Source organism: Hemicordylus capensis, chromosome 4 (assembly GCF_027244095.1).
Source record: "Hemicordylus capensis ecotype Gifberg chromosome 4, rHemCap1.1.pri, whole genome shotgun sequence".
In the NCBI taxonomy this organism is placed as follows: domain Eukaryota; kingdom Metazoa; phylum Chordata; class Lepidosauria; order Squamata; family Cordylidae; genus Hemicordylus; species Hemicordylus capensis.
Window position 1 is genome coordinate 273,940,308 of NC_069660.1, and position 130,083 is coordinate 274,070,390.

Below are 130,083 nucleotides of genomic sequence, written 5' to 3' on the forward strand. Positions count from 1 at the left end.
CTGCTCTCAGGGCATTCCACAAGCCCACTTCTGGCTCCGGTGCCATAGCTAGAACCTCTGCACCACACAGGTTTGCAATGTGTGTGGCAATGTAAATCAATCTAGAACTTATTAACTCAATATCCTGAGTTTCATCTGCCAGGAGGATCCATAGCAAAACAATTGCCATAGAATTGGGTGCAGTGGAGTGAGGGAGGGATTGTAGGGATAATCCAGTTATACCCATGCAACACAGAGCAAACACTATACACTCCCTCTGCCTTTTCCCCACTGACTCCAACATATCCAAAGTGTAGGTCAGCTGAGCACATCGCTTGGAGCTGACTGACCATGATCCGCTTGGCATTGGACTGACTCCAAGGGATGCCCTTGCTCCATAGAGTTTAATCTACTTCGGATGCAGGATACTAGTTGCTGGGACTCCCAGTTGGATACACGCACCCGGTGCCTTACATCAGCCAGCACCAGACCTTCCAGATCTCAGGATGTTAACTAGGAATAGGATGCTGACAAGTGTGCATAAATGGCTAGGTGTAACAGTAGTCCTTAAGATGCAGATTTGCAAACTTCTGCGTCTTTAATTCTTTGACTTTCAGTAGGTGTTTGCTTTGTGAGTCATATAAAATCATTACATAAGGCATACAAACCTAGTTTAAAGACAGCATTTCACCACATGAGGGCAGCCTTTGAATTCCTTAAAAACACACCTTTTTCTATGTCCATATTTTAAAAAATGTGTTAATGTTAAAAAGAGATTCATTTAGTAAGAGATCCAGGATATTATGTACAGAGAAGATGAAAAGAATGGCATGGAAATTGATGGCACAAGAATATCCTGGTCTGAAGCCATTAAAGAAAGTACACATAAGGTCTGAGGACAAGAAAGACTAAATGTTATAAGCTTCTTTTTTTATTACTCCAAAGCCATACATGCTCACTGTAACCCCAGTTGAATGGCTTGATGTGCTGTCCTCCAAATAAGGTTAGCTTTTATTTTGAGATGAAAGTTCTATGGCCATTACTGAAATTCCAAAATGCAATGTAACCTCAGTTGAATGGAAAGCAAGCAAGGTTGTTGAATACGTAGACCACAGGGCTGGGTTATGAGGCATGGAGGGTGTGGGAGGGGAGCAGACAGATGCCTCATGACTTGATTACTCAGGGCCTGGTAACTTTCCTCTGTTTTAAAGACCAATGTATTTGATGTGGGGTGAGGCAGCAGCTGAAGCTTTGTCCACTCCACAGCATTTGGTCAGTGATGACTGAATCTCACATGCACATCACCATTTCTTACTGTAGACATCAAGTCATGGTGAACATTCTTGTATTAACTCCTCATTGTAACAATCCTTACCCAACTATAACAAAGCCTAAGGGTATAATCTGAAGGCACATGATGTAGCAAACTGCTGAAGCTAAGCAGATCCGAGTTGGGTCAGTCCTGGCAACCAGCATGTACACTGCCTTGTGTTCCATACTGGGAGAAGCTGGGCTACAAATTAAATACATAAACGAATAGAAATATGACACATATTTATATACCACTTCTTAACAGAAGTTCCCAAAGCGGTCTACATAGATATGAATGAATAAAACGTCTCCCTGTCTCCAAAGGGCTCACAATCTAAAAAAGAAATACAATATTGTCTCCAGCAACAGCCACTGGAGGGACACTCTGCTGGGGATGAATAGGGCCAGTTGTTCTCCCCCTGCTAAATAAAGAGAATCACCACTTTTAAAAGGTGGTTCTTTGCTCAGTTAGCAGGGAACATATATGTAACCGTGTTTGCTCACATGCATTCACTGCAAGCTTCCTTCTCCTTTGCTTTCTATCCCACAGTCGGATTTTAGACTGTAAACTCCTTGGAAGCAGGGTCTTTTTCTTGTAAAACTGTACAACAACATATACATGTATGCTTATCATCATGATTCCATAGAGCAGAAGTTCCAAATCTGTTGCTCTCCAGATGTTGCTAAACTACAACTCCCATTATTCCCAGCAACAGTTTACAAGCAACAACACAGTCATTTAGATTCTGTTGCTTCCAATCAAAAAATGGGGTGCAATGACCAGCAGAAACATAAAATAAATGAGTGGAGATGTTTGAACAACCAAATGTATCTTTCTATGACTTCCATCTCTGCAGTCCTGTGGTCGACCATCTAGCCCCTGGGTTCTAGGAGAAGTGGAGGACCTTAACTATATTATTAGCTTGGAGAGTGTCTATGTATCCTTGGTCCATCAGGCGTGGCCCAGTAGCACAAGCCACCCAAGTGATCACATAAGGCAGCAATTATTTTAGGGTTGTAAAATTGTCAAGCACTCAGGAGTCAGGACAGGGCCTTCTTGTACTTGGCCCCAGGCTATGGAACTTGCTCTCAGATGAGATCCAATGTCTCCCAGTCTTTCGGAGGAGACTGAAGACTGCCCCTTTAATTCAGGTTTTTGGTTATAGGGTAGCTCCCCTGTTTCCCTGATGCTTGCAGCTGTTTTAGTGTATTTTAATGACATTTTTAATCTACCTTATTTATTAAAATATTTATATCCCACCCCTCCAGCACAATACTGCTCACAACAGAAACAGGATAAAAAAAAATTAAATCAGTAAAACAAAGTATAAAATAAATAAATCAATTAAAACAGACCCAATTAAAAATTAAAAACCCACTAGACCATAGTAAAAGACATTAAAAAGCCTCTCTAAACAAACAAGCTCTAAAGCTTTTCCGGGAGCCATTCCAGAGCTTAGGGGCCACAACTGAGAAGGCTCTATCTCCTGCCTTCATCAACCGAAATTCAGTCAATGGTGGGACCATGTGAGTAGGACCTGAGATGATGAGCAGAGGGGCCTGGCAGATTCATTTGGCGAATGCAATCCAACAGGTACCACATCCATACGCCATGTAGGGTTTTAAAGGTCAAAAGCAGCAATTTTATGATTATTTTATCTGCTGTGTTTTATTGTTCACCACCCTGGGGTCTTAGGATGAATGGCGGTATAGAAATATAAATAAATAAATATTTTTATTATTTTTAATTTTTAATTATTTATTATTATTATTATTATATTTATTTATTTATTTTTATTAATTTGATTTATATACTGCCCTTCCAAAAATGGCTCAGGGTGGTTTACACAGAGAAATAACAAATAAATAAGATGGATCCCTGTCCCCAAAGGGCTCACAATCTAAAAAGAAACATAAGATAGACACCAGCAACAGTCACTGGAAGTACTGTGCTGGGGGTGGATAGGGCCAGTTGCTCTCCCCCTGCTAAATAAAGAAAATCATCATGGTAAAAGGTGCCTCTCTGCCCAGTTAGCAGGGGATAGATAAGTAAACAAACAAACAAACAAACAATCTCTCCTAACCAGCAAATAGGTGCTTTTAAAAGTTTGTGGTGCTCTCATATATAGCAAAGGGGAAACAACTATACTTATTCAACCCAGCACAGTGTCCTCCAGTGGTAGCTGCTACTGTCTTCCTTGCAGGGGTGTAGGGAGCTCACCGGTGGCTGCAGGACAAACTCAACTGGTTCCACCTCCGTGTTGATGTGCATGCACCATATGCAAGGGGATGTGGCCACCAGTGACAAGACAGGTGCACTGTCTGGCTGCCTGTTGCACTTGGCTCTTCACTCCCACACCATTGGGGTCAGGGCAGATGTGTTCTTCCTCTGCTTCACTCTGAGCAGAGAAAGAATGCATTTGCACCCAAACCCAATGGTGCATGAGCAAAGCGTTGAGTGCAGAAGTGAGCCTCGAGTGGTCCCAGGAAGTGCTCAGGGCTGTGGCGGCTGGAGGCTGCTCATCCCCTAGGCTCAATGGAAGCCATGCACCTGCTTTCTTGTGCTTCTTTAAAGATTATGAGGCCCTTTCAGGAAAAAAAAACCCCACATTTTAATTCTTTTGGCTATATAAAACCACCTGAGAATATTTATTTATTTATTTATTTATTTATTTAAAAAGCATAATCATGCTTCTCTTTATTAAAGGGTCTGGTTATGGTTACCACCAGATCGTTTGGTGGCTACTCGGGACCAAGCCTTCTCTGTGGCTGCCCAAGGGCTCTGGAATGCACTCCCTGTCAAAATTAGAGTTTCTTCATCTCTGGATGTTTTTTGTGTTTTTTTTAAAGACTCTTAAGACACACCTGTTTTCTTTGGCTTTTAATTAATTGATTAATTTTAAATGGTTTGTTTTATATTGTGAAATTGTTTTAATCATTTTATCCTGTTTTGTATTTGGTTTATTTTAACTTATGTGCACCACCTAGGGATGCACATGTCAGGCGCAGTGTTGAAAATAAAACTGCAAATGCTAAGGTTGCTAGCATTATGAAGATTTGACAAAAATGTTTCACAAAGGAATGTGATATCTTTAGGAGTGGGCTGAGTAGCAGATTTTTTTTCAACTGCGTGTGGAATGAATTTTGTTCTGGGCAGCTGTATTAGCGCAGTGTGTGTGAATATATATTCAGAGTGGGACCTTCCTGATTCAAACTGAGCGGGATCTAAAAGTAACTGAGAGGACCTAAAAAATATTTTGTGTGTGTGCACATGTCCATGCCTTAGATGAAACACAAATCAGGCGGCATATAAAGATAGATAGATAGATAGATAGATAGATAGATAGATAGATAGATAGATAGATAGATAATATGGAAGTTGGTCCTCAGCAAGATCCTTGGATTACACTGTGCAGCCATTTGGGGCAGCAAAATGTCTCCATCTAGTATTGTAAATACCTTTTTGAAAAGAAAAATAAAACATTTACCATCTTTCTTCTGCTACTCATCCCATTCCTAAATATATCACATTCCTTTGTGAAATATTTTTGTCAAATCTGCAAAACAATGGCATTTGCAATTTTATTTTCAGACATCATCCCTCAGTTTTAATGAGGTTTGCCACAATGAACCAGAAACATAAAATATATCTTCCAGTAGAAACTGTTTATGGCGGTACGCACTGGAGCAACAAAGCTTCAAACAATACAGTGACTGTCTGGGCATTCATTATATTGTCAATGTGCTAACAATCAAAACATTGTAAAGGAAAGAAGAGAGAAAAGAAATAGAGCTCTGAAGCCCATTTTGGAGGAAATGCCAACATGATATGGTTCAGTTAGACTCATGAAAGGCTGAACAAATGATGAGCTCGGCCTGAAGACAACTCAGGGACCTCAGTGGAGGGATGAATAAAACTAAACCCTGCTTATTCACTAGCAGAAGGAATCTTCATATCCAGGTATTTTAGAAACCTGAGGGTCCACCTGAACAGTGATGTAGAAGTTTCAGTTTCCTGGGGGGTGGGCATGAGGCACATGGGAGGAGAGGTCTTGTGGTAGCAGGCATGAATTGTCCCCTTTGCTAAGCAGTGTCCACCCTGGTTTGCATTTGAATGTTAGGGAATGTAGTTAGGGAATGGGGTCACTCTGGGCAGAGCACCTACATGCATAGAGCACCATTAGCTTTTCTCCTTGTTATATTACTTCTTATCAGAGAATCATAGAGTGAAGAGCCCAGAGAGGCAGCTGTGCCTCCTAAGAACTTGCTGCGTTGCTACAAAGACAACACAGGACTGATCGTGTTGTTCGACTGACTGATAAACCTGAGCATGAGAGCTTGCTGATGCTACCTGGCAGCCGTGGGGGGGGGGCATGGCCTCCCCCAGGAATTCCAGAGGGGAGCTTGGGTCCCGCCACCCCCACAAAGTTTACTCCCCTGCACCTGGATGCTACCTTAAAGACATGACCGGGACTGCCATACTTGTTCTTCATTCAGTAAATAGCAGCAGCAGTGAAGCAGGATCAGGACCATGAGGGCAAGAGAGAATTGTTGTGTGGGCCAATAATAGCACTCTGCCCTCACTGGATGACCTGCTGCTGACCTGGAATAAAAGCTCCCATTGGCACCAATGGGAGCTTTCATTAATAGCGGCCACAGGGAGCCCACTCATGGGAACATAGGAAGCTGTATGATACTGAGTCAGACCATTGGTCTGTCGAGCTCAGTATTGCCTGCTCTGATTGATAGCAGCTCTCCAAGGTTTCAGACCGGGGAGTTTCCCACTACCTGTTGATGCCAGGGATTGAACCTGAAACCTTCTGCATCCAAAGCAGATGCTCTACCACTGAGCAACAAATCCATCCCCTCCAGACTGAGACTGCGATGGGGACAAAACCCCACCTCATCAAACACCAGTTTTTATTCCGTAAATAGTAGTTTTTATTCAGGAAATCCATGGGAGCCAAATCTGGCTGCTATTCACTGGATAAAAAACAAACAAGGAGGCCCCAATCATATGCTTGAAGTACCATCTAGTTTGACCCTGAGTTTAGTAAAACATCTACCCTTTGCTCTAAGAGGTTCATCCAGGTTGGCAAGTTTCCTCTGCTAACAGTGCAAAGAGGCAGCTTTTATCTGATGATCAAAGACTGTAACAAAGAAAGTAAAGGCACATTTTAAAGTGGTGCTGCTCAGGGTAAGAGTAGCCTCTTTTGTGAGTGTCCACAGACGACTGCTCTGGATGTCAGCCAGTGGAAGCAATTTATATGAAGAGGTTGACAGCACTTATGGATGATGCATAGAAATGTGAAATCATAATGAAAACATTTAGTGAAACATATTCCTCTATATCTGTAGCTCAGTACTATTAAAAAACCACACACCCTACAATTGATTAGAAGAATGTCAAACATCCACTGAAAATATCCTATCTTCCCCAGGATCTTTTCCAGACAGGGCTGTTACCCTGAATCTCCTCCGGAAGAGAAAGTGTGCATTCACACACCAGCCAAATGTACACCAAAGTCCATTCGAGATCCTTGGAAGCACTCCACACACAAATTGGGCTTTGTCTTCCAATTTCTAGGTTGTCTTGATGGACAGTATCTCCAGGTTTTAAAACGCTGGTTTCAAGAGAGTTTTTCTGAAAATGCCAGAACAAATAGGGAGAGGCACTGACGTAGTAGACTCATTGTGTTCCTATCGAAGGAACAGTCGCTCGCTTGCTCTCTCCCCATTGGCTAGAAGGTAAACACAGAGACATGCAATGCAAACCTGCATCAAAAAGCAAACCCAAGAGCTGAGGGAAGGGCTGCTTCCCTCAGATGCCTTGAGTGTAATTCGAAGTGGCTTCGCTCAACATTTACCCCGCAGCATGAAGCCATGTGTGAATAACTCCCAGCTGCACTAAATCCAGCTACAGCCAGGGAGCTTTAGATTGGCCTCTCCTAGTCTAGAGCAGGGATTCTCAACATTGAGTTCCCAGATGTTATTGGACTTCAACTCCCATAATCCCCAACCAAAGGCCACTGGGGCAGGGGATTATGGGAGCTGAAGTCTAAGAATGGCTGGGGACCCAATGTTGAGAATCCCTAGTCTAGAGGATGGCTAGCTGTTCCTAGGCCTGAAGTGGACGGAAGTAACATCTGCACATGCACCCGGCCCCCTCACATATGCACACGCTGTGCACATTGCGCATGACATGTATGCGATGTGTGTGACGTGCATGCACCAGGAGCAACGTGCGCACGTGTGCAGAGGCCAGGCACATGCGTAGATGTTACTTCCGGCCACTTCCAGCCAAGAACAGGGGAAGGGGAGGCAGGGAAGTACGGTGGGGGAAGACCAGCGGGGGGCGGGGGGTAAGTGCATCCTCCCCTTCCCTTAAAGAACCACCACCACCCTGGCGCCAAACCACAGCTCCACAGTTCGATACACACCACTAGTTTCTTGCTTTCCTGTTACTGGGTGCTGAAGCACTGGTTTTGATTTGGTAGGGAACATTAGATGTTGTCATTTATGCCACAAGAATTTCAAGGTTTCAGATCTTAGGTCCAGGCACATAACTGTATGATCCCCATTGCATGTTGAGGTCATCTGGAGAGGTCTGTCTCTACCTTCCAAGATTTTTAAATTGTTTTTAAGTATTCAAATTGGTTTTAAATTGTGTTAGAATGGTTTTTATATTGTTTTAAGTAGTGTGTTTTGTTTCTATGTTTTTTGAACTAGTTGTACGCCACCCAGAGCCATCTTAAGTGGTGCAGTGGGGAAATGCTTGACTAACAAGCAGAAGATTGCAGGTTTTTATCCCCGCTGCTACTATATCAGGTAGCAGCGATATAGGAAGATGCTGGAAGGCATCATCTCACACTGTATGCGGGAGGAGGCAATGGTAAACCCCTCCTGTATTCTACCAAAGAAAACCATGGGGCTCTGTGGGCGCCAGGAGTCTAAATCAACTCAACGGCACACTTTACCTTTTCACAGCCCAGAACATCTGGATGAGGAGGTTTATAAATGTAATAAATAAAATAATAACAACAACAATAACATCAAAAATTATTTTTTTAAAAAAATACCAAAAACAAACAGCAAGTGCCGCCTTTGTAAAGAAGCAGATGAAACAGTGGACCACCTAATCAGCTGTTGTAAAAAGATCGCACAGACTGACTACAAACATAGGCATGACAAAGTAGCAGGGATGATATACTGGAACATCTGCAAAAAATACAAGCTACCTGTAGCCAACAATTGGTGGGACCATAAAATTGAAAAAGTTGAAGAAAATGAAGATGTAAAAATATCATGGGACTTCCGACTACAAACAGACAAACATCTGCCACACAATACACCAGATATAACTGTAGTCGAGAAGAAAGAAAAACAAGTCAAAATAATCGACATAGCAATACCAGGGGAGAGCAAAATAGAAGAAAAAGAAATTGAAAAAATCACAAAATACAAAGATCTACAAATTGAAATTGAAAGGCTGTGGCAGAAAAAGACCAAAATAATCCCAGTGGTAATTGGCGCCCTGGGTGCAGTTCCAAAAGACCTTGAAGAGCACCTCAACACCATAGGGGCCACAGAAATCACCATCAGCCAATTACAAAAAGCAGCTTTACTGGGAACAGCCTATATTTTGCGACGATATCTATAATAACCAACAGTATTGATGATAAAATTCTGGCATCCCAGGTCCTTGGGAAGGACTCGATGTCTGGATAAAACAAACCAGTCAATAACACCCGTCTGACTGTGCAAATTAATAATAATAATAATAATAATAATAATAACAACAACTACTACTACAATTGAGTCAGGGTATGTGTGTAAATGCCTGGAGCTGGAAGTCTTAAGCGGCCATCAGCCACCTCCCCCAAACCCCCTCCCACACTGGGTGCTCCACCAACCATTCTCCAATGCTACTGCGCTGTGCAGCAGTTCTGAGACAGAGCTGCCTCAATCCCAGAGAGAACAGACAGCCCCTTTAAGGCAGGCCTGTTGTCACTGGCCTCTGTGCAGTGCAGGCTCCGTGTGCGCTCAGTGATGTCATCAGGCCACGCCAGCATGAAACAGGTAGGTGCAGCAGTGGCAAAGGTGGCTGGAAGGACAGCAGTGAAGGTGACTGGCTGAGTAGCTGTGGTGATGGAAGCAGAGGCGTATCTAGGGAAAATAGCGCCTAGGGCAAGCACTGAAATTGCGCCCCCTGTCCAAACATCTGACACCCATCTTTCAGATAACTTTACCATAATATCAGCTGAAAAATACAAGTCAAGCTCGTTAATCTTTTAATATTTCAAAAACTATTTAGCAGTGGATGTAGCCAAAAAATGCTGGAAAACTACAAATTTCAGTATGCTGGGGCTCATGAAATACCCAAATACTATGTGGAGGTGTACTTGGAAAACTAATGTCTAATTCTCTACTATGCATTGTAGCATCACTATTACATAAGTTTTAAAAATAAATGCAGAATTTGACTTTTCCCAGATACTCTGAAAATAATTAAAGGATATGCAGAGTAAACTGTGTCACTGCTTGGAATATATTGTAGTATTTCAGAAAGACACATTTAACTCACATATCACAAGAAGCAAAGTAAGAGCAAATGAATACAATCCTAGCTCATAAGCTTCAGCTCATTATTCACAAGCCCTGATTCTCTGTACATAGTGCCAAACTGAATATGTGTACAGTGATATATTATATTAATTTTTTAAAAAATAATACCTGTAGCCCCTCTGGGGGCTTCCTAAAGGCTGTGGGGTGGGTCTGCAAAGGTTCCCCCTCCCCTCAATGGCCTCTAGGGCTTTGCAAGGACCATTTGAGCATGTGCAGTGGCCATTTTTAAAATATATATATTTCCAAAATGGCAGCTGAAAACAAAATGGCTGCCATGCATGCTCAAATGGCTTCTGCGAGGCCTGGCATGGCCTAGGGCCTCACAGAGGCCATTTGAGCATGCACAGTGGCCATTTTGTTTTTGTTGCCCATTTTTAATTATTTTTTTAATTAATTTTTAAAAATGGCACCCCCCTTCAAGTGGCACTCTGGGCACGTGCCCTGCCTGCCCTACCCTAGATATGCCCCTGGATGGAAGGGGCATCTTTAAATCTTGCCCCAGGGCAGTCTTCAACCTTGCTAAGCCCCTGCTTATGGCTACAGTGACTGAGTTGGCTAGAGGTTTGTTTGGATCTCGTCTCAAGTGGCCCGCATGGATTGCAAGCCTCTGCTCAGCCACAGCCATCACTTATACCTGGATTCTCAAGAGTAGTTTTTCCCCCCACAGGGGCAGCATATCTTGCAACAATTCTTGCTTCCTCCTGTCCTTCCTAGACCTAATAAGGCTTCCACTTACTATCACTGGTGAATCTCAGATACATCTTACAACCTTGGCTTGTCAGGTATTGTTGAACTACAACTTCCACCATCCCCAGCTGCAATTTATTGCAATTTATTGTAGTTCAACAATCGCTGGGGAGCTGTGGTTACCTGTCTCACTTACACGGTGCCAACTACCACCTCAGCCAATTTATTGTCAGATTGCATGTTACTTTAAGCATGTGCATTGCAAGAGTGTAATTGTTTTTTGAATGTTATATAGTCAGTTTTCCTCACCACCTACACAGGTTAGGACCGCAAAGGAAAACGCTTCAATCTAGCCTCCTCATCTGGAATGGGCCTTCCCATTGCTGTTATTTGCCAGGGAGGGGGAGGAAGCTTCCATTAGTACACTCTGTGTAAATATTACCATATTTACCCAAATCAAAGATGACCATGAATTTAAGGTGACCCCCTTTAAAAATTGAGGTTAAATACACTTATATCTGTGTTTATTCAAAAGGAACAGGACTCTGATTTTAAGACAATCTCCTGATTTCTAATATCAAAAAACCTGGGGGGGAAACCTAGTCTTGGATTCAGGTAAATATAGTAGAAGATAGATTTATAGACTTTTCTTTTCCAGAGAGATTCTGCTATATGGATGACTGCAAAAACTAAGCAATGTGTATATGGGTGGGGGAGAAATTTGTTAACCTAAATGAAGTTTTTGAACCTTTTGAGAAACTGTGAAATCAAAAGTGTTATAATATGTTGGACTTCCAGGATCAGGAACAGCTAAAAAGGAAGTGTTTGAATGTGTGTGTGTGTGTAGTTTAAGGCTTTGACTTCAGCCATAAAAAGCTGAAACAGTCTGCTTCTCCTTTTGTCTGAGACCCATGCTAGCAGGCAGTTTTCCTTCCTGTTCCACTTTTTAAATTTTCACTTTTATTTTATACTTTTCTATGCATACATCCTGCTTACCCGAAATGTTTATGGAGGCTCAGTAGAACTAGTGTGTTAGTGATGTGACCACTGAAATCCTGCATTTACTGTGCTTGGTTTTCAGTGGAGTTCCTTCCATTCAGTTACTAGCCAAATATGACCTACTTCATTTGTGAAATGGGACCAAGAGCATAAGGATGCACTTGTATTTGAAAAGAGCAGCTTCCTATTGGTTTCTGTATCTGCCCCCCTCTCCTCGATCCCTCCCTCCTTTTTGATTGAATGGTCTTTCTAGGCACAGCTGCAGCATCTAGCAGAGGAAATCCATAAATCCTTTTTGGCAGGAACTTCATTTTGTATTGACACAATAATAATATGGAACTCTAAAAATAGCCTCTAAAATAACAGGTTTGTCTGCTCATAGCTCCTACATCTAACAAAGTTGTTCACAATGGTGGTTCAGAATATGATATCTTGAAGGAATTGAGAGCCCATCATCTGAGATTTGAGGATGAGTATTATTGTAAAATTAACAGTAATAGTGATATTTGTGATAGGTAACCATTACTTTCAAAAATAAAGGAGGGAATGCAAATCAAATCTCACTGATTTCTAGAGGATTTACTCCAGAGTAGGGTCTTATTTAGTGTTCTAGTTTGACTGCTGTGTGTTCACTGGCACGTGTTAGCATACCATCAATTTATATTTAAATATGAATATTAGCAAGAAAACTTGGAGATTAAGAAGTCTCCAAAAAGTAAAAACAATAGTTGCCATAAAACATAATAAAAATGCAAAATTGAATAAGATAGCAGAATTACAGCATTAAAGTAAGCTGAACAGTAGTTAAAAGATGTTTCATGGTCAGAAAAGACATTTGGGCAAACAGAGAGAATGGCACAGACAAGTGTTACAACTGAGAAGGTTCTTGCCCTATTCAACTCAGATGGTGGGACCCCCTAGAGGAAGACCTTCAAAGACTGTATGTATGTATGTAATTTTCATGCCACCTAACCCAGATGGTTCTAGGCAGCAATTAGCTAATAAGTCAACTACCGCATTCGTACTTAACATGAAACCTGAGGTGGCCAAACCCACAAACTGTGAATTGCATCACAGACATTTGTCCAACCCTGGTCTGGCAACCTCCATTTTTAAAGGAGGGGAACCCCTCCCTTTTCCTGGTCTGCCATGGCCACATCTCAGCAAGCTCCATAGCACTTGCATTGCCAGATTGTGGGCAAGATGTCAGGACATCTATGGAGCAGCAGCCATTGGCCACAATCTTCAAGGGGGGGGGGGGTTCTGAGTGCAATCAAGTCTTTTCAGAATGGTCCACCAGCCCTCAGCAGGGAAAGGACATTTAAATCACTTTAAATGCCATGTCATGCAAGCCCTTCTTCTGACAGCAATTGCACTGCTGCCCTCATTGGAGCCCCCAAACAAAACTGTCTCACACAAGCACAATTTCTGGAGGAGGGGTTCTTGGGGGGTACCATTTTCCTGCTTCTCAGGAAAGGGAAAGGGAAAGGGAAATGGAAAGGGAAAGGGAAATGATGACTTCTTAGGAGGGGATATATATCTTGTATTTATTTATTTTAATTTATTTACATATTTCTATACCACCCAAAACCTATGTCTCTGGGCAGTTCACAACAGATAAAAACAACATTGAGGGAAGGCAAATGATCCTGGGGTCCGGACCACTGTGACCAAGGATGCTCTTGCAATGGCTCACCCCGGCAAAGCAGTCCATGGAGACCAAACCATACTTCTGCCCCTGTAGCAGCTTGCCACCAGCAGACTAGCACTCTCATGAGAGGGCCAGTCTACTGGGGAGGACCTTAGGCTTGCAAAATACTTCCATCATACTTCACACTCATGAGCTGAGCTAACTCAAAAAAGGGGCCTCTGTTATCTCTGGTTAATGATAGAACTTTTGCACAGCAACACCTCCCCCACTCTCCAGGGAAGGCTTTCATGCACATAAGGAGATTTTGATGTTCCATGTGCCCAGGCATAGCCGGGTGGGCAGACCGGGAAAACACCAGGACAACACCGGGACTGTGGACAGAGCTTTACTCTCATTGAAATTTCCCAGGTTCAGAATGGTGTTGTGCTGTATGCAGATCTGTCACTGCAGGCAATGATGGGAAAGGAGAGCCTCGATTTCCAGCAACCCCAGGAGAGTTGGGTCATCGTTCCTGGCAAAACCAAAGATGGACATGTTCAAATGGGCAGACAGGATGGCAGAGGGCATGCTTTGACAGCTTCTTTGCAGCAATAACCAAGACAGGTAGAGTTGTTGCCAGGGTACCTGTCCCCATGGCTTGCTTCTATAGAACAACCTGGCTGGGTGGCATCTGCCATCCAGCCCCAATAGCCTGACACTCTCACGAGAGAGCAGTCCATGGGAGAAGGGGATGTCATCACACATAATTAGTGATTCGGCTCAAGACCTCTGTTCCCACAGATGGTGCCTCTCATGAGTATCCCCATGGCCTTACTCTCTCATGAGTGAGCAGTCCATGCAGAAATGGAGAGGAGAGCTGGTCTTGTGGTAGCAAGCATGACTTGTCCCCTTAGCTAAGCAGGGTCTGCCCTGGTTGCATACGAAAGGGAGACTAGAAGTGTGAGCACTGGAAGATATTCCCCTCAGGGGATGGAGCTGCTCTGGGAAGAGCATCTAGGCTACAAGTTCCCTCCCTGGCATCTCCAAGATAGGGCTGAGAGAGATTCCTGCCTGCAACCTTGGAGAAGCCGCTGCCTGTCTGTGAAGACAATACTGAGCTAGATAGATCAATGGTCTGACTTGGTAAACAGCAGCTTCCTATGTTCCTAAATATCATCCATCATCATCACAGAGAGGGGATCTCTCATCAGTGTTGGCAATGCTGATCCTGATGCCTGGCGCTTCTCATGAGTAAGCACACATTCCTCCAAGGGGAAGGGGCTGGGCCCCCTTCCCCAACATTGTTTTTTTTTTTAAAAAGGAAACAAAAAAAATCATTTTTTAAAAAAAAGCCATTCAAGAATTCCTGTTTGGGGTTGTTTTCTAAGTCCAACCCTGGGTATTGCCACACTGTTATATGTTGCTGTCCCAGTGCTCTAATGGGGTTGCCCTGCTTATGTTGCCAGCTTGAGAGCATACACTTCTGAGGGAAATGTAATCAGTATCAATCAATCAGTTAACTTGCTACCTTCAGTTCTTGGTCTGGGTGAAGCAATATTACAACTGTTCACCTATTTGCCTTGTTACTGGAGAATCATATTATGATCAAAATTACTTTTAGAACCATCTTCTCCCCCATATGCCTGAACATTGATATTGGAGACCCAGCTCTGTGTTTCTTTCTCCACTGCTGAAAGTGAGGGAGATAGACCCAAGACCTTTTCTGTGACAGGGCTCTGGAATGTCCACTGGGCTGTGTCTTTTTAGATGTGCAGGAAAGCCAATTTTATTTCAGTGGCCTTTCAATATCTTTTATTGAAGGATTTTTGTTGGTCTGCTCTGGTCTTACATAAGAACAGCCCTGCTGGATCAGGCACAAGGCCCATCTAGTCCAGCATCCTGTCTCACACAGTGGCCCACCAGATGCCTTTGGGGAGCCCACAGGCAAGAGGTATGTGCAAGAGGTATAGACGTGTCCTCCATGAATCTGTCTAAACCCCTTTTAAAGCCAGCCAACCTGGTGGCCATCAGCACATCACATGACAAGGAATTCCATAGATTAATTATGCACTGTGTGAAAAAGTACTTCCGCTTGTGGGTCCTAAATTTCCAAACCTTCAGTTTCATGGGGTGACCCCTGGTCCTAGTGTTGTGAGAGAGAGAGAGAGAGAGAGAAAAGACCAAGAGCTGGTCTTGTGGTAGCAAGCATGACTTGTCCCCTTAGCTAAGCAGGGTCCACCCTGGTTGCATATGAATGGGAGACTAGAAGTGGGAGAACTGTAAGATATTCCCCTTAGGGGATGGAGCCACTCTGGGAAGAGCGGAAGGTTTCAAGTTCCCTCCCTGTCTTCTCCAAGATAGGGCCGAGAGAGATTCCTGCCTGCAACCTTGAAAAAGCTGCTGCCCGTTTGTGAAGATAATACTGAGCTAGATAGACCAACAGTCTGACTCAGTAAATGGCAGCTTCCTATGTCCCTATGTCCCTACCCTCTCCACTCCATGCATAATTCTATACACTTCAATCATGTCTCCCCTTAGTCGCCTCTTTTCCAAGGTAAAGAGCCCCAGATTAGGCTTGTGCCCTAAACGTTTCAGAGGCCATTGTAAAGGCCTCCAAAACTTTTCAGCGCTGGGGCAGGATTCGGTGCTTCGGCACCAGCAGGGATACTACTTTAAGGGTGGGGGAGGGTGTACTCACCCCCCCCCGCCGCATTTCCCCTGCCGGCACTCTCCAAATTTCAAGCCCCTCGGGGCGGCAGCGTTCCTCCCTGCCGCCCCGTTCCCCCCGTCGGCCGGAAGTGCCCGGAAGTCGCGAGCGCGCGTGCACCCGTCATGCGCGCATGTGCCCGCCCGCCTGCCATGCACGCGCATGCACAACGGGCTCCTGTGCGCTCGTGACTTCTGGCCACTTCCGGCTGATGGGGGGAACGGGGCAGCAGGGAGGAATGCTGCCGCCCCGAGGGGCTTGAAATTTGGAGAGCGCCGGCGGGGGAAACGTGGCGGGGGGGTGAGTACACCCTCCCCCGCCCTTAAAGTAGTACCCCCGCCGGTGCCGAAGCCTATTCAGGCACATCCCTACCCCAGATGCTGTAGTCTAGCCTCATTAGGAAGGTGGTCTAGGCCAGTGATCATTTTGGTTGCCCTCTTCTGTACCTTTTCCAGTTCTACAATATCTTTCTTAAGATACGGTGAACTAAAGCTGTACGCAGTACTTCAGATGTGGCTGCACCAAATATTTGTATAAGGGCATTATAATATTAGCATTTTTATTTTCAATCCCCCTCCTAATGATTCCTAGCATGGAATTAGCTTTTTTCACAGCTGCCGCGCACTAAGACAACACTTTCAATGAGCTGTCCACCACGACCCCAAGATCTGTCTCCTGGTCAGTCACCAACAGCTCAGATCCCATCAGCATATATGTGAAGTTGGGGAGTTTTTCGCCCCAGTGTGCATCCCTTTACACTTGCCTACAATGAAACGCATTTGCCATTTTGTCACCCAGTCCCCCAGTTTGGAGAGATCTTTTTGGAGTTCCTCACAATCCGTTGTGGATTTCACTAACCTAGATAGGTTATATATTTTTATATATTTTTGCTAGGAGATTGGCAATTTCACATTTGAGTTCCTTCAGAACTCTTGGGTGGATGCCCTCTGGCCCTGGCGATTTGTTAATTTTTAGCTTTTCAAGACAGTTTAGAACATCTTCCCTTGTCACCTCAAATCCACCCAATTCCTCAGTCGCTAAACCTGAAAAACTCAATTCTGGAGAGGGTATATGGTCAGTCTCCTTCACCATGAAGACAGATGTAAAGAACTGATTCAGCTTCTCTGCAATCTCCTTATCCTCCTTAATAATCCCTTTCACACCCTCATAATCTAAGCGTCCAACCGCTTTCCTGGCAGGTTTTCTACTTCTGATATATTTAAAGAAGTCTTTGTTATTCCCCTTGACACTTCTACCTATATGCTCCTCAGACTCACTCTTTGCATCCCTTATTGTGTCCTTGCATTTCTTTTGCCAGAATTTATGTTCCTTCCTGTTCTCTTCGTTTGGGCAGGACATCCATTTTCTGAAGGAAGTCTTCTTCCCTTTTATAGCTTCCCTGACTCTACTTGTTAGCCATGCTGGCATCCTCCTGAACTTGGTGGTACCTTTCCTCCTTCTTGATATACATTCCAACTATGCTTCTAGTACTGTGGTTTTAAATAAGGTCCATGCTTTCAGGAGTGATTTGACTCTCCTGACTTTCCCTTTCAACTTCCTTCTTACCAGTCCTCTCATTTTTTAGAAGTTTCCTCTTCTGAAGTCCAATGCATCTAGGTTGGACTTCCCTGACAATTCTCCACTCACATATAAGCTGAATTGGATCACACTGTGGTCACTGCTACCCAATGGTTCTGCAACTCTGAAATCTCGCACCAGGTCCTGGGCACCACACAGGATTAAATCCAAAGATACCGTCTCTCTGGCTAGTTCCGCGACTAACTGTTTTAAGGCACCGTCATTTAACACATCTAGAAATTTGGACTCTCTGTCATTACCTGAATGTGAATTTACCCAGTCTGTGTGTGGGTAGTTGCAGTCACCCATTATTACTGCCCTGTCTCTCTTCGACGCCTCTCTTATTTGTTTCTCCAACTCCAGGTTACTCTCGGCGCTTTGATCCAGAGTGCAATAGCACATCCCTAGTAACACATTTCCTTTCAGTCCTCATAATGTTACCCATAATGATTCTGTGGAGGACTCTGGTCCACCTAGGTTTTCTAGCTTATTGGAATCTATCCCTTCTTTGATATACAGAACCACTCCTCCCTCAACCCTCCCCTCCCTGTCCCTTCTATAGAGTTTATATCCAGGAATAATAATGTCCCACTGATTCTCAACATTCTACCAGGTTTCTGTTACACCCACTATATCTATGTTTTCATTAGTAACCAAGTACTCCTGCTCACCCATCTTGTCTTGGAGGCTTCTGCCATTGGTATACAGACACCTATACGCCGGGTCCCTCACCTGGTGTTAGTGTGTGCTATCCCCCTTACCATCATTTGACCTATTTGGCAAGCTGTCCTGTGATTCTTTCTGCTCAACTCCTGGCTCTACTCACTCCCCTTCTGGTTTATCCAAAACATGTTCACCCTCACACCTTAGGGGATTTTGCCAGCCGAAGCAGATACCACCCTGTTCCTGCTGTCAATCCCCAAGGCATCATTTTAAAAGCTGCTCTGCTACCTTCTTGGTTTTTAGTGCCAGCAGTCTGGTTCCATTTTGGTTCAAGTGGAACCCATCCCTTTTGTACAGGCTTCGCTTTCCCCAAAATCTATCCCGGTGCCTAATGAGTGAGATGCCTCTACCACATCCCTGAGGGTCTCATCCACACACCTCTCTGCCTCCTTGAGCTTCTCCAGGTCAACCACCTTGGCTTCAAGGGAACAAACTTGTTCCTTGAGAGCCAAGAGCTCTTTGCACAGCATACACCCATGGCTTCTGTCCCTCAGGCAGATAATCATATATGCAACATTCTGTGAAATACACTGCTGGCATTCTACTTTCAGAACTAGTTTTATTAGGTATTTAAAGTATATGGGGTTTGGAGCTAGGTACTGGGTACAGTTGTCAGCTAATTAATGGTTTTTAGTTTTGTCCTCCAAGAAAATTACAGAGATTGGGTAGTACTCACCTTATTCTTGCCTTGTGTATCTCCCTACAGCTTTTCCCACCAATCTCCCTCTAAACTCCTGCAAAACTCCTTCAATATCTGTTTGCAAATTCCTGTTAGCAAATTTCCTCTGGTCTGAGCCTTGTAATCAACACCAGCTGTCAAACTGACTCAGCTCAGGAATGTGGGGCCTCCCACAAGCTGGGGCCCTCAGCTGGAATGAATGAATCCCCCACTCAGGCTTCTCCTCTGGCAAAGACACAAAACACTGCCAGCCAGCCAGCAATCCAACCCTAGGAGATTCCCAGCCCTAGCTTCTCTTTCCCCTCTTGTTTTTGAATTGTGTTGAATTGTCTTGTTTTATTAATTGTGTTTGCTCTGTATTAATTTGTGTTAGCTGCTCTGAATACCATTTTTTTGCAGCACAGCGAAATAAAAATACAAAGTGGGGGGGGGGAGAGAAGAATAAACTTTAGAAGAAGAAAGTAAAGTCCTTGGTGAGCACTGGTAAACCTTGGCTAAACTGTCTCGCTCCCTCTCTGTACCTAATAGTGGTCTCTGTAGTCTTTCCCTGAAAATGTGCAACAGGGGTAAATTCTCATCTTTCAACCTCTGCAAGGCTTTCGTAGCACAAAAGACACTGTGAAAGGGGTAACGGAGCCATTTTTGGAAGGGCGGTATAGAAATCGAATAAATGAATAAATAAATACATAAATAACAATTGGTGGTGGGTCAGGTGTCACAGGTGGAATCCCCATCGATGCTGGATCTGTCCTGAAGTGCATCCAGCAGCCCCAACTCTACCCCCACCGCCTTATAAGCGGACGCTCCAGGGACTACTGAGAGAAGTTGGAGGGGGAACATTCTAGTGGAGTGGAAGAGCCCATTTCGCCTCAAAACCGGGGGATGGAGCAGGAGGTGGTGGGGAATCTCCTCCGGCATGAAAGTCGAACCCAGTCCCTACACGAGGCTTTAGCAATGCAGTTCCGCAACAGAAAAGTCGAGCTTCCCGACCCCCTGCAATCGTGGGAAGAGCACCGCGCAGCTCATGGGGGCAGGAAAAACTTGCTCCCCCCCCCACTTTCTCCCCGCGCGTAGGAGCCGAATGCGGTGATCCGGCAGGCGAGCGAGCGAAGGGAGGAGGAGCGGGATGACTTCATGCAGCCGGAGCGCTGCGAATTTGGGATCAGCAGCTGCAGCTGGATGCTGGCGGCCGGTGGGGTGAATGACAGCGGGAGAGACATCCGGACGTCTGCCCAGCGCAGCCCCCGCGCCGTCCTAAAACTGCCGCCGCCCGGGCTTGCTGGGGCGGAGGGTTGCTGAAAAGCAGAGGAGGCATCCGCCAGGAGGAAGATGCGTTGAATCGGCCGTCGGGAAGGTGAGTGGATTTGCAAGGTGCTCCCTCCCTCCCCCCCGCTGTCTGCATTAAGCACTGGCGGCCGGCCGGCCGGCCGGCCTCAGGGAAAAAGGAGAGGACGCAACACGTGCAGAGGCGGCGGTGTGTAGGTTAATTGTTGGCTTGCTAGGCGAGGAGGCGAGAGCTGCAATGGTGTGCCGGCGGGGGGCTGACCAAGGAGCAGCGGTAGCTGCTGCTTGCAGCTTAAATCAACAGTGCTCGTCTGTGCTGGAATCCAAGTGGGGATCCCGCGTCCTCCCCGCCCCTCCTTTGCTGTGGGGTCTCCTTCCAGTAGATGGCCACAGGCCTATTGTTGCTACAACCAGCCCAAGGGGCGCTTAAGTGCAGAGGGTCACAGGGAGGACCTAGCTGCCTGGCCCCTTGTTCTTCAAGAGGAGAAGTAGCTGCTTCTCTCCTTCCCCGCACACACAGGGACGTGTCGCTTCTCTCCCCGCGTCCCCCGGGGCAGCGGTTGTTTTCTCGGCTTCCTAAAAATAGCTTGGAGTAGGGGGTGGGCGGGTGGTGTTTGCCTGTCTTGGCTTTCTGGTCGCATGTCTTATCACTAGCAATTGCAGTGGGCCTGCGGCCCTTCTTAATCAGAGGGCCTCTGTTCTGTAGTGTTCCTAGTGTGGTGGAAATAAGGGGCAAAAGACAAATTCCAATGGGAAGAACTAAGGGGTGATCCTTAAAACATGGGATTTCATGTGGCAGCTTTCTTAAGGGATGCTAAAGCATTAGGGCTGTACTACTCGGAGTTCAGGCTCAGGGTTGGGGCTTTTGAGTGGGAGAGGAACTTGCTACTCCTGGATCCAGTGTATAATATTGTTGCCCTCAGGGCCTTGCCATTGCTGTTGCTGCCATATTGGGAGCTGGTCTTTGGGGTGCCCCATATTTGTCATCTGCATAGCTGATAAGTTCATGTAAATAATGCACAGTAGGTTCACTGTGGTTTTAAAATGGCATGGCAGAAGTGAGGGCTATGCTAGAGAAGTAGCTGGTGGCATCATGTGAGGATAAACATTCTAGAACCTGTTGTGATGTGGCCACCTTTGGCATTTGGACCAAAGACTAGAATTGGCCTGATCTGGTCCTATTTAGATCTTAGTTGAAGGCATGCATTTTACCCTGTTGTGTTGCTCTTTGCCCAGTTGCCATCTTTTCAGAACGGTTAGAATGTGTAAATGGTGGGTTCACTGTTTGCTCTAAGAGGCAGGGGTGTAACTATAATAGGGCAAGGGGAGACAGTTGTCTGGGGGCCCACTGCCTGGGTGGGACACCAGAGGCAAGTCACATGACTGACTCCCCCAGCCATGCACCCGCCCAGGCTTACTTCAGTTGTATTCATCCTCCAATATTAACGTGGGTGTTAAGGCCTGGAGCTACCAGAACAGCATGTCTTTCTCTAGTACCATTAAATGACTTGCATTGTCCACAATTTACAAAACCTTTAAAAAAATAATTTAGGATGATGATCTGTTGTGGCACATAGGATATATATATACTGCTTTTTGTTACCACTATTCAGCCTCATTGAAGATTTCTTTACTTCATGAGCTGCGCTTCAGTGGGGGTGGGGGCATTTTAAAATCTTGTCTCTGGGCCCACTCCAACCTTGCTATGCCCCTGCTAAGAGAGATTCCCAGATATTGTTGACTACAACTCCCAGAATCCCCAGCTGCAGTGGCTTTTGCTTGGGGGTTATGGGAGTTGTAGCCAACAACATCTTGGAATCCCTGGGAACGCTGGGTGGGTTTCCCACCACCTACTCTGAGTCGATGTTTAGGGACTCTCCATTCTAATGCATTTTCTTCAATGTCAGAGGAAGTGCTAGGCAGCAGCCCTCCTCTTTGCTGTGGGATGCCTTCAACGTTGGAAGCATTTGGCTTCAAATCCACAACGGGTGGTTGTCTAGAAATCTATCATTTCCCTCCAGTAATGGAAAATCCTTCCTGCCTGAAACATGGATCTTGTGCCAGGATATGCAATGTGTTATGCCAATAGTCTGCTCAACATGAAGTGAGTTTCCTTTCTGTTTGTGAAAAGGAAGTCACAGCGGTAAATAGTGGGCATTTGTTTTATTTAGCAGATATATTTTTTTAAAAAGGGGAAATGCTTACTGGTGCCATTTCTGATTCTGCCCCCACATCTTATTAATTCAGATAACAGGCTAAAATGTGTCTTCATCATTGTCTGAGCCTCTCAGGCTTGCACAAGTGAGAGGTATCGGTCAAGCAAATTATCGCATTTTGATAATGATTAGGGATGGTGTGCATTCCAGCCTCCAGAAATTTGCCCTCAAAGGGCTCCATTCCTCCCATGGTTGGCCAGTTACTTGTGCTTTGGGGGACAATTACAAAAGTAGAGTCGAAAAGGGCCTTGTAGAGCATCTAGTTCATGCCCCTGCTTGATACAGGAAATCTGGAGCGAGAGCATCCTCAAAGATGGATGCCCAGCTTCTGCTTGGAAGACCCTGAGTGAGAGAGCCCTCACCACCCCTCTAGTTGTGAATCCATCAGTGTTTGTGATCACCTAGCTCATGCTTAACCAGTTTGCAAACCAAAATATCATGGGGAAATTTGTTAAATACTTTTCTGAAATCAAGATGAATGATGTGCCCAGAATTCCCACAATCTTCTAACCTAGTAGCCTAAATCACAATTAGATATGATTAGTCTGGCATTTATTCTTCATAAATCCATGATGGCTATTAATCACTGCATTGTTATCAAGATGCTTGGATTGACCATTTTATAATCTATTGTAGTATCTTCCCAGGTATTAAAGTTGGGCAGACTGAACTATTCTCCCAGATTCTCCTTTTTCTGCTGTTGGAAGATTGAGGCAACTTTAGCCTGTCTCTAGGATTTCTAGAACATCTTGCCTGTTCTCCAGGATTTCTCAGGAATAATAGGCAGAGATTCAGAGTAAAAAGCAAGTTATTTTAATAATCTAGGATGCAATTCATTCAGGACTGAAGACCTGAACTCATTTAAGGCTAATGCCTTATCATTCTTGAACTGCAGTCCTGACCCCTTATTATTCACACTATTTTTGTGAATACTGTTCCCCTGTTCTCCTTCTGGAAGAAGAGCCACCTAATGGCACAGCGGGGAAGCAACCTGCCTAGAGAGCAGGAGGCTGTTGGTTCAAATCCCCCCTGGTGTGTTTCCCAGAATATGGGAAACTCCTATATCGGGCAGCAGCAATGTAGGAAGGTGCTGAAAGGCATCATCTCAGACTGTGTGGGAGAAGGCAATGGTATTCTGTATTCTCCTGTATTCTGCCAAGAAAACCACATGGCTCTGTGGTTGCCAGTGACTCGACACGACAGCACAATCTTTCCTTTTCTGGAAGAAGACAGAGACAAAATAGAAGTTGAACTGCTATGCCTTCCCTGTTTTACATGTTTACATTTTGCCATCCTTACTGAGCAGCAGGCCTACCACTTCCTTTCCCTTCCTCTTGCTTCGAGCATACCTGAATAAGCCTTTTTTGTTGCTCTTAGCATCCTTCTGAGATTTGGCTTTCCTGACAGCAGTCTATATGGCAGCATCAGTGAACTATTTCAAAACCCACATCTATTCTTGCCTCTATATTGAACTATATACTCTTGCTTTGTATGATGAATGTCTTCATTTGCAGAGCAACAAAGAAAGTTCTTTAAACTAGGTCTGAATGGTGATCATGCATATTTGACAAAACATGAATCTTAATTTAAGTCCCTAATTCTTCTGGGATATATTCTATGCCTCAATTTTTGGAGTGGCCATAATAGCCATAGAGGTCATTCACACAAGCGAAAACTGTATTCTATGTTTGGGAGCTGTGTGTGTGCTTCCAATCTTCGGTTGTGTGGGTGCAAACAACTAGGTAGGAAGAGGGAGAAGTGATTGTGTAGAAGCAAGGTAGAAGGAAAACCTGGGTAGCTTTTCCATTTAACATAACATGTGAATAAAAGTACAGATCTGTACCAGTGTACACTATAAACTTGTATGTATGAGCACTGAACATAATGTGTGAATGGAGTGTTGGTTGATTGTAGGCATGAAAAGTTAAAACTGGTATGGTTACGGCTATCTCACACTAGCTAATAAGCAGCTTGGGGTGGGTGGTGAGGAACTATTTTTAGCAGAAAAACCTACCAGAGGGGAAAGAACTCCCACTCCACCTTCATGCAGAGCTTCTGCTCTGAGTTGCAACCCCTTACAATTGCATTTTGTACAGGGAGGAAAAAACATGAGGGCCAGGCTACACAAAGCTGAACATCTGTGCAGCTTGGCCCCGAGGAAAGGGTCTCTAAAGCAGGCCTGCTCAACTTAGCCCCCCCCCATCTGATTTTGGACTACAGCTCCCATAATCCCTATGCACAGTGGCCAATAGCCAGGGATTATGAGAGTTGTATGTTAGCATCTGAAGGAGGGCTGAAGTTGAGCAGCCCTGCTCTAAAGGGTTACACTGTGACCCTTGTGGAATCCATTGTGAGGATTGATATCCATTGTGAGGATTGATATTTAGTTCAGTTCTCATAAAAATGCTCCCACTACTTGGCGTGCCTCAGAGGGTAGGGTTGTCTCTCTGAAGCAGATGTTAGCGTGGGAGTCAATTATGGACGATACGAAGAAGCTTCTCCACACAGTGAGGAGGAGAAAAATATAGAGGTGTTTGTGGGAGGACAAAGAGGCAAAGTCATTTTGCATGGAAAGAAAAAGGTATTAATTAGTGCAGTAAGATACACTGAAGTGTAAATCTTCAGTGGCTTCAGTGTGTCTGCTTATTTTAATGTTAAGCAGAAAAGACAGTCTGGCTCAGCAGTGCATCCTGGATAGAGGCTCTGCCCTTCATCTTCTGCTTTCCTCCACTGTGCTGGTATCTACCTATGCTGCTTCCTTCTCTCTCATACCTAGACTTCTTTCTCCCTCTCTCACAGCATTGAAACTAATTGCCAGGAAATTAAGGGCAGATAAAAGGATGTACTTTTTCACACAGCGCATAATTAATCTGTGGAATTATCTGGATGTGGTGAGTTGATGACCACCACTAACTTGGATGGCTTAGACAAAGTCATAGAGGACAGGTCTTCGTGGCTACTAGTGTTGATGGCTATAGGCTGGCTCCAGGCTGAATACCAGTTGCAGTGGAGGAATGACAAGGGTGAGGGCATGCCTTCATCTCCTGCTTGCTCTTCCTTGAGGCATCTGGTGGGCCACTGTGAGAAACCGGGTGTTGGACAGCAGTTATATGGGGATGGGGGATAACAGATCTTATCAGTCCTGTTCTGCAGGTGGTGTTCATGCAGCCTCACACAATCAAACCCTTCCTGCCACCACTACCCCTCCCCCCCCAAAGTGCTGCAAAATCAAAGGTCAATAAATGAATAGAGGATTGGAGGGGATGGAGTAGATCTGAGTGATGAGGAGTCTGGATATAAATGCATGGGATGTGGCGGGTGGGGCGCGGGGAGAGAAATAGAAAATGAAAACAAAAGTGAACAGATATTAATGCAGACCTAAGGAAACTTTTTCAGAGTATATGCTCCTTTGTATAAAGGAAATGCCTGTCATGTCCACAGGCTGTAAGAGAGACCCCATTTTTGGAATATTTTAATGAAGTTCCTGCACCTGTCGGTAAGACAGACATGTATGTGAAATGCAAACAAAGAGATACAAGGCCAAGAAGTTTTTCATACAGGGCTTTTAAAGCCCTTTAACTCGCATCTCCTCCGGAATGGAAGGGATGCATTCACATACTGGCCAGATTTACCCCAAAGTCTCTGAGTTATTGGGGAGCAGTTCACATACAATTCGAGTTTTTCACAGCATGTTAGAGTATAGCCTGATTTATATCCTGGGTCAAAAAATTCACTACTTGTGTCGGTTTTGGGGGACAACTTCGAGTTTGCAGTAAAGCCTCCCAGTAAACTCGCAAGCCTGTTGTGTGTCAAAGTCCCTGGTAGTCCGAATGAAATGGCATTATGAGCAGCATGTATCTGTCTTCTAGAAAATGCAACCTACACCTATCTCTGTGTACATATTAAGGTTATTAGACAGCAAGAATGTACTTTTACTAGAAAACGATGATTAAATAGAATCTCCCCGACTTAAAGCATTTAAAATTGAGTCCTTTTGTGAAGTGATTTAAACATTGAATTGAATTGATTTGATTTAAATAAAATCAACCCTGGATAGGCCTACAGCTCTGTTCTTCTTTGTGTTGCCTATGGGCCACTGGTGGCCCGCACAGACCACAGTGGCATCCCCTCACTTGCCTCTTTGCCCCCCTTTCTGCCCCCTTGGGTGTCTCATGCTCGCGCTCGCAGGCTCTCTCTCTGCTGACATGCTGCCACCACACCGGCCTGTGCTAACCACTTGCTCCTGCCCCCTCATGCTTCCTCCCCCCCCCACCACTGTGCTGCAGCCATACTGACCCCCCCCTGCTGCCCACCTTCCTTGAGGGGAGTAAGAGCGAGAGAGCAGGGCAGTGTGGTAGCAGTGGTGACAGCTCGTGGAGGAGGGGTGGCGGAGCAAGCACCCTATCCCCAGCCGCCATTGCACTAGCCGCCCTCTGTCGTCGTCCTCCCCCCTGCATGCTTTCTCTTTCCCCCTCCCGCCCCTGTGCCCAGTGCCACTGCCCCATTCCTCCCCCCTCTTCATACAGTGAGCCATCTCAGTGGCTCAGACCCTGCTGCAAAAACAGTGAAGGCCACTGGCCTACAGCTCTGGCAAGCTGGCCGTTCAGCTGCAGCTTCTGCACTCTGCCTGTATGGCATGTGAGTTGCTTAAAAGAATGGCTTTATAACCCTGGTGCAGGGGTTTGGGTTGTCCTCTCTTTATGTACCCTTCACTCCTACAACTATGTCTGGAACAATAGCTCCAACACCTAAGAGCCAAAGGCTAGTTTGAGGTGCCTTTCTCATCAAGGCTGAAAACTACTCTTAAAATTCTTAGTTGCCAGCAACACATGCTTATGGTAACCATGGCACCCATGATTTCTTTTCATGACCTTGATTCAGTGAACACAAGTACCCGCTCTGAATTATCCATTCAGAGTGCTACAATATGAACCATTCTCTAATTCAGAATGGTGGATCACACATTTTTCGTTTCCCCACCCCAGAATTTTTTTCCTGTAATAGCCTTGAAAATACAGTCAGCTTTTGAATGTCTGTGGCAGACTCCTATTTTCTTCTTCTCAGGGCCTGACTAATCCCAGGCTCCAGAAAGCCATGGCATCTAGACTAGAATATTCAGAGGGAAGGTTATTTAATAAACTCTTTACTTGTCCCTTGAAACACTGTATGTATGTATGTCACTAGTAAAGGGGATTTTTAAAAAGCCCATTTATCCTCCCACTCCACTGTGTCCATCTCTAGGTCTATGACTTTGTCAAGTGCTCATTGTCTGGCTTCTAAATTGTTGGGCTGGCTCCTACTTCCAAAGAAAACTTGTCAAGGTCTTGGTCTTCTCCTGCTTATTTTAAGTCGGTCCTTGTGATCTCTAGCCATAGCTATGCCTAAAGCTTTCCCAGATGGCTGTATAAAATAGTTTGAACAGCACCTCTATCTCTTCTTCTCATGCTGGTCCACATGTTGTGCATATTTTTGTTTTCTGCTGAGCCAAACACATTGCTGCAATAGCCATCCTTTTTCTTTTTGTTGTGTAGGGTGGCATAAGTAGGTGCTTCTGTTGACACAGCATTTTTGCTGTCAATGGAGCTATTTGTGTACTAGTTTGCAGCAGTGCTTGACTCATACCTACTCCAACAGGGAAGGGTATGGGGTCAGGCTGCACTGGAGATCAGTTTATAATGGAGATTAGTTACCTTTCAGTGTATTCCGGACCAATGATTTGGACCAGCTAAAGGAATAGTAAAAGGTAGGGGTAAGGATTCCCATTTTCAAGCAAAGGGGATTCCCTAACTATAAAGGGGTTTGAGGGGTGGGTGAGAAGGCACCTTATCGGCAGTGGCACCAGCAGCTGCTCGGCAGCAGCCCCTCTCAAACCTGCTGGCACTCTTCCTGCACCGCGGGCTAGCAGGCGTCCCAGTCCCGGCCTCTGTGCTTGTGTGGAGACCATTTTTATGACATGTCTGAATGCATGGAGGTCATTTATGTCACCACACAAATTTGCTTATGTCACTGGATTCCCCTTTCCCCGGTGAAGTATTGGATTCTCCTTTACAAGCAAGGCACTTTAACAGGACCAACCAGTTCGGCCCAGTCCAACAGCACAAACCGAACTGCTAGCTAGTTCCAACAAACTGGTTCATGAACCGGTGGTTCAGTTCAAATTTGAACCGAATTGCCCCGGATGGTTCCTTGCACATCCCTAGTAAAAGAGTGAATGTATGTAGCATGATTATTCTAATGTGCATTCATGCTTGTAAGTATACACTTGTGCTGGTAATAGTTATTTCAAAACCAAAATAATAAATAAAACCAAAATAATCCTTGCATTTACAGGTTGATAAGCTGGACTTCAGTCCTCTAAACAGAGGAGCTCGGATGCACATTTAAGAACATAAGAACAGCCCTGCTGGATCAGGCCCAAGGCCCATCTAGCCCAGCATCCTGTTTCACACAGTGGCCCGCCAGATGCCGCTGGAAGCCACAGGCAGGATTTGTGGGCATGCCCTATCTCCTGCTGTTACTCCCCTGCAGCTGGTACTCAGAGGCATCCTGTCTTTGAGGCTGGAGGTGGCCCACAGCCCTCTGACTAGTAGCCACTGATAAGCCTCCCTTCTTAAAGCCATCCAGGCTGTTGGCTGTCACCACATCTTGTGGCAGAGAATTCCACAAGTGGAATATGTGTTGTGTGAAAAAGTACTTCCGTTTGTTGGTCCTAGATTTCCCGGCAATCAATTTCATGGGCGGCAGCTATGAAATTTAGCTCAAAGCCATTATATTGTCACCAATGGCTTCTTAACATTTTATGCTTCAGTGTACATCTAAAAAAGTGAGCTATAGATGTGATAAATGGATGACTGAAAACTAGTGTGTCATACATGAATTCTCATCTGGGAGCAGGGTTTGGTCTTCCTTTTGCATGCATAGTTGGTGACACCTAGGTTTAATGTTGTGTAGAATGTGAAATGGCCCTTAGTGGTAAGGAAACAACATTCTATGAATAACTAACCTAGAAGCCAAAGGTGCTCATTATTTGTCTTGGGTTAAATTTTTTTTTAAATTAAAAAGTAGCTTCATGGGTTCAGCCCTCATGAGCCCAAGTCCAAATCCAGCTTTCAGGAAGGCTGTAGTTAATGAATAATCACTCAACTACTACACACCTTAACATGTGAGAATGTTGTATTTAAGGAACTAATTCATCTTTGTTCTAGAACTCAAATAGAATACATGATTAAAATAGAGTGTGCAGGAAGAAAAACTGGCTTGCATATTAAAGTGCTAAAATGCACGTGAAACTCGAAAAATTAATTTGTGCTGGAAGTCTTCAGGCTGTGTCTAAGGCAACCAAAAATAGGTTCTAATGTCTTCCATTTAAAAATAGTTAAGATTGTCCTGATTTTTAATAATGGGTCCTAGTTAACATTAACTTAGTGGTTATATTTCAGAGAAACATGTAGCTTTACAGTTCCTGTTAGTAGAATTGATTGCTTTTTCAACATGCATCCTCCATTGGGAAAGGACTATGTTTCTACTGTCTCTGAAATACATCCACATGGAGGATTGGAAGGGATACATTCAAACCATTCACAAAATATTGTCCTTTTCTGAGAAACTTTATTAAAATGAGAGCCAGCATGGTGTAGTGGTTAGAGTGCTGTACTAGGACCGCAAAGACCTGAGTTCAAATCCTCATTCAGCCATGATACTTGCTGGGTGATTCTGGACCAATCACTTCTCTCTCAGCCTAACCTACTTCACAGGGTTGTTGTGAAAGAGAAACTTAAATATGTAGGTCTCCTTGGAGGAAGAGCAGGATATAAATGTAATAATAATATTATGCCCCAGTGAGGAAAATCAGACATCACCAAGACCTGGCAATGGCTTAAGAATGGCAAATTGAAGAAAGAAACAGAGGGTTTAATACTGGCTGCACAAGAACAGGCACTAAGAACAAACGCAATAAGAGCAAAAGTAGAAAAGTCAACAACAAACAGCAAGTGCCGCCTTTGTAAAGAAGCAGATGAAACAGTGGACTACCTAATCAGCTGTTGTCAAAAGATTGCACAAACTGACTACAAACAAAGGCATGACAAGGTAGCAGGGATGATACACTGGAACATCTGCAAAAAATACAAGCTACCTGTAGCCAACAATTGGTGGGACCATAAAATTGAAAAAGTTGAAGAACAGACAAACATCTGCCACACAATACACCAGATATAACTGTAGTTGAGAAGAAAGAAAAACAAGTTAAAATAATCGACTTGGCAATACCAGGGGATAGCAGAATAGAAGAAAAAGAAATAGAAAAAATCACAAAATACCAAGATCTACAAATTGAAATTGAAAGGCTGTGGCAGAAAAAGACCAAAATAATCCCAGTAGTAATTGGCGCCCTGGGTGCAGTTCCAAAAGACCCTGAAGAGCACCTCAACACCATAGGGGCCACAGAAATCACCATCAGCCAATTACAAAAAACAACTTTACTGGGAACAGCCTATATTCTGCGACGATATCTATAACAGCAACAACATTGACAATAAAATTCAGCCATCCCAGGTCCTTGGGAAGGACTCGATGTCTGGATAAAACAAACCAGTCAATAACACCTGTCTGACTGTGTAAACAAGAAATAATATGTAAAATAAATATAAATATAAAATAAAATACAAATGTAAATATTACTTTTCAGGAAAGAAGTATTTATTTTAAGCATTTTAAAAAATCCCATGATGCATAGCCAAAAATCTGTGTTACACTTGATGTGTAATCAGCCTTTGGAAGAATAAAATTGATTTTTAGATTAGATTTGTTTCACTTCCATGGTGGCAAAAAGTGACTGAAAAGAGTTGTAGCCAGTTCCAGCTATCGAGGACCTGTCTGTCTCTATTATCTGTGTAACTGTAAATAAGCATGTCCATGCATGCGTTACCTTCTTACATGTACAGAGAAAATTTTGGGTTGAATCTAGACTTATACTTGAACAGTCATGAGCAGAAGGGGTCTTTACATTACTTTACTTAAATTTATGGTCATGGACCAAGACATGCAGCATAAAATCTTATAAACAATAAAACATACAATTTTAAAGTGCATAGATCTTCTACAACTTATAATGATATAACAGAATTTAGCTGTAACATAAGATACTACATCATCCGGATCTGACAAAAGAAAATGTACAAGAGCCTCAACAGATGACCCCCACAATATGTGTATCAACGGAGAGATCAATCATTGTCTAACCTCGTGATAGAGCTTGCAGTGGAGCAAAATATGTGATGGGCAGGGGTCTTTTCTCCCCTCCCTCCCAGTGTTCCCTCTAAAGCGTGCGCATGTGTGCGTGCTCACATGTTTTTTTACATCTGCTCAGTTAATTTTAGATCCCGCTCAGGTTGAATCAGGAAGGCCTCACTCTGAATGCATGTGTGTACACACTGCCTTGATGCTGCCACCCAGAACAAGACCCATTCCTCACACAGATGAAAAAAATGAGAGAACACTGCTCCCTCCCTCACTGCAGCTCTACTGAAAAATCACTCCAAAGAGTGGAAAAACCACTGGGGCATGGAATGTGGCCTGAGGAACTGGGGCGGGGGGATTGTGGGTGGTGGGGAGAATCCCAGAAAACAGATTCAAGAACCTTTTCATTACAAGATTATTTCTTCATTTTGTACGTGTGTGTGTGTGGTTTTTTTTACCTGCTTATGTGACCAGTTCATGTATCTAATAAAATGGAGCAGTCACAGAGCCTCCTTGCGTCTTCGTATGTTGTTGGACTACAACTTCCTTCATTCCCAGCATCAGTGGTCAAGGGTAGAACCTCTGTTCCTGCTGATCTGCAGACTCTTAGTATGTATTAAAATATTAAATCTTTTTGTAATCTAGTCTACTGATGGATAAATCTCGTCACCCAGAGATAAGACTCCTCATACCACATGTATGATCAATAGAGAGAGCCTTACTTGCTGTCCAGGATGTGATGGTAATTGGACTTCAAAGGCTTTGAGATAGCTAGACTGGAAATTGAAGAATGGGAAGTTCTCTTGCTGTGAATGTGTTTGCAAACTGATGGTGTGACCTGTTTGACGTCTGTTTAGATGAAGTATTGATGGCATAAGCAATTTCAGAAAGCAGCAATGCAGCAGAAGCACTTGCTGATTGACTGGAACTCATGCAGAACTCTAAATAAATAGCTGCCCTTCAATACCTCTCTTTGCTACTGTCTGCTTTGAGGGCACCATAGTCAGCAGACACAGCAATTGGACATCAACCCAGGTGAGGAAGATGGCTCCCACAGAGACTGAAATCATCTGGTGCCTGAGCATAAACTGGTGGCCTATTTATGGGAAGGCCCTATTTTCCTTTTTAATATTCTCAGGCGGTAACACCAGTAAGAGGGCTAAAGAGAGGACTTTCTTGTCCCTGTTTCCAACAGCCTCTGCCTTAATGCTCTGATGCATGGGAGTCATTGATACTGTATATCAGTGAACCCTGCTAATTTGGCAAAGAGGCACCTTTTAACATGGTGATTCTCTTTATTTAGCAAGGGGAGAGTAACTGACCCTATCCACCCCCATCACAGTACCTCCAGTGACTGTTGCTGGTGTCTATCTTATGTTTCTTTTTAGATTGTGAGCCCTTTGACAACAGGGATCTATCTTATTTATTTATCATTTCTCTGTGTAAACCACCCTGAGCCATTTTTGGAAGGGCGATATAGAAATTGAATTAATAATGATAATGATAATGATAATAATAATAAATATCAGATCAGCAGTGGCAGTAGAAACATCTGGTAGGCACTGGCCTGTTCTTCAGTTCAGGCCACTACCTGGGGTGTCCCGTGCACTGAGTAAAGGATTGGGGTTGTGTTTGAGGGAAAGCACAACCACAATCCACATAGCAGTGCATGATCCACCTTGACATCACCTGATATATTTTTGAAGACAATAAGGTCATTCACACAACCTTTAAGTGGGGGGAGGTAGGCAGGATAGCACCTACCTTCTTCCCAGATGATCTAGTGTATTCCTGTGGCTGCAAAGCTCACACATGACCATCTGGAGGCTGGGTAAATGCAGCCAAGCTTCCAGAAATCCCACAATGCACCATGCAAGGAGCGTGGTGCATTGGGGGATTTCCCTAGAGCCGGGTGCTCTAGCCGCCCAACTCTGTTTCTGCTCAGACTTCAGGCAGCTTGAGCAGACTCGCTATCAGGGACCGAGGGAAAAGAAGGGCATGTTCACCATGGGTAAACGCCCATGGAGAAAACTGGGGCCACCTGGTGGGACAGTGCCAGGATCAGCCCCAATCCCAGCACTTCACACAAGTAGCCCTACCCTAGTAGGGCTGTTCATGTAACAGCCTTAGTGCATTTTAAAGAAGAAACTAATTTCTTCAGGAAATCACACAGACCAGCAGGATAACAATATTCAGAATGAATTCTGTCAAGGCAGGCTATGTGTAATGGAAGTTGTATGACATTGCATGCTGATGGTTAGCATACTGCTAATTTCATCAAATCTTTAGTTGAAGCTTTTAATATTGCCATCTGTTCTGATGCTTTTTGGGAGATGGGCTTAGCTTTCTGACAATGAAAGATATTTATGTCCTTTAATGGTTTTTTAAAAAATTTTATGAGAGAAGTAACCATTAAAGTTTCAACAGCTAATGTTGATTGATTCAGATGTCTGGCTCCAGGGGACATCAGCAAACTGCCCTCTATGGGCTCGCCTGCCTTTGCAGGCCCTGAAAGAGTCACTCCACTAGCATCATACAAAAGCTATGAGCACAGAGTGGATCCACGGTGGGCCTTTCTGAGGGTCCTGGATCCTCAGCAGTTCTCCAACAGTGGATACTGATGCTTGCCCTGGGGAAGGCATGAAGGGATTGGGGCCGTAGCTTCATGGTAGTACATCTGCTTTGCATGCCGAAGTTTCCAGTTTCACTCCCTGGCATCTCCAGGTAGGGCTGGGAAAGACCCCTGCCTTCAACTTTAGAGAGCCACTGCCAGTCAGTGTAGACAATGCTGAGCAAGATGAACCAATGGTCTGACTTGGCATAAGGCAGCTTCCTATGTTCCTATGAAGGTTGAGGTTATCATGTTTATGTATGTCCTGTATACAATTCCCATCTAACAGAATGCAATCCAGTCCTATTCAAAACAGTGGAATTTTTACTGTTGGTTTTAATGAGGTGCACTATACCCATCGTTTCCAGCTGTACTGTGATTTCAAAGGACAATAGACTGATTAAACTCGGAATATCTGGGTTCCACATACTGGATATGTGATCCAATACCTTGGTAATTGCTGTTATTCAACAAAGCCTTTCAGCACTCTGAACATTCTTGAGGATGCAGTGTATTAATATCCATTTGTCATCTGGCTACTTGTATTCATATTTATAGTTCCACTCTCTAACACTGGTCATTGACTTTTGTTACTTATAAAGGCCTCTTATCAAAATGTGAGGAAAAGAGGTGACTTCAGTAAGGAGCAAACCCTAGTCAATGTTAACCATGACTACTAACCTTGTTATAGGCATAACTACCATGGCTGAAACAAGTTGGATAGGGCAAGGGAGTTAAGCAACATGTGATTCGGCATCCTGCTCATCTGTCCCTTAACCATAGTTAAGGGGCAGATAGCATTAAAACTTAACATCTCCACAAAAATGGAGGTAGAAGAAATGAATCTATTTGGAATCCTCCTGTCCATGTGGTTGCTTCATCCTAACTTTGGCTCAGACAAGACGAATCGCCTTTTTATCTCATGACTGCTAGGAACCTATGGTGACAGAGTTGGTTGAGGGGTATGTGCATGTGCACCTTCCTATATGGATGCCTGTTGATGCCCTTCATCATTCTAAAATATTTTCAAGGCAAGACTTGTCTTGGGAGAAGTCATGCTGATGCTTTCTCAGTAGGTAATATGCAGGGATCTGTACTGAGACCAGTGCTTTTTAATTTACTCAAATTATCTAGAAGTAGGGGTAAGGAGTGAGGTGGCCAGATTTGCAAATGGCACTGAAACCAATTGTGAACCAATTGTGAAGAGCTCCAAAAAGATCTCTCCAAACTGGGTGAGTGAGCAACAAAATGATAAATTTGACTCAATGCAAGTAAGTGTAAAGTGATGCACATTGGTGCAGAAAAACCCAACTTCACATATACTCTGATGGGGTCTGAGCTGTCAGTGACTGACTAGGAGAGGGATTTTGGGGCACAGTGGACAGCTTATAGAAAGTATTGACTCAGTGAGGAGTAGCTTTGAAAAAAGTCAGATTCCATGCTAGGGATCGTTAGGAAGGGGATTGAAAATAAAACTGCCAATATAATGCCCTTATACAAATCTGTTTAAATGGCCCCATTTGGAATAGTGTGTACAGTTTTTGTCACCATATCTCAAAAAGGACATTGTAGAACTGGGAAAGGTGCAGAAGAGGGCAACCAAGATGATCAAGAGCCTGGAACACCTTCCTTGTGAGGCAAGGCTACAACACCTGGGGCTTTTTAGTTTAGAAAAAAGTGATTAAGGGGAGACATGATAGAGATCTATAAAATTATGCATGGTGTGGAGAGAATGGATAGAGGAATTTTTCTCCTTCTCGCAGCACTAGAATCAGTGGTCATCCTATGAAATGGATTGCTAACAAAAGGAAGTACTTTTCCACCCAGCATGTAATAGATTAATTAATCTATTGAATTCTCTGTCAAGCTATGTCGTGATAGTGACCAGCTTAAATGGCTTTAAAAGGGGCTTAGACAAATGTATGGAGGACAGGTCTATCAATGGCTACTAGTCTTGATGGCCATAGGCTACCTCCAGACTCAAAGGCAGGATGCCTCTGAATACCATTTGCAGGGGAGCAACTGCAAAAGAGAGGGCATGCCCTCACCTTTTGCCTGTGGGCTTCTCAGAGCAATATGGTGGGCCACTGTGTGAAACAGGATGCTGGACTAGATAGGCCTTGGGTCTGATCCAGCAGGGTTGTTCTTATATTCTTAAGCCATTTTCCTCTGTATCTTGCCAGATGTAAAATACGTGACAAAATGATTAGATGTTCAGACTATTTGTACATATGGGTTTGGGTTTTCGTTGTTCTCTCTGCCTTTATTTTAGTTGCAGTTGCTTGCTGAATGAGTTTGGCTAGAGCTTGGCAGCAGTTGAAAATGGAGCAGGACTCATTAATTCATAAAGGAATTGGAGCATGTGAAAATTTTGGTCTCTCAAAAAACTGGGAATGCGCATGGAGAAAACTGAATAAACAGCAAGTTTAGTCTGAGAATTTTAAGTAAGCATCCTTTGTAACTTGTTCAGACAAGTTCTAGCATTGGATGTGCTTCGATGGACAAACAAAACAGTAAAAATTTTAAACAAAAAATGGGATCTGGTATTCTGCCATATGCTTTGCTGTGACCTGTTGAGATATTTTGTTCATGGGTAACTTTTTTGTCAGTGTGGGATGTTGAACCGAAAGCAACACAAAAACATTGTTTTGTATTGTGTTAAACATATTTTACAATGTAACATCTACATAGCATGATTAAGAGTGTTAATTAAGGTGGCTTTATAGCAAGCCCCACCATTTTCATCTGATTTTCAGCATCTGGGAACCTAACCCCCAGATTCCCATTGCCCTAATCCCCCATTATCTGCAGATTTGCTATCTACGGGGGCCCCTGTGGAACAGAACCTCCAGGAATAATGGGGTTATCCTGTACATAAATGAAATGGTCCCCTGTCCCAAAGAAATCACAATCTAAAAAGGAACATAATGTAGATATCAGCAACAGCCTCTAGAGGGGGGCTATGCTGGGATTGGATTGGGCAAGTTGCTCTCCCCTGCTAAATACAGAAGAACCGTGTTCATGGTTCCACATATCCATGGCATGTCTAATAGATACCTGTTTCCAGTATATGCTAATACTAATGAGTTAAAGCCCACGTATCCGCGGAGGTAACTTCCGGACACAATTTTGTCTGGAGGAGCCCAGGAGCAGACAGCAAGAGCCATTATGGGCGAGGAATGGAACCCCCACAAGTTACAAGGTTCTCCTGTATAACATAATTGCCACTTTCAACCAGATCAAAAGAGATCTGGTTACATGTTCTGCAACTCTTGTCAGATGAAAAATTTCTCTTACATCTTGTATGTGAAAGAGCAAGTAGCAAGCAAAAAACCCATAGACTCCGGTGTTGCAAATCCTACAAATGATGTTGGGGTTCTCAAAGTTAATAACTGACAAGGACTGATCTTCCACAGAGAAGAATGCCAGCATTGTGGATGTGCCAGGGCTGATACACACATGACAGGCACCCCTGGTGGTGTTACACAACAGGGCAGTTGCGCAATGAGTTGAAACAGCATCCACACAGTTAGGCAGCACCACTTCTATTGGAAGCAATGAAAGTAGTGCTGTATGGATGCTGTCTTAAGTCATTGCATGACTGCTCTGTGGGGCCACACTGGCAGGGTTGCCTGCCACGTGCACAGCAGCCTTGGCAGATCCCTAATGCCAGTATTCCACTGCATGGAATATAGGCCACTGTTTCTGGTTCCTAGAAAATATTGATGAGATACTTGCTAGTACTATTCTTCAGTATGTCACAAACACTTTTCAGAGTTTCAGACACTCGGTACATTTGATGGATCTGGATCTGCCTTTATTTTAGCACAGTTGCTTGCTGAATGAGTTTGGCTAGAGCTTGGCAGCAGTTGAAAATGGATCAGGACTCATTAATTCATAAAGGAATTGGAGCATGTGAAAATTTTGGTCTCTCAAAAAAGGATATGCTACAGGTTTGGGTACAAATTTGGTGTGCACTTGAAATAGCTGCATAGTGGGGGGAAATAAGCAATGTGTTGGTAAAACCAGTAGACCTGGACTCTGGAGAACTTGCTTTCACACACACACACACACACCCCGCCCTCCCCCCTGCAGCTCTAAATGTCACTACTCCAGTACTGGGCTGTCTTTGTTTTTCTGCTTCAGAAATTCTGCAGATGTACCTTAGATTCTGCTTCATCTCCTTGCTGCAATCAGGGAGAAAGTGTGTAGCACAGGGATGGACAGCTGTTTCCAGGGGCTTAACATGACCACCAGTATCTCCCCTGGCCCAAAGGATCCCCAATACTTCCCTTGCCTTCTCTGGGACTATTTTCCCCCTCTCCCCTTACTCATATCGGTGTGCATGAAATGTCACCCTACTTGATAGCGTCCCATTCAATTCAGTGAGACTTGCTTGTGAATGAGCAAACATAGCAAAGACAACAGTGAACTGGCCAGTTTGGACACCATAGCTAGGGTCCATGCCTATTAGGAGGCTCACCTGGCCAGCCACTGAAGCCCAGTACGCAACCTACTTGCAGTTAGGCAAATCAGCTGGGAGACTCATACCACTGCTGCTTTCACTTGGCTTTCCCCATCTGCAAATGGGAGCATCCCCCAGAAGCTCCAGGGTCAGAGGACTGCTGCTTTCTCTCGTCTTCTTCATTGCCCAATGAGATTTCTTGCAATGTCTCTGGGAGGAAAGCCCATTGGCTGATGGGAGGGCAGAAGCACTTGCCACAAAGGGACTCTGCAGCAGCAAAAGCTCTCCTTCTTCCCACTTCTCCATTCTCAATAGAGAGGATGAGGTGGCACTAGGGATTGAGGTCAAGCCAGCTTGGGTCGAAGTCTCGACCTTGAACCGAATCTTTTGGGCTTAGTCCGAGGGTGGTAGGAGACATTACATTTTTTTTTTTAAAGGCAATTTACCACTGCCAAAGCTTTGGCAGCCTGGGATTTGTGTGTGCTTGGTGGCCGGGGTGGTGGTGGTAGTGGTGTGTGCTCTAGCAGCTCCCCCTGCACTCTCCCTGGGTTGTTTCGGCCCTGTGTGTGCATGCGTGGTGGCCATTTTTGGGGCTGCTGCACACACAAACAGGGCCGAAACTGTCCTGAACCAGCCTGGCAAGAGGCCAGTGGAGAGAGGGCACCAGCGGAGACATCCCTCCCACCTGGTGCAGCACCCTCTGAGGCGGTCAAAGCCTTGGCAGCAGTAAGTCACTATCTAATTTTTTTTTAACTGCTCCCTGCCCCACTCAAGCTGGTCCTGAAGCTGTTCAAACTCAAAACTGAACCGGCCCTGGCTCCAGTGTGCACAAAACCAAACTGGGCCCAGTTTGGCAAGAGTCTGGTTCAGTTTGAGCTGAACCAGGTTTTCCAGCTTTTTGCACATCCCTAGGTGGCAGTTCCCTAGGTGGTTTTTTGCACACCCCTAGGTGGTTTGCCAGTAAATAGGTTCATGCTGGGCCGTGTTCCCTCTAACAGGGATTCCCAGATTATGTTGACTACAACTCCCATAATCCTCAGCCAAAGGCCACTGCAGCTGGGGATGTTGGGAGTCTTAGTCAACATCATCTGTGAATCCCTGTTATAGGAAAAAGTGATGCTGGGGCATTATCAGGGAGACCCAACATGCCATTGCAAAGCTCTGCTCCAGAGTACAGGACTCATGCATAACATCAGTGCATAACATCAGGCACCTGATAATTGTGTTGGCTCCCATGTGCAGATCAGTCAGTAAGGAAAGTGCTGTATCAATCATCTGTTCCTCTTCACACTGGGGGCAGGGTGTGTAAGAGTCTTTAAAAAGCCCTTTGTGGATCAACACAAGTGAACATGAGTAGTGGGGATCTAAGGTTGCTGACCTTCTAGCCCTCAAAATATATATCCCCTGCTGAAAAACTAATTGTAAAACAAGGATATAGCAGGCCATTTGCAGGTACTAAGCAGTCCTCCACCTAGCTGTGTGTCCTGGTAATAGTGAGCTGAGAAAGGTAGGATTTAATATTTTGGCGATTAGAGAATAGGCAGGGAATTGGTGGGCTCTGAAATTGCAGCAGTGGCAAGAGAAAAGGTGGGAAAGAACTTGGGCTATGCAAGAGTATAAGATTGGATTTAGAGTGGATGATGAATCTAATCTTACATCAGATATGTACAATTTATGACCCATCAAACTAAATCAGCTTTCCAGTCATATATGATGACTCAACAAAGGCTTGTTTTCTTTATCTGTGCAACACTGCAAATAGAGGTTCGTGTTCAAGTGCTTGGTAGGTCACAATGCTTGGCTGACGGGCGGCATTTGACTCGATGGGTCCCAAGCTCTAGAAACCTACATTAGATCATTTTTTTAAAAGACTGGGCCACCTGAATGCTTTGGGCATTGCTGTATCAGAAATATATTCCATGGAAGTCAAGCACTATCACTCTTATCTGTGTTTCATGTTTTAGGCATCTATTATTTTTATGTACAGCTTTTATCCTAAATGATCCCCAAACACTCTGTACAATATATTCTATTACAGTGTTTCTGCTTTGGAGATTAGAGGCTTCAAGGAGCTATTTCCTACCTATTGTATATTTTTGAAAGCATCCAAAGAAAGAGTCTTTGATCTGTGGAATATTCTCTAGCTAGGGGAATGAAGGGGGCGGGGACTCTCAAAACTGCTGAATCGTGTTAATCCACGATGACCTCCAAGCAGAAAATTCTCTGACTCCATTGCGGAACATTCGTTGCAAGGTTGGCATTTAAAGAAAATCAGGTATCTGCAGCATGCAGCTGCCTCAGTCATAAATAAAGTATGTGGTGAGGAGTGGTCCACTTTCACAGTTTACTAACTGATTTCATTATTGATAATTGAACTTGGTTATTGATTTGAACTCTTCCTGTACTGAAGAAAGCCTCAAGCCTTTGGTCATGGCACTCCCTTGCAACCAGAGAAAATCGATGTGTTAATGGGTGGTAGATTTATAGCTTGGGAGAACGTATTCTGGCAAGGTTGTCTTCTATTAGACAGTAAAAAAATTTGTTTACCACATTATGTGTCAGGAGTTTTATAGTGGCAAGGCCCGTCTGTTTTCCTGAGCCTTTTCAGTCATTCTCTATAGCTACCAGCACTCCACCAGTGGGAATTGAATGTTGTCTTTTCTCTTTCATGTCTTGTGGAAACAGGGAAATGGAAGGACATTTTAAAAAAACTACTGTACATTGCACAGTAGTAAGACTATCGGTAGCAATACTGTCAAATTTGGTGTCATTTGCAGTGTCCCTGTGGTGATGAGGGATTCACAGGAATGACTAGCATCAACTAGTAATTCACCAAACCGTTTGCGAGAGATCTGTCAGGATTTTGGACTCCAAATTGATTAACAAAAAAGGGCTTAAAAACCCTATCTGTAGTATGTCAGATGTAGATTTGGATTATTATTATTTATTTTGTGTGATCAGTGTGCATAGTGCTTTACAGAGTTAAAAAGACACAGTCCTTGCTCCAAGATATTTACCATTTGTAATTTAACACAAGGGCCAATGGGGAAGGGTTGGGAATTGGGCAGAGGTAAAGCAGAGATGGCAGCCACCTAATGGCTTGACTAGCAAGCCAGAGGTTGTCGGTTTGAATTCCTGCTGGTCCGTTTCCCGGACCATGAGAAACACCTATATCAGGCAGCAGCAACATAGGAAAATGCTGAAAAGCATAATCTCATACTGCACAGATGGAGGCAATGGTAAACCCCTCCTGTATTCTACCAAAGACAATAACAGGGCTCTGTGGGTGCCAACAGTCGACACCGACTCGATGGCACACTTTACTTTAAAGCAGAGATAATTTGTACTTGCAGATTATTCCAACATAAGGGTGATAGATGTGGTGCTAATTGGCTCCTATCCCTACTTTTTCCCCCTCTGGGTCTGTGCCTCCCACAAGCCACTTTGGATCTATCTCTGGTGGACCATGGAGTTGTGGTGATGGTTGGGGTGTGTGGTGGGGACAAAGTGGATCTCCTGAGCCTGAAACCTGCCCATGCTTGAGTGAGTGAATCAAACTTGCCTAGCATTGGAATCCTTCTCTTGGCCCAAGAGGCTGAATCCAGAGGAAAGTCAACTACTGTGTCTGGAACATACTTGGTTGCCAAGATTTCCCAGAAAGTATGTGGACTGTCCATCTACAGCTCCACTCTATTTTTTTATTTTTTTTTGTTGGGTTGAACATCTTGGTTTCCATCTTTGCCAGTACTAATCAACATCAGTTGGGACAACAGGCTTATTTTGGGCAGCCAGTGCTCAAAGTGCTACAGTGTCACCATGAAGATACTAGCACTGTCCTCCAGCCAATTCCATTGTCTTGTGGTAACACTACAGTTAGCCATTCCATGGCTCTTCCTCCTTAGTTTTCAGTTGGCTCTTCCTCCTTAGTTTTCAGTTGGCTCTTCCTCCTTAGTTTTCAGCTACTGCTCACTGGAAGCAGTTTGACTGTAAAGGGTGAACACATGCGATAACAATGCAGCTCTGTCCTTAAATGGAGGTAGTGGTTAAGGACATGCTGCCTCGCAAGAATTGTCCTGTAGAATACCAGTTGTGTTGCTATTCCTGTTACAGATAGGGCAATAGCTATTTGATCACTTCTTTGTCTGGCAGAATGCTGGCTCAGGAGTAGTTCGGGAGCCCAGAGGATGTTTTTGACCAGTGTTAATAGCCCTGAAGTATCCTGAATAGACAAAGTCATAAAACCTGTAAAATAGCACATGCCTACTTCCATCTGACGAGCAAGGTTGATGTGTGAGTTCATGCTGCATGCATGAGCAAACGAAACCAGCAGCTTGGAAAAAATAGGCAGTTTTTTGGTAAAACAGATTGAATTTTGCAGAAGGTGGGCAGAGAGCTGAAGAACCTTAGTCTGCAGGGTTTTCTCACTGGGGATGGGATGTAACCTGTTGCTGCTTGTAGGAGTGCTCTCCTATTTCAACACCATCCAAAGTTTAAACTGTATATTTGTAGATGAACCAAATTCAACAAAAACCCAAGAAGCTTCCTATGATCCTTCTTCGAAAGAAAGCCAGAATTCAAGAAGTTCTGCTCACATGGAATTTCTTGCCTCTTGGGCAGTTGAGGAGTGGGTGCGTACCCTAATTCATCTATGTGAGCCTTTGAGGTCATGAAAACATTCTGCCAAAGTTATTGCCAGCAAGCCAGAGGTGACCAGTTTGAATCCCTGCTGGCATGTTTCCCAGACTATGGGAAACACCTATATCGGGCAGCAGCGATATAGGAACATGCTGAAAGGCATCATCTCATACTGCTCGGGAGGAGACAATGGTAAACCCCTCCTGTATTCTACCAAAGAAAACCACAGGGCTCTGTGGGCACCAGGAGTTGACACCAACTCAACGGTACACTTATTTACTGATTGTGCATCAGTAACGTTTATACATTTTAATTTATTTTTTTACATTTATATCCTGCTCTTCCTCTAAGGAGCCCAGAGCAGTATTTATAGTTATGTTTATACTCACAACAACCCGTTGAGGTAGGTTAGGCTAAGAGATAAGTGACATCGCACAGTCATGAAATGAGTTTCATGCCTGAATTAATTTGAACTTGAGTCTCGCTAGCCCTACTGCAACACTCTAACCACTACACTATCCTGGCTCTGGTTTGTTTGTTTATCATTTACATAATGCCTGATATATATACATATCTCTAGGCAGTGTACATAATCCAAATTGCAATATAAAAATTAAATACCCAATTAAAACACTTTCACAGAAAGTGAATATGGAGTCTTTATGCAGTAGAGCCATTAAGAATGGACTCTTGAGCCAAAGACCAACCCCCAGGCTCTTCCATCATGTGTGGGGCACCACAGCAGCACTGCCAGGCATCTCCTCTCCCTTCCCCCACAGAGTTCAGGTGGGTCAGAGAAGCTGGTGTGCTGGCCCTTTAAGAAAGCACTAGGGCAGTGCATGCTCTGCTAACATTGGTTCTTTCAGGCTGAGCCCATCAGGCAGCTAACCTATGCTGAGAAAGGGGGAAGAGGAGCCACGAGAGACAGCTTGATCATGGAAGGAGCCAGGCATGCTGCATTGTAGCAGCTCCTGAAAGTGCCAGCCCAGCACACCAGGTGCCAGCTCCTCCGATCCCACGGGGTGGAGTGTGAGCAAAGGAAATCATCACATACTTCTGAAGACTCTCAAGCCTCAAATGTGCAGATTCTTTCTTTCCACTCCCCCCTTTTCTTCTGTCTTTTTTTCTTTTTGCACCTTCTTTCTTTCTGTTCCCCCTCTCCCTTTTATTTTTTCTCTCACGCCTTTCTGTCACCTGTCCATCCCTCTCCTCTTTCCTTCCTTCATCCATGTATGAATGCTTAGCAGGGAGGTTGTCTTAAAATGATTTAGGTGCTCCTCAGATAACATGGTTTCTTCTGCTTCTCCTTCTCAAACACTGTATACCAGGCTTTCATGAAGTCCAGACTCTGCAATAATCTAGCTGCAACACTGTCTTTATGTATGGGATGGAACTGGTGGGTATACTTATGCAGTGGGTAGCTTTGCATTAACTTTATTTTCAAAACACTCATCCCTAGTTCTCTCTCTAGATTTTGCATAAATTATCATCATACTTTAAATTCATCTGTGTGTGTAAATAGGGCACTATTGATAAATCTCAAAGTGGGATAAATGATCAGTTGCCTTATATATTCCTATCCACAAGGCCATGTTAACCTGTTGCTCTCCTTTGAGAGTATGTTGTGTCCAGAGGAGGAAAAGTAAAGACTGCATATAAACTGGATCTCAAAATGCTTGCAGTAAACTAACCTGTTTATGCATTGCCAAAAATGTATAACTATTCCAGACGAGCAGAAAGGAAAATCTGCTTCCCAGTGGTCTCCAATTTAATGATGGAAATTGGTAGGGTGTGGGGTAAAGGATAAAAATAGTGGTGCCCATGCAAGTAGTTTTCTAGTTCATATTTAGTAGCTGTGTAGGAGTACAGGCGGACCTTGTCCTTAGTCCCAATTGCTGTCTCCTAGATATTTGATGCATGTGTGATTGTATCAGCACATTAGTCTAACCTCTCATGTGAGGGTCTGGTGTCTGCCTTTTATCAGGTGGAGGGAGGCAGTAAAATGCATACGGAAAATATGGCTATATGAGGCTTAACTACTGGAGCCCCTTGCTGAAGGGGGAGAAAAATGGGAAGCTGGATACACTCATGGGGCTGTAGATCTGGGCACTGTGATTAGTTTATGCTGCCCTCCTTTCCTGAATAGTAGGAAGTTCCATAGGTGCCTTTTCTTGGTTCCGTTGATTTGATTGCTCTCTCTCCTGTCTTTCTACAAGAGTGTTCAGTTCCTTATAGGGAGAGAGCACTAACATTTTTAACAAGTATTTACAAATGTAGAATATGAGGGAGCATGCAAGCATCTCAATAGTGCTAATTAGTTTATTCAGAAATGAATGTGGCTTCCTCTAAGTCACCCATGGCTCTTTCATCACAGTCAGCTTTTTTCCCTTTGCTGGCTGCTATCTTCACGTTTCTTTCTGTCTGTATTTTCCTGGTTTTGGAGTCATTGTTTCCTTGTTCTCCACAAGCAAACTTCTTAAAGGAGGATGATTGTGCCTGTCAAAATGTGAGAGAATCTAGTTCGTGTCTAGCATAGGGTTCTCTTCTATCACTTCTGATATCTTTGTCTTCCATTATGGTACCAGACTGAACAAAGGACTTTCATAGGGGTGTGATTTATTTAAAATTGAAAAATGAAATGCTGATAAGACGCACTAATTTATTAGCTCCCAAGGGATAATGCTATGTAAACCTTCGTTTTAAAGTAGCTTTCTCTGAAGCTTTAGAGACCCTGTAATGGTCTCTAAAGGGCTGGATAATGGATAATAATGGGTCATCCTAATGTGCCAGGAATCATTGCTTGCCTGCCTTTAATTCTACAGGAGGCTTTACAGACAGGGCTTCTACCCAAATTTCCTTTGGGAGAGAGAGTGTGCGTTCACACACCAGCCAAACTTACCTCGAAGTCCCTTTGAGATCCTTGGACCCACTCGACACACAAGTCGGGCTTTGTCTTGTGAATTCTAGCTTATCTCGAGGTATTTCCGGGTTTTTAAAATGCTGGTTTTAAGCTACTTTTTCGGAAAGCCAGAGCAAATAGGGAGAGGCACTGACATAGAATCATGAGCACAATAAGAGGGATACTCTCTTTACAAATGCAGATGTAGCTCTTTAGTAATCTCCCTCCACCATTGGCTAGAAGGAAAACACTATGTGAACTTGCATCAAAAGCAAACCCGAGAGCAGAGGGGAGGGGCTGCTTCCCTCAATGCCACGAGTGTAATTCAAAGTGGCTTTGCTCATCATTTACCACTTAGCATGAAGCCATGTGTGAATAACTCCCAGGAGAAGCTGTCGTTTTCTTTCCTGTATGGAACTTAGGAAAGCACACTTTATGTTGATGTACACAACTTCTGCTCACATATTGTGCTTAACACATGTACAATCTGTGTACAGTGTATGCACATACAGACATTCACATGTGCGCATGTACAGTACACTTCCTATCTGTACAGGCAAACCTAATTATATGCAGAACTGCTATTCACGGTTTCATTTATCTGTGGGTGTCAAGTAGATACCCGACCGTATCCAGATATGAATGGGTTAAAACCCACATATCTGTGTCTCCTAAAGGGCTGGAAATGACAGTGGATGTCATCTGTGGCCACCTTTTTGTCAGTGGGAGCCATTTTTGGTTCATTTTGGGGGGAAATACATGACTTTCTGGGGACTGGGACGGGGCATTGCTGAATGCCAGGAGCCCCACAGAGCATGTTAGGGCATCTTATTTAGACTGTTTTTGCAATTTGGGGTGTTTTTTTTAGTCTGGGAACTTAACCCCTGCATTCCCATAGACTCAATGACTCATCCATGGTTTTGTTGCCTGCAGGAACAGAATCCACACAGATAATGCGTAGTGTAGTGGTTAGAGTGCTCGACTAGCACCAGGGAGACCCGAGTTTAAATCCCCATTCAGCCATGATATTTGCTGGGTGACTCTGGGCCAGCCACTTCTCTCTCAGCCTAACCTACTTCACAGGGTTGTTGCAAAGAGAAACTTAAGTTTGTGGTACAACGCTCTGGGCTCCTTGGAGGAAGAGTGGGATATAAAATATTGATGATAATAATAATAATGGTACATCTGTACTCTGCATTTAAGGGATCCTCTACCCAGGTTCACTTTGAAAACAACTGCAGGTACAGTCATTCACTCAAACACATGTGTACAGATAACTGTACACACACAACAATGTCTTAATAATGAGAGTGTAGTGACCACATTGCAACATATTTCCACTTCCTGTGGGAGAATTCCATGTTCACTGACTTTAAAAAAAAAAAAAGCATATTTGAGAATTGTTCCTCCTCCCAAAATATAAAGAAGCCCACATTATGGAGGATACACATTATATCTAACTGCAGTTGCATGCATGGCTTTCATTCTGATCATCAAAATGAATGGTACCCAGCTGCAAATGCCACTATGAATAAGACTAATATGTATATACAACTAATATTTATATACCATTTTGCAACGAAAGTTCCCAAAGTGGTTTACATAGATCAGAGGCGTAACTAGGGAAAACGGCGCCCGGGGCAAGCACTGAAATGGCGCCCCCCCCGTGCCCCCCCCAACATACGACATTATACTTAGGTTTTTCCTCACAAGCACCCACTGCTGCCGCCAAGCCAGGCCACTGACTGGCCGCCAGGCGCCAGCAAAGCAATGGGGGGGGGGGGCCGCAGGCGGCGTGGAAGGGACCGCTCGTGGGGAAGGGGGCACCAACGCACTCCCTTGACTGCTGCAGCGCTGCTGCACTGAGCAGGAAACATTTGTATTAACAAAAAAATCAAAAAAATTTTTAAAAAATTGGTCATGGCGGCGCCCCCCACATGACCAGAAAAGATGGCGCCCGGGGCACCTGCCCCCCTATAGTTACGCCTCTGACATAGATTAAAACTGCATTCAGCAGTCCTGTCTTCTTAAAGGTTTATCTCTGTGCAGGCTTGTCTTGTCCTTCCCTGAAAGGGTTCCACTCCAAGCAAAGCTGCTCTTCAAATAGATCCATATTGAGGAAGTTGCATTCCAGCATGTATGCCAAGCTGGGCTCCATTCAGCTGTCAGCATCCCTTTTTGGGAATAGAGAAGCATTTATAATGATGGTGTTCTTTTTTGGTACAAGTCTAGGAATACTGGAAAGTTTAATTGAGAAGCTACCATGAACTATGGTAGATAAGATGGTAGAGAAGATTCAGTGAAAAAAACTGGAGAAAGGCCAAGGAAAGTGAGTGAAAAGAGATGGGTACAAGAACCAGTTAGGACAGAGAAGGAGCCCCAAAGAGTTTAGGAAAGTTTAGGAAAAGATTAAAGAAGCTGGTGAAACCTTCAGTGGAGGATGCAAGGTGTTGAGAGGAGAGGACCCTGAGAATGCTGGGAGAAAGGAGGAGAGAGAGAGATCAGTAAAAAGGAGCTAGCAGTAAGTCAGATGGCCTCCAGGAGAGGGCCCCTCCAGGAAAGAGAGTGGAAAAGTGGTGAAAGAACCAAAGGAGAGACTGAGGGCCTCCAGAAGGGGACACTGGGAGAGTTTGTGGAAGGGGAGAGAGAAAGCAGTGAGAAAGGACCTGAGGTGAAGGACAACCCAAAGGAGTTTAGGAAGGGTGGGGGGGGAGAGACCAATGAAGGTTTGCCCCAGGAACTAGAGGCAAAAGAGAAAGGAGGGAAGGGCAAGAGGGAGAAGAAACTGCTTCCCTGCCTGTAGAGGGAGGCTGCCCACTCCACAGTAGAAGGCTGAGTAGATGGGCTGAGCTAATTCTAGTGCTAGAGAAGGAGGCAGCTCCCTGTACTGTTGGAAGAGGGGTGATGAGGGTATGAAGTTTGCTAGGGTCCAGTGACAAAGAACAGAGGAAACAAAAAGGATGCATAAGCAAGTTTAGTAGGGACATCCAATGGATGTTCCCAACTGGTAAATTCACCTAGAGGCTGTTCTCCTGGAGTTTTGCCCTTGGCTCCCCATGGGAGAGCCTTTTAGAGCCAATCAACCTTCTAGCCTAGCCCAAAATGCATACTCTCACACACCCTTGGGGGGAAGGCTCTCTTATGCAATCTGTTTGATTTGAAGAACAGTTAGCCAGCTTCTCTGTGCTTAAGCTGGGGTGTGATGATTTGAAGAAGCAGAGGGTCAACAGCCTTGGGACAGACCTCGGAGACGGTACACCATGGGGCTTTTGATTAACTATTCTTATGGGGGGTGGAGAGGACAGTCTGGATCTTTCCTTGTAGAGACCTATTAATCAAAAACCAAACAGACTTAAAGGGGAACAATGAGACAATGGATTCCAGGACAAGACAAAAGGATGGGCTTGAGATCTGTTTTAGGGAGGTTGCTCTCTTAGCCCTTGGGCTTAAGCAGATCCAGGGGAGAATTGATAAGAGAAAGGGGCTGATTGCAGTATGTCAATCATTATCCCTGGGAATAACAGGGATTCCCACATGTTGTTGACTACAACTCCCATAACCCCCAAACAAAAACCATTGCAGCTGAGGATTCTGGGAGTTGTAGTCAACAACATCTGGGAATCCCTGTTAGAGGGAACACTGGCTGGTTGTAAAAAAAGAACCTGGATAGGTTCTAAATAAAAAAGACTTTTTAAAGGTGAGCTCCTGCTCTTGAGTTTAAACTTCTACCGGTCTTGTGCTGTGGTATGTTACTGCTGTGTGGACCATACTTTGTTTTTATTTTGGTACAGTGTGATAACACTGATGAAGGACAGTCGAAAACATTGTTAAATATAGTCTCAGTTGACCCTGCCATGCCTCTAGCAATGCACAATATGGGGGCACTCAAAGGGACAGGTGATCAGATGCAAATTCCCTATAAATCATACCAGCAATATGCCAAATAGTTGTGAGTCAACCTTAAAGTGATATAGCCTTCATTGGAGATGTGGGCAGATAAGAGGCATTCCTCCAAGTAGTTTCTTGCAATTTTTCACAACTTAGTTGTGAGTTGCAGCTTAGCTGTGAAAGTGAGAAGTGGTGTTTGTATGGTTAGTAAAGCTGCACCCAAAACATGAGAAGCGAAGGAAAGCAATGCAACTGTCACTGCTAGCCACTGCAGATGCAGCCTCATTTCTGCAGGGCTCTGCAAGATAACTTCTCTTTGCTACCACTTCTCCAAGGAAGGCCAGGAAGAAAGGGCAAGGCTGTAGAGTGGGAGCAACTACAGCACTTCACACCACTGTAAGAGAGAGATGGTGATGTGAAGTAGCTAGGAAGGTGAGCCAGGAGGTCTTTGTTGTAAATCTCATTTCAGGCATGAATTCTTTTCCTGTCTTGGGCAAATGCTATAGCCCGAACCAGACATTATGCTCTACAAGTGTACAGATGTCACATCACCGCCCCCAACTTCTGTCTCTGGGTGGAAGGTCTGCAACAACTGCCTGCTCCACTTTTCTACAGTTCATAGTACAAGTGGAGCTGAACCAGAAGTTCTCAATGAAAACTACTCAGCTCAAGTTTGGGGGCGGGGAGCAGTGGAACCAGCATACCTTTTTAAGCTAGACCTCCCTCTTACTGCCAGTTTGTGCTGGCAAGATGCCAGCTCCCCCCGCCAACCAAATGTTCCTGGGGGATAGCACTATGTGATCATGTCATGACATTCACAGGGACATTCTGGGAGGAGAAAATTGTGACTGTTTCTGGGAGGACTAAAGGTAAAGTGTGCCATCAAGTCGATTTCGACTTCTGGCGCCCACACATAGGGATGCTCAAATGGCATGGTGTGTGATATCCACTCCAATTCAAGATGGCGGTCACATGAACCTCTGAGATGCAAGTGGACTAAGTTGTGACCTGTAATTTGAGCCCTGTGGTTGTCTTTGGTAGAATACAGGAGGGGTTTACCATTGCCTCCTCCCATGCAGTATGAGATGGTGCCTTTCAGCATCTTCCTATATCGCTGATGCCCAATATAGTACCAGCAGGGATTCAAACCAGCAACCTTCTGCTTGCTGGTCAAGCATTTCTGTTGCAGTTATTCCAGCAAATGGTACGCCCTCTTTTTTTCTTTTTTTCTCCCCCCAACCCCCTGGCTCAGACTTGGGAGTATAAGCTTGAGTGATATTCTGCCTTAGGGTTTAATGGTATCTTTGGTCTTGGATAGCTATGAGCAACATGCAAGAGCTTTTTAGAGTATAAACAAGATTATCTTATCCAGCTGGAACAACTCTCCCCCTCCACCTACAGTAGTCCAGATATAACAGAGTTTTTAGTTTTGATGATTATGATGAGCAACAAGAGGCTATCTGGGAAGAATAGAGTTCTGTAAATGGCTTTCTGCTGTCAAATAGACAAACAATAGATCTCGACTGTAAAGCTAGTTAGAGAAAAGAATAGAAGCATGATTTTTGCAGTCATAGAGTGGGTGGATCTGTTTAGATGGCTTAAAACTTTCACACCATCTTCTTTGTCACAATGCCTTCTATTCCTTGGCAGCAATTGCTTGTAGTTCTGACCCAGATTAGGAAAGTGTGTAAGTGCACTTCTGTCCATGACCCATCCCATCCCGCCACCGCCAATTCTATAAAGACATCCAACCCTAGACATTAAGGCATGTAACATTTGCTTGTGCAAGGCTATATTTTTGCAAATACTGTTCCTGATCAGTCTGCCAAACTTTCCTCTTGCACCAGAGATCGGATAGGGCCATAGCTTACTCTATGTGTTTCTATGAATGACTACACTTGTGTTCATTTAAAAAGTGAACCTGGTTACAAGCCCTTCAAATGCATGGTACAGATAAGAAGTGTACTTCTGTACCTGTATTCATAACATGTGAATGACTGTACCTGTGTACACCGTATACTCACTGTAAAAGTGTTGAATGTGATGTGTAAATGGGCCCAAAGTAAAGCTGTATTCTGACTGTGTACCTATGCAGGTACGCAACCTGAAATCCACCTGTTGCATTGGGAAATGGTAGTACACAACTTTTAAGGATTCTCCTAAGTGGATGACACCCAGTTTGGTGGCTGACTACCGAAGTGTGTACATAAATAACACCTCTGAGCATGCATCAGGACCATCCCACCCCCCCAACCGTAGAGTCAGTTCCCTTGTGTGCACTTTCTGCACAGTGGAGCCAGCAGGCATTTCTAGAGTGCTCTCCTGCACTCCTTCTGTGGCAGAATAGAAACATTGCATACACTTTGCTTTGGTAGTCAAGATCTCAGTCAGTATCTCCATGGGCAGTCTGTGTATTGTAATCGTTATTGAACTTCAGAGGTGCATCTGGCAAGAGCAGGACTGTGCCAGAAAGATAGCTGCTCTTCTCCCATAAGTTGAAGCTACTCTAACAATCTAAGAAGTTGCAAGGAGGGAAGAATTCAGGAGTCAGAATCAGGGCAGCTGTCAAAGCTGTTTGGTAGAGCTGCAACAGCTGTCCTGGTTCATCACCCATTTTTCCATCCCGTACAATTTTCATCTTAACTGCCAATGCCCCAGGGGTTAGCTACATTCAGGAGTCTCTCTGAAGTCGGAGTAGCCAATGAGGCAGATACCACAGTTTCTAAATGAGAACATGTAGGACAGTGTGTCAAACATCACTAGAAGAATTTGGAGAGTTCAGATGTTGTCTTGCAACAGAAATAGTTCATTTGCATTAGGGTGTACTTATTGTAATCCATTTAGTTTCTGAGAGGAGCAGGATGCCAGTGCTCCAATAATAAAAATCAGCGTCTGGCTGTGGATATACAGAACTGATCAAGAAAAAAGATCTCCACCATACTATGCTCCAGTAAAGAGCATGCAACAACAACTTGGTCCAGTATAATCAAAGATATTCTTAATCTAAGATAAGACAAAACACAACAATTGGAAATCACATAAATGAAACTAAATATGTTGTATTAGAGGAATGGTGAAATCCATTGTGTGGACTGTAATGTTGTCAGTTACAAACAAATCCACATACCCACAAAGGTGACCCGGTGACCTCAGTTTCAAGGCTAGCCTTTATAATGTGGAGAATAGTTTTTGAAAAGTGACAATACTGGTCCAAATGCTCCAAAATCCAATCTTCTAAGAAATATAAAAATCAATTACCTGGGTTGTAATAATGTTTTGAATGAGAATACTACTAAAAAAAAATCCCAATAAAAGTGTACCTTATAACAAATAACATGATTATAAAATCTCAAACAAAAAGCTTGTTTGTACAAAGTTCACAATGTGTAAAACCATTTCTGTTACAAAAGGATAAGTTGTTCTAGTAAGAACTAATCTGCCTACTTTCCTTTCTCTGTCTCTACAACTGGACTAAATTTGGTTCAAATCAAGGTCCACAAGTTAGATCTCTTGCACCTCAAATGTTCACGCATCTGCCATCTTGGATCAGGGTGGATGACATCATTACAAACGACACCATTGAGGTATCCCTGTGTGTCACTCACTACAACTGTAACCTAATTCGGTTCAAATTGGTTAGACAGGCCACAAATTAGTCTGCTTGCACCTCAGATGTTCATGCAACCGCCATCTCGAATTGGAGTGGATGATATCATTGCACACAATGCCATTTGAGCATCCCTAAGTGTCCCTACAACTGTAGCAAATTAGGTTCAAATCAGGCAGTTCACAAGTTAGCCCACTTGCACCTCAAAAGTTTATGCATCTGCCATCTTGGATCTGGGTAGATGACATCATCACAAACTGCGCCATTGAGGTGTCCCTACAACTGTACCTGATTTGATTCATATTAGTCCAGGCATTGAGAAGTTGCGGCGGAGGGGGGGCACACAGATGGACACACACACAGAAAGCCGGGTGATATCATAAGCCTACTGGAAAATAGGCTAAAAAACAACCAATCCAGTACAGCAGTCAAATCAGGCAAATAAATACCTAAACTCCATCCCACCAGACACCCAATAAGTACTTAATGTAAATAACTAAAAAAATTGATAGGAAGTCACTTTATCTCAAATGAACATATTATAAAAAGTCAAGCAAAAAGCTTGTATGATACAATATGTACAGCTACCGCTATTACATCTAGAAAATTCACTAAGAGAACCAAGTTCTTGCAACATGCTAAAAAGGTACAAAGCTACACAAACACCACCTTCCTTGAGCACAGCTTATATACCAGCTGGAAATCAGTAGTAAATAAGAAATTAAAGATATGCTGCCAATGATAGGTCCTGTTCCTAAAAGTACTTATAACAATATTTATAATGGTGCCAAAAATATATGCCAAAAACCTGGATAATTTTCATAAAGTTCATGCAGGACTAAAGTATGCAAATTAAAGATGCAAAACCTATATGCCAACCTATATACCAACTGGAAAACACTGACGTTTCTGTATCTAAAAAGCCTTGGCCTTTGATACCCAATAATAAGTGCTGTACCCAAGGCAATATTTATGATTGTAAACATATGGCAAAGCAGGGTATTTTTTCACAAAAACGATGAAAAATCCAACTTTTCATTAAGGCCATGTGGGACAAAAGTATTCAAACAGAAAATCCAAAAAGCTTCACATTGAGGTAACCTAAAAAAAGCTGGATCTATTCCTTTCTTGCATAATACAAAAAACTTTTCAGTAGCAAAGAACCTGAGATCATCCACACTGTAATTACACAGAAAAAAACCTGCTGCCAATGGGGCCTCAAAATTTCCAGTCTTAATTTTGCTTTTATGCTCAATTATTCAAGTTTTTAATCTGCCGATTTGACCCATATAAATAAGTGAATAAGGGCAAAAAACAATGTGTATAACATGAGACGTAAGGCAATTCATGAAGGATCTTAACATAACCAAATAACCATTATTAGGATTGACAGATTGCTTAATCTGCCAAGACTGAAAACGGCAAGAGCAATGGCCACGTCTAAAATGTCCTACGGAACTAGTGGTATTTGGAAACATCATAGTATGATTAATATCGGAACGAACTAAAGATCCTTTAAATTAGATATTGTCTGATAGCCCATACTTGGTGAGAGCTGGATAGACACCAGTCTTGTTGCATGGTACACTGAGCAACTGGGTACCATTTCTATGGCAAATAGTTACCACATGATGATGAAAATAAACTCTGCAGGAAATTGAGTCTGTTGGTTCTCTGAAGCCAACTGGGACCTTTTGCAAGTATCCCAGAGAGATAGGTGCTTTGACTCTCTTCTACATGCCAGTATTTAGAGTTATCAATTGTAAACTGCAGGCATATTTTACACCACAGATTTATATGTGGGATTAGCAATATGTACGTAGCAATAGCAGGGCTATTTCATATTTATATGTAGCAATAGCAGGGCTCTTGTTACATTGCTTTAACTGTCCTTTCTGCCCTGAGAACTGTAGTATGGAGGGCATGCCTCTAGTAGAGAATCTCAGCACCCTCACAAAACTACAGTTTCCAGGATTCTTGGGAGAATTCATGAAGACTAGTATAAAACCAATACATTTACAGTGCTCCACACAATTACATTTTCTAGAATATGAAAGACAGACTTCAGGTTTTCTCCCTCTCCCCACCTTTTTAAAACTGGTGCACATACATTTCACAGTGGTGACAATACAATGTTATAAGAACGTAATGATCCATTTTATAATGAAGTGGTAGAAGTATTCCTCCTGGAAACAGAGCTATAAAGGCACACTCAGGACTTCCCGATGAAATAATAATAGGCTTAACTAGGCTACACTGTTGCATAGCAACAAAAGCAGGCAGCCTTAGGCTTTAACACAGCTAGTGAACAAAACAAAAAATACAATAGAAACTTCAAATATGTAAAATCTTCAGGTAAAAGAAAAATCTGAGTGAGAGTGTGCAATGTGTACATGTATAGGTAACTGAAAGAGAGGCTGCGTATCCTAATTATAGACTGCAAATGAATCTTTTTTAAAAAAGAAAAGCATACCTCTAATTCTAATGTAATTCAATCTGCAGGTGGCATAAACCTCTGTTTAGAAGCACACAGGAGAGAAGCACCACGGCAACAAATGGGAAGGAAGGAAACAGAAATGGTGCAGTAGTGGTTTAGGGAAGAGTAGATCCAGATGCGTTTCGAGTAGAAGTCTTCTTCCGGGGAAGTGATTTACGACACAGCATACTTGACTTCTGAGCAGCTTAGCTTAGTACTCTGCTTTGTAAACTACTTCCTTTCTTCCTATTTGTTGGCATGGTTCTTTTCTTTCCTTTGTGCTTCTGTCTTGGAATGGCACCTTCAGTTTTTTCAAATAAATATATAGAACACTTGGCAAGCCATAAACCTCTTTTAAAGCAGATATTTCTTTTTCCATCCTTTTATGTACACACACAAGTGCTTCAGTATGCTTTGTTGGAGGTTGTAGCATGCTAGACTTGCTCCATTCACTGTTGTGTTGCAACTGTAAGTAGGGCTTGCTGCTGAAAAGAGCCAGGGTGGCATCAAAATGGTATTGTATGTGTCTTCCACTTTCCTCTACCAAGTTACACCCCCTCTGCATTTCTTTCTTACTCTGCCATAAGCCTTGCAGTAGCTTACAATGAGACCTTGTACTTTAGAAGGGCAGCACAGATGCAGACAAAGCATGAGTGGTGCAGTGAGAGGAGCAGTCTAACCATACTTCCAGACCAACTACACCAATGCCCTGGGGAAGGGGCAATTGTTGGTGACCTCTTCCCCAGGAAGCCCTCAGTCATCCAAAAATATGTCACTGAGGGCTGTTGCTTGAGCCAACAGAGGTTGTCAGAGGAAGCACTTTTCAAAATTGCCCCTTCCCTGTTGTAGTTTGTCAGTATGATTTGTCTGCTACCCTCGCTTCATTTGTGCTTCCTTACCAGTTTGTTTTTTGGGGGGTGGGGGGGATCACTTGACAAGGCCTCACAAATACAACCAGATTCACTGGGCTACACAACTCAGATACCCCTATTTTCAAGACATCTTTACTTTAAAATGAATTGTTAAAAATATTAATGAAAGGCATTATTAGTTATTTCCCCCATCAAGGGACCCACCATTTAAACCAAGGATAGTAGCCAGAAAATAGGCTTTGTCCCTGCTAGCTCAGTGGGGTGCCTGGAGTGCATGCCAGCCCCAAACAAATGCCAAGTGCATTTGGACCAGAAGGGCATTTGCAGCACTAGCTTCTATTCTAAACCAAGCAGGAGGACACTTGCAAGAGGCTAATTTTCTAGAAATGACCTTCTTGCAACCTACCAGAGTGGGAGGAGAGAAGGTGGTGAACAGACACTTGCTTGGTGTGCAAAAAGGGGCCTGTGGTATGAATTGGAAAGAAGCACGTTTAAGGGTGTGTGCTCCCAAGGAAAGACATTCTTTCTTGATAACCTCTGGCCCAGGGGCAGGGTCACTGGGGCAGATGGGGAGCATCGGGTCTCAAGCAGACAACTGCACTGAGCCACTGCTGCTTATCAACAGGATGGGCAAGAGCTCTTCATTGCAGGATAGTCTTACTTCTGGGCCAGGCTGAATACAGGCCTTACGTTATGCAGTCATGCACTAGTGTGTTGTAGATTACCATCTTCTCTTCTCTGAAGGTAAGAGCATCCTTGTGTTTCCAGTTGGTGACATCTGGATTAGGGGTGTGCACAAAACTGGAAAACTGAGTTCAGTTTGACTAGAATTGGACTTGGTCCAGTTCTGTGCACACTGGAGCCAGGCCCGGTCTGGTTCGAGTTTGAACAGGGTTGGGCCCAACTCAGGGAGTGTGGGGGAATGTGGGTTTTTTGTGGGGGTTTTTGTAAGAAAAACGGGACAGCATCTAATGGGAGCCTATGGAATAGCATCCTTCCCCAACCCAAAATGCATAAGATGTATCAGGCTCTAGTTCTTCAGCCAAAGCTCCTATAAAATCATTGCCACTGATTTTTATCCAGGACAATGCCTGTGGACAAGAGAAGAGAGAGGCTTTCATATCCAAATTAGGGATGTGCAAGCCCGCTCAAGGTCAAAATGGCTTGCACTCAAACTGGCCCAGCTTGCGGGCTCACCCTCGAATTGGATTAGGCCCGGTTCAGCTCAAGGTTGAGCTGAATCCATTGGTCTGGTCCATTGCATTTGGTTGTGTGTGTTTTTAAAAATGGTGGACTTACCACCATTGTGGGTGTTCAGGAGGTTCTGCCATGGGAGGGATCTCCTGAAGTCTCTCCTCCGGCCTCTCCCTGGTCTGAAATGGCCCATTCCGGGCCTCTGTTTGCTGGCGGCGGTCATTTTGGAGGCCACTGTGCACGTGTACTGGCCATTTGCGTGCTTAATACAGGACTCAAAATACATACAGTCTTCAGATCTGAATTGCTGGTAGAATTCCTGGTACAATATGTGTCTAATGAAAAAGATTTCTACCATTTTGGATTTCAGTTTTATCCAGGCACAGTATCGAATAATACTTTGAAATATCAGACCTGGTAGTTCTAATCATATTGTTTCTAGCTAAATACTGCCATCATTGATGGTTGTATTAAGTACTTGGACAAGTACTTTTCAACACATGAAAAGTACTTGTCCATGTTTTGCAATTCCTTCTTTTTCTTTATTGATATTTTTTAAGCTATTGAGAAATAAAAATGTTTTACATACAAGTGAATACTCAAATTTTCTAGTAGTCTGTAGCCCTAACATTCCAGGATTGACCAAACGAAATGAAAGGTACAATAGGTATTCCAGGAGTTCTGAAATATCTTCAAATGGTAATGCTTATATAATGGTCTTCTGTCATTGTTAGGACCATGACAGCTATCATACGATCTTGGGGGCATTATTCATCTGGTTAGATAGCTTGTTTTGGCTGAACAATTTTGCACTTCAGAAATAAGAGGCTCTACCTGCTAGAGATTTCAGGTAAAATGCAGTAGGTTCTGAAACATTATTGGACAACAATAAAATTACTGTGCATTCCAAATAATATTACTGTACATATCCGGTACAAATCCTCTGTTAACTTCTTTAATCGTGTAAAAACACCTTCTCATTCCCTGTGCCTTCTTGTTCCAGTTTATTTGATCTTTTGAGAGCAAAAATGACTTGTGATTGAAAATGAAGTACCACATTTTAGCAACCTTTTGAAAGCTCCAAGAAGATGGTAAATGATCTGGAAATGCTACATTTAATAATAATTTGATGTTCCAGAAAAGGGAAGAGAGAATCTCTTTACAAAGAGACCTTATAACTAGGGATGTGCCTGAAAGTTATTCAGTGCTGGCAGGGGTGTACTTTAAAGGCAGGGGAGGGTATACTCACCCCTCCCGCCGCATTTTCCCTGCTGGCGCTCCATTATTTTCAAGCCCCTCGGGGCAGCAGTGTTTCTCCCTGCCGCCCCGTTGCCTTCATCGGCTGGAAGTAGCAATTGTGTGTGTGCCCGTTGAGCGTGTGCGTGTGCACAGCAGACGGGCACATGTGCGATCGCTACTTCCGGCCGATGAGGGCAGCAGGGAGGAATGCTGCCGCCCTGAGGGGCTTGAAAATAATGGAGCGCCAGCAGGGAAAATGCGGCGGGAGGGGTGAGTATACCCTCCCCTGCCTTTAAAGTACACCCCTGCCAGCGCCAAAACGCCGAACCCCCACCCCCAGAGCCAAAACATTTGGGAGGCCTTTATAATGGCTTCCAAAATGTTTCAGGCTCAAGCCTGCTTGTAACTGCTCTGTTGATTAAAGTAGGCAAGCATTGCCCTTCTGTTTTACTTGAAACGTTTCATAGATCTTGCCTGAATATAGGATCTGAGTTAGAATTTTTATTTTAGAGAATGGTTTGTATTGCAAATGCCAGAGGGAGCTAAGGGCCAATGCTTTGTTCCATTAAAGGCCACTAAAGATCTTTGCCTAAGAAAATAATTAAAACTGATAAAATAGATATTGTGGTGCTTTGCTCCTGGTCCCACTTGTGTGGGGGGCAGAAAGTGTTTCCCTTTTTTACCTTGGGGTAAATAAAAGACGAGTGAGGAAGTTACTGCACTTCGTCCCAGTCACCCATGTGGGATCTTGGCTCCTGATGCAGTAGAGTAGTTACAAGGTTCTGGTTTCTTTTTAGACATTCAAAAGCATCCTTTCATCACTTGTCTCCTACTTTCTAAGAGTTGCCCTCATTGCTGCAGATTAAATGGTGAGAAGAATTTTTTGTCTCACGAGAGGTAAGTCGTCTCCCATAAGATGACTTACCCCTGAGAGCTCTGTGTAGGTAGACCCATCATCTTGGTTATGGGCATGCTCACAGCTCCACTCATCTGAGACTGCCCAAGCAGCAGTGTTTCTGCCCCACCTCCTGCAGGCAGATGGTTTCATTGTTAATTGCCTGGCAATGTCATGGGCTTGGCAGGGCCACCAAGAGTCTGATCCCTGACAGGTATATCCCCTTTTAGTCTTTTCAGGATAGACCCAATCACATGGTAGATGCAAATTTATAATCACTTGAGGGAATGATTAGAAAATGATTTGAAAAGCTTTTGCTAAGATACCAGTAATGTGTATAGCAGCTCTTCAATCCTTTAATCTTATGCCTCTAAATTACCCTTGACCTTTTGAAGTTGCTTTCTTTTGGTCTACCTAATTCTCTGTTATCTACTCTGGTTGTAGCTTTCCAATGCCTTAGACAGATAAAGGTGTTTCCCAGCACTACATTTCCCTAAACCTTTCTTTAAAAAGAAAAGCCTGTTCTCTCTATTCTCTTTCTATCCCTTATAACAAACAAAATGTTTGTAACCATTCAGATGAGTCTGAAGGGGTTCTAGTGTTTAAGGAATGGAATTTCCATGCCTGTCTTTCCCTCACATCCATAGTTATCTATACATCAAATCTCATCAATCCCACCCTCTGACAAACTATGCTGTTCATTTGGGAGAGAAGAGAATGCACATGCAGAACATTAAATATGCTTGCTGTTGGTTATATTATATAGCTTACATAAAGCGATATAGATAGTATTTATATAGCACCATTCTTTGCATTGTGCTATGTAAAGCAAAAAAAAAAGTGCTATATCAATAGCTTTAAATATAAACAAGAACTTTACAAAGAATAAGGGCACGTCTTTTTCCTGAAAGATTTAGTCTAAATACTTCCATAAGGGAAACGGGATGGGAGGGAAATGGAGCAAGGAGGGGGAAATATGTAAATGTTTCAATTAAACTTTATCTGTGCAACACATTAGTTACAGTGGGGAATGAGGACTAAGGCATTGTTCCAAAGACTTCGCGAAAAAAGCTTGGGGTTTAAGAAGGAATTTGAAAAAAGAGAGATCGTGGAGGTATGGGAGGCAAATCTAAACATAAATGACAGCAAGGGAGAAAGGGTGGGGATGCCCATGGGAACAGGAGACCTTCAGACGGTTGAGGATGGTGCAGCTGGAGGAGCAAAGTCACAGACAGAGGAGGTGCCATGTGATATGAGATCTGAGAAGTATGGTAGAGCAAGTCCATGAAGGGCTTTGAAGTTATAAGAACAGCTTGTGCTGGCTCCAGGAATGGACAGGAAGTCAGTTAAAGGATAAAAAGAAGAGTGACACTGTTGGAGTGACGAGGTGAAGATTTTAACAGTGCTGGTCCTAGATGAGGAGACCAAGATGAGACAGTAGAATGCCAGTAAGGAGTTGGTTGCACTGATAAAGAGGAGAAATGACCAGGACATGAACTAGAGCTTCTGGTGAGGGACAGAGAGGAAGGGCCATATTCTTCTTGTGTGGGGTGTGTGTGTGTGTGTGTGTGTGTGCGCGCGCACGCACGCACGCACGCACACACTATGAAGAGAGAAACAACATGATTTGTCAATATGCGGAATAAAGGAGAAGAGCCAAAGATAAAGCCAAGGCTACTGACCTGTTCAATAGGGTAGATGATGATATTGCCAATGGGCAAGGAGAGTGCGGGAGGAGAAGACTAGAGGAAAGATACTGTACTCTGTTTTAGAGAGTTTAAGATTATAGTGAATAATCCATGCTGCTATGTCAGGCAGCTGGAGATCTAGGATTGGATGAAGGGACAAAGTTCTGTAGTAGAGTGGCATTGCTGGGTATCACCTGTGTGCAAATGTTACTGAAAGTTATGGGATTTAATGAGATCTCTCAGGGGAAGAGTCAGGAACAGAGCTGAGAGGGACCCTAACAGATAGCAGGAAAGGGTAAGAAGAACTTTCCCCTGTGGAAACCCTGAAATTGAACATACTGGCAGGAAGAGAACTTGGGGGACAGAGTCATGGAGAATGAAGGCACTGAGAGAATCAAGTGAAAGAGCGTGATCAACCATATCAAAAGCAGAAGTCTAGAAAGATGTCAATAGAACAGATAGGTTTTAATTTGGTGGTGAGAACTTGTTGGAGATCTTTGTGAAGACTGTTTCAGTAGAATGTGAGGGAACAGTAGTCGAGCTGGAGAAAAGGAAGTTTAGGCAGTGGGAATAGGAATATGTTCTAGGGACTTGAAGGCAAAGGACAGAACTGAGACTGAGTGGCAGCTGGAGAGGGAGGGTGGATTAAGGAATGGCTTTTGAGAAAAGAGGAGGTAGTGGCATCTTTCAATACCATAGAGAAGGACCCTGAGGGGAGAGGGAGAGAGAGCAGGGGACTATTGCTGTTGGAGCTAGGCAAACTCCAAGGCTTGAGGCCAGAAAAGAACTGAAAGTGGACTTCCCAGAGTCTAAGGGTTCAGAAATGAGAGAGGAGAGGACAGTGCTTCAGAGAGAACTTTTGTGTCAATGGACTGCAGAGCAGGAAGTAGGATCTAGGGAGGGTAGATTGTGTAAAATGCTGAAGGTGGTGAGACAGCAGGATTCCACAGCAGAGAGATCAGAGGTGGAACAGTTCTTGGTGAATACAAGATCAAGCGAGTGCCCAAGGCAGCATGTGGGGAAGTCTATCCAAAGCCAGAGATCAAAGGATGAGGCTAGACAGAAGGGACAGGAAGCAGCTGCTTCCAAGGAATCATCCACTTGAATGCTGAAATCATCAAGGAATAAGGCAGAGATGTTGTTAGAGAGGAAAAAAGTGAGATGGACAACCAGGTCTAAAATGAAGTTCAAAGGGGAGCCAGGAAGGCAGAGTCTTGGACAGAATAAACTTCAAAGGGGAAGAAGCCATGTGGGCAGGGGCTGGAACTGGCAGGATTTAGAAAGAACTGCCAGCATTGCCACTGTGGCCTCTTCAGGTTGAGTATGAGTGAGAGAGACTGCTGAAGATGACTGCTATGCTGGATTGCCTCAGAGGGGAGCCAGGTTTCAGTTAGGGTGAGTAATTTGAAGGATTGAGAGAGAGAAAGTTCATGGCTGTAACTGCTTTCTGGCAGAAGGAGTGGCAGATCCAGAGGGAATAGAAGGGGAACAGCAAGAGGACAGACAACGAATGGGCATGAGATTTTGGAAGAGAGGCTGGTTGGTCACCATGATGCTGAAAGTACCAAAATGCTCAGGAGGATGACAAGAAACTGGAAAGGTGAAAATCTTGGCAGAGGAGCAGACTTCAAGAGGAGTGGCTTGGGCACAAATCAGAGAAATTCCTCTTGCACTGTCCTTTGATTGTGGCCCAAAGTAGCTACCTTAGGTTGGAGACTATGTGGTGAAGATGAAAGCTGAAGTAGACCCCATCCATTCCAGTCAGGCCTTGTTGGGAACATTGCAATATTTTGACGAGATGTCCTTGAATTTCGTTTGTGCAAAATTTGGATATTTTGGTGTGGCCTTTGGTTTATCTTATTTGCATGACGACTTAATGTGCTAGTCAGTTCTTTTTTTGTCACTTGAAACCTTGCTTTTCATTTGATAGATAACTTTGGTGTCTCTGGGACAGGTGATGTGTGAAAGCAAGTTTCGGGCAGCAAAATTTCAGCTGTGTACCATAAATGAAATCATGATATTCAGTAGTATACTTCTCATTAACTTTTAACTGCAAGACCTGGGTTGTATTAAAAAATGCAATTGTCTTTCCATGCCCTCATTTTGAGGTCCACTTTATAGATCTTCTGGGATGCTCACAGGAAATAACTTGCAAACTATGTCCCTTAATAGACCTCTTTCAAGCTTTCGCTCATTTTATTTCTTCCGTTTGAAAACTCTCAGAGCTTTATTGCTTGTTTGAAAGATGGTCCTGGTATTAAAAAGAAATGCCTGCTATATAGGAACACCAATATCTGAAAATACAGCTGTTTTGTCTTGCAGCCCTGTTTTTTAATATCTCAGCAGGGACCATTAAGGCCAGACTGGACCAATTTTTGTTTGTTGCAGGTAGAAGATTGTTATCTGTAGAGCAGATCCTATCAGTGCTGTTTCAATTATAACAACAAGGATCTAAGTTGGATGATAGCAATTGCTATTTTAAGAGATTGAGTAAGAAGAAGATGGTTCTGTTTCCTGGAAACAAAAGATCATAACATGAATATTAAACTTGCTTGTCAACTTTGGGGTCCTATGTAGTATGGTTGGCTTGAATTTCAAGACAATTGTAGTAAGTTAACGTGTATGTTTTTAATATGTGTTTAGCTGTGTTAGTCAAATGTTATGAAGCACTTGTAAAGAAATAGGTAGCACTCAAAGACTAAGTGAAAAGATTGTAAGATGGTTTAATTCTGCATAACTTTTTATTTATTTATTTAACATATTTGAATACTGCACAAAACGCAAATCTCTGAGCGGTTTTAAATTTCATGGGTTACAACCCACTTCATCATATGCTGGGTTGGTACTGGAGAAAGACAGTAAAACAGACAGTTGAGAATTAAGCATGGAGACATTATAAGATGCTTAAAGGGATATGGGGTTAAAATATATCAAGTTTGATCCTTATGTGACAGGAAACCATAGTCTCTTCGTCGAATACAGTTGAATTTTCTAATGAATTCTTGTTCTAATCGGTTCCCAGATTAGAGACACTCTCAAGTCCATGATACTGTTAGTCTGCATGTTAGTGTTTGCTGACCAGTTTATTGAGATCTTGTGTGTTCTAAAATATATATAAAATCTTCTTTATATATATTTCTGTTAGGCATACCCATCGCTCATCCCATGTGTGGCAGCTCTCGCAAGAGTTCACGAGCAGCTGCCGGATAGCGACAGGGACGGGCGGGAGGGAAGAATATGGCGGCAGCGACCAGCCGAGAAACAAAACAGTGGTAGCAGGTTGCAGGGGGAAGAGGACGGGCAGCGAAGCACTGAGGGGAGGGAATGGTGGCAGAGGCAGATGTGGGGGGGGGGGGAACAGCGGTGGGGGCAGGGCGGTGGGGGCAAACTAGAGGCGCAGACGTTCTGCACCTGGCCCAGCTAGTATTGAATACTGTGAGTAATCAAACACAGATGAGCTTACAGAATCGCTCCTATATAATGACTGATACCTGGCAGTGATTTCGAGGCCTATGACACAGATCCAAAAGCAGCAGCAGTGAAGATCCTGAATGCTTGACATCTGGCTGAAGGTCAGTGTGGGGCAGGTGATCATTTTGCACATGCCCTTGAGAAGGGAAACGATCATCCCTTGAAGCTAGCAGGCCAAATAAGTAAGCACACTAACTATCCAAAGCTACTTATTTATTTTATTATTATTTATTTATCAAATAATAATAATAATAATCAAATAATACTTGCTTCTCCCATGAACTCTCTCCTGGAATGCTGAAGGTCTTTGAGAAATATAACCATAAGAGGCTTCAGACCAGAGCACCAGGTCCCCACCCACTGCTAATATTGGGCAGGGCTTGGGCAGACCTTATTGCTTCTGCTGGAAGAACACACAGGGATTGTGTGTTACCTAAGCAACTTGCCTGCTGCTCAGAGCTCTTCCTGGTCCTTCAGTTCCTCCTTCTGACTTTGTGCAAAACTAGATAGGACAGTAATAGAATAATGTTTTATAATCCATGAATCTTCACCAACTGCTTAGTAAGCAGAAGGTGGGCCTTTAATTTGAATATCAAGCATGTCTGATTTTTTTTTAAAGCAAACGACTCTGCATAGCCCCTCTCCCAATATAGATATAGACACACACACACACACACCCTTCCTTCAGCTTATCTCTCTCTCTCCCTCTTCCCCTGCCCAGGTGCTTTTCTTAGCAACTGGGCTTGGATACTGGAAGTAAACTTAGCTCTGTCAAAGCACCTGGGGAGACAACTTGTAAAGAGGTAGTCTGTAGCTGGGACAGAGGTTCAGTTCATCTCACCAGTGTGCCAGTTTTGGTGTTTTTGTGTAACTGGAACAGATAAATAGATGAACCGTGTGACTGATGACATATAAACTCATGAATCTGCTTCCATCCTGTCTCATTTGGTCCTTTTACTATCTGGCATCCTACCTGCTCCTGCTCTCTCACTACCAGTTTCTTTTAATTCCACTCACTACAACTAGCTGTTGGTGAACTGGGTAATCGTGAAGGGTCCTCCTGACATTCTCCGCTTTCTTTCTGCTGCTTCTATGGTTGCTGCTGTGTCTTCACAGAGGCTGCCACTCTCTCTTATGTAGGATCCTCCTTGGATTCCTCTCTGCTCGTTCTTTCCTCTCATAGCTCACAGCTGATTGGTTATAATTTATTTCTGAATTTAGCTGCTGCTTGGACCCAAGCTTGCAGTCCCATTGGTTCTAGTCAGTCCGCTCCTGACCCACTGACTTCTTTAATTTGGCTCCCAGGCCAATTCACTGACTCTTTCAGTCACAAATCAGTTATAGCACCTTCCAGACAACACTCACTTGACTTTACTGATTGTCAGCTCCCAACAATGTTCACTGCTGGCCTACTTCCACTGACGGGCTTCTGTTCCTCACTCACTCTACAGCTAAATAAATTAGTTGTAGTAAACAATTGTAGCCCTACACATGCTGCTATTAATCAGGTCCTGCAAAACCCTAGGAATTTGCTTTATACTAAATAAGCCCTGCTCCCTTTAGCCCAGTACTATCTACATAGGAACATAGGATGCTGCCATATACTGAGTCAGACCATTGGTCTATCTAGTTCAGTATTGTCTTCACAGACTGGCAGCGGCTTCTCCAAGGGTGCAGGCAGGAGTCTCTCTCAGCCTTGTCTTGGAGAAGCCAGAGAGGGAACTTGGAACCTAGATGCTCTTCCCAGAGCAGCTCCATCCCCTGAGGGGAATATCTTACAGTGCTCACACATCAAGTCTCCCTTTCATATGCAACCAGGGCAGACCCTGCTTAGCTAAGGGGATAGGTCATGCTTGCTACCACAAGACCAGCTCTCCTCTCATCTATAATGACAGCTGTTCAAGTTTCAGGCAGGAATATTTCCCAGCTCTAGCTGGAGATGGCAGGGTCTAAACCTGGGACCTTCTGCGTGCAAAAAATGTGCTTTGCAACAGAGCTAAGGCTCTTCTGGATGTTGTTCAGAACGTGGTGGCCCTACCATGCCAGACAAGACGCTAAGCTCTGACAAGGGGACACCTCAACTTTTTCTTCATGTTGGAGCCATCACATATAGAGAAGTGACAACAGCCATCGCCGCTTCTGCTCTATTGCTAGGGGTGGGGGGAGTTGTGTTATGGCTACTTTTAGGCTTTCAGAGAAGGCAAGAGGTAATGGGACTGCATTTCCTCTAAACAAAACTTGTGTTGTAGCAGTTGTGGGTTGGCCTGAGCTGTAATGATAAAATCTTTCTTTCTCTCCCCACCCCCCGCCCCACCCACTGCCTCTCCCAAAGCTGTATTTTTAAAGCATTGCCCTCTATGCTCATAATTGCATATGATGCTGCAGCTGGCCCAGATGCACCAAAAACACATCCAGCTCCTACCTTGCTTTTTATTTCTTGGCTTGAATTGGGAGACATACTTTTGAACAAATTAAAGGCTTGTGATTAGCATATGGTATAGAGAAACCATGATCTTCAGACCCTGCATTTTATCCCAAGGGAACCTGCTAGCTTGTATATTTATTACTTAACGTAATTCTACATTTCACATAGTTGTGTGTGTGTGTGTGTGTGTGTGTGTGTGTGTGTGTGTGTGTGTACACGTACGTACACACACTCACTCTCATACATACACATTTCTCTCTTAATGTTGGCTCATCAGAATGTGCCAGAATAACTAATCGTAAAATTTCTTTTTAAAAATAAATTTTACACGCTTATGATTGCCTTTTGCCCAAAGCAAATGTTGCCACTAGACACATCATAGGACCCATGGTCATCTGGGGATTCTTTTCCACCTCAGTCCAGCAAACCATTTTTGCTCACCCTGTTCCAGATCATTTCCCCTACTCCCACCTGTAACATGTTTATAGCATGCAATGGACTCTGCCAGTTTTTTTTATGGATGGAGATAATATCAACACATTCATAAGAAGCATAATCTTAAGGCTACTAGTATGTGTGTTACCCAATCTCTGTCAAAGAGCTCCACTAGCCTGGCTGAGACCTAGTTCAAAAACTATCCATTACTCAGAAAGCTATATGAAAATGCCTATATTATTTAGAGACATTGCAAATCACTTGCAGGGATGTGACTCCTTATGGCAGCTGTGTTGGGTGTGCTTGAAGAACAGATATGGGCCCTGTGACCATTATGGTTTGAATTCTTTGGGTTTGAACACCTCTCAAGATACCTAGAGAGGCTCTTTCTTCAAGAGATTGCTTCAAGTTGACATTCTGAAGATGCCATTTTGTCCACAAACTGATATTTACATTCCCAGGCTCGTAGAGATGCAACCAAGCCTTGGGAGTTCTGTATCCTGCTATTGCAATTTACAGTGGTTTAAGCCCAGGTTCAGTAGCTTGGACTGAACTGTAAAATAAAGCAATTACCTCTGGGGAATCTCTTTATTCAAGGTCTCCCTGGAGCATAAGTCACTTGGTTACCAGCTGTGAACCAGAAACTGGGAAATAGACCATCAAAGCGTGGCCTATTTCCACACTTTGCAATAGACCACACACTATTTGAGGAGTGTAATCCTAAACTCACTCACTTGGAAGTAAGTAACCACAATAACAGCTGTGTGGTCAGGCAACTTTCCAGTTGGGGACACTTCTTCTCAGTGCACACTTAGTGAGATGTCAGCCTATAATTTCAACTCATTTTCTCTTTTTAGTTTCCAAACTGGTTTTTCTTTTAACTGAATTTTTAAATTTGTGAACATTAAATGATAGGACACATTGAATTCATTTTCAAAAGGAAATTAGCCAATAAATCAATTTAATAAGACAAAACAGTTAGTCTTATTGTTATATTTATTTTATTTTTATTTTTACATTTATATCCCACTTTTTCCTCCAAGGAGCTCATGGTTATGTTTATCCTCACAACAGCCCTGTGTGGTGGGTTAGGCTGAGAGATACATGACTGGCCCAGAGTCACCCAGTGAGTTTCATGGTTGAATGGGGATTTGAACTCTGGTCTTCCCGGTCCTAGTCCAGCACTCTAACCACTATGCTATGCTGGCTCTCATCAATATGACAAAATATTGCTGTATTCCCTGTCGTATAAGGGGCTTCTCCAATTATGTTCAGAAATTACTTAGTTTCCTCAATGTCAGGGATCCACAGATTTTAGGCTTAACTTACTATTTAGCCATTTATGTCACCACCAATCCCCTCTCTTCCGTCAGATCCTTTTCTGCCTTGGGTCATAGGAGAGAAGCAGGTCCTCTGTCACTGGGATATGGAGGTGGTAAAAAACCTTGGGAGCCCTCTCCTACTGCTTTGAATGGACTCCTGCTGTTTCTGACCTTCTTAAAAATGCAGTGGAAATGAGCACTCTGGTGAGATGATCTGTATGGTGCTGGTTGTCCTCTCTGAGGACTGGGTACATTCATTCATTCATTCATTTAGAAATATTTCTATACCACCCAAAATTTGTCTCTGGTTGGTTTACAATTAAAATCATTTAAAACATTTAAACATTTTAAACCCAATATTAAAACTATAAATTTAATTAAATTTATAAGGATGCAATTCTGGCTTTGATGTTGCAGAAGGGATTTACCAAGTGTGATCCAAGAGGTCAAGGATGTTGCATCTGTTTTGTTTTCACTACCAAGGGGTGTGAGTGTGTGTATATCTACCAATCATATCTCCTCTTATTACACTTCAGTTAACATAATTTTTTTACATGCAAGAAGAAGCTTTTAGAAAACACTGGGAAACTTATACATTTTTAATTGTTTGTAAGAGAAAAATGTTTCAGAATGTGGGAGTTGTTGGATGTAGCTTGAATGTGAGAAATGCAATCTTATATTTCAAGGGAGATTCATTTTCATATATATTAAATGGAGCCATTTAATATATATGAATCTAGGATCCAGGAGCCATTTATTTCCTTGAAGAATATGGAGGAAAGGAATTCCTTTTTTGATGGTCTCTTCAAGCACTGACTATCTTGTATTAGGTGGAGCTGCAGCCATACAGAGCTTCTTGTACTCTTCCTTGGGCTGTCGGAGTGTGGGAGGAAAGCCACCCCCCCACCCCACACGCACAAAAGCAGAAACAGTGTGGTATATTAGAAACCCACACCAACCATAGTCCGTGGATGGTACACCTACTAAGCTCATGGCTGCGTCAAGATTTGAACCAGGGACTTAGGAGCACCACTCTTACCCACTATAATAGCCTTCTTTAGAAATTATGCTGACCACCCCCAGCAATGCATGAGGGGGCATGTGGGAGTGTGCTAGCTAGCCATGTTGCCTATGCCAGACTTTGACCTAGAAGCCAGACAAATATTTGGGAGCCAGGCAGTGGACACAACAAACTTGCTAGACTTTGTGATGGACACTGTGGAGGGGAAACATAGATGGGCTTCTCTTTATTTGCCCCAGGCATCCCTGTTTCTCTTTAAGTCTGTGACTTGTAAAGAAGATTTCTTCTTTGACAGATTTTATTCAATAACTCTTCCTCTGAATATCCTAGTCTAGGTGCCATGGTTACATTTCTGGGCACTATGACTCCCTGGCACCTGGGATTTGTCAATCCTTGCCCTATGCCAGGCCTGCTCAACTTAGCCCCGCCCCCGGGCTGTTTTTGGACTACAGCTCCCATAATCCTCTAGAACAGTGACCAGTAACCAGGGATTATGAGAGTTGTAGGCCAACAGCTGCAGGAGGGCGGAAGTTGAGCAGCCCTGCCCTGTGCCAACATGCTTACTGACCACTGCACTCAGCCTCCATGTATTTAGCACTTTATTCTGTGGAGAGAAGCATAGAATGAGAGAGGGTTCCTGAATGTGATCTGGAAAGATTCTCCAAGATTCCGCATTACATGGAGAAACTCCCTGAGTTCAGTGTTGCATGCTACAGATGAATATCTAATGCATGTCATGGGGGTAATGCACGGGGTCATGGCCAGTGACTGCATTAGTCTGGCTAGCTGGCTCACTTTTCATTCTCTTCCCACCCACCTCTACCCCCCGCCTCTCACAAACATTGCTGGCCACAGATAGCATAACATCTGAAGTGGGCTTTTATCTAGGTAGAATCAGTGTAAACTGATCCCTTGCTTGTAGCAATGGAAGTTTACTCTGCCTGCCACTCCCCCCCCCCCGGATTTTGGAGCAGGAATCCAAAAAGGAATTGATCGTGCATAAAATGTTTTTAAAAAATCACCCTGTGTGTATAGCTGTGTGGGAAGGATACTTTACAGCTAGCATGAACTGAAGTGAATGAAAACTTAAGTGAAAAATGTGCAATAGTGTGTGCATTGTCAGTTGCTTGGCAAACCCCATTGCAATCAGCTGGACAAGCTGCAGTTTTCTATGGGGCACGAGAACAGGCCTTGTAATAAGCTGTTGCATTAACAGATTGCTGTTAATCAGCAGTCTGGCGGGGAATAATTAGTGTGTAACTTCTGGATTGGTGCTAAATTAGCAGTGAGCCCAGTTATGTGTTTCTGCAGAGTGGCTTGCTGCAGCTGGTTATTTGCCCAATTACCCAGTGGCTTTTCACTTAGTCTCCCAAATTGGCTCTGGATCAAGGGATCAGACAAATATGACTTCATCAATGGGTAGATATGAAATGGTAAATCTTTGACAAAGCGCCTATCTGTTTGGAAGCAAAGCAGGGCCACCCTCGCCAAAATAATAGCCTAATGAGAACAAAAGATGCTCACTGGTCCCCAGGAGCCACAGAAGTGAAGTTATACATTGGGAGCAGTGTTGCTTCTAAGATGTGCATGTGCACTCACATGTTTTTTGATGTCCGCTCAGTTAATTTTAGATCCCACTCAGGTTGAATCAGGAAGGTCTCATTCTGAATGCATGTGCGCACACACTGCCTTGATACTGCCACCTGGAACAAGACCCATTCCTCACATAGATGAAAAAAAAAATCAGTGAGAGCCCTGGTTGGGAGAAAACCAGGGGCAGCAAGCTATAGTGTCCTGGAAATGGGCATTGGGGGAGAGGAAGATGCAATGTCTTCTCACAGGTCCCACATATTGTTGCTGATACTATAAGGATAAGCCAGAGGTCACACCAAGCAGACAGGAAAAGCTACTGGACAAACGCATCAGACCAAGGGAACCTTGATACTGAGGCAACGTCGGCTTCAGACTGGAAGCTTCTAATAATCTTCCTGTCTGCAGGGGAGCCAATAACAGGCCTCACAGGGCAAAACTAGCACAGGGCTTGGAAACTCAAAACTGTTTTATCTGAACCAGTTCGCAAAGATCATGCATTAAATTATTTTGGCATTATCTTGGATACCTGTGCTGCATCAAATCAGGAGGAGAGTGAAGACTGCCCTTTTTATTCAGGCTTTTGGCCAATGAGCTGTCCCTGCTCCTTTACAATTTTTAGCTATGCTTTGTTCTGTTTTCATGGCTTTCATTGAATTTTAATGTTGTTAAACACTTTGGGGTCTTCGGACAAAAGGTAGTAGTATATAAATATAGTAGCCAATTACTTTTTATTTTTCATTTATTTGTAATACTGTCTTTCCCCCTTTAATACCAGCTTCAATTGGATGTACTATTCAGTTTATTCTACTTCATATCTCTACTCCTGTCTTCCATCTCACCCAGAGATGGAAATATATGTGCAACCCTTCAGAAATTCCCCTTCCCCTCACTCTGTCCTCTGTTGCCACCTCTTTCTCTCTCACCTTGCACCTGTTCCCCTCCCAGCCAAATCCTCTGTGATAGATATACAGCCTGTCACAAGTGTATTGTAGGTATTTGGAACAAAGTTTGGGCAGCTTAGGGGGCCCACCTGACACCATCCTATTTCCCCTGCTGAGACACCACTCAAATCTTCAAAGGTGAGGAAAAAGAGGGCACAATTGCTACTTCTAGGGACTTTGCATGTGCTGATAGGTGGGCAATTGAGCTACATATTATTTCCTGGTACTCGTTGACCTCTTTGGCTTTTTTGACCTATCAGATTGGCGGCCCCCTAAGATCTGATTCATGTTGCTACCCTGTCTGTGGAGTTCATGTGGCAGACCATTGATGTGAGAAGCTCCCTATCTGTTCCAAGCGAATTCCAACCAAACCAATTCAACACCTTCTTTTGGAGTATGTGTAGGGGGGGGGGCCTGCTCTGTTGATGCGCTTGAAATTCACCCCAACTCTGTAGAACCATGCCCAGATATTGCAAGTGACTACCCACATCATTTTGCTCAGTGTCTGAATCTGGCCAAGCCCAGTAGCAGAGGCAGTTCCCTCATGGGTCTGTGAAAGGACTGACACTTGAAATGAGTCGGATTATGCCCTCACTCAGCTTTCTAGCAGGTGCTAAAAACAGCATCCAGGTTGTAGAGAGAGGCCAGGGCTCTCTGCTCCCCTACAATCTCTTTCCACCTTTGCACCTTTGTAATTACATTTGTTTCCTGCAAGAAGGATTAATAATGAGCTGGACTTACATATGACGTCTCTTGGATATGAAACTCTGATAAAAGCTTTTGTTAGTTTAAAGGGAATCTTGAGGGAAATGTTTCTGCACTGAGTGGGGGAAAGAGCCTCTGTGAATTTTAACTCCATTTAGATCCTGTTTGCAGCCTTAACTTTTTTGTGTCAGTGTTTGGGCTGACGGCCCTGTTGCATGCCATTCTCAAAAGTTTCATCAGTCCAAATGACTGTGTGGATAAGTTGCTCCTGAGACATCCAATATGGCTATATTTAGCCCATATAAAATGTTGTACCTAATCCCCTTCTGCCTGCTTCTCAAATAACTGTTCACTCGGCTCCAGGAAAGCTCAAATAGCTATTTGTCTCTTGGCTGCTCTGAGAGTGAGGGAAAGGAAAACTGGAGGAGCAAAACACAAGCAAGGAGACTGAAAATGGATAACAGCCTGTCAGACACTGGTCAATCTCAAGAGTGTCCTTCCATTTGAAAGCAGCGGAGACCCTGAGGCACTTGATGGACTAGCCAAGATGAGCTGCACACATGATAGCCGAGATGATAGTGGAGAATCTGGACCTACATTTCAAATTCTCATCATGCAGCCATTAACTCAGGCAGATGTAAAGTCTGTGGAGTTGCCCTTAAAAGCCGCTTAGGATGCTAACCTGGAGTTCTTCTGCTGTTGTTTGACAACTCCCATTATCCTCAGCTGTAATTTATTGTACCTTAAGGGGATGAGATTTGTCCCCCAACAGCAACAAGAGAGTCTCAGGTTAGAAACCCCTGGTTTAGAAGCTTCAGCTTGTGCAAAATGCCACTGTTGCCCATCATGTGTCAGGGACAGTGGGTTAGGCTGGTGTTAGAGCAGTTGCTGTGGCTGTCTGTTTAGTTCTGAGCACTACGACGATGAATATTTATATATGTATTAACAAATGTTCTTAAAGTGGTAACCTTAATATTTGTCTGTATTTGTTATGCAGACCAATATAAGTGAATAAGAGGTTCCCTCCCTGTCCCCAAAGAGCTCACAGTCTAAAAATAAACTTTAAGGTTACGAGCAACAGCCATTGGAGGGGTGCTGTGCTGGAGTTGGATAGAGCCAATTTCTCTCCCCCCCCCCCGCTAAATCAGAGAATCACCACTTTAAAAGGTGCCTCTTTGCACAGCAGGGGTGACTCTCAGGATCTGTGGTGCTGAGTGCCAGCACATCTGGGAGAAATACTGCCTCTCATAACACAGACACTTGCACATAGGCACTCATAGCCTTCCTCAAGTCTTAGTTCAGTTTCATCCATCATTAAATGAAATTTGAGACACAAATTTGTGGCACCGTCTTGTGGAATTTATCCTAATAGAGGACTGTCTGAGCCTGATCTTGCAGTCTTTTAGGAGATGGGTAAAAGTCCATGTTTAAAGGGCTTGGAGAAGCTGTGTAATTTCTTTTGATGTATCTTGAAACTGTTGTTTATCTTGATTTTATGCTTATATTGTTTTTGTTTTATGTTTTGAGGCATAAAAAATAAATCAACAAACAAGATGGAAACTATACTGAAGTGCTTATAGATAGGTAGGGGCTATACAAGAAATTATCACGCTAGTGAAAATTCTGCATGTTGTTGATTACAGAAACAAAGGTTTTGATTCCTATGCGTGCATCTCAGTTGAGCCAGAATTGTGAGGGTTAGCTCCAACCTAATGTTTTTCCAAACCATAAATTGTATCGCATATTTAAAGAAAATTGAGTGGTCCATCATGTTTGCATTTTTGTTAGCTCTTCAAAATTAATTAGCTCATTTAAAATATGAAATCAACCCATAGTTGGGCAAATCAGAAGGGTGTTTGAGGGTTACTGCATTCTTTTCTTCCACAGATATCCTAAATATAGGTGGTTTTTCTTTTTCTCTTTAGGTATTGCTATGTGGATACTTGTTAGCAATGACTGATGTGGAATCTACATATGCAGATTTTATTGCTTCTGGAAGAACTGGGAGAAGAAATGCCCTTCACGATATCCTTGTGTCCTCTGCGAGTGGGAATTCTAGTGAACTAGCCTTGAAATTATCAGAACTTGATATAAACAAACCTGGCAAGTACTCAACTTATTTGAAAGCTACAGAAGAAATCAATGATGTTAAAAATGTGGGGCATTGTTAATGGAAGCAAGCAATACATTTGGCTTTAGCATCTACTTGGATGTATCTTTTTATGTGACTAGTTTATAGGTGTATTTATCTATTGATTATTTGGTAAGAGGTCCTAGGTCAGTATTGATGCTTTGCAGGCAGAAGATCCCCAGGTTCAACCTGTGGCATCTTCAGTTAAAAGTGCACGAACCGGTCCGGAGACCATTGTAGAGGCCTCCGAACCAGTTCAAGCGTGGCACAGTTCAGTGGTTCAGCACCGAGGATGTGGTTCTTTAAGGGTAGGGGTGCACTTAACCCTCCTGCTTTTCACCCACCGGTGTTCCTTTTTAAAGCAGGTTTTGGGGTGGCAGCGTACCTCCCTGCCGCCCCGCCCCTGTTTTTGGCCGGAAGTACCGTGCATGTGCACACATGTCACGTGCAGGCGGGCACACATCAGGCATGTGTGACGTGCGCACACAGTACTTCTGGCCACTTCCGGCTGAAAACGGGGGCAGGGGCGGCAGGGAGGTATGCTGCTGCCCCCAAAACTGCTTTTTAAAAGGAGCACCAGTGGGGGGAAAGCGGTAGGAAGGGTAAATGCACCCCCCACCCCGGCACCGAACCGCAGAGGCGTGGTTCCGTGCACACCACTAGTTAAAAGTACATGTACAACAGTTTTCCAAGTCTTGATAGGCCAGCAATGGCTTCATACAAGTTCCTAATTCTATTTCATAGATGGAAGAGCAGAAGGTTTCAAGTTCCATCCCTGGCTTCTCCAAGATAGGGCTGAGAGAAATTCCTGCCTGCACTTTGGAGAAGCCACTGGCAGTCTGTGAAGACAATACTGAGCTAGATAGACCAACGGTCTGACTCAGTTCATGGCAGCTTCCTATGTTCCTATGACTAATGGGCTTACTCTGTATAACACAGCTTCATATGAGTGTTCATATTGATATATGCTCACATGTGAATAGACACACAGATGCAAACGCCAAAAGATGCAGATCATGATTATCATAGTTCCTAAGTTCTGTTTGTTTTCTGTATATGTGAAATGTGTCACTGGCATTTTTGAATTTGTTTCAGCTTTTAATACGCGCGTTGAAACCTCAGCCTATTAGAATTGCAAGCAGTTGTTCTTAGTAAGCAACTGCAGTATAGGTGAAAGCCACTAACTGACATTATGTGCAGCATTATGAAGCTGCACTTCTGTGCCCTGGGGCTGCTGTGGACTCATAAGTCAGTCCTAGCACTCTTAAGCATGGGTGGTAGCACAAGCAGCTGTTTTATATACAGGACCTTGTTAATCAACCTGGCACCCACGTTTTCACGTACCTGCAGTCGGGTAATTGCCACCCAACCTCAGTATATGTGGAAAAATTAAGCATTTAGGGGGTTAAGGCTCACATATCCACGGATTGGGGATGGGCAGAAATTTCCGCCTGCCATTTTGAGGGCAGGAGCGATTTTGTGGCTTTTGGGGTGTGTGTTTTTTAAGGAGGAAAAAAAGCAATTTTTCATGGGGGGAGGACACACAAGGTTTTTCCATTTGGGGACATTGCTGGACAGCTGGGGACACAAAGAGCATGGTAGGGTATCCCCCCTATATATAGATATACACACACAGAATTTCCCCCATTTTCAGTCCATTTTTCACCCCATTTTCACCAGCCCTTTTGCATCATTTTTGCCCTGCTGCCTCAGGAACCTAACCCTCCAATTCCCATTGCCCTAATGCCCAGTTATTTGCAGTTCCACTATCCATGCCCCGCCCCGCGGAACAAAACCCCCACAGTTAACGGGGTTCTCTGGTAGTTGCAAGCAGCAGCTACAGCAATGTTTTCCCTCATGGTGAAGTGGGCGGAACTCTGGTAGCTGCACTGCTTGCAAAGCCACCTGTTCTTACTAGCACTGGACCTGCCTTAGGCGTCTGCAGCAGTCCTGGGTAACACAGTGTTACAGCTCGGTCATGTTGCTCATCATGCCAGCCAGTGAATTGGCTTCTGTATAATAAGGACAAATTGTCCCCTGCTTCTTTTTAAATTGCAGTTGGCGAGCAAAGCTTGTGACTCGCTTGCCAGGTACTTGACTTCTTTCTGTGGTTGCAGTTCGAGGCAGGAAAAAATAAACCTGTCAAGCCTCTGTTACATGGGTGCTGCATTTTGTCCAACTTGGTGGGTCACAAGCTATGCCAGCCTGAATTAGGATAAGCATTTTTAAAAATAGCAGCAGCAGCAAAAAGTCTTCAAGGAATACAGTTGACAACAGCTCTTCCTAAGTAGTGAGAGTAGGAAATGGACTACTTGAAATACATTTTAAAGCATAATAATAATAATAATAACAACAACTCCTCCTCCTCCTCACATACCCCTTATCTCTGCCGAGCAGTGGACATGACTCTTTGATAGGGAACAGATTTCATGACAATGTTGAAAACAATTATATCTATCTGCTTAGGAGTTCAGTAGAAATGTCAGACATAAGGACTACCTGCTATGAAGCCAGTTTATGCAAGGGATACTACAGCAGATTGGCCCTAGAGCAGTGATGGAAACAGTGTCCACTGAAATCTATCTGCTCATTGACTCCAGTGGATGGATTCTTCAGAAGTGATGTGTGCAGGGCACAAAGCACAGTAGCCTTCTTTGCCTGCACTCTTCACATGTCTCCTCTGCAAGGTTTGCATGCCATCAGCCAACAGACAGATGAAAGAAGGGGGAGAAAGAAAGATGGCCTTCAGCCATTGTGGCTGCAAATAATGGGAGTTGTAGTCCAACGGTGTCTGGGGACCCAAGATTGGGAACTCCTGTAGTACCTGAGTGAGAATATGTGCAATTGACTGGGTTCACACAATCACAAAGATTCTGGTTTTTAAAAACTCATCAGAATTAGTCAGCCTGTAGAGCCGATTGTGACAACCCAGCATTTCAGGGCAATCCTGGTCAAACTGCTTCACTTAACCAGCATTTATCCAAGATAAATAACCAAGGTTGACGCTGTTCACACAAGCAGCTGTACCCAGGTTAGGCCAGCCCTACCTGGGTAGGGCTGCTCATGTGAAGCACCGGGATTGGGGCCAATCCCACTGCTTCCTCCCCAAGTAGCCCAGGTTTTTGACCTGAGCTTTTACCTGGGTTAAAGGGCATAAGCGTGCCCTTTACCCCAGGTCCAGGGTCGTGTGTGTGTGCGCACACTCAGGCTGCACGTAGCCCGAGCATACACAGAACCGTGCGCCAGAGTTCCTGGCTTGAGAGGTAATCCTTCAATGCACCATGCTGCTTGCACAGTGGATTTAGGGATTCCTGGAGACCAGGCATCCTTCCCCCAGCCTCCCTGCTGCCGCATTGCTTGCTGCAAAGCACTCATCTGCGAGCATGGTGTGGTGAGCAGGACTGCAGCCATGATTGTGTGGGGGAAGGCAGGAGCGATCAGAGGTCATTCCGAGGGCAGAGGTCGTGTGTAAAGACTTCATTGATCAGGATTGTACTGACGTTGTGGGTTCTCATAACTGGTTCCACAGGGCTCACTAATCCTGATCAACTTTTTTAACCAGGAGCCTTGAGACTGTGTGAACCCAGCCATAGTATGATATTGGGAGAGTGTTTTCAAATGAGACAGTGGCTTTACAGTACAAGTGAGGCACAGTAACCACTGCTAGGGCAGCTCCAGTCCAGCCAGGCTATTCTTCCTTAAGAGATGTTTTGTTCGGGAGGTGGTTGCTGTCTGGAAGCTGTTCTAGGGAAACTGTTCCCAAACAGACCCGCTATTGTGAACCAACTGAAAGGATGGAATGCGAGAGCGAAGGAGACTTCACTTGCGCATGCTCTCTCTTTCTTCCCCTTATGGCAAATGAGCTTTGATCTTGCCTTGTCACCTCACAGATGCCATCTTTGTCATTTTTCTAGAGTAGTCCTGAAGGAAGCTTTGTTCCTATTTTCTCGTTATTTTATAATAACGTAAGCAGTTAGAAATGGGACGCTGGTTGACAAAAAGCTTTTCATCACTTGATGATTTGACAACATCAGAGCTTTAACTGGGATTTAGTATACAGAAGCTTATGCTAAAATGAATTTGCGTCTTTAAGGTGCCACAAGATAGGTTGTTGGTTTTTTGCTGTTTTGACTGGGCCATCAGAAACCAAACAGCAAAGAACTAAATCCTCTCTAACGCCATGCCTATCAGTGACATCAAGTGATGTACATGCCTGTGTGAACTAGAAGGGAATTAGTATGTTCATATAGCCCCATAAAATTGTTAGAAAAATGTGTTTAGTTTCTACAAATTACATATTTACTTTGCTCAACTAACTGGCTGACATGCTCTGCATGCGATAACATAGGTGGATCTGAGCCACCTTTGCTGCTAGTGGGCTGACAGTCTTGCATGAAAACACCAATACCTAAAGTAGCATGTCTGTGTGGGTGTGCTACTTAATTTGGAAGTAATGTAAGTAGCACTCCCAAAGTGCTGTTGTGCTACTTTTAAGTATTTGTGCTCTTGTGCAAGACTGCTGGCAGTGCCTTATAAGGCCACAGCAGTATGGAGGGCTCAGGACTGCCTGCACTATGCTACAGAACATGTTAGCTACTATTCTTATATTTTAGTGGGAACCATTTTTAATTGATTGCTGGCTTGTTTTGTCTGCTGATCCTGCTGGGAAAATTATTGTGTATTATTCATTATTGAATGAATTATTGTGTATTATTCATTATTGTGTATTGTATTATTCATTATCAAAGGCAATTCATATAGCAGCAGCACAGGAATAACTTCGGCATGACATGCATCCAGGGCAGTTGTGAGGGTAACAAGAGCCCGATTCAGATATTATGCTGTACGAGTGTACAGAAGTTTGTAGACTCATACATGTGGTGTGTGAATTTGAAATTCCTATACTTGTGTTGATTTTAAAAGTAAACCTGAATACGGGCCCTTCAAATGCATGGTACAGATAGGAAGTGTGCCTCTGTACCTGCATTCAGCATAATATGTGAATGACTGTGCCTGTTTGTTTTATTTATCATATTTTATACTACCTGATATGTACATCTCTAGACGGTGTACAAAATTTAAAATATTAAAAATCACCACAGATTAAAATACATGAAAAAATTAAAACAGTAGCCTAAAACAATTATTAAAACAAAGTGTTAAAATTATACACTGTATAGTATACAAGTATACACTGTATTGCCGTATAAGTGTTGAACATAATGTGTGAATGGGCCTAAGATCAAAACCATAAAAGCAATTATGGTTGGGGCAGGTTGCAAGATGGTTTACTATCCAATCGTTGCCAGCATATCTGGATATATCTACATCATTTGAGCAAAGATGGCCAGTCTGAGGCTTTCTGGTTGCATTGGACTACAGCTCCCATCATCCCCAGCTGCAATTTATTAAGTCTATGATTGGGGGGAGTTGTACTGCAACAAGAGCTGGAGAGCCTTAGGTTGGCAATAAATTGTGGCCGGGGGTGATGGCAGCTGGTGGGCCAAGTTTGCCCAGCCCTGCTCTACGCCATGGATCGCATTGTCCTCACAGCAGCCCTGTGCCTTGGTTTAGTCTGAGAGAGAATGGCTTGCCTGAAGCTCAACCAAACTCATCCTCTGGCATTTAAATGCAGAAATATTTGCAGACCTTGACTGAATTGCTCCGGACACCCTTTCACTCCAGCTTGTCTTCTTTGTTTCTTGCAGAAGGGGAAGGAGATGCACAGAGGAATCCCACTGAGCAAACTGGGGAGGCCCAGGGGGAAGCAGCAAAGCAAGAAAGCTGACATCTCACTTTGACTGACAGCAGCAACTGGGAGATGCTTTCCAATGGCAAGAGCCTGTTGGGGAAAACTCGTATCTTGCAAATGCACTAACAAACAACAGCAAAATGGACGGGTCTCGTTACTGGAACCTGCAAAGTGCAGTGCTAAAAATGGGAGAGCAGGTTGTAGCAGCAGACAGAACTTCCTCTACCTCCGTTAGTAATGGCTGATACTTAGTTGCTGATTTCGAGACTTTCAGCGGATGGATCTCATCAGAAGAATGACCACTCAGTGAAATGCCCATAGGAAGTAGAGCAAACTAGATCTTGTAGCAAATGGCCTTCAACTTATCAGAGGCTTGAATGGCATTGTATGACAATGGCTTCAGTGATCTTCAGAGGTTGTCTGGTTAGAGTGTTCACCTATTAAAACACCTGTAAGGGAAGCATTGGGTTTAAAAAAAAACAACAACCTCTGCTTCTGTGTTCAGCTCTGTTACTTACAATGTTTTATATTGTACAATTTAGATGCTCCACACTGCCCCATCTCAAAATGCTTACGAAGGCAACTTCTGTGACTGTGAATTTTTTTACCACTTGTTTTGAAAGGGCTAGGAGTTTATTTTTGTTCTTGCATAGAGTGGTGGTGTGTACACGATAGATTATAAAGTCGACTTCTACATGGATTAAACTCCTTAAACTAATTATTCATCAGAATTCTTTCAGTTACAAGATGTACATCAAACATAACTAACATACAGTCTGGTGTGTCTTGTATTTTCCGAGTACAGTTAGGTCACTTTTGCCTGTAGTCAGTTCGGAAACCAAGATTCTTTTTGAATCTTTTCATCTTTTCTTTAATATCCTTTAAGGATTTTTTTTTTCATTTTTTTTAAAAATTCATTTTATTAATGCTGTAGTTTTAAGAGTACATCTTGAAGGGAGAAATGTATTGGGAGAGAGAGATGAATAGAGTAGAAAACTAAGGAACTGGTAAATACCTGAAGGTGAAGCATATATTTACGACGATGTTTAGAATTGGGATATTCTTACTGAACAATAGCTGAGATTGTAGAGAGAAATGGATATTCCTGTGGCAATCAAGTGGACACCAATCACAGAGCTGTGCCCCCCGCACAAGCCCTAATGTTTTCTTTATTAAGGAAAGCGATGTCCTTTTTTTTTCTTTCAAATGTTATGCACTTTTTAAATGTTTGTAAACTTTACTAAAGGATTAGTGTAATTTTGCTTTCTAGTAAATTTGAATGTTGGTTAATGAAACATCCTTTATCATTGTGGCCACAGCTGTTGTTTCTACAAATATATGTATTGTGGTTGTCACATAGACTTCTTTTGTGAGATGTGTAAACTCTAATCAGTATTGAGTTCAGTTATTAGTGTTAATAATAAATAACAAACCAGCAGTATGTTTGACTCATTAGCATAGTTTCCTCCATCTCTGTAACTTTGGTTGGATGGAATTTGTTTCTTGACTAGCTATCTGATTTCTGTTTTAATTGTATAGTATACATGATCAGAGTTTTACTTTGGACTTGCATACTCTAATGTAAAAATCCATGTTCTTATTCCCATTCCCCAGCTTCATTTATTTATCATTTTCTGATGGATAGTCTGTCATATCTACATAGCATTCTTAAACATATGAATAGTCTGAGCTGCTTAGACAGGGATCAAGAAAACTGCCAACTTTGACCATCTGATTTATCATGTTTCCATATCAAACTAGTTGAAATGGAAACTTCCAAGGTGAATCAGGAGGCATACCTGATAACATGCACATGTGTAAGAGAAGGTAGCTCATTGTCCAGTGTTCAAAAGGACAGCCCTGCTGGATCAGGCCAACATCCTGCCTCGTGCAGTGACCAGCCTGGTGCACTTTGGAAGCTCGCAAGCAAAGAAAAGAGAACCGTCCACTCCCTAGTGTTCAGGGGCATGCCTCCTCTGTTCCTGATGGTGGTATATCAGTACCAAGGCTAGTAGGCATTGCTAGCTCCATAAATTTAATCCACTTTTAAAACCCTCCAAATCAGTGGTCATCACCACATCTGAAGGCAGCAAATTCCATAGTTTAACTACACATTGGGTAAAGAGGTACTTCATAAGAACAGCCCTGCTGGATCAGGCCCAAGGCCCATCTTATCCAGCATCCTGTTTAACACAGTGGCCCACCAGTCTTTCCTCTTGTGTTTCCTGAATTTCCCAGCATTTAGCTTCCACAGATGACCCTGGGTTCTAATAATATGAGATGGAGAGAAAAACTTCTTTCTGGTGGACCATCTCATGCTTGCTGATTTTGGAGGTTCTTGGAGTAGGCTGGTCCTGCTCCAAGCCAGCAAGACACGTATTTTCTTCAACAGTGCATTCACTTGACACAATGAGTTATTCCCTAGCTGTTAGATTCTGAGTATGCAGAAACATTACACAGAAGGGAAGATACAATAATTTTTCTGTGGGTCACTTTTCTCTCTCTCTCTCTCTCTCTCTCTCTCTCTCTGTGTGTGTGTGTATCTCACATACATCCACCTTAAGTGGCGCAGCAGGGAAATGCTTGACTAACAAGCAGAAGGTTGCTGGTGCGAATCCCCGCTGGTATGTTTCCCAGACTATGGGAAACACCTATATCGGGCAGGAGTGAGAGAGAGAGAAAGAGAAAGATTTATCATCCCTTCTGTGTTCATTGCACAAGGCTGATGCCAGCCTCTGTAAGTTCTTAGAATTGGATGTCAGAGTGAGAGAAAGTTGGGAAACAGAATGGGAAGCATCAGAAAGGAAAACAAGACGATGGATAAAAGGCAGGCTTGGGCTTCAAAATTATTTCCAGGTGGGTTCATTTAGTGTTAAATCAATTTAAATCTCTCCCATGTTCTTGTTTTCTCCTCCCTCCTAAAAAGTGACCCAGTGAATGAGTTGTGCTGTCCTTCAAGGAAAAGTGGGAATTTTTAGAGCATTGGTGTTTTAGTCTCTTGAAGAAGAGCATCATATTTCTCCACCTATCATTGAGTGCCACAAAACTCAAGTAGGCTTTCTCCAAATCTGAATGGTGAGGGTCACACATGTCTGCCCCTCTCCACCCCCTCATGCTTTCCTTAACTGCATTTTAAAAAATTGTTTCCTTTTTAGGTGAGGGAGGAGATTCTGCTTCTTTGCTTCTCTTTCCAACCCATCTAGCTTTAGGTCTGGGCAAAACATATCCCATGGAGATTATGGCTTTAATCTTCAACTGTTATGGGCCCACAACTGAGTTGTGTTCCCATAGTAAGGGCTAAAGTAGAGCTGACTTTAAACATGATTTGGTCAGCCATCTTCAAGATTTTCTGGTGTGCTTGTTGTATGCATAGCAACCACAATGGGCCCCAATTCAATTTGGGATTGCAGTATGTAGGGAGAGGGAATTTCCTCCATCTTGACATACTCTCATCTGAATAACTCCCCTGACTTTATTTACCCCACCCCAAACCTGAACATGCAAAGCTGTGTTCAATCTCAATTAGTCTGTCCTAAAGTGAATCATACAAGTGGTGTCATTGCAATTTGTTTGCCCTCTTGTTATGAACAGAGAAAACGAGAGAACTAACAAATTGTCAATTATAAAGGATGAGCTTCTATTTCTCTTTAACAATTGGTGGGGAAAGAATTTAAACAGATGTCCCTTTTTCTGTCCTTTTGAAAATGACAGATGACATCCCTGGGGATAAAGAAAGTTAAACAGTGATGTGGTAACAGATCACCTGAATGCTCTGAACATAACTTGTAGGAAAAGATCACAGCTCTAGAAGTACTGGAAAATGCATGATCTATGGTTTACTTTTTTAAAGTGACTGATTATCAAACCTTAAAGCAAATCTAAAATGGTGAGCTGAATGCGTGCAGGACTGATACCAGTCCCACCCACCTGCTCCCTTTTGTTTTCAGATGCAAAGTCTAGATTAAAAGGCAAATGAAAACAAAGACAGATGGAGAGAAAGCAAAATGTTTTAATACATTTTTCATTTCTGTTTTGTGGATGCTAATTGATTACAAGTGTCTTGCTGCATACCATTCCGGGCTATTACAGAGAGCAGGAGTCAGACCAAAAATAGAACTCCAAGGTAGGGGCCTCTATGAGCAATGACAGTGCAAAAACCTAGAGTTCATTGAGAGCTAGAATTAATTAGATTCCCAAGCCTTGGAGCTGGAATGAACTAGATTTCAGCTGAAATGATGGATAGGCACAAGTCCCTTAAACATGTCAGCAGTGGGTATAACTGTTAAAAAGGCAAATATGGTTTTAGGCTGCATAAACAGAACCATGACTGACTAAAAGCAGTCCTGTTGAAGCCAAGTCCTCCTTTAGAGTAACTCCTGAATGGCACTACTGCATAACTTAGTCTGGCTGTTGGCCCATAGTTTCTGAGTAAAGGAAAGTAATAGTTCCACTTCATTGCGCAGTAGCTGGAGCTCAGCCGGAATATTGTGTCCAGTCTGGGTGCCACAATTTTAAAAGGATGTTGAGAAACTGGAATGGCTTCAGAAGCAGCCAGCAAAGATAGTCAAAGGTCTGGAAAACTAGCCCTATGGGGAAAAGTGGAAGGAACTGGGTATATTTAGCCTGGAGAAGAGAGGACTGAGAGGGGACATGATAGCATTTTTCAAATACCTGAAGGACTTGAAGAGGACAAAGACCTATTCTCTGCTGCCTCAGAAGTCAGGACCGGATCTTACAGGCTTATGTTGCAGGAGGGTGGATTTCAGTTGAACATGGAAAGACATCTTAATAGTAAGAGCACTGACAATGGAACCAATTACCTAGTGTTGGGTTCTCCATTGCGGGAAGTCTTCAAGCGGAGGCTGGCAGCCATCTGTTTGGGATGCTGTTGCCCATGATTTCCTGCATGGAGTAGGAGGTTGGACTAGGTGGCCTACACAACCCCTCCAATTCTATAATTCTGTCCCACTGACTTCAGTTGATTCCGTCTGAGTAAATTCTCATGGGTTCAATTGTTTACTTCTTATCTGATTTGATTATGGTAAGCCAATGTTTAATTGGCTTAATATTATCCAGCCTGTTTCATAAATAAAACTGTTAAGGCAGGGTTGGCATCTTTTGTCTTTTTACTTGGCAGTAGTCAGGTCCAGGTTAGGTAGGAATGGTCTTGAGATCATTTAGGAGTCCCCCTTGGCAAAACCAGTATGCCCTAAGCCAGGGGTGAGCAAACCCAGTCCTCCAGTTTGCCCACTCGGCCCTTGTTGAACTACAACTCCCATCATTTCCAGCCACAATTTATCATGGCTGGGAATGAGCAGAGTTGTTCAACAGCTGGGGGGGTTATGTCTGCCCATCCCTACCCTAGGCAAAGTTTGGAAATTATGCCCCCAAAGTACACAATTTTACCTCTCTTAACCCATTCTTGTGCCGGTTCCTGACTCAGCTGAGATTCTCTACAGAATGTGTCACTGATGTTTGGTTGGGCGGAGAATCCTGGACAAAAAGAGGACTGGTGGAAGAGCTGGAGGTTAAAGGGTTCGGATGACATGCCCACCAGGAGCACATTCGCTGGGGAAACTTTGGTTCCCATCTTAATTTGGGGCAGTTGTGTAAACCAGCCCTACATTCAACAGGGTTCTGCTATCCCTTCCTGCCATGAACCACACATTTATAGCTTTCTTGAGGAGTAGTCTGCTTAAGCATACATTTTAGGCTGTACTTAGAAGTAGTAAATGTATGTTGAAAGGAGAGTGGTAATCTATATCCATCCACCTTTTGTAATGGTTCAGGCAACCTTTCCCTTCCTTACACCACAAATCTCTTACACCACAAATCGCCCAATATCTGTGCAGAATTGTCTACTGAAAGGCTCTGGGCCTTCCTTTTAACACCTGCCATTAGAAGCATCACAAAATATATGCCATGGAAGAAGGGATTTTCTGATATTAAAAATGTGTTTGTCAAATATAATTTTAACAATAGTTAAAATGGTCATTCCTTGTGCTCCTATGCATGCTGCAAGCTAGGTGGCTGCCTCACTCGCCTACACCACATCCTGGACCTGCCCCGGGATGGTAGCCTTTTTTTGTGTTTGTCTTTTCTACATTTGGGGTTGGTTTTGAAAGACACAGCATAGCAAGAGTCAATTTCCCTTGAGAGCCTTTACTTACATTCAGGCCCATTTCATCATAAAACACCCTGTAAACAACAGAAGATGCTGACTGCCCAAATCCCCAGAAGTCTCTCTAGCATGACTACTGGATCCTGAGGGCTTTTTAACTTTAATGAAGGAAAAACTCAGTAAGGCATTTGACTCCATGACTTCCTCAAAGGATAGTTTAGTAACACAAGAAATGAAAATGCTGGTCTCTTTGCTACAGACTAATGCACGAGAGTCTGGTGGAATTGCTCATACATAGCTCCCTTCATGGATTTCAGTGGGCAGCTGGCAAAGACGAATGTGGGGCAATGCACAACATTCATTCTTTTCCAGAGCAATGGTAAGTTCATTACCAGGCGCATAGCACGTTGGAGTGGGCCCAGCAGAAAGGTTGTAGCTATACCCCTGCTCATTACAACTTTTGTCCGTGGATATTAGAGCATTATGTTGTATGAGTGTACAGACATCTGTACGTTCATACATATATTTGTGTGAATGACTGCAACTGTGTTCATTTAAAAAGTGAATGTGGGAACAGGCCCCTAAAATGCATGGTACAATAGGAAGTGTATTGCTGTATTCAACATAACGAGCCCTTTCTCATGATGGTGAGAAGGAAGGTGGGGAAGGCTGCTCAAACTTACCTTCCCCAGAGACCATCCCTCGATGCTCCCTGGGCGGGCAGATTGCCCACCCAGACAATCGCTGGCAGCCCCCAGCAGCACAGAGGGTCAGAGGACAGGATGTGTCTTCCCGGCCCTCAGAACTCCCATAATGTTCCGCACAAGTGTGCAGTGCATTATAAGTATCCCAACAACACTAGCCAAAAGCAGCTGATATTCCACAAGAGCAGGGAAACTGGGTTAAAGGAGCGACTGCTCACTTAACCTCATTTAAGAGGGTGGCTGCGCAGGCGGGTTTGCCGCCGTGGCTTCACATACACAGGCAATAGCTGCCTTAGCCTGCTCTTGGCTCTGTGTGTGTCTGCCTCAATGTGTGAATAATTGTGCCTGTGTATAGATCTGTACCTGCTCTGTACACTGTACATCCTATGCGTGTAGAACATAATAGTGTTCTAGAATGCCTGCTCAATCTGTATGTTTGCAAATATACAGCTAGGTAGTGACTGATCTGAACAAACATTATTTCAGGACCTCCGGTTCAAATAATGCTAAAGAGCTTCATTCATTTGGGGGTCCTCCCAGCCACAGCTTGCCTTTCTTCTCCTAGACCTAAGGGATGGCTGTTGCTATATATGCCTTAAAAATGCATAGTGAGCCCTTGCACTGAGGATGTCAGGCTCTTAGAAATCTGCAGCAAAAATTTTTGAGTAGTTCAGTAATGTTGAGCTACTCTTTGCTTTGGTTTCCTTGTCCTCTTGACTCTCTGGCACAGTTATCTAGGGTTCAGAATTTGGTTGCCTGCCTTCTCCTCTCCTCCTGGCAAACGGTATACAGTCCCTGCTGTCCATTGGATTCCTTTACTAACTGGGCCCTTTCTCACTTAGCATAATGATGCATTAAAGGAACATAGGAAGCTGCCATGTACTGAATCAGACCATTGGTCTATCTAACTCAGTATTGTCTTCACAGACTGGCAGCGGCTTCTCCAAGGTTGCAGGCAGGAATCTCTCTCAGCCCTATCTTGGAGAAACCAGGAAGGGAACTTGGAACTTTCTGCTCTTCCCAGAGCAGCTCCATCCCCTGAGGGGAATATTATAGTGCTCACACTTCTAGTCTCCAATTCATATGCAACCAGTGTGGACCTTGCTTAGCTAAGGGGACAAGTCATGCTTGCTACCAAGAGCCCTGGTATGATCCTTTAAAATGCTCTGTGTGTTTGTGTGTTGTGTTAAGAAAAAAGAAAGAGAGCAACTGTGGAGGATTTTGAGCAGAAGAACATCCTATTCATAAATAATGTTGTATGTGTGTGCAGGTATCAATACATATGTATGTGTTTTTGTGTGAATACATATATGGATTCATTTCAAAATTGAATATATATATGGATTCACTTCAGAAGTGAACCTGGGTACAGGCCCCCCTTAAATGCAGAATACAGATAGGAAGTATATTACTGTATATGCATTGAACATAGTGAAGCTATTCCCACGATCACTGGAAAGTGGGCTAGCCCGCTTTCCAGTGGTCGTGGGAACTACTGGGCTCGCAGGCAAGCCTGGTGCTCCCAAGGCAGCTAGCCCGCCTAAACTACCCTCCCCTTAAGTGAGGTTAACGGAGCAAGCGCTCCATTAACCTCATTTTGTTGCTCGTGTGTCGCCGCGGTATACGGTGACAGATGAGTAGACCCCTGGCCGGGAGGCGGCAACCAGCCTCCTGGGCTCAGGGGTCTCTCCAAGATGAGAGACCCAGGGGGATCTCTCCAGGCCCCTGATCCCCGCAGCCCCTGCCGGCTCCATGACAGAGCTGGCAGTCATGTGGCCGGCCGATCGGGCCGCCCAGCTACGAGCAGCTGCTGGTCTGCGGGGAGAGCATGTGAAGCACCTCAATGTGTAAATAACTGTGCATACATGCATACAGGTTGGTGCATGCACACATTGTCCACTATTGTACACTACTGAACATGTGGATAGGGTTCATTCAGGAGTGGTGTTATTCCTTTGCTCCAAATTACTCACTATGCAGGCTCCCCTCCCTGCCATGAGCTCAAAATGGGTGCTTAAACATGCTTTGAGCTCATTTTAGCTGTTTCATCAGGCTGGGGCCTGCTGATCATGGAAACGGAAATAAATACGCTTAGGGCATTCCTCTTTAGAAAAACACCTAAATGTAAAGAGTCCAGCAGGAGGAGTCCAGCAGATGATTGACACTGCTGGGGGTAGGTGAGATTTCTGGCTCCCTTTCAAACTCTGTACTAGTATTTACTCACTTTACTTTTGAGTCCCTGAACAAGCTTCTTCTCTTTTTCTTTTTCAGAAATACAGACAAATACAAAGTTACATATACGAAATATATGTTTGTACATGTATTATACATGTGTTCCCTAACTGAAGCTACAATTTGCCAATATTCTGTCATCTGGACTTTCTTTCCATGGTAGTAAAAGTAATTGTGAGCATTCTGTGACATCATAAGATGTCACAGAATGCTTAGTCAATGGTGAAGTGAGCTCACAGAAAGCAGACACATAAGAGCAAATGTTCCACCCATAGGTAAGTTTTCTATCTACTAGAAGGTTTCCATCCTACTGTGGGGTATCTTCTTCTGTAACTCTTCCCATTCTTTTATTAGAACAGAATGCTCTCTGCATGGTTACTTTATTCTGCCTTTAAAATAGTCAACACATTACCAAGGGCAATGTAATCCAAATTTAATACTGTACTCTCTAATTGGAAAGCATACAGCTGATGGAACATTATTTTGTACTAGTCCAGAGCAATGCTTTTTTAAGCTGATCTAAGAAAAGTAGTTTCATTTCCCCTCTGTTTCTGTGGGATCAGCACAGCTATAGATGCTCGGTTGTACCAGTTGCATCACCCTCATCCAGTGCCCTGTTCAGACACCTGCAAAAGTGATGGTTGGGTTGTGTGAGGAATTGTCTACAGCCCATAAAAGCCTAAAAGCACAGCTCTAATTAGCTTTCTTTCTTGCTCTCCTCAGATACAAAGCAGCCGTTAAAATACTGAGTCTCGTTTTCTAGAAAACCCCTAATTGCCTCTGGCCTTCTGCAGTGGCACTGTTTTATAAGGATTTGTTAGGTCCCACATCTCAGTTACCACCTTCTGACAGGAAGCGAGGCCCCAACTACTTCCTAAGCAGTGAGTCAGCGGGCAGGTTCTGCTTATGTTTGCTAAGTATGTCACGGGTATTATTCCCCTGTTCAAAATTCATTTTTATTTTGGTTTTAGCAAGTCACATCTTTATGCCATCCTTTATATAGCTCAGCCTCACAGTTTAGCCCTCACACCACCACCTGTGTCAGTGACAAGTAACATTGCAATCACGGTCCCTGTGCCAACAGCCAGAATAGATTCAAGTGTCAATACTATCTGATCTAGTTGTCTTGTCAGAGTTTATTCCAGAGGTGGCCAACCTGAGGTTTCAGCTGGTTTTGGACAACTCTTACTACTTACTACTACTATTAGTACTTACAACTTACTAATAACTTACTACTACTAACTCTCATCATCCCCAGCTGTAATTTATTGCAGCTGTGAATGATGGGAGTTGTAGTCCAGTGACTGCTGGAGCATCTCAAGGTTTTTTCTAAGTGCTTTGGAAAGAGCCTGCAAATAAGTATATGAGGCAAGAATTTATTGAGCATCCAGACTCTCCTGCAGATTCTCAGTGTCTTTTCCCATGGGATCTGACAAGGAGGTCACACAGACAGAAGAGCAGACTCCTGGTGTGATTTCTGCAGAACCACCTGCGGGCCAACTTTACTTTCTGTGATTAACCCACCACTTCCCAAACTACTTTTCTGGTGAATACAAGTTAATCATAGAAAACAAGAAATGACCACCAGGTGGTGCTATGGAAGTCATGCCAGGAGCCTGCTGCCCATGTGACCATTCCCGTCTGATCCTGTAGAACAAGACAATGAGAACTGGCAGGAATGTCCGGATTTTCAGTAAGCTCTTGCTCAGGGCTGGATTAAGCTAGTGTGGGGCCTGTAGCATATGTTATGAAGGGACCCCAAATTAAAAAAAAATGCACATAAATATTAAAACATAAGTTATTTACTTGCATAGTAAAGTAATTCATTTTTTTCATTTGCCTAGTGCCCCCCCACCAACCACGCCATGCCTCCACTCAGCTGAGCCAGCCAGTCAACAAACTTTGCAAAACACACACACAGACCCCCCACCCCCACACACACACTTTTGTGACTCCTGACCATGGGTTCTCCTTTGGAGTTATTTTCACAAAGAGAAAGGGGGTGGGGAACAAAACTCTGAATGTTTAAATTAAAAGGTTCTCAGGAATTCTGTACTTTGAGAAATCTGAACCTATTAGCAATTTTGGCACACAACAGTGGATGTTTTATTCCAATGTGTGCAGAACATATTGGATCCCAGCAGCCATCACATTAAAAGGGCCATTTGACAATATTAAGAATATATGTTTAAGCTCTTGTGCAAGCCTGACAGGAAAGCAGATGTATATTTAAAATAGCTGATGCATTGCAAATGAATGTGGATTATGATGAGGTGCATTAGCAACTTCCATGAAAACAGAAGTATCCAAAAGACAATCTTTTGGCAGGAAGCACAGCCTCTTTCAATCTAAATCACACTAACATGCTTAATATTAAAAGGAGGAAATGCACAAATCAAGCAACCCTAAGCATGTTTACTCAGAAGTAAGTCCCACTGAACTCAATGAGCCTTACTCTCTAGTAAGTGTGTTTAGGTTTGCAGCTTCTGTTTATCTTTGGACAATTTCAGCAGGCATACCAATGTAAAACTAATGAAGTTGGCAATGCAGCAGTAGTTATTTCAGTTCTAGAGGAGAGGAAAGGAGCTCACCTTAAATTTGGCAGTTCCTTGAAAACCAATGATCACAAATTCCCTCCCAACAGCACTAGATACTAAAGGAGGATATAAGTGACTTTACCCAACAAGACCATGATATAAGCTCCCCTCAATTGATCCACTAAACTTTAAGACTCCTCTTGCCGTGCATCTGAGTTACTTCTGGCTTTCCTTTTCCTCTTAAAGGTACACATTCTCATTGTTTATCTTTACCCTTTCCCAGTCAGTCAGAAAACGCTGGCAACATTCAACTAGCATCTTCTTTAGCTTCCTTTCTTAGTTAGTTGTTTTTTTTAATCTAAACTGCTTTTATTTCTTTTACTCTCTCTGTGTATGTTTTTAAAAACTTTTACAGTTTAAACAAATAACTTAATCACCAGGGAGTTGGTCTTTATCTATGAGACCCCTTTGCAAGATATCTGTTCCTATTGTTGTTCTTACTGCTCCCTCCCATGCTGCTTAACATAATAGATAACCCAATCAACACCATGGTGCCAGGAAGACCTTGCTTAAACGCCCTCAAGCGAGGCGAGAGAATGGGCAGCAGCAGGCAATGAGGAGAGTCAGCAGAGAGCACCAAATAGAGAGCAAAAGAAGGGGCAGATGTTCAAGCCAGGCGTGCGGGGCCCTAGAAAACGGGGGGCCCATAGCAAATGCTACATTTGCTACTATGTTAATCCAGACCTGCTCTTGCTTATACTTCTATTTATCTGTAAACTCATTTCAAAGTGATTTTGAAAATAGCAAAGTCCTCCAGTTGGCCACCACTGGGTTTATTCTATCCATTTCTAAAAATCATAGATTTCTATATATTGGATAAATCCAAGGCAATATACACCTGGCAGTTAAATTCAATGGCAACATCCCAGGGCGAGGGGATGCAGGGGAAAGAGACAATAATTCCTAAGAAATCCTGCACTTTCTCAAGACAGCAAGGAAGATGTTTTTAAAGAGTCTCCAGGATCATTTTAAAAGTGATGCTGCAAGAGACGCTGATCTCTTATGGCCTGAAGGTGCGGGGCGGGGGGGGGGGGAATGAAAATTGTGTCACTCTGTCTTCTGCCCAGCTGTGGGAGTGGTGAGGAGGGGAGAGAGTTCGAGCTTTAGTCCCAACTCAAAGCAACTGCTTCAATATGGGCTGAAGCAAAGCATAAGAACATAACATAAGAACAGCCCTGCAGGATCAGGCCCAAGGCCCATCTAGTCCAGCATCCTGTTTCACACAGTGGCCCACCAGATGCTGCTGGAAGCCACAGGCAGGAGTTGAGGGCGTGCCCTCTCTCCTGCCATTACTCCCCTGCAACTGGTTCTCAGAGCCATCCTGCCTTTTGAGACTGGAGGTAGTCCACAGCCCTCCGACTAGTAGCCATTGATGGACCTCTTCTCCATGAAGTTATCCAAACCCCTCTTAAAGCCATCCAGGTTGTTGGCTGTCACTACGTCCTGTGGCAGAGAGTTCTACAAGTGGATCACGCGTAGTGTGAAAAAGTACTTCCGTTTGTCGCCCACTATCCAAATAGGTAGCTCCAGAATTGAAGCAGGTCTGCTTCAGACAGCCCTAATAGACACATACCTGGGTCTCAGACCCATGTGTCTAAGGGTCTAGATGGATAGAATCTCATTAGATGGATAGAATCAGGCTCCATGGGTCTTAGAAAGCAACATGCAGGAAAAGCAGAGGCATAGTACTTACTAGAATTGTAGCCCTACCTAAGCCAAGTGGAAATTAACAAGCAGCACACAAATGCCCCCTAGTGTCAATCTTTGTATATAAAAAGAATGCTTCATTTTTAATTCCACTTGGTATGTAAATGTAAAGTTAAACATAAATGTACAAATGATAATATTTGAAGTCCTTTAAACAAAGCTGTGAAAATGTACTTTTCTCTCTACTGTGCACATCCAACTGTTTTATTAGATTTTCTAGGAAATGTATGAGAACCATTCATGTTCTGGCTATTGCTCGGCAGAACATAGATTCTGGGGTCATTCACACAATCAAAAACTGTGTTCTATCCGGGTTTGGGAGCTGTGTGTGCTCCCAGTTTTCAGTTATGTGGAAGCAAGGTCAGAGGAAAAGCTGGGTAGAAGTGATTGTGTGGAGGCAAGGCAGGAGGAAAAGCTACCCAAGGCCCATCTCGTCCAGCATCCTGTTTCGCACAGTGGTCTGCCAGTTGCCTCTGGGAAGCCCACAGGCAAGAGCTGAGGGCATGACCTCTCTCCTGTTGTTGCTCACCTGCAACTGGTATTTAGAGGCATCTTGCCTCTGAGGCTGGAGGTGGCCTATAGCCCTCAGACTAGTAGCCATTAATATACTTGTCCTCATGAATTTATCTAAGCCCTTCTTAAAGCCATCCAGGTTGGTGGCTGTCACCACATCTTGTAGCAGATAATTCCATGGGTTAATAATGATGTCTGTCAAGTGCCATGGAGATTTTTTGCATGCTAATTTCCACTGGGTAACAACCCAGTAGCTATTTTACTGGGTTTTACATATTTTGTTTATGCTCAATGGTGCTTAGTGCTCAGTGGCGACATAAGTCCAAAACTGCTGCCAAAGTCAGAGGCTCTTGACTTGCCTCTTCTTCATTCCTGGACTTGTGATTATATAAACTATATGCCAGTTGGAGAATACCTCTCTGGCCCACATGATCAAAAGAGAGACAGGCCCAGTGTGTGCCCATCATGACATCATTTGCAACATGCCAGCACCCACTGGGTGCCTCCCTTTATCACATGGGGGAGTTGTTCATCCAAATGACAGCTCCACATGTGCTCCAACTCTTCATGTACTCATTTAAACTAGCATTCAGAGCATGAGTTGAGCAGCCTTGCAGGCAAACTGCCCCCCAATGCAATAAAGAGATATGCTGGGAAGGCATCAGAACATCGCGAAATATGTCACAATGGGCATGTATTTGCCGTGTTCCCCTTCTGTTCCTGTGGGCTGGGAGTTATTGTCAGAAATCGCCCTATGGCAGGACTGATATATCTGCGGCCTGGTTTGCAGAATTAAAAAGCTAACAAACTAGAGTGTGTTGTGAGTTCCAAGATGGTAACTAAGGAGATGTGGCTGAAACAGCAAGGAATTCATTCTTCAGATAGACTAGGAATTAGTGAAACCTCTTGGTTCTGCTTCAAAAAGGGTTTGGCTGGGGTCAGAATGATGACATTCCACTCCATGAACATTCCAGAGGGAAGACATTAACCCCAGCCTGCCGAAGAGGCCTCTAGGCATGCAAAATGGAGACCAATATGGCAATCCACAAAACAGCACTTCTTGGACCCACTTTGGAAATGTTTCATCCCCAGCAGTTCTGATCCAGGTAGTGTTTGGGATAGACATCTGTGCTCTCATTCTTGTAGATAGGAATTGTCATCTCAGGAGGCTTAAGAAACCCTATGAATAGTGGCTCTATAAACATGCCCATAGATCTGGATGCAAATTGTTGCAAAGACTGCATTGCAAAAGCATACATCATATGGTAGAAAAGACAACAAACCGTTGGGAAATGCTAATAATAATAAATAATAATAAACTTTAGTTGTTAGCCACCCCATAACAAATTGTTCTCTGAGCAGCTCACAACAGAGGATTAAAACATACAATAAAAACACATAACACATTAAAGTCATAACAGACAAAAAAGGTGAAAAGTAAATACAAAATACAATACAAAGCAGTTTTAAAACTCATTTTAAAATTAGTTTAAAAATGAGATCAAATCTGAAAACCAGATTTAGTTTTGTGGATGGGGTGGCAGGGAGGTACGCTGCTGCTTCGCCTGACAAGTTTGCAATGAAGCGCTGGCGGGGGGAAAGCCGGAGGAGAGGTAAGTACACCCTCCCCCACTCTTAAAGTCAATCCCCTCAACTGCGAACTTTCCCCCATCTGGTTCCATAAACATCCCTATTAACCAGTAACTTAGCTCTGCCAACAGAGATTTATGTTTGAAGGTGAACTGACATCCTAGTCTAGTTCTCACTGAAGTGATAAACTAGACTAAACTACTCCAGACTTCAGGTGAAGGCTAGGCAAGAACACTTCTCCCTGAAATTCAATTTTCTGTGTGGAGTAAACGTTTTATACAGAAGCACATTCCAACATGAGTTTCCAGCTTCACTCTGAAGTGACATTGCCCGGAAACAGGTTTACTGCCTCAGTAACTTCTAGGCCTTTCTCCCCTTTAACATTTGTTCTGCTTTTGAAAAATTAGTTTCCAAAATGTATAAGCTCTTGCTTATGGAGGAGACAAGAGATGAAGTGGTAAATGACTATGGTAAAATGGGCTCAAGATGTGGGCTATAATTTAGAAATGGCAGCCTGGGGAAAATTATGGAAAACTGATTTAAAGTTCACTGCATGTTATCTTTTAAAAGAAAATTATTATAAAATGATGTATAGGTGGTATTTGACGCCTAAAAAATTGGCATTAATGTATAAAAATATTTCAAACAATGCTGGAAATGTGGACACTCTGAAGGAACCTTTTTTCATATGTGGTGGTCTTGTAGGAAGGCTAAGGCCTTTTGGGACATGATATATAATGAGTTAGAGAAAAAATTTTAAATGACATTTCCTAAGAAGCCAGAATCCTTCCTGCTGGGAATAACGCAAGGAGTGTTTTCTGCAACCAATCTAACATTTTTAATGTACACTACTACGGCGGCCAGAATAATATATGCACAGAAATGGAAGAGTAATGAACTGCCTTCAAAAGAAGATTGGCTGATAAAAATTTTGGAATATGCAGAGATGGCAAAACTCACAGTACTGATAAGAGATCAAAATTTGGAATGTTTTAAAGAAGATTGGAAACCATTTTTATTATACTTAAAGAACTATTTCCCTAATATTGATTTTACAACAGGGTTTGAAATTTAGTAATAGTAGCAGGTTGGGTAGATCAAAATCAAGTTTGTAAAGTTTAAGATATATGTTTTGAATTACTGTTATAGCAAGGGTTAATTCTATAGTTGGTGATTCACGAGGAGGTCTGAGCGAGAAGTCAATATTTGGTTAATGTGATGTAAATGTTAAGATATTGTTAAAATCAATAAAAATTTAAACATGGGGAAAAAACATTTGTTCTGCTTTCTTGTCAGGGACTCTGGGGAGCCATACCAAGCACTCACAGCCTATTTCCTTTGCATGCTGTGTCACCATAAAATATTTAGCAAGTCTTCTGTGGTGCATCCTTCTCCATCTCTAAAAATACTTTGTTGCATACTTCGGGCAGCAAAGATAGCAACCTTCACAAACTTCTTTTTTTTCATTTGCTGACTGACCACTATCTTTCCTGTGGTCAGTGGTCAGAAATATTGCAACAGCTTCCAAATAATATAGCTCAAAGTGCATCTGTATAAACCACCATATATATCTTCTATATATATAATTCTCTTAGATGTACCCATCGCTAATCCCTTGTGTGGCAGCTCTAGCAAGACTTTGCGAGCAAGGGGAGGGGGAGAGGAAAGTGACAGCAGTGGGGAACATAAGGCCAACGGACAAGGCAGTGAACGATCGGGCGAGGAGAGAAAGCAGTGGAAGTGGTGCCGGGAGTGAGAGAAAGCAAAAGCGGTGGTGGGGGGAAGAGAAAGTGAAAGTGGCAGCGGGGGGGAGTGGACGCGGCAGCAAGGGGGAGAAAGTGAACGCAGCAGGGGGAGAGAAGGCGGGGGGGAGAGAAAGTGGCGGCAGCAGGGAGGAGAAAGAAGCAGCTGACCGAAAAAGTGGCTGGCCAGGCAGCTGGCCAGAGAGAAAAAACATTGGAGGGGAAGAGGGAAGAGGACGGGGGAGGGCTGAGAATGAGGGGCTGAGAACTAGGGAGAACTAGAAGCGCAAATGCTCTGCACCCAGGCCAGCTAGTATATATTCAAAGCCTTTGCATTTTTATTGCTGTATGTAATAGATTTGTATTCTTTCTCAGAGTCTCAGTGTGGATTACACAAATAGTAAAAACAATAACTTCTTTTTTTAAAAAAACCCATACAGAATCATTTAAAACTTACACCAGCTGGATAAGGATAGGATACCAAATAAGCCCTACGGTAAATGGATTTGAAAGATATGTTGGGGTGAAGAATTCCTGCTGACATACAATTACTTCAGCACTAGTGAGATACTTCTGGAATATGGAATTTCGGATTGTGGTGATAGTACTGGCTCGAGTTCCTCTGATTCTCTTGCTGTGGGAGGTCCTGGCAGCATGAGGTCACTAGGGGTCTGGGTCGTGGCATCTTCCCAGCCTTTCTCAATCCCTGAAGTGTCTGCCTTGCCCTCCTGACACTTTCAAGTGCCAGCTGAAGCTGTGATGTTTGCACAGGCTCTTAATATACCCGACTGGATTTTCTGCTTCTCTTTTCAAAACCTTGTACTACGGTTCTAAATTGCCCCTTAGATGGGTGCGGGTGGATGGATTGGTTAAATTGTTTTAGTCATGTTGCATGCTGTCTCGGAAATTACAGCTGAGAAGTGAAATATTTTAAATAAACCAAAGCAAGTCTCTAAGTACAGAATGCTAGCAATACAAAAGATCAGAACTTTGGCTTTTAAAACTCAAAATACACGAAGTGCAGTTGGTGGTGGTGGTGGGGAGATGCCTTCCCTGAAACAGCCAAGTCAGGTGATCTTGAGCTATTTTTATTTTGGGTTAATAAAAAATGTATCAATTTAGATGGGCCTATCTTAACACAGAGAGCGTGTGACAAATTGAGTTTAGCACTGTGGTAGATGTGCCGTGAAGCTAGTTTATCTTAGATGCCATGACAGCAAGCAAAACAGCTTGGTTTTGAAGCTTCTTGAGCTGTCCATGGACAGTGGGGCTACTTTCCCTTTACTGTGCAATTCTGACAACCTGCGCAATGAAGCTGCACCTTTCAAGAATATAAATGTGCTATATAAAGGAGATGACGCAACACATGACCTTGATGCTGCACAAAGTGAAATCCAAGCATAATCCTTTCTGCTTGGGTAATCTCCTTTGTGACCAAAATGTTTGCTTCCCTTCCTCACCAATCAGTGCTAAAAGAGGCTCTTTGCCTACAAACCTACTTTTACTAGTCACTGATTTTTCCCCCCATCACAGCATTTCAGACTCTCTCTAATCCACAGGTACACACAGATTTGCACCATGAAGGCCTCAAGCTTCAGTTAATCAACGCTGCTAAATCTGATTTAAGGTCAGCTGGAATCAGAGGAAGTTTTGAGCCCAGAGAAGTGAATGGAAATACACACATGCATAGCAATATAAGATGCTGTCTTATACTTAGTCAGTCCACTGGTCCATCTAGTTCAATATTGTCTACACTGACTGGCAGCGGCTCTCCAAGGTTTCAGAAGGAGCCTTTCCCAGCCTTACATGGGGATGCTAGAGCTGGGACCTTCTGCATGCAGAGCAGATGATCTGCCACTGAGTTACGGACCCATCCCCATGGCATCTTGTGGATATCATGGTTCCATTGAACCAAAGTTCTACAGATTCTGCCAGGCAATGAGACCAGCTGACAGATGCTGCCACACCTTACTTTTTACAGTGACTTCTGCCTTTCATGTTTACCTTGTTATCTGTGTTTGCTGCTTATGACCCTATCTATTAGTGATGTGCGGTTCGGTCCGGATCCGGCGGTTCGATCCCGGACCGAATCGGGCCCTTCTGGGACCGATCCGGACCGAATCCGAGTCGGTTCGGCTCCGAACCGGCTCGGGTTTCCCGAACCGGTTCGGGAGTTCAATTGAGTCTCTGGAGTGTCCCTTTAAAGTTTGAAGTGTGTCCTCCATTTTGTGGCTCATTCCTGAAACTTTTGCTCCTAGCATCCATTTTGTGATGCTATTTTCAGGCATTGTATTGGCTGCGCTATTGATCCTTTGATTGGCCAGAATGAGTCCTTTGGTCTGGTAGGCTGCTTGGCTGTTGCACTGTTGAGAGCTGGCACCCTGTTGGCCGTGGGGGAGTGCAAAGGTGGGGGCTCCCAAAGGAGGGAATTTCAAACCTATATAAACCCAAGCCTCTTCTCTGGAAACTTCTCTTGGCTGCAGTTGTGGGATCATCTCTGAGACCTTGCTTGCTCTTTTGCTGCTGGTGTCTGCTGTGAGTCCCTGCTGACTGTGTGTCACATTAGTGTGTGTCTGTCTCTCTGCTCTCTGTGTGTGTTGTTGTGTGCCACCTTGTCCATCTGCCCTCTGTCTGTCTCTGTCCAAACCTCTTTAATACTTTCCCCTCAACTTTTTCCAACTTTTCCTGTTGTGTGTTTTCTGTTCTCTTCACCCTTTCTCTCTCAACCCTTCTTCCAAAGTTTTGGCTTTCCCTCCTCCCCCCCCCCCCACCCCCCTCTTCTGCATTGCTTTCCTGTTTTTGTGCCTTGCCTGACTTTTGTTCCACTTTTTGAGTTGCATTCAATTATTGCTTCTGTGTAAATTTATATATTTGCTGATTTTGGTTTTTAATTAATAGCTATTGTTATTGCTGGCTGCCTGTCTGAGTTGTGTTTCTGAGGATTTAGTTTATATTATTGCTGCAATTTGATTCCTTGTGTTCTGATTTTGATTGTTAATTTGTTCCCCTCTGGCCCTGCTCCTAGCTTCCCCCCTCCCTCCCTCCCTCCCACCCAGATAAGATTGTTTCCCTCCTGTGCTGCTGCCTGTTGAGCCTTGCATTCTTTGGATTTCTTTGTGGAATTAGGTTCTGGTTTTGGTTTTGCTCCCTGTGTGTGTCACCCACTCCCCCAGTCCCTCCCCCTGGTAGTTGTAAACCCCCCCCCCGCCCTGAGACTTTCTGGCTGCCCTTTGGTTTCCTTTTTTTTACTTTGTGTATAGATTGTTTGGATTCAAATTTGATTGTTCCCCTGTGGTCCTGCTCCTAGCTTCCCCCCTCCCTCCCCTCCAGAAACCCACTCCCCCCACTGCCACCTCCTCCTCCACTCCTGCCCTGCCTGCCCCCTCCCACCCAGACTGAGTGTTGTTCCCCATCCTCCCTGGTGCTGCTGCTGCTGCCTGTTGAGTCCTGTCTTAGTTACTTTGGTTTTTTGTGTGAAATCAATTAGCTTCTTTTGGTTCTGGTTTTGCTGTGTGTGTGTCCCATTCCTCCCTGCTGGTTGTTGTTGGTTCCTCTCCCCCCCCCCCAGACTTTCTGCCCATTGTTCCCAGGTGTTGTTTTTTTTTTTAACCCCAGGCCCCCTGCCACAGACTAGCCCCCAACCACACACACCCTCTCTGCTCCCCCCACCCCACCTCTTTTCCTCCTTGCCCCCGACTCTCTCCACTCACCCCAGGCCCCCTGCCACACACTAGCCCCAACCACACACACCCTCTCTGCTCCCCCACCCCACCTCTTTTCCTCCTTGCCCCCGACTCTCTCCACTTACCCCAGGCCCCCTGCCACACACTAGCCCCCAACCACACACACCCTCTCTGCTCCCCCCACCCCACCTCTTTTCCTCCTTGCCCCTGACTCTCTCCACTTACCCCAGGCCCCCTACCACACACTAGCCCCCAACCACACACACCCTCTCTGCTCCCCCCACCCCACCTCTTTTTCTCCTTGCCCCCGACTCTCTCCACTTACCCCAGGCCCCCTGCCACACACTAGCCCCAACCACACACACCCTCTCTGCTCCCCCCACCCCACCTCTTTTCCTCCTTGCCCCCGACTCTCTCCACTTACCCCAGGCCCCCTGCCACACACTAGCCCCAACCACACACACCCTCTCTGCTCCCCCCACCCCACCTCTTTTCCTCCTTGCCCCCGACTCTCTCCACTTACCCCAGGCCCCCTGCCACACACTAGCCCCAACCACACACACCCTCTCTGCTCCCCCCACCTCTTTGGACCGCTGCTACTGCTGTGTCCTCCCCCCACACCTGAATCCCCCCTCCCTGCTGCGCTGCGCTTCTCCTCTCTCCTCTTTCTCTCTATCATCTCTCTTTCTCCTCTCTCTCTCTTTCTTTTCTCTCTCTCTCCTCTCTTTCTCTTTGTCCCTGCCCCCCCTCTCTTTTCTCTCTCTCTTAGTCTTTTCTCTCTCTGCTCCCCTTCACTTTCCACCTCCTCTCCCACAGCTGCAGCCACACACAGTAGCCTACCCACCTGGCGGCTGCCATCGGTTTTTTTTTCTTTTTATAGTTTTTGGTTGATTTTGTCTCTGCTTGGGGGTGAGTTGAGCGACACAAACAGTGTTGTCTCCTCACTTCTGCCCCTCCATCGTTGTTGAACTACCCCGGTTGCCTGTGTGCCTCGTGCGGCCGCCCTGCTGTGTCTCAGCCCAGGGTGGCTGGCTGGCGGCGGCGAATCCGTGACCAGCAGTGAGCGGCAGGAGAAGGACCGGAAGAAGAGGGGTTAGTGCGTGTGCGATTGTGCACCTTTTGTTGCCCCTTTCTCTCCCTAGCTGGCGGTTTTAAATAGGGACACCCCTATTCTGAAATGCATTTGGGTGTGGGGAGGAGGGAGGGAACCTTGGAGAGGAGATGTACTGTTGTAAAACTTGTGTCTTCATGCCCATGCCCAGTAAAGAAATTGCTGCTGTGTGTTGCGTTGCATTGCATGCGTCTTGCAGGTGGTTTTTGAACAGGTGCCTTCCAGAGTGCTTCCTTGCCTCTGGGGCAGTCTGAGTGGGGTCCAGGGTTCTGATGCGATGCTGCCACTGCTGGGCCCATGCCATGCCAGAGTGCTTCCTTGCCTCTGGGGCAGTCTGAGTGGGGTCCAGGGTTCTGATGCGATGCTGCCACTGCTGGGCCCATGCCATGCCAGAGTGCTTCCTTGCCTCTGGGGCAGTCTGAGTGGGGTCCTGGCTGGTCTCTGATGCTGCCACTACATGCTGGGCCCATGCCATGCCAGAGTGCTTCCTTGCCTCTGGGGCAGTCTGAGTGGGGTCCTGGCTGGGCTCTGATGCTGCCACTACATGCTGGGCCCATGCCATGCCAGAGTGCTTCCTTGCCTCTGGGGCAGTCTGAGTGGGGTCCTGGCTGGGCTCTGATGCTGCCACTACATGCTGGGCCAATACACACGCATGATGATGATCATGATGTTCAATCCATGAGGCTGCCATCAAGTGTTTGCTGCTGCTTGCTTGCCATGGCATTGGGCAGGCAGAGTCACAGAGTGGGTGGGTTCAACCTCTGTGTTGGTGTGACTGGGTTCTGGTTTTGGTTGTGTGCAATTTAGAGTCACTAAATAGGCTGCATTGAGTTTGAACCACCCCCCAGAACCCACACTTTGTGTTCCAGTTCACTAAATAAGGGTTTCCTCCTTTGATCTGCAGGTTCCCAAGCGTTGACTGCATCCCTCCCCCACCCCCGGTAGGTGCTGTGCCCTCCCCCCATCCACTCCCCCCCCAAAAAAAGCTAAAAACTTGCCACCCACACCACAACTACTCCACCCAACTGCCCGTGCCACCCTCCCACACCGGGGTTCCACCCTTTAACCCCCTATTTTTCTAAAAAAAAACCCTCCCAGACCCATCTCCCCAATTGGCTTGGTGGTTGACTCCCAAATTCAAAAAGGACACCCTCCCCCTCACTTCGATTGGCTTCCCCCCCCATATCAAAAAGTCTTCCTTTCCCCCCCATTGGCTTCCTTTTTTCAAAACAAACTTCCCCCCCGCCGCCTCCAAATCAGCTGCCTTTTTTTTGGCCCCTAAGCCCCTCCAAATTATTTTTTTGACCCTGTCTGGCCTTCCTCCTAAAGTCTCCCTCCTTCTGACCTAGCAGCATGTCTGAGCGCCGTGTGGCGGGCAGGGCTCGCTCAAGGCTGGCAGGCAGAGGTGGGAGAGGCCAGGTGCGGGGTGCGCCTGCGGCACGGGGAGGGAGAGGACGCGGGGAGCCTGAGGACACCCCAGTTCTCCCCATTGGAGAATTCTTTGCTCCGGCCCCATCTTTGGTGCGCAGGATTCAGTTCCCCACGCCTGCTGCCGCCAATCGCGGCAGAGGCAGAGGCACTGTTAGGGCTGTGGCGGGTCCCTCCTCGCCGGCGGCACCAGGTGCTGCTGAGCTACCGCCAGTTGTTGAGGTGGAGGAGACTGTGGAGTTGGAAGAGCAGGTAGAGGGCGGTGAGGACCGTGCGGCTGGCAGCGATGCAGCCAGGTTCTCCCTCCCTCTGGGGCCCCTTCCCCCTATCCTTTCGCCGCTCAGTGGGGCCCCCCCTCGTGAAGCCCGACACTCTGGTGGGGAGCGGTCTGGCGAGGTGGTGGAGGAGAGGCCTGCCTCTCCGATGCCAGTTCAGCCGGGCCCTTCCTCCGCTGTGGAGGGCGGAAGGGGCGGGTTGGGTGGCAGCAGTGGGCAGGCAGCGGCAGCCGCCCCCCCCCCTAGGACTGCAGCCACCCTGCGAGAAACGGCCTAGGACGGCGCCCAGGGCGCAGGAGGCCAAGGGCAGTGGTGCATGGGTGCATTTTGAGGTTCCTCAAGATGACCCATTCCACGCCCGCTGTGTCCACTGCAGGATGCTTGTCAGCCGTGGAAGGGACCCTGCGCACCTGGGTACGACGCCTATGTGGAGACACCTAGAGCGTCACCACCCAGGTCTCAGGGGACAGGCTGGCAGCGCTAGTGCGCCTTGTGCATCTGCCACTAGGGCGGGCAGCGGCAGTGTGCCAGCCAGCAGGCAGGCTACACTGCCCGTCCAGCGGTGGACGCAGTCCTCGGGCAGCCAGCGTATTGTTCGCGTGGACCATCATCACCTCACCCGCCTCATAGGGGAGATGATTTCCACCGATGACCAGCCGTTTCAGGTGGTCGAGAACAACGGCTTCCGCCGTATTCTCCAATACCTGGCTCCCGAATACGTCATCCCCTCAAGGACGACGTTCAGCCGGAACGTGGTCCCCTCCCTGTACCGCCGGTGCAGGGAGCTCGTGTCGGCCGAGCTGCGTGCAGCTCCGGCCGGGACAAGCGTGCATTTCACGACTGACCTCTGGACCAGTGTCAGTGGGATGCACGCTTCTTTCCTGGCCCTCACTGCCCACTGGTGGGGACCGGAGAGTGAGGGGACCTCCGCGGGCGATGCTTCCGGGTCCGGCGCGGCTCCCGATGCACTACGGCACAGGTGGGCCGTCCTGCACGTGGAGACGATGGACACGAGGCACACCGCGGAGGAGGTGGCGGCCGTACTCGACCGCCAGATAGAGGAGTGGATTGGCGGGTGTCCACACCTCTCCCGCGGCTTCATTGTCACCGACAATGGAGCCAACGTTACCGCCGCTGTCGAGACAGTCATGGACTGTGTGAACATACGGTGTATGGCACACACGCTCCATCTGACCGTCAGGGACGCCCTTGGCCTTAAGGAGCTGAGGGCGTCCCAGGAGAAGGGGGCCCGCCCCATCGCAGGTGCTGTTGCTGCCACGGCCACGCTTGTGGATAAGTCCCGCAAGCTGGCCGCCCACTTCCACCGCAGCGAGAAGTCCAGGAGACTGCTTCGCCAGAAGCAGGATGACCTTGGCCTTCCTCGCCATCTCATCCCTACGGATGTGGAGACGCGGTGGAACTCCACCTTCCTCCTGTTCCAGCGCCTGTTGGAGCAGGAGAGAGCCCTTGTCGCCCTGGCGAGGGACGAGTCCTTGGATGTCTGCGACTTCTCGAACGCAGAGTGGAAGCAGATGTCCGAGGCGGTGTCGGCACTCGAGCCCTTCCAGCTTGCCACGAAGGGCTTGTGTGGCGACACCACTCCCTTGAGCCAGGCGCTGCCCACAGCTGTTGGTCTCGAGAAGCTGATGGGTGGACTCCATATCTCTCTGACCACGCCAGAGGGTCGTGCTCTGGCTGGGAGGCTGAGGTCTGGGGTTGACAAGCGGCTCGTTGATGTGCTGGGAGACAGGGAGGAGTATGTCCTCGCTTGTCTCTGTCACCCAGCCCTCAAGGGCAATGCCGTGAGTGCCGACGACTTGCCCAGGTGGAAGGGCATCCTGGTCGAGAAGGTTAGGGAGGAGGAGGCCGCTAGGGCCCGCAGAGACCAGGGTGTTGGTAGTGGTGCGGGGGCAGCCCTCGCGGCCCAACCCGCACCCAGCAGCAGCATGGGCGGCCAGCCGGCGTCAGCTTCCCCTTCCCCTCCCTCTTCCCAGTCCAGCAGCGCGGCATCCCAGGCGGCGCCATCGCAGCAGCCATTTGCTACCGACTCGAGATCCGCCCAGTGGTTTCAGCGGTTCTGCTATGGCGCCATGCCTGGTATGCGGGAGGCTCGACCTGCCAGGCCCCCCTCCAGTGCTGAGCAATGCGTTGCGCAGTACTTGGAGGAGCCTGTGGAGGGAGACGGCGTGGACTGCGCACAGTTCTGGGCGAGCCGCCGCCAAGTCTGGCCGGACCTGGCGGTGGTGGCTGTGCGCCTCCTCTCCTGCCCCCCAACCAGTGTCCAGAGCGAGCGGGTGTTTTCACGTGCCGGGGACGTGGTGACACCCTCTCGCTCCCGCTTGGACCCTGGTCTGGTGGAGCAGCTGGTCTTCCTTAAGGTGAACCTCCCCTTGTTGGGCTACCCCAAGCTTGAGTTTGAGACGGGCGAGTGATTACCGTGGGTTGCCCCATGGTTGGTCACCTGCCTGGCTCGACCTCTGCTTATCCCTACCCTCCCCCCTTCCACCTCTAGCTGAGCTGACGTGACAGATGCTGAGCCGTGCCAGCCAGTCGCAGCGTGTAGTGTGCCCACACAGAGATGCAGTTGTAGTAGTAGTTGTAGTGCTGCGACTGGCCAGATGTTTACAATGCCCACGCCCACCTAAAAAGAAACCCAATGCTGACCAGCACAGGCCCTTTATCTATCCACCTGTCAGCATTTGGGGACCTGGCGTGGGCACGGCACACCCCCCCCAAAGTAGCACAGCCCACGGAGTACTAGACTTAGCGGCAGCGGCGGGTATACGTTCAAAAATGCAGTGTAGATATGTAAATACTGTATGTAAATAAACATGTAAATAATTTTTTCTTTAAAAACCCCATGTCAAAATCAAGCCTCAAAATTATGCAAAAGAAAGAAAAAAAGGTGACAAAGGGAGAACAAAATGATGAATGCCAAATGAATTGATTTTATTGAAAATGTCACCAGAAATCATGTGTGGGGGGCTTGGTTTACATGGAGAAAATGATTGGGTGATTTTTTGAAATGAAACGAATGAATTATTATCATCGTATGTTCATCTTGATTGTGGTCACTGTTGATGTTGGCTGATGGCAAAAAACCCAAAACCATCAGAATAGCAATGAACTGGCTGCCAACACAACATATTGATTGATAACTGTGCAGGGGGGGAATTGGGTCTGTGTGTGTGTGTGTGTGTGGTGCAGGCTCAGTCTGTCTCTTCCTGTTGTGTGTCTGTCTGTCTGTCTGTCTGTGTGAATGGATGCCTAGCACTGTCTCTGTGTGTGGATGCTTTCTGTGTGTAGTGTGGTGTGTGTCTGTCTACATGTTTTTTTCCTCCCCCCTCCAACTCCCTCCATCCTTCCCCTCTCATCCTCTCCCCTTCCTCTTCACCACCTTCCATCCTCCCTCCCTTCCAGCCCACCACCGCCTCAACTGCCCCCAACCCCGGTCTGGCAGATGATGAGAGTCTGGTCTCTCCCACCGAAGCACACACGTGAGCACGTGTGTGCACAAATATGTGGCTGACCAACTCTGAGCCGGACCCTCCCCCCTTCAATCCCCTCTACATCCCTCTCCCCCTCCCCTTTCCTCCCCCCTGCCTCCCAGCCTCCCTCCCTGCCTCCCTCCCCCCTCCTAGCTAGCAGCGCACACATACACACACAAAACACCTGTGGTGGCAAACACCACCAGCACACATGCACTCACACTGGTGCCACCACCTCTGCCTTGGGCCTCTGTGTCCTTGAGCAGATATGTGGTGGTGGACCAGAGAAGCATTTCTTTCCAGCAAGGCAAAAGGCATGCACTCACTGCACACACACACACACACACACACACGAAGAGGTGAAGACGAGAAGAGGCAACTTCTAGAACCAGCAGCAGCAGGTGAGTGTCGTGTAATTGTGTTGCTTCCCAAGGCCACTGCCCATGCTCAATGCTCAGTCTGCTGAAACTAAAGAACTAGCTACAGTCACCCTTCCTCACATGCAGCTCAGCTCAGCTCAGCTCAGCTGCACAGCACACTGACTAACTAGACACTACAGCTGGTGGTAGAAAAAACAGAAGTCTAGATTCTAGAAGATGTCCTGGTGGATTTTAAACTTTCAAATCTGTGCTAGGATTGCCTCGCCCGCCTCCTCCTCCTCCTCCTCCTCCTCCTGCCTGTAATTGTGCCCTCTCCCCTTGCAGTTGCGCCGTCGTGATGGGTTGGTGATGTGCGTGCGCCGTCTACTTGTTAGCTCTCTCCTCCTCATGTTGGCTGGGCTTGCCAGGCACTGGCTGGCAGCAGCTGTTGGCTGTGTGCTAGGCTCAGGCTGTGGCGCGCGTGACTGGACTGGGAATGTTATTGTAGCGGCAACACTGGCTGTGGTGGTAGCAGTAGTAGCTGTTGTTGTTGCTGGGCTGGTGGCTGCTGGCCTGTGCTGACTCTGCGCACTTGGTCTGGTCTGGTCTGGTCATTGGGATGCAGATGTAGGGTGTGTGTGCATCATCCATGGGGAGCATCAGAGCAGAGCAGAGCAGGTTGGCTGGCTTCTGTCTGTCGGGCCTAGTCAGTGGCAGGCACTGAGTGAGGCGGTGGTTTCTTTGGGCATCACGTCACCCATCATGCGGAGCAGCAGGTCTGCTGCTCTGCTGCTCCGCCTCCTGCTTCTTCTCTGTGTGTGCTGCTCTTGTGCTTAGTGTGCTGCTCCGCTGCTGCTGCTGTGCTGGCAGGCAGCACAGCTGTGGCCTTTTTGTTAGATCAGAGAGTGGGTGTTGTCTCTCTGAGTGTCCTCCTCTTACTTGCTTGGATAGGAGTGGTGGTAGTAGGTAGGCATTAAGATGGACTGACTAGGTGTTACGTGTTAGGGCGCCCAGAGAGAGGGGCCAAAAAGATGGGGTGGCAATTGTTGGGTTGCTCCTAGTATTATTGGTGAATTTCTGAAGAAAAATTTTTTTTCCATTGGCTAGAATGGGGGTTCGGGGCTGCCCCAGACCCGCCTCTGTGGGGTGGCAGCACCCCCAAAGTGGGTCCGGGGCCATGGCAAAAATGCCCTCAGTCCCTCCCAGCAATCCCCGTAGAGATAGGAGTGATGGTTCTGTTGTTTTTCTGAGGTGTTCTGAGTGAGTGTGGATTCTGTGATAGCAAATGAGAGTGGATTCATGGTGTCTCATTGGAAATCTCATAAGCTATCATAGAATCTACACTCAGAATACCTCAGAAAAACAACAGAACCATCACTCCTATCTCTACGGGGATTGCTGGGAGGGACTGAGGGCATTTTTGCCATGGCCCCGGACCCACTTTGGGGGTGCTGCCACCCCACAGAGGTGGGTCTGGGGCAGACCCGAACCCCCATTCTAGCCAATGGAAAAAAAATTTTTCTTCAGAAATTCACCAATAATACTAGGAGCCACCAATTGCCTTGGGATTTTTGGGGTGGAGGACACCCATGGGTGGCTACCACCCACCCCAGCTTTTTTGCCCCTAAGGGCTCCACATTGTGAGTTATGGGCAAAAATTTATTTTTTGAAAAAAATTTGTAAAAAATCAGAGGAAGGTCCAATCGACTTGAAATTTGGGTGGCAGGTAGAACACAATGTCCCCTTCAAAACCAGCCACTTTTTGTGATCCGAACCGGTTCGGTTCGGATCCGAACCGGTTCGAAACCGAACCGGACCGGGGGGGTGGTCTGGCAAAACCAAAACCGAACCACCCCGGTCCGGTCCGGACCCGGTTCGGACCCGAACCGAACCGGGAGAACCGGTTTTATGCACATCTCTACTATCTATCTCTAGCACAGCATCCTCTCCAGTGGCTGTTGATGGTATCTGCCTCATGTTTCTTTTTAGATTGTGAGACCTTTGGGGACAGTGGACCATCTTATTTATGTATCATTTATTTTCCTACGTAAACCACTTTGAGAACTTTGGTTGAAGAGTGGTATGTGAATATTCATAGTAGTAGTATTGACACAGCACCAAAGAGTGTTGAATGGTCCCCAGCCAAGTAGCTCGCCTCTCTGTCTTCCCCACCATTGCTGGACCCATTGCTGGAAATGATAAGGCTGTAATACTAAGCAAGCTGAATATTAACTCCCTCAAAACCAACATCACTTGCTTCAGGGAAAATATGTTTAGAACAGCAACATGGATGCAAAATATACTATTGTTTTTCTTTCAGGCAGAAGTCTAATGTGTGAGACAAAGATCACTCCAACCCAGTACTGCAATTTGCCACATCTGTGTCCTGCCAAATATATATTTTTTTCTGGGGCCACCACTGCTTGGTAGCTTCAGAGGGAGAAATGTATTTTATGATTGTTTGGTTTAAAGGCGTAGTGTCGTTCCCTCACTTAGAATGGATGGCTTATGCAGGGGATGCTTAGAGAATCTAGCCCCCGTTGGGGCATGCAAATACTAATGAACAAACTTACATCGTTGTTTGTTTGTTTAAGGGTCTTTCAAAGCCACTGTTCTATTATTTTAATATAAAAATACATAAAATGGCATACACCTGGTATTCAATATTTATTGGTCAGCTGAGCTTGGTAGGGACTAAGGCTACTCAACTGCAGCCCTCCAGCTGTTTTTGGACAGCTCCCAGCATCTCCAGACACAGTGGCTGACAGTCAGGGATGATAGGAGTTGTAGGCCAACATCTGGTGTTCTAACACAGTGTTTCTCAAACTTTTTGGAGTCAAGGACCGCTAAATTCTTCGTGCAGAGTTTCAAGGACCGCTACATTCTTCATGCACAGTTTCCCGGACCAGCAGTTAGTAAAGGGGTTTCAAGTCTGTCTGTCTATCTATCTATCTATCAGACTTCTGTACTGCCCAAAACTTGCATCTCTGGGCAGTTTAGAATGAAAATAATATAAGCATTAAAATAATTAAATTTGGAATCTTTTGCAAACATGGAATATTAGGGGTTCTTAACCTTGGGTCCCTCAGTTAAACTCCCATAACCCCCAACAACAATGGCATTTGGCCATTATGGCTGGGGATTATGGGAGTAGAAGTCCACCAACGTCTGGGTACCCAGGGTTGAGAACCCCTGAATCTAAAAGCCTGGGTGAACAAATTTGTCTCCAGTATGTCTGGAGTGGAGGTGCTTGTGATTACTCAATGGAGAGGGGATGTTGGGCCATTAGAAAAATTCAAAAGCTACATGGGGCCAATGAAAACAACATACAAGCAAGCCCCACTGATGCAAGAGGGAAACAGCGTTCCCTCTCAAGGCGCCTCGACCACAACAGGCAGCTCGGTTTCAATCAACCAACCTTTGGCTGCAAACAATGAGCATGCAAGAACCAGCAGCCCTTCAAGTGGCGCCCACTGCCATACTTTTTCCTCCATGCCCCCGCACCGCATACAGTTTGAAGCTGTAAAGATAGGGAATAAGATAGCTGTAGGAAGATCTCAGCAGCACGTGGAGGCAAGGCACAAGAAGGGTCCCATGCCTCCGTGATACTCTTCCTCTTCCGTGCCATGTGCAAAATTGAGGAAGTGAGTGCCTTGATTTCAGTTGTGGGGGGGGGGGTTGACTCCCAGTCAGGGACCGGCACTCAACCCTTCGGGGACCGGCAGCGGTCCAGGGACCGGTGGTTGAGAAACACTGTTCTAACATACATACGTACGTACATACATACATACATACATACATATTTATTTATTTATTTATATACTGCTCCTCCAAAAATGGCTCAGAATGGTTTACAACAAATAAAAAAAGTTAAAAATCAATTTACAGTCAAAATCAAACTAAATCAAACAATTAAAATCAATGAAACATTAAAAACATTAACTTTAAAATCATTTAAAACCAGCATTAAAAATTTAAACCATAAATCTAATTAAAAGCCTAGGTGAATGAATGTGTCTTCAGCACCTTTTAAAAAGTTGACCAAGATGGGGAGGCTCTTATTTCAACAGGGAGTGCATTCCAAAGTCCAAGGGCAGCAATGGAGAAGGTCCGTTGCCAAGTAGCCGCCAAACGAGGCAACTACAGATGAGTCTCTCCAGATGATCCTAACAGGTGGAGGGGCTCATGGGCCTAAGCTGTTTAGGGCTTTAGAGGTAATAACCAACGCCTTGTATTTTGCCTGGAAACTTATTGGAAGCCAGTATAATTCTTTCAACACAGGAATGATATGGTCTCCCCTGATGACCTGGAGACCAACCTGGCTGCCGCATTCTGGACCAACTGCAGTTTCCGGACTACGTACAAAGGCAGCCTCACAAAGAGAGCATTGCAGTAATCCATCTGAGAGATTTCTAGAGACTTCAACAATCCAGCCTAGAGACTTCTACCTTCCAGGGGCGTAACTATAATAGGGCAAGGGGAGACAGTTGTCTGGGGGCCCACTGCCTTGGGGGGCCCCCCAGAGGCAAGTCACATGACTGACTCCCCCAGCCGTGCACCCGCCCAGGCTTCCTTCAGTTGTATTCATCCTCCGAAACTTATGTGAGTATTAAGACCTGGAGCTACCAGAACAGCATGTCTTTCTCTAGCATGCGTGGTATAGTGGTTAGAGTGCTGGACTAGGACCAGGGAGACCTGAATTCAAATCCCCATTCAGCCATGATACTAGCTGGGTGACTCTGGGCCAGTCACTTCTCTCTCAGCCTAGCCTACTTCACAGGGTTGTTGTGAAAGAGCAACTTAAGTATGTAGTACACCGCTCTGGGCTCCTTGGAGGAAGAGCGGGATATAAATGTAGTAGTAGTAGTAGTAGTAGTAGTAGTAGTAGTAGTAGTAATATAGTAACATTAAATGACTTGCATCATCCACAATTTACATATTTCTTTACTTCATGAGCTGAGCTTCAGTGAGGGGGGGTGCATTTTAAAATCTTGTCTCTGGGCCCACTCCAACCTTGCTATGCCCCTGCTACCTTCATAGCTGCAGTGTTATATATTGGAGACTTAAAACCAAATGGGTATATTTAACTGTATATTTAACAGTTATGTGCACATAAATTAGTAATTTTGTTAACCAAGTTGTTTGTTTTTACAATCTGGTATATACGAAATCTATAGTGTGTCAAGCAGTCAAAATCTCTAGACCTGGCCTTTCCCATTAGAAAAGTGTGAATGTTTATTGCATACCCCACAAAGACTCTCCCAAAGCAGCTTACAATTTAATCCATCTCAAGACACAATATGTGTGGGGCAGGTCGAGGAGGAAATAATATTTAAATTATGTGGTGTTTGTTTACACAACATATGACACAGAAAACTAAGTTTGAAATGCTAAGGATATGATCCATCCAAAGTCACACACTTTCACTTCTCATTTATTTTCTTCCATATGCTAGTGCTTATCTTGCCAATTGGGAAATCAATGGTCTTCCGTTTGATTGCATCATGCCATGTCTTCAGGGCATCGTTAAGGACTAGCCCAAGGGGCACAGGCCCCCAGTGAATTGCTCAGAGGCTCAGATCTCATCAGCTACCTCCCTCCTCCATAACCTTTTCCAGAAAGGACATGCAGCAGTGGAAGAACCTGCACAAAGAGGGGGAGATGACTCCTGGCCTCACCCAGCTCTCTGATGCTTCTACCTTCATAGGTGCTGTGTTATATATTGGAGACTTTAAAAAACCAAATGGATATGATTGATTTTAATTATCAAAAGGGGGGCTGTAGGCCCAGACCCTGGATCTTTTCAGTACCTAGTGATGCCTCTGCATGTGTGTATGTGCTCTTCTGCTAGGGCTATCTATAAAGAAAAATCCTGCCTGCATTCATTCATCTTTCAGAGCCAGTAGGGGGAGTTCTAACACTAGGTTTTAACACTAATAATTACTTTTAAAGAAAAATATCACTTCTAGGTTTACATATGGTTGCTAAAATTCAAGGCCTGTCTCATAAAATTATCTAGACAAGAAATGTCTGCATTGTGGAGAAGCGGATAGAAAAGATACGTAAGATAATGTGTAGACTTAAGAACTTTCCATACAGTAATCAACTGAGGAATGAATAAACTTTTTTGCACAAGTTGCAAGCACAATCTTACTTTTCACACAAAAACTGTACAGCCTTCTGTGCAACTTGTAGTGGAGTGTAACAGAGCGGAAACTGAGGCTTGTTAAGTTTATTGAACAAAGTTACTAAGGTTTATGTCTTAACTATTACTAAATTATAAATAACAGTTCTACTCGGAGTGAAAGATCATCCATACAGAAACATAACCGTCTCAGGCATCCAGTAAGAAATACAAACTGACCAATCAGTCTACAGAACTGATGCTTGACACGAACATTCCAAACTCTACCACAAGCCTATAAGGTAAAGTTGTGCCATTGAGTCGGTGTCAACTCCTGGTGACCACAGAGCCATGTGGTTTTCTTTGGTAGAATATAGGAGGGGTGTGCCATTGCCATCTCCCCCACAGTATGAGATGATGCCTTTCAGCAGCTTCCTATATCACTGCTGCCTGATATAGGTGTTTCCCATAGTTTGGGAAACATACCAGCAGGGATTCGAACCAGCAACCTCTCGCTCCCTAGGCAAGTTACTTTCCCGCTGCGCCATTAGCCTACACGCCGATTATACTGACATGAGTGTGGTTGGACCTGACCTCAGTCACTCACGCATTGGTAACAGCCAGATTAGACTACTGCAATGCACTCTATGCGGGGCTGCCCTTGAAGACTGTTCAGAAGTTTCAGCTGGTTCAGAATGCTGCTGCAAGGATGCTTGTGGGTGCAAGTCACTTCACGAGTGTTACACCCATCCTGTGTCAGCTTCATTGGCTACCGGTCCAATTCTGGGCTAGATTCAAGGTGCTGGTATTGACCTTTAAAGCCCTACACAGCTTGGGGCCGGGGTACCTGTTGGACCGCGTTCACCCATATGAATCTGCCAAGGCCCTTGGCTCATCATCTCAGGCCCTGCTCGTGACCCCGCCACTAACAGAGATCTGGTTGGCGGGGACTAGAGACAGGCCCTTTTTGGTTGTGGCCCCTCAGCTTTGGAACACCCTCCCTGAAGAGCTTCACCATGCTCCCTCCCTCAGTGTTTTTAAAAAATATCTCAAAATGCACCTTTTTAAGGAGGCTTTTTAATGCTCCATTATTGTTTTGTTATATCTGATAGGTTCTTTAGCTGCTTTAGCTTTTTTACAATTTTCAGTTTTAATTTGAACCTAATAATTATGCTTTTTAATCTGACAAAAAAAGTTAATTTTATTACATTTATTGTATCTGTGTCTATCTTATTGTTGTGAGCTGCCTCGAGCAGTAGTGCACTGGAGGGGCAGGGTATAAATATTTTAAATAAATAATAAATAATAATATAGTTATTCTGGTGTCATGGCTCAGACTTCTGACTCAGAAGAGTCAGAGCAGGAACGGGAGGATTTGCCTGCTAGTGAGGGCTCAGGGGCACAGCAACAGGAGTTGGCAGGGAGACCAGACTCTGGAGCTGAGGATTCGCAACAACTGCCAGACATGATTTCTGATGGGGAGGAGCCTGGGATTTCACCTGTCTTGAGAAAATGGCTCAAGAGGGAGGCTCAGTGGAAGTCACACAGGTGCAGGAGATCACTAGAGAGGAAGCCGAAGTGCTAACTCAAGGAAGCCAGATTGGCTGCTGGTTCTCTTGAGCCATATATATTTGGCAGTCTCTCAATTGCTCAGGTGCTGTTTGCAACTTTCGCTGGTCCGCAGACAGTGTGCTATTGAATTCCAAAACTTTGTCCGAGTTCCAGTTTGCCTTGTTTATGCTTTCCTACTTTGTTCTGTTAATTCCTTGCTTCTGTTGTCCTTCACTATTTTCATTCCTTGCTCTGTGTTTTCTGTTCACTTATTACTCAGTTATTGTTAGCGGGGGGTACTTAGTTCAGTTCAGGGGACTTAATTCATTTACTGTTTTTTTGTGTGAGCCTTTTATTTTTCACTTGTGCAGTTCCGCTGCCACTTTCTGTTAACTCACTGGGGAGTGCTGAAGGGGGTTGTAAATCCTGTTGGGTTAGCCGAGCTAACAGATTTACGACAGCTGGAGAGTGTTTTCAACATGCCACCATTATAAGCCCTGAACATTCTATTGCTTAGAAAATAAAAACCATTTCTCCCATCTGCTTGGCCATCAGCACACATTCACTAGGTGACAAGAGACGCTTCCCCTGGTGAAGATCTGTTTAAAAAATGGCTTATATCGAGCAGTTTAATCTCTCTCTCTCTCTCTCTCTCTCTCTCTCTCTCTCTCTCTCTCTCTCTCAGGATTAAATGGTTGGCAGCATTTTATCAGACTGAAGAAGTGCTATCTATCTATATATTTATTTCTCTAAGACATACCCATGGCTAATCCCATGCATGGCAGCTCTCACAAGAGTTCACAAGCAGCTGCCAACTAGCCACAGGGACAGGGGAGAAAATGGCGATGGAGAGGGTGGTGCAGCCTCCCTCTCTGGCCCACCTGCTGGCCACAAGGCAGGAGCGACGGGAATAGGAGTGCGCTTGGAGGGGAGAACAATGGAGGTAGGGGGAATGGGGGAGAACTAGAGGCACAGATGCTTTGTGCCCAGCCCAGCTAGTCTATATAATTCTCCAAGATGGGATGCGTGGGGATGTAGCAGAAAGGAGGCGATTGGCTATTAGAGGGAGAGGAGGTGATTGGCTGACAGAGAGCGTGTGAGAGTTCCAGCATTGAAGCAGAGAGAAATAATGGCAGTTGCGGGAGGCGGCAGCAGGCCAGCCTGGCCCAGACCCACCCGCCGGGGTGAGACGGCTGCGGTGGTGAGCTAGCCTAGTCTGGCCAGTAGGAGGTAGTGATGGGATGGCCTGGCCCAGGGGGGTAGTGGCGGGGGGAGCGGTCGGTCAGCAGGCCAGCCAGCCAGAAAGCCGGGGGGGGGACAGCTGGGCCCAACTAGAGGCGCAGATCTCTGTGCCCGGGCCCACTAGTATCTTCTATATACTTAATTCTCTAAGCCAGACTTAGAGATACGTGGGGATGCATGGCAAGGCAATGTGTGATGGCAGAGTTCCAATGCACGCAAGGGTTCCAGCCATTAGGTGGGAGAGCACTGGCAACCGTCGCCGTGCCACAGACTGGGGCTGTTGAGCGGCCAAAGCCCTGCCGGCCTTAGGAGACAGCTGGAAGGGTGAGGAGGCAGTGGCAGCCGTGGGCCTTAGCAGAGGAGGAAGCGGAGGAGGAGGCAGGATGGCCTGGCCCTGGAAAAAAGGCAAGAGGCGGCAGGCAGGGAGGAGAACCTGAAACTGGGGCAGGAGGATAATGGGGCAGCAGGCTTGGGGGAGAGCCAAGGGGCTGAAAGTTGGGGAGGGGGGGAGCAAGCAGGGCCTGGAGGTTGGGGGAGGGGAGCAAATGGACAAGCGGCAAATGGCAAGTTTAAAAGTTTAAAAAGCAGTTTAAAAAGCGGTTTGGCCCCAACTAGCACACAGATGCTCTGTGCAGGGTCAGCTAGTATATATAAAAGGCTAAAGATGTACGTGGCAAGCCCTGCTCACACAGTGTTTTACCAATCGGAGGTAACAGAGCAGAAGCACCTTGGTGGTTGGGCAGTGAGGATTCCATATGCAGATAGGGAGGAGGAGCCTGATGGATAAGGTCAGTTTCAATGCAACTGTTACTGGTCAGAAGATATGCTCAATTGTAGAGGAGAGAAGAACCTACACAGATAAAGGGAGAGTGGGCAGGGGTCTGTGAAGACAGGTGTTGTGAGGGAGGAAAGAGCCCCTTCAGGAGAAGGAGGCTGTCACTGTGCAAATCAGATGAAAAAAAGATGAACAAGATCTGTTAACTCAGGAAGGGGGGAGGGGGAGGGGGGAAAGACAGAGGGGAAGAGTGAGTGGAGGAGAGAGAAAGAGAGAAAATGAAGGGAGAGAAAGAAGGAAGGGCAAGGGACATACTCGAGCCTCTCAGTGGCCTGAGGGGAACGAGTGGCCATGGCAGCAGCAGCAAGGAAGGATCTGGTCAACCGTTGTTGCTGCTGCTGCTCCTTTGGGGAGGAACAGGTGCAGGGCTCGGGTGAGGGTGGGTCTCTGGGGTTAGAGGGCTACAACTTGGCCAATCGGTGCTGGCAACGCCGCAGCTGTGACTACAAGGGGTGAGGGGGGTGGAGCAATGGGATGGAAGAGGAGGAGCAGGAGCATGGCTCAAGTGAAGGTGGAGAGATCTCTGAGGTGAGGGGGCTGTGGTGGTGGGTGAGCAGAGCAATCAAGTATTAGTGTGCAGGTGCTCTGTGTGGGTTAAGCTAGTTTAAATGATTTTGTAGTCCATTTGCATAGTTTCAGCTTTTGGGCTGCATGCTAGAAAAGTGGCTTTTAGGACCCAATCAGGGACATAGTGACCATTGTGAGATGGGGGGACATTGGTCCCCAGGCCCCAAAGGTCTGGGGGGGCAAGGCTCCCCCTTGGCCAGGGCACCCCCTTGGCCAGGGCACCCCAGTGCCCCCTACCACACCCAGTCGGCAAGAAAAGCAGTCGCTGCCTGGGAACGTGAGGCATGCCCCTCTCCTCTCCAGCCGGTGTTTCAATGAAACGTTGGGAGCTCCTTCCAAGGAGCTTCCTTTCAGCAACCTGTCACCAACCGCTGACAGGGGAAATGAAACTCTGCCAGGACTGTAACATCCCTGTTCTCAGCACTGGCCTTTCCCCTTGCATCTGACATCAGATGTAGGGAACATGGCTTGCTTTGCGCAGTGAAGGAATACCCAGAAGGCAGGGGGAGCACTTTGTCCCACCATTTGGACTTGGTCCCCGACAAGCTCCCTATGCCTTGGGAACCAATTGATAGTTGTTTTACAATTGATCCTCAAAGTTGGGTTTTAAGAGGCCGAAAAATGCATTTTCAGTACTAACAGAATCTGTGCAGTAGCAAGTTTGAGGTTACTGTGCCCACAGTGCTGCCCATAAAAAACACGTCAGTTGACTCGCTGCCCCAACCCTGCTGCCCACGGCCACCACTGCGGCTACCACACTGCTGTGTTCTACAGCCCCGGCTCTGCCCCAGCACTGCTGCTTGCTACCAGGCTCCTGCCCCCCATTTGCCCTGGCAGGTGTTCCCTGCCAGCTGCACAGAGGCCATCTGAGCCCTGGGGTCGGGGCAGCTGGTAGGGTGAGAAAGTGTGTGTGTGCATGCACACCTGTGTGTGTGTGCCTGTATCCATCTCTCTGTGTGTGTCTATTTGGGTGTGTGCCTGTGTGTGTGTGTGTGTGTGTGTGTGTGTGTGTGTGTGTTTCTGTCTGTCTGTCTGTCTGTCTGTGTTAGGGTTGCCAACATTTCATTGTCAGAATGAGGGACACATGTTTGCGGGGGCTGGCTGGGGGGTGGGGCCTGGGGAGGAGGTGGGGCTGGGAGGTGTAGGCAATGGTAATCAAGAGTCTGAGTATCCGTGACATATATGTTGTCGAATTATATTAATAATAATGCTGCTGAACTATATTAATAATAATAATTATATGAATTATATTTTACAGCTGCAGGTTGAAAAATAGGTCCTTTATTTTTTGCTAAATATGAGAGAACCCCCACTTTGGAAGGTGCCTTCCCCCTCAATTAGCAGGGGTTGCTCAGATTAAGTTATTCAAGGGCTAGGAAAGACTCTTGCCTGAAACCTAGGAGAGCCGCTGCCAGTCTGGGTAGATATTTACTGGGCTAGATGGACCAAGGGTCTAACATGGCATAAGGCTTAGGCAGCTTCCTATGTCACTATATTCCTTCGACTTCTGGGAGTAATTTAGTAGGATGTCAGCCTGTGTGTGTTAAAGACTGTGCTTGATTTCTTTGTTTAGCGCCCTCAGCAAGCATGGCACTTCATGGCTAAATAAAAGCCAAATTGAGCGGTCTGTGGCGCTGCTGGCCAGTCAGAAACTGCTCCTGTTGTGGCTCCTCCTCCTCCAGCTCCAAGTCCCCAACTCCATAAGTCGGCGCTGCTGCTGGCTGTGCATGCGCGTCTGCGCGAGGAGGAGAGAGCCGCCTGGACCAGTCCAGAGGTGGCTGGGCTGGCCTAGCAGCGGTGCTGCTGCTGCTGGCTGCCATGTGCACCATGCTACTTTCCTGGCTAGCGGGCTCGCAGGGGGAAGGAGGAGGGAGAAGCAGGAGGTGTCAGCAGTGCTGTCCTGGCTGTGGGAAGGAGGAGGGAGCACAGCAGCAGCAGGAGGTGGCGGCAGCACTGCTGCTGGCTGCACGTGCTGTTGCCACCCCGCCTGCTACCAAAATGTGGGGGAAATGTCCCGATTGGGAGAAACATTTCCTCCTGAAAATGTGGGGCATTCCGCATAGACCAGGATGGTTGGCAACCCTAGTCTGTGTGTCTACGTCACTTGTGTCTGTGTGTCTATGTTACTTGTGTACAACTTTTACACTATTTCACTGATAACACCATCCTGAAGCAAATTAAAGAAAGCAGGAGAACTGAGGATTATGGGAAATTTCTGGGAAGATAATATGTTGTTTTGGACATGGTTGCTAAAGCATTTGTTATTTTTAATTATTGTTGTTTGTGTGTGCTTTTTTTTAAGAAAAGGGGGGGGGAAATGAACTACAGATTAAAGTGAACACAAATTACCTGCTTCTTGTGTTTTTATTCACTGCTGAAATGAGGTGGGATCACACTGTCACTATTATTTAATCCAATAATTTCATTTGTGTTTTTTCGGGGGGCGGGAGGCAGATAATGAATTTATCTTATTTGAAGGTTTTACAAAGTTTTTGGTGTTCAACATCAGGACGTTTTACCTTGTAGTTTATGTAAACTCTTCCCCATAGTGTCTAATCAGATTTTCCTTTTTTAAATGCCTGGAAATTCAGTAATTCAAAAACCTTTGGTTTGAAATGAGCTAATCTGCTTTACATTTCCACTCATGCCCTAAAAGAATGGAAATTGCCAGTTAAGTGCCCATCTTAACTTCTGTGCCATATAAGCAGTAAAGACTTTGTACAGCTTGGTATATGATGATGGCTTTAGAAATGAGGCTCCATGCACACACACTATGCCTTGATCAGAGATGCATCAGGCATAAATTCACAAGGGGTATCTCTAAGAAGTGATTAGGGAAACTGCACCTGTTAAATGTCTGCCTGGATGCATTTCTCTCCAGCCCAATGTCCAACTGAAAGACCGAGGCAAAGTGTGGGTGCATGGAGCCTCATTTCTGAAGCCTCCTTTAATCTCTCCCACATTTCTCTTCCGTTTTCTTATCTTCTATATGATATATCAATTTATCACTTACAGTTAAGGAGATATGCCCAATGGCCTGCATGTTTGCAGCATCCTATGCATGCTGCTCTCTCTAATGGTTCTGCTCTTCCAGTACAAAAGACAGTCCAAGGGTATTTAGCCACATCTTCACTTTAAATGACCACCTGCTATAGTTTGTAATAGTATCACTCAGCATCTCTACAGATGGATGCATCTTTGTGGACCCAAAAGTAGCCATTTCTGGTTCATAATCTTCTTGTTGCCTTTTTTATTATTTGCAGCACTTTGGGCCCATAACCAGTGTTCCCTCTAAAGTGTGCACACATGTGCGCACTACTAGTTTTTTTTATGTCCACTCAATAAATTTTAGATCCTGCTCAGGTTGAATCAGGAAGGCCCCACTCTGAATGCCTGAGCGCACACACTGCCTTGATACTGCGGCCCAGAACAAAACTCATTCCGCACACAGATTAAAAAAACATTAGAACACTGCCCATAACCCCGTGGAGTGAAGTGTAACCAAGCAGAAACTGAGGCTTGTTAAGTTTATTGAACAACGTTATTAAGGTTTATTACTTAATTATTACCAAATTATAAATCAGTCCTACTCAGAGTGAAAGATCATCCTAACAGAAACATAACAGTCTCAAGTGTCCAGTAAGAAATACAAACTGACCAATCAGTCTACAGAACTGATGCTTGACACGAACATTCCAAACTCTACCACAAACCTATCCGTAGATATACAATACAATACATCAGTGGCAAGAACAAAGACAGTGTATATACACATAAATCCCATCACTACTTCCTAGCATAATCTTACCTTCCATATACATACTGCCCAGGGATTTTCACAGCAACACCCACGAGCCAGCTCTTTGCATTAGAAGAATAACCCACTCTTTCCCCCAGTCACCACAAACGTGAAGCTGAAGGTGGTGCTGCAAAAAATCATACAGGCTCCTGGCTTGGCATGTGTATATTGCAATGATTCTCAAACTTGGGTCCTCAGGCGTTATTGGACTTCAGCTCCCATAATCCTCAAGCAAAGGCCACTGAGGCTGGGGATTATGGGAGTTGAAGTCCAATAACACCTGAGGACCCAAGTTTGAGAATCCCTGGTATAGCGGGTAAGACTGCACTAGGAAATTGCACAGCAACCACCTGCAGCAACCACTTGCACAGCAACCACCTGCAGCAAGGCCCAAACACAAGGAGTAATATGTGCTTGGGCCTTGCGCAAAAAATTTGAATATCCCACATTTTACAGCCATATGGAAAAACATGAGTGTTCTGTGCATGGGCCTGTATGCATGGACACCCAATTCATGTGACCTTTTTTTCCTGAAAAGAGAGGGGAAGAATTGCATAAATCAAAACTAGGTGTACAGGGGGTTGTTATGTGTGAAGTGTCCTCCAGTATCATGTATCATTGGCTATATGGGTGTATTAACAAGCCCCAAATCTCAACACTTAAATGGATCATTCCTCCCAAGTTCTTGGACATAATTTCCTTGGAAAATTGTATACACTAGCACCATTGAAATGGGGGGAACTTGTGAAACCACTTGTTTTTCAAATATGCAGCTCTTTCTTGAGAGCCAGCATGGTGTAGTGGTTAGAGTGCTGGACTAGGACTGGAGAGACCTGGGTTCAAATCCCCATTCAGCCATGTTACTTGCTGGGTGACTCTGGGCCAGTCACTTCTCTCTCAGCCTAACCTACTTCACAGGGTTGTTGTGAGGAGAAACTTAAATATGTAGTACATTGTTCTGGGCTCCTTGGAGGAAGAGTGAGATATAAAATGTAAAAACTAAAAATAAAAAATATATATTTTGCATTTCTTTGCTGAAAGAACAAGTTTCCTTTCCTTTGTTACCTTCTGGTCTAGACAGACTACCTTTCCACATGGTGAATATGGAAATAAGTTAAAAGGCCCATTTATATATTTATCAATCTTATTTCGATACCACCTTACAAGTGCATCCCTAGGCATTGTGCAAAAGTTCAAAATACAATATAGAAACCGAATAAAATGATCAACACAATTATGACATAAAACCAATTAAAATTAATTAACAGCCTGAGAAAACAGGCTGGCTTTTTAGAAACTGGCAGAGATGGAGAAACTGATTTGAACAACGATTGCATTCCAGAGCCCTGGGGCAGCCACAGAGAAGGCCTGGTCCCGATTAGCCACCAAACAAGCCGGTGGTACTGTAACTAGACCTCCCCAGATGATGTAATAGGTGGCGGCAAGGCTGCCAAGAGTGGGTTCAGGCCCCAGTGAAAATGGAGGGGGCACCAAAAGGTCCTCCCGCCGCTGCAAGATCTCCCCTCTGCCACGAGGCCCCGCTGCCAAAAGGCTGAACCACCGATCTTTAAAATAATTCTAGCCACCGTATGCGCAGCTGGGGGGGGGGTGTTGAGCCAAGCACACCCCTGTGGTGGCGGTGGCAGGTGGAGCAGGAGCAGCCTCTGAGCCTGACCATCCAGCCCAGCAGCCCTTGAAAACTGCAAGGTGCTCCAGCGCTGGAGGTAGGTGGCACAGGAGGCAAGACAAAAAATTATGCAATACAGTCGAGCCCTAGGCCCCCTTCCAGACCGCCAAGTCCCGGTGATTTGTACCAGATCCCCCGCTCCCTTATCAGCCCTGGGTTCAGGGGATACATTAGTAGTATACTCCTACTAATTGAGAAGGAGCACATTTAGTGGTGGTTCTCTTATATTCAGCAGGGTGAGAGCAACTGTCTCTGTTCAGTCCTGCTGAGTATCTTTCCCATTGGCTGTCTGTAGGTATCAAACATATTTTGTTAGAATGTGATATCTATATATTCATTATAATATTATGGGAAGGCAAAATATTGGCACCAAACCTCGCTGAGTTTTAAAAGGAGTATGGGGCTTCCATAAGGCAGTGAGTGAAACAAACCAACAAATTATCAGAAATAATTATGGTGTATGTGGGGGTTGGATGTGGGTTGCTACAGAAAGAGAATTCATTCCCTCTAGAAAGGGTTGTGAATGGAACTTATCACTGAAAAAAGAGCAGTAAACTTGAAACTATTGTTTGGTATGTAGCTGTTTTCTAAAAATAAATTTTGTTTCAAGAATTACAACTTAGAGAATGCCATGAACACAAGGTTTTTTCCTGGAGTTCATTATTTTGGGAAACTGCTGCAGTAGAGTAACTGTTCACTATCCTTATGAATGCTGGTGTGTGTGTGTGTGTGTGTGTGTGTGTGTGTGTGTTTTGTCAAACTCAGTCATAAGTCATCTATACAGTACTTTTTGTTAATGATTGTGGCCTGGAGGCTTACAACAATCTACAGGCACACCATAATTCTTTCAGAGAACATCACATCTCTTTGAGTTGCTGTCTCATGAAGCTCCCAAATAGCTTTTAAAATTCAGCTGAGATTTGGATCCAGTGTTCAGTAGGAAATAGTATAATATGAAAACCAGTGATGGTTGCTGCATAGCATTTTTTTGCTGATCCTAGAGTGTTTCTCTATGCCCAGGTGAGTGACCTATTGTCCTTCTGGAGTCAGAAAAGATTAAAAGACAGATCTACTGCTGATTTATGCTTTAGTGCTAATTAAAACTATGTGAAGGAGTCCCACAGAAAATAAAGTTCAGACTAGCTGACGCTAGGTTTGTGGCAACATCTTGCCATGCTATAAGATTATGCACACTACCACAATCCGTGGCAGGGCAGAAGGCTGGCAGCGCACACCATCTCCATTCCCTTCCAGGCTTTGCTGCTCACCCAACACATGATCGGTGCCACAGCAAGCGGCAGAGCAGGCAGCTGGAGGAGAAAGTCCTCTGGCATCCTTCAATGCACGGCGCCTGAAGGGCAGTGCACTGTGGGATCCTCCCTCAGCCGGGCGCTCTTGACACCCAGCTCGGTGTACCAGGGTTAAGGGTGTGCTCGTGCCCTTAACCCTGGCTAAAGGGCGGGTTAAAAAGAAGGGTTAGGCAAGGCGGCTGTGCTGGGACTGGCCTTGATCCTGGCACTGCACATAAGCAGCCTAACCCAGGCTGGGCTGCCCTAGCCTGGGTTAAGCTGCTCATGAGGATAGCCTTTTGGTGTAGCTTTTTTTGTTTTACTTATTTTAGTAGTCCAGCCAGGTCACAGAACCCAAACATATAACTTTGGTCTTGGAGCACATCTGGTGTGAAAAACCTCTGGAGGCACATTTAATTTAGAATTTGGGAAGCAGTATCAGCACCTATCAGAGCTGCTCTTACCCTTGGACCTTGGCCCCGAAGTCCAGGGCCTCCACAGCCCATGGGGGCCTCCAAATTTAGTCTGTCCCAGGTAGTGTGGTCGCCCACCCAAGCATTATGATGCTTAATTTTCAGGGGAGGGGGCCTCCCCTGCAAAAGCCTTTAGGTCCAAGCTCCAAAATTACCTAGGTGCACCTCTGGTGCCTATACAGGCCCTCTAGGTACAACCCAGAGAAAAATCAGATATGCTTAAGTCCCACTGAAGTCAAAGTGCTTATAGAGTTAAGTGTCGATTTCAGTGGGACTGAAACCAATATTGTTCACTTGATTCTGCCCACTGTTTGCCTCTCCTAATGCAGAGATAAAAGGCTTTTAATCCTACATATTATAAACTATACTACTGTGCCTTGAAAATTCAGCTAAAATTAAATTGTTATCCTAAACTGGCAACCAAATATCTTTAAATTTGGGAGGGGAGAGAGAGAGGGAGAGTCCACACTCTAATTAACAGCAATTGCAGTATTGGTTTGGTACCATGGTACTAAAGATTATTCTTATATTACTCTATGATTTGTTGCTAGCACTGCTCTTCTCTGGGCTCCCAGAAGCCTCCCTGCTTTTGTTTGAGACCACAGGCTTGTGGATTCTCACTCTTGACATGCTCAGGAATTCCACGGGATCGTTAGCCCTCTGTTTGTTGGCACATGGGGACCAGTCACTTAGTAGGCAGTGGGACAGTTACCTCCAGATTTAGCAGCTGCCAAAGCCAAATTGAAATGGAACTAGCCTCATGCCTTCCCTACTTGGATACTCAAGTAGACTCCAGAGTTAACTTGCAAAAGTTAGCTTTTCGTTCAAGGTCTCTCTCTGCATGGAGTTGACCCCGCCCCCTTGGTCTACCTCCCCTCCATAAATGCCTCAAACCAGCTAAAAACCAGTTACTTCAGCAGGGAAGTCAGATAAGGCTCCGCAATGCAACTCCCTTCCTATCAGAAGAAAGCTAAGTGGATGATAGAAACTCAGAAGTATACTAATTAAAATACTGATTAGTTTACTAGGCTCTTTCGACCGAAGAGATACAGTGTTTTCACCTCCATTCACTCCATTTACATAACAGGGTACACTTGACCCATTCAGAGCATTGTGTTGTAATGCAGCACAGCAAACACAGGCAATGGAACTTTTTGAGATTCCCTGGAACTACCCTATTCAAGAAAGAAGAGCAACTGGAAAGTTGCCCAAGGACATGTTTTGGGCTTTAATTGGCCCTGGTTCCTTGAGCCAGTATGCTCCATTTGGATTTCAGTGCATGTCATTTATGTTAAAATATGTTAAATAATAAATAAATAAATTTGGTTCTTTCACTCTGGAATCACCCACAATTTGGATGCTAGGTCTGAAACCTGCCAGTACACTCGGCCATGTCTTGCTTTGCGTGCCAATCACCCTTCCAGCCTCCAGATCAGCCTTCTTGCCTGGCCTGGTCTGTCCAGCCAACATTGCTGCTACCAGAAGTTGGCTACTCGAGAACGGACACTTGTTGGATCTATCTCAGCCACCTACTCCCCTTAGTTTCCCATCGCTGTCTGCTGTTTCCCAGTCCATCCATGAGGAAAGAAGTCCTTCGGTTGCACCAGAGTCATGAGAGTCCAATCGCCACTAAAGGAAGGACAAAGTTGTATGTTAATTGCTGCACCCCTCTGGGTCTCCCTATCCAATAAATCCAAAATCCCTTTTCTCTCAAACCTCCTTTCTCTAACCAGTGTGGAAGGCATTTTAATTCGGACACTAAACTAAATTTACTCTTTGCACTTATCTGGTTAATAAATGTATTTTTAGTAGTAATATTGCTTTAGTTGACTCTCTTACTCCATTGTACCCCTTACCCTCAAATAAAACCTTCTTTGTTTTTGAACTTCAGTCTTTCTCTCTCAGTTCATTTTCTTGCAATGAAAGCTTTGAACAGAAATGCGGAACTGCTCCACTCTGAGCTAATTTCCCCACACAAAGCCCTAACGCAATTTTGGGATGTTCACCTATCATCTCGGGACAGTTCCATTAGCAGATTGCAGTTCCATATGATTGCTTCCATATCAGTTCAGTAATGTATGAACTGGGGAGCTCCTTTTGGGGAATGCTGTAAAACAGGGCTGCACAACTTTGGCATTCCAGCTGTTTTTGGACTACAAATCCCATCATTCCCAGCCAGAGTGGCCAACAGTCAGGGGTTATGGGAGTTGTAGTCCGACAACTGCAGGAGGGCTGAAGTTGTGCAACCTTGCTGTAAGGCATAGTTACTTCCCAGGGAAAAAATGCTTCCCACATAAAAATGCTTCCCATTCCCTGGTTCCTATGCTACCTGAGCTGCTTGGGAAGCAGCTACAAGTAGCAACTGCACTACTAAAGATTCTTATGCTATCCCAGTGACAAGGGAGCTGCAGTGCTGCTCTTTCCTGTATTGCAGCACTACAAAATGTGAAAAGTCCCAGGCAGTGAGAGAGGATCTCATACTGCAGCTCTTCCCCAAACCAGCATCAACCCTTGACAATGGAGTGTAGAAGAGTCAAAAGCAGCCTAGTCTACACAGCTGCAGAAAGAGATTGAAATGATGCAGGAGAGTTGTAGGGTGGTAGAATGGATTTTAGCACTTCAATCTGCACATAAAGGAATCACATATTTAAATACTTCCCTATGTGAATAATGTTCTGCATGTAAAAATCTAGACTATGTTTCTTCCTGATATGTTAGTCTTTCCATTAGAGGGAAGTTTGTACATCAGGTAGTATTTAAAAATGGACCCTCCCCCACAGAGGGAAGTGGTATAGTCCATTCTGCCATGTCAGAATTCTGTCACTCATATATCCCACAGATGCAGCCACTATCCAGTGCAGTTGGGTTCCCTACTTTGCCAATCACAGGAAGAAGTACAGTGCAGCAGCCCCAATATTGCTAGTAAAATGCTTTAAGAACTAGGTCTCACTTCTGAGTAAACATGCTTGGGACCCCCCTACAAACTGGGCAAATAGGCATCATTTAAAGTGATGGTTCTCATATATCTAGCAGGGAGAGCACAGTT

At 44.9% G+C, this 130,083-nt stretch overlaps 1 protein-coding gene across 1 annotated transcript; it reads left to right on the forward strand.

Moving 5' to 3' along the window:
* The first annotated feature begins 19,991 nt into the window (after positions 1 to 19,991).
* Positions 19,992 to 83,361, forward strand: PKIA (cAMP-dependent protein kinase inhibitor alpha). The gene is made up of 3 exons (XM_053249372.1): positions 19,992 to 20,272; positions 75,963 to 76,140; positions 81,877 to 83,361. Exons 2-3 carry the CDS (start codon positions 75,990 to 75,992, stop codon positions 81,954 to 81,956), a joined length of 231 nt encoding a protein of 76 aa, XP_053105347.1. The 5' UTR covers positions 19,992 to 20,272; positions 75,963 to 75,989; the 3' UTR covers positions 81,957 to 83,361.
* Positions 83,362 to 130,083: the final 46,722 nt, after the last annotated feature.

What these genes read in the sequence shown, in the direction of transcription:
- PKIA (XM_053249372.1), top strand. Translation starts at nt 75,990, where the DNA reads ATGACTGATGTGGAATCTACATATGCAGATTTTATTGCTTCTGGAAGA. An exon ending in ACTTGATATAAACAAACCTG is followed by an intron (nt 76,141 to 81,876) that starts GCAAGTACTCAA and finishes TGTTTCTTGCAG; the next exon opens with AAGGGGAAGGAGATGCACAG.